General features: G+C 47.0%; 2 protein-coding genes across 2 annotated transcripts; both read right to left on the bottom strand.

The window, feature by feature from the left end:
• Positions 1-4,744: 4,744 nt before the first annotated feature.
• Positions 4,745-22,372, bottom strand: ARHGEF39 (Rho guanine nucleotide exchange factor 39). Its single transcript, XM_060248378.1, has 8 exons — positions 22,223-22,372; positions 21,860-21,954; positions 20,020-20,140; positions 19,683-19,801; positions 16,056-16,126; positions 15,782-15,910; positions 5,260-5,489; positions 4,745-4,837 (listed from the first exon to the last, which is right to left on the bottom strand). Exons 1-8 carry the CDS (start codon positions 22,370-22,372, stop codon positions 4,745-4,747), a joined length of 1,008 nt encoding a protein of 335 aa, XP_060104361.1.
• Positions 22,373-39,292: 16,920 nt separating this feature from the next.
• Positions 39,293-140,795, bottom strand: EIF2AK3 (eukaryotic translation initiation factor 2 alpha kinase 3). The gene is made up of 16 exons (XM_060247873.1): positions 140,670-140,795; positions 115,642-115,836; positions 113,863-113,993; positions 111,557-111,791; positions 109,786-109,948; positions 106,895-107,032; positions 105,700-105,822; positions 104,905-105,125; positions 102,219-102,331; positions 99,708-99,830; positions 91,355-91,504; positions 67,756-68,536; positions 57,565-57,732; positions 44,755-44,856; positions 42,013-42,075; positions 39,293-40,198 (listed from the first exon to the last, which is right to left on the bottom strand). The coding sequence occupies exons 2-16, from the start codon at positions 115,819-115,821 to the stop codon at positions 40,019-40,021; spliced, it is 2,871 nt and encodes a 956-aa protein (XP_060103856.1). The 5' UTR covers positions 115,822-115,836; positions 140,670-140,795; the 3' UTR covers positions 39,293-40,018.
• Between the last annotated feature and the right edge of the window lie 3,384 nt (positions 140,796-144,179).

Genomic DNA, 144,179 nt, shown 5'->3' with positions numbered 1-144,179 from the left:
TGTTTAAGGTGGTCACACCCAGAGACAAAGTCGAAAGCTGTCAGTCAAAGACCCTGATGAACCACCAGGATTTGAGTGGGGGAGGACCAACAAAAATGGATTTTATGTTCAGCTGTAGAATTAAAATAGGTTTCATGTCTTTCCTATATTGCAATGTTTCTGGGGAGAGATCAGCCAAGACTAGGATCTTCTTTCCCTTGTAGAATAAGCCCTCTTCAGAACGAGCTTTCCATAGTATCGTGGTCCTGGTCCTGGAATCAGGGATTGTAGACAGAATGTCACGTAGAAAGTTTTTTGAGTTTGGTTGTAAGGCACCTAAGCGATAGGCAGAGTCAATAAGGGGAGCAATGCCATCTTGAATATTAAGAGCAGAAGCAAGCCAAGATGCAATAAAAGATTTGATCTCCTGGTTCTCTTCAGCCTGCTCAGGCAGCCCTCTAAATTTCAAATTTGCTGCCCTTAATTTATTGTCCAAATAGAGCACCTTTTCATGGAGCCAGAGGTCTGAGCGCTGGAGGTTCTTCATGGCATCCGGAGCTTTAGTGGCCATTTAAAATGCTGCATCAGCTGTTTGGGTTACCGCCTTCATTTATTTTTTTTAAGCTCAGATTGTATGAGGACGATTGCGTTAGAGATTTTGTCCCCAATGGTCTCTTCCAAACATGATATAACAGTGTGGAATGTTTGGGAAGTTAGTACAGAGCTTTCATCTGGGCTGGGGGAGGCGCCGGATGCCATTTTTAAGATGATAGGAGGCCCAGGAGGAGTGGGAACTTCAGGGCTCACTGTAGGGAATGCCAGTACCTTTTGCATTGTGGAAGAGTTCTTTTTAGTTGCCTTAGAGATTCCGATGCTACGTTTGCCCATACTCCATTAGAATCGGTGCAATAAACAGGAGCGGGGTGAGCGCGAGGGGATAGATCGCCGGGAGACTCTTTTTCAAGCGTCCGTCATTACCCGTGTCGCCCCGCCCCCCTCTTGCTTCCGTTAAACTTTGAGTTATATTCCTGTTAATATATCTTTTCCTGTATGTTGTTGCCTCAAAAATCCTGGCTTATGGAATCCTCTGCCTCACGCATTAGCAGAGACAAGTCTTCCATAAAATCACTAAAGGTTAAGCATGGACCTTTGTTCTTGAGTGGCTCACTAATTGGATTCCATAGGGATGATTGCGGCAGATGTTTCTCATTATTTGTGATCTTTTGTTAATTGGCCTTATCTGTTGCTGTTATACACAATGCTAATTGCCCCTACGCCACACCTTGTGTGCCTCAGCCCCTCCGACTCCAGTGCTCACCTTATTATATTACCCACAAATGAAACAATCTATGAAAACGCCAGTGTGTAGCTAGCCTAAAAGCAAATAAATAAAAAATGGGATGTGGGAGGATCATGCGCTCGGCACACCGACCTGATTCCCCATATTCCACAAATTCTGATGACACAAAAGAGCACAGGCTTCTCACACTTGTGTTTAACCACATCCCTGTCCCCCAGACAAATATATCTCTGGTGAATACTAGCTTGTTTTAATTCTTGTAGGCTATGCAAACGTGGCTTCCTTGTACTAAGCAGATGTTTCCAGTTATGCTTTAAGTTTGGGCAACTTCAGTGTAATTTCAGCATGTAAAGGAACCTGGCTCAGAAGGCAGGTTTTTTCTCCTGGTACAGTAACTAGAAGTGACTGACGGGTATGAGCTTCCATAAACCTCTGCTCACTAGAAGTGACTGACTGGGATGAGCTTTCATGAGACACTGCTCACCAGAAGGGACTGACAGGCATGAGCTTTCATGAGACGCTGCTCACTAGAAGTGACTGACTGGGAGGATCATTCATGAGACTCTGCTCACTAGAAGAGCTGACTGCTATGAGCTTCCATGAGTCACTGCTCACTAGAAGTTACTGACTAGGATGAGCTTTCATGAAACGCTGCTCACTAGAAGTGACTAACTGGGATGAGCGTTCATGAGACGCTGCTCACTAGAAGGGACTGACTGGGAGGAGCTTCCATGAGACACTGCTCACTAGAAGCGACTGACTGGGAGCTTTCATGAGACACTGCTCACCAGAAGGGACTGACTATTCATGAGACGCTGCTCACTAGAAGTGACTGACTGGTATGAGCTTCCATGAGTCCCTGCTCACTAAAAATGACTGACTGGGATGAGCTTTCATGAGACGCTGCTCACTAGAAGTGACTGACTGGGATGAGCTTTCATGAGATGTTGCTCACTACAAGTGACTTAAAGGGATGAGCTTTAATGAGATGCTGCTAACTAGAAGGGACTGACTGGGATGAGCTTTCATAAGACGCTACTCACTAGAAGTGACTGACTGGGATGAGCGTTCATGAGACACTGCTCAGTAAAAGGGACTGACTGGGATGAGCTTACATGAAACACGGCTCACTAGAAGTGACTGATTGGGAGGAGCTTTCATGAGACACTGCTCACTAGAAGCGACTGACTGGGATGAGCTTTCATAAGACGCTACTCACTAGAAGTGACTGACTGGGATGAGTGTTCATGCGACACTGCTCACTAGAAGCGACTGACTGGGAGGAGCTTCCATAAGCCCCTGCTCACTAGAAAGGACTGACTGGGAGGAGCATTTATGAGACACTGCTCAGTAGAAGGGACTGACTGGGATGAGCTTACATGAGACACTGCTCACTAGAAGCGACTGACTGGGAGCTTTCATGAGACACTGCTCACTAGAAGGGACTGACTATTCATGAGACGCTGCTCACTAGAAGTGACTGACTGGTATGAGCTTCCATGAGTCCCTGCTCATTAAAAATGACTGGGATGAGCTTTCATGAGATGTTGCTCACTAGAAGTGACATAAAGGGATGAGCTTTAATGAGACGCTGCTCACTAGAAGTGACTGACTGGGATGAGTGTTCATGCGACACTGCTCACTAGAAGTGACTGACTGGGATGAGCTTTATTGAGACACTGCTCAGTAGAAGGGACTGACTGGGAGGAACTTTCATGAGACACTGCTCACTAGAAGTGACTGACTGGGATGAGCGTTCATGAGACGCTGCTCACTAGAAGGGACTGACTGGGATGAGCGTTCATGAGACACTGCTCACTAGAAGGGACTGACTGGGAGGAGCTTGCATGAGACACTGCTCACTAGAAGTGACTGACTGGGAAGAGCTTTCATGAGACGCTGCTTACTAGAAGTGACTGACTGGGATGAGCTTCCATGAGCCTTTGCTCACTAGAAGTGATTGACTGGGATGAACTTTCATGAGACACTGCTCACTAGAAGGGACTGACTGGGTGGAGCTTTCATGAGACACTGCTCACTAGTAGGGACTGACTGGGATGAGCTTTCATCAGACACTGCTCACTAGAAGGGACTCACTGGGATCAGCTTTCATGAGACCCTACTCACTAGAAGGGACTCACTGGTATGAGCTTCCATGAGCCCCTGCTCACTAGAAGCGACTTACTGGGAGGAGCTTCCATGAGCCCCTGTTCTCTAGAAGTGACTGAGAGGAACTTCCATGAGCCCCTGCTCACTAGAAGTGACTGACTGGGAGGAGCTTCCATGAGCCCCTGCTCACTAAAGTGACTGACTGGGAGGAGCTTCCATGAGACAGCTCATTAGAAAACGGCTCACTAGAAGTGACTTACTGGGAGGAGCTTCCATGAGCCCCTGCTCACTAGAAGTGACTGACCGGAAGTGAGGAGTGATTCAAAAAAGTGCCCCCTATTTTGTTAGTTGCTCTGCGACTTTTGCTCTTTTCTGCTGCTACAGACAGACTCCCATGGCTCTCCATCTTTATCTATCTATATATAAGTAAGATCGGAAATTTTGAAAATGTAGCATCGAGTACAATTGTATGAAATTGTTGGTTTTAATTAGATGGTTTTAAGGGAGTTTTAAGGAAATTGTATCATGTTGTAGATTACTGTTTTATTATGTAACCTTTGTATTTTATATTATGTTGTGAGCCGCCCTGAGCCTGCTTTGGTGGGGAGGGCGGGGTATAAATTAAATGTTATTATTATTATTAGAATGAAATGCTGACAAAAGGCCACCTGGCACACAAGATCAAGGAATGACTACAGCAGTCTGGCATGCAGAAGTTCAAGGACTGGTTTCCTCCATTTCTCACACTGTAGGCTTCCACCAGAAGCAATCTGGAGCCAGAATACACCTCAAACTTCAGCAGCCATTTTCCCCTAGCTTTTCTCAGGAAGAGATACTTGTTTCCTTGGTTATAGTGACTGTCTTATATAGGGAGACCTAATGGCCTTCTCAAGCATTCATCAGGCCAAGCCTCCTGTGGTACCTCCAGGCAGGTTAAAGATGCCCAGAACTTTCACCAGGAAGTGCTAGTTCTGTTGGTCTCCATGTTGAGTGAACTGAAAGGAAATGTAATCCCAGACTGCTCATAGTTCAAGTGGCCCTCGAGGTCAGGTTTGTGAAGAAGGGCATTGTTAACTCTTGCAAAACTTTCAGCATCAAACTTCAGCAGTTTCCACATAGACTGAGTAGCTGCACCTGTAGAATTCTTGCCTGCTCTCTGGATAGTTGTGTTGTTGCCTAAGGAGAGACCATTCTTTCAACAAACTGTGTTGGATTTGATTTGCAGCTGTCTGCAGGTAAAGAAGAGATGTGAAAAACAAACAGGACCACCTCCACAGCTTTGCCACTGTGAAAACCTCCCTTTGCAAGACCAAGCAACAGCCAAGCCCGAGAGAGACTCACCTGATGGCATTTGACTCACCTGATGGCAGCCCCCAGAGTTTGATGCCACTTGTTCAAGTTCTGCTGATCATGGGACATCAGCAACAGCTTCTTGTGTGGGAAAGACAGCTGAAAACAGAGAGGGATGTTAAACAACAGGAACCGAGGCCGGAATGGACTGATTCATGGCTGGCATTGGAGCAAGGAGAGGCAAGAGGTACCGGCACAGAAACAACATGGGCAAAGCTGGCTCAAGGCACCCCAAGCTGGTGGTATGTGTCAGGAGCCCAGACGTGGAGCCAGGACAGCATTCCGCTCTGCGGTCTAGCCTTCTGCCTCAGTGGGCTGGCACATGCAGCCTTCTGTCTGGCCAGCCGCTTCACCCCCCCTACCCTGTGCTCCAGTCGTGCCTCCGCAGGGTCTAGCCAGTCTGCTCCTCGTAGCCTCTGGAGGATGGTGCTGAGGAGCAAAACCATCAGTGCAGAAAGCAAAAGGATTCTGAAGAGGCTGCACAGGAATGTTCCACAGGAAGGAATGAAAGGACAACTTACGCTGAGCAGCCCTCCTTGACACTGGGTGTGGCCAAAGACTTTGGTCAGTGTGCACTGGCTGAGCGGGTAGGAAGCCTGACAAGCAAATTTGTGCGAATTCCAGGGATGCAGCGGGTGGCAAGGCTTTGTCACCAGCAAGATATCTGAGAAGAGGAAGAACATCCTTTGCTGCACTTCCTTCCCCTTGGAGGGCACCACCGTCAGCCACCCTTCCTGGAGGTACCAGCGGCCTGCAGAAGAAGATATTGGATTTATATCCCGCCCTCCACTCCGAAGAGCCTCAGAGCGGCTCAAAATCTCATTTACCTTCCTCCCCCACAACAGAAACCCTGCGAGGTGGGTGGGGCTGGAGACGGCTCTCACAGCAGCTGCCCTTTCAAGGACAACCTCTGCCAGAGCTATGGCTGACTCAAGGCCATGCTAGCCGGTGCAAGTGGAGGAGTGGGGAATCAAACCCGGTTCTCCCAGATAAGAATCCGCACACTTAACCACTACACCAAATTGGCTCTCCAGAAGAAGGCAGAATAGGAGAGCTAGGAACAAGAAGAGGTTCGTGAGCAGGAAGCCCAGGTCTCAGGCCTGCTGCTTTCCAAGTGCAGCACCTGCTCTGAACACCTGCACAGCTCTGTCACACTCAAGAATACCAATGCTGACATCTCAGGAGGGAATCCTTGGCATTGTTCAGACTACCATTGTTCAGACTACCTTCAATATCTCTGTACAGGTGTGACATGAATTTAGTGTTATTGTTTTTAATTAAGAAGCCATCTATGCCAGCAATCACAGCACTGGCCCACCTGTACAGAAAGCTTCCAAGATGATTTAAATCCCCTCTCTGAAGAACCTCACATTCCATCGCCATCACGATTACTGAGATTCCAGCCCTGCATTGTGCCTTCCAGATGTCCGTTCAGAGACAGTCTTCAGAAGCAGTGTCCCTATTAAAGCTCTGGTGGCCACTCTAAGGCTTCTCCTTCCTTTGACTTCTGTTCTAGGGGTGTGCATTTGGTTCAGTTGAACCGAATGCTCCGCTGAATACCCTGATTCGGAAGTATTCGGCGCCGAATACTTCCAAATCCAATTCCCTTGTATTATATGGGAGCCGTATACGGCTCTGCCAAAACCTCCTTTCCTGCCTTTTCCATGGACTTCCGAATACTTCTGAATATTGATTCGGAAGTATTCGGAAGTCCATGGAAAAGGCGGGAAAGAAGGTTTTACAGCCTCAGGGAAGCTGCTTGTCTCCTTTCCCATCTTTGGAAGCCTTTTCCTGCCTCTCCCATAGCCTCCCTGGGATCACGGAGGGAGGGGGGAGAGGAGCCCCAGCAGCCAATCCAAAGCACACATTTGCATGCTTTGCAGGGCTGTTGTATAGCTGATGGCTGGGCTAATCCCCCAGCCATCAGCAACATTGTTGTTTTTTTGTTTACTTGGGTATCCAAGTAAACACTGTTCTCTGGTCAATCACAGAGCAATGGTATTTTTTGAAACTGCTCTGTGTAGGGCCAGAGAACCTTTTTAAGGAGTCTGCCTGGCTGGACTCCATTCCATTGCTGCTGTGTTGGTGAGAGAGAGATTGTGCTGAGCTGGCCCTTGGCTTCAGCTGCTTGTTGCTCTCTCTCAGCCTTGCCTGGCCTGCCTGGACTCTCTGGAGAAGACATCTAAGAAGGTAAGACAGTCTTGGGGTTCTTGTTTTTATTTTAGTTAGGAAAAAAGTAAAAGGACTTTTAAAGACTCAGAGTCCCTTTACTTATCCAGATTTGGGTGGTTAGCTTATTTGGGGTTAGAGGGGTGGGGGTGGGGTTTTTTTTGCCAATTTGCTATATCTTACTTTAGTAAGAGGACTTTTAAAAGTGTAGTGTCCTTTTACTTTTCCTGATTTGGGTGTCTTGGATTTCTTGGGGATAGGGTGAAAGTTTTTTTGGGGGAGGGGTTGGTTCAGTTCTTATACTGTTAGTTTTTTACTGTTTTAAAAGGATTCTGTTTGATTTGTTGCTGCTGTGTGTCAGCTTGTGTTCAATTGCCTGCTTGCGATACTAACCATATTGCCTGTAGTGCTTATTTGTTTAAGACTAACCTCATAGCACCTCTGTAGAATGTTAGACATGTTGGGGAGGGGAAGAACGGAGAAGGGAGGGAGCCCTGGGCGCCAAGGGCAATAAACGGCTAGCAGAACAGAGAGAGACACCATGCCGTTTCCCAGGCCTCACAAGGCCGCTGGCCGGACGGAGGAGTGTGAATAGCTCAGGAAGATAGATAACAGGCGTGTGAATCATGTACCTCAGTGAGAGGAAGTAACTTTGTTTTAACAATGATTTAAAGCCCCCTCCTTTGATGTGCTTCCATATATGCCAGAGCCAGCCCAATGTATGTTATCACTTTCAAAGAACCTCTACAGCAGAAACATTGTATTTCTAATAAAGAAACTTATTTCTTAAGAAAGAGTTCTATTATTCTGAAATCTCGATGAACCCTGCGCTGACACTGTGTTGTGCTGTTGTTCCTTTTCTCTTCTGGTTTTGGTTCATGGGGGGGAGGGCTGTTTGGTCTAATTTTTATTGTTTAAAGTTAAGCTCTTTAACAGTTGAGTTTGTTGGACTTTTCTCAGTTGGATTTGTCGCTTTTGGTTTTGCATCCTGTCCTGTTGCATGTTCTATTCTTTTTTTGGGGGTGGTGGTGGTGTTAAAAGTTAAGTTTTTTTCTGTCACGTTTTGGGGTTTTTTAAATTACCTCTGGTTGGTGTGAGGGAGTTGATGTGTGGGCTGTGTGGGGTGGGTCACTTTCATGTTTTTATAGTATTTTTGGAGTCTGAGGGTGCTTTCAGTTTGGCTAGGGCCACTAAATAGGCTGCTCCACTAATAAGGGTGTTTTTAGGGATTGTATTTTTTGAAATTTAAAAAAAAATTAATCCATCTTAGGGCTTTATATTCCTTCAAAATTCAACTAGGCTAGATATGGGGAATTTAAAAAGTTTTTAGGTTTCTCATAAAAGGCAGTGTGACTACTAGGCCACATCAGGCTCCCTTTTAAAGAGATTAGAGTTGCAGTTCATCTTGCTTTTAGCCACAGAAAGGTGCATCCTTAGATTTCTATAGTGTTAACCACAGCTTCTCTCTAGTCATAGGGGACACCTGTTTGCAAGGAAATCTGGTTTGTCCCAGGATCTAGTTAGGAGTTTAACTAGGAGGATATAACAAGGATTGCCTTCATCTCAAGGTAGCCTTTTAAAAGTGTAGCCAGGTAGAGGCAGGATCACCTAGTCTCCTAAACTTTACCAGACTACTACTGCCCCCAAAGGAGGACAGGTTAGCGACCAAAAAAAGAAGATGAAGATATTGGATTTATATCCCGCCCTCCACTCCGAAGAGTCTCAGAACGGCTCACAATCTCCTTTACCTTCCTCTCCCACAACAGACACCCTGTGAGGTGGGTGGGGCTGGAGAGGGCTCTCCCAGCAGCTGCCCTTTCAAGGACAACCTCTGCCAGAGCTATGGCTGACCCAAGGCCATGCTAGCAGGTGCAAGTGGAGGAGTGGAGAATCAAACCCGGTTCTCCCAGATGAGAGTCCGCACACTTAACCACTACACCAAACTGGCTGTCCAAAACAAACAAGTTTTGGTGGGAGGGTTTTAAAAAAGAAGTCAGGGCTTTGAGTATCAGTTTTGGCTCTAATTGTTATTTAATATAAAAGACTACCCCTCTTTTCTTTTGTTCTGCCAATGAAAAGAATTCCAATCCCAAATTTCTGTTCTTCAAATATTTACAGTCTTTTTGTTGTATATGAACTTCCTGTAGACAAATTATATTACATTTTTGTTTTTTAATCCAATGAAATGTTGCTTTTCTTTTTTGTGGTGATTTAGTCCATTTATGTTCCAAGATAGTAATTTGTACTCCATTATGGTGCAGAGTCTTTATTCTCCTCAAAAAAGCTATACATCTCTTGTTCATTCTTTATTGTAATCCTTCTTCCATGCTGTTCTAAGCCAAGACCTTCAGATAGTATCCATCTGTATCTTGTACCCTCTGCCTGCAATTTCTCTGTTAGCCTCTTATATTTCTTCCTGTCATTAATCACTTGTCTTGGTAGTTCTTTCATTATTTTAACTCTGGTCCCTTCTATTATCCAAGCTTTTTGAAAGCCTTTATTTCTAAAATTTTGGGTTATGACTACAAGAAAGTGGCAGAGACTTTTCTGCTAGGATTACAAATAGAAAAATTTCCAAAAGAAGATAGGACTTTAATTTGGTATCTGCTCTCAGCTGCTAGGACATTGTATGCGCAGCTGTGGAAACAAGAAAAAATACCAGAGAAATGGGACTGGATTGTGAAAGTTTTATCGTGGAGCGAGATGGATAAATTAACAAGAACTTTGAGAGACTATGATCTGGAAGTGTTTAAAAAGGAGTGGAAGAAATTTAAAAAATATATAGAGTTAGAATGGAACGTAAAAAGACATTGGACAATTTTTTAATATGAATGAGAAGAAAAAGATAGTGTGTTTTGATGGGTTTGGGATACCTTTATATTTGGATTTAAATATATAACTTCGGGGTAAGTCTAATAACGGAGGGAGGGGGGATTGAAAATATCATATGGGTGAGGGATAGAAAAGATATAACTAAATATCGTAACCGTATGTTATTAATAAATTGTTAAAATACAACATTGGAGGGAGGGGGGATTGAAATGTCATACGGATTAATACTGAGATAATTAAGAAATAACTAAGTTGTGTAACCATATGATATCAATAAATTGTTAAAACTTAAAAAGAAGTCAGGGCACCTGTTGGTTCAGGGCACAGTGCAGTGAGTTAGGTTTGTGAGAAACCCCACTCTCAGTTCAGGTTGCGTGCGACTGGCCAAGGGTGACATGAATGACAGGCAGCAGAAGAGGGGATTTGGGGGCAAGGCCAAGGAGAAGACTAGAGGGGTGGGGGAGGACCCAGTCCCCCCCCCCCCATTTGTGTGCAGGGCCACTCCACAGCGGCCTTCCAGCACTCTGACCTCTGGCCGGAGTATGATGAAGAAGAAGGCCCACCTTGGGCCCTTCAACGAGGCTGCTGCTGGGGCACCCCCAGCAGAGGTGCCATTAGGTGTTGGCACTGAGCAGGGGTCTGCTGCTCGGGCAGTCTCTCCTCCAGCTGATGTCGCTCGGCCTCAGCAGCTGGAGGAGGGGGAGCAAGAGCCGTCCGCCTTGGAGATGAGCTTTGGGGACAGTTTTCAGTCCAAAACGATCACCCCAAGGAGGGTGCAGAGTGTCGTGTAAGAGCTGGAGGAGAAGCTGGTTGAGGAGGACCAACCCCATTCTTCGGTTCCTTTGGGCACCAGCAGGCCTTCAGAGGATGGCCAGGAGGGGAGGCCGCATGGGGTGGAGGGGAAAGAGATGTTGACACACAAGGTGCCTCCATCTTCTCTCACTTCCCCCCGGTGGCCAGCCCCTCCTGCCACACGATGTGCCTGCCCCGAGCATCTCACAGGAGGTGGCTCCGGACACCCAAGCTGCTGGTCAGCTTGGGCATCCGTACATCTCCGAAGTCTGGAAGAATTTCCAACTTACGGAGGATCCATGCTATGCGCAGTGCCAGCTGTGCAGGGCTCAGATGAATCATGGGCAGGACTCTGCCCACTTGACTCTGGGGGGAATGTGGAACTACCTGAGGAAGCACCACCAGGTGGTGCTTCTTAAGGGGGAGAAGCAGGCTGGTGCTGGGGTGCCCAAGCGGCCAACACCACCCAACCAGGAGGTCCGTCCCACCGCGACTACCTCCAGAGCTCTCCAGGAGAGTTCTGCGACAGGGCAGGGACGCCAGGCATCTCTGCCTGAGATGTTTGGTGGAGGTAGCACCTGTGTGCCAAGAGGGGGCATCAGGCATGGCAGGAGGGTGATCACCTGGAACCTAGCCAGGTCGGTCACCCATGGGCTTCCATTTTCAGCGGTCGAGAATCCTGGGGTGCTAGGGTTGCTTGAGTACCTGGCGCCCTGGTACAAAGTTCCTGCTAGAACCACCATTAGTAGGACCATTAGAATAATAGAATCATAGAGTTGGAAGGGACCTCTAGGGTTATCTAGTTCAACTCCCTGCACAATGCTGGGAACTCACAAACACCTCCCCCTAAATTCACAGGATCTTCATCGCTGTCAGATGGCCATCTAGCCTGTTTAAAAACCTCCAAGGAAAGAGAGCCCACCACCTCCCGAGGAAGCCTGTTCCACTGAGGAATCACTCTAACAGTCAGGAAGTTCTTCTTAATGTTGAGCCGGAAACTCTTTTGATTTAATTTCAACCCACTGGTTCTGATCCTGCCTTCCGGGGCCACAAAAAACAATTCCACACTATCCACTCTATGACAGCCCTTCAAGTACTTGAAGATGGTGATCATATCACCTCTCAGCCGCCTCTTCTCCAGGCTAAACATGCCCAGCTCCTTCAACCTTTCCTCATACGACTTGGTCTCCAGACCCCTCACCGTCTTCATCGCTGTCCTCTGGACCAGTTCCAGCTTGTCTATATCCTTCTTAAAATGTGGTGCCCAAACCTGAACTCCAGGTGAGGTCTGACCAGAGCAGAGTAAAGCAATACCATAACTTCACATGAACTGGACACTAGACTTCTGTTGATACAGCCCAAAATTGCATTTGCTTTTTTAGCCACCACATCATACTGTTGACTCATGTTCAGCGTATGATCCACTAAGACCCTTAGATCATTTTCGTACATACTACTGCTAAGACAAATTGCCCCCATCCTATAACCATGCATTGGATTTTTCCTACCTAAATACAGAACTTTACATTTATCCCTGTTAAAATTCATTTTATTGATTTTAGTCCAGTTTTCCAGCCTGTCAAGGTCATCCTGTATTCTGTTTCTGTCTTCTTCTGCATTTGCAACCCCTCCCAATTTAGTATCATCTGCAAATTTAATAAGCATTCCCTCTATTCCTTCATCCAAATCATTGATAAAGATGTTGAACAAAACGGGTCCCAGGACAGATCCTTGAGGCACTCCACTTGTCACTCCTCTCCACAAGGATGAGGAACCATTCACAAGCACTCTTCGGATGCAATCTGTCAACCAGTCCACCTAATGGTAACGGGATCCAAACCACATTTTACCAACTTGTCACCAAGGATAGTATGTGGAACCTTATCAAAAGCCTTACTGAAATCAAGATAAACGATGTCTACAGCACTCCCCTGATCCAGCAAGTAGTCACTTTTTCAAAAAAAGAGATCAGGTTAGTCTGACATGACTTGTTCTTGAGAAAACCATGTTGGCTCTTAGTAATCACATCCATTCTTTCTAAATGTTCCGGAACCAACTGTTTGATGATTTGTTCTAAAACTTTTCCAGGTATAGACGTCAAGCAGACGGGTCGGTAGTTACCCGGATTGTCTTTTTTCCCCTTCTTGAAGATGGGGACAACATTCGCCCGCCTCCAATCATCCGGCACCTCTCCTGTTCTCCAAGAATTCTCAAAATAGCCAGAAGCTCAGAAATTACATCCGCAAGCTCTTTTAGAACCCTTGGATGCAATTCATCTGGCCCTGAGGTCTTAGTTTCATTTAAAGAAGCTAAGTGTTAATGTACTACCCCTATGCTGATCCTAGGTTGGAACTTCATACCCTCCTTATATGTTCTGTTTTTGCCATGTTGAGCACCGTAGGAATTGAGCAGTTCCGCCCTCTCTTCATTTCCTGTTACAATTTCACTTTCTTGCCCTCGCAATGGGCCTACCGTGTCCTTGCTCTTTTCCTTACTCTGAACATAAGAAAAGAACCCTTTTTTGTTGTTTTTAGCATCTTTGGCCAGCCTAAGCTCATACTGAGCTTTAGCTTTCCTAACTTTTTCTCTACAAGCACTGGTGACTTGTTCATATCCATCCTTGGTTATAAGACCCTTCCTCCATTGTGCCATCTATTTTCAGGTCGACCAATCTAGGGTGAAGGAGCATTTGTCCCGTGCTGCCGGGGGGACTGCTCATTTCACCACAGATATCTGGAGCTCCCAACATGCGTTCAAAGGGTATTTCTTCCTGACTGCGCATTGGTGGCAACCCAGTGAGCTGCAGGGTGGAGGTGGCAGTAGCGGTAGGTAGGATCAGGGTGCAGAAGTGTTGGCACATCACGGGCCACTTCTCACGGAGCAATACGTACTCGTATCTGCTGTGTGAGAAACAGACACTGATTGGTGACATGAGCACATGCTGGAGCGCATGCTGGAGCAGAGAGCAGCCCTGGATGCCTTTGTCTCTGAGACGAGGGTCTTTCAGAATGAGAACTGCCTCATCCAAGAGGATTGGGTGGTCATTTCTCAGACTTTGGAGGTTTTTGGGCCCTTCAAGACCCACAAAGAAATGCTCTCGTCTGATATGGCGAGCATCGCACTGATCGTCCCCATGGCTCGTGAGGACCTGGTCTTGTTTCTAGTGCCAGCTCAAGGCCGTGCAGACGTTCTTCCAGCGGTGCGTGCCCTGGTTGTTAGGCTGAAGGAAGGGCTTGAGGCCTGCTTTCAGCCTCTCACCCAGAATAAGGTCTACATGATGGCGACCATGTTACACCCGCGTTAAGGGCACGATCGCCGAGCGGGCTGATGAGCTCGATCACTGGTGATACGAGCTCTCCCAGAAGGTTGAGTGCTGCAGAGTCAGGGCAGGTCCAGTGCCAGTAGCTGAGGAGGAGGGGGGTGGAAGCAGCATATCTGCCACTTCCACTGCTGTTCATCCCCAACCTCCCCAGCTAGGCAGTGTTTCCCACCAGACTCAAGCCAAGAAGAGTGCCGAGATGACACTCATTGGGCGGCTCGTTGGCCCCTCTGGGAGCGGTAGGCCCCTGAGAGTGGAGACGGGTGCTGCAATGGTGAGGGACTATCTTTCGGAGCCCAACAAGTTGCAGGAAATGTCTCCTTTGAACTACTGGGCAGCGAAGGAGGTGGTCTGGCTGGCCCTCTCCGCCGTGACCCAGGCGTTCCTCTCATGCCCACTAATGAGTGTGTAGAGCGAGCACATCTTTTCGCATATGGGTGACATTGTCTGCCCACATCGCAATCACCTGCAACCCTGGACAGTTGAGCGTTTGGTCTTCCTGAAGGTCAACTTGCCTCTGTTCGGCTCCCCGAATGTAGACTTTGAGAGTGAATGAAGTGAGCACCTACTTGTGCCTGTATCCTCTCTTGGTTCGCACTTGGAAGGTGGCTGTAAAACGTTCTCCCACAACGTAGACTAGAGTCCAAAGAAAGCCCAAAAACTCACTCACAAATTGATTGGCAGTGCAACCCCACCCCTCATCCATCCCCAAACCAAAAGTGAATGCTGATTTAAAATCTGCAAAGCGATCTGAATTTCCTCAGTCCCCAGATCCAAATTTCCCCAATCCCCATCCACACATGCCTAATAATACTGAAAGGGCCATGGCAGCCCCCACTGTAACCAACGGCACCTACAGGCCCAGCCAGGATAACCTAGCTTTTTTTTCTGGGGCAGGAGGAAGGAAGAGGGAGGTGCCAGTGATGATGAAAGGCAGCCAGCAGCCATACCTAGGCTGAGGTCCCTGATAGCAGGTGTGTTGCTGCTGAGCTGAGAAAGAAGGAATGGTTCCCTTCCTCTCACACAATCTGAGGCCCTCCCAGTGATCATCCTCATTTGGGGTGCAACTCTGGCTTGCCTCCTTGTGGTGCACCCTGGGTAACGCCAAAGAGCCTGGACCAGCCAACCATCCATTGCTCAAGTTAAGTCTAATGCTTCTTGCTTTGTGTCAGATACAGAATGATGTGAGGCTAGGTGTCATTTGGAGTACTGTGTGCAGTTCTGGTCGCCGCACCTCAAAAAGGATATTATAGCATTGGAGAAAGTTCAGAAAAGGGCAACTAGAATGATTAAAGGGCTGGAACACCTTCCCTATGAAAAAAGGTTGAAACCCTTAGGGCTCTTTAGCTTGGAGAAACGTCGACTGAGGGGTGACATGACAGAGGTTTACAAGATAATGCATGGGATGGAGAAAGTAGAGAAAGAAGTACTTTTCTCCCTTTCTCACAATATAAGAACTCGTGGGCATTCAATGAAATTGCTGAGCAGACAGGTTAAAACGGATTACTTCTTCACCCAAAGGGTGATTAACATGTGGAATTCACTGCCACAGGAGGTGGTGGCGGCCACAAGCATGGCCACCTTCAAGAGGGGGTTAGATAAAAATATGGAGCACAGGTCCATCAGTGGCTATTAGCCACAGTGTGTGTGTATATATAAAAAATTTTGCCACTGTGTGACACAGAGTGTTGGACTGGATGGGCCGTTGGCCTGATCCAACATGGCTTCTCTTATGTGGTCCACTGCTTCTCTTGTTTGAGAGTAGTGTTGTTTGGGGTGGGGCTGGAAAGCTGACATCTGTAGATTGTGTGTTCCGTGGCAGGGAAGCTGGCAGCATCTGGGTGAGAAACCCAGAACCAGCATGCTTGGTGTGCTTGGCCAGCTTGGTAAATAAAATGGCATCATAAAATCAAAATCCAGAGCGGGCCTACCTGGAGCTAACAACTGAATCTTCTGTCCTTTGAGCAGTTTCTGAACCCGGCTCATCTGGCAGGAGTTCTCATGGAAGCGAGATATTTTTTGGACTTGATGAAACACCTCAGAAACAGACTTCAAAATTCCTGCAGAGAGCACAGCATGGAACACAAGAGAAATTCGTTCCAGTGTTTGCGAGAGAGAGATGGGTCAGGCAGGAGCCCAGATCTTAAGCGGTGGTGGGAACAGGTTGCAGTCTTTACTGTGCACAAGAGTGATACAGAATCCTACCTGTGAGCTGCCCAAAATCCGGGCTTTCTGGGAGGGTGTTTTCCACCAGATGTTCCAGCAAGCACTTGTACCTGCCACAGAAACAAGAAAAAAGGGTACGTGCAAGCAGTCACACAGAGAACCAACATGAAGAGCACTCTAGTGCCGTGTTCCTGCGCCGTGTATCTAAAGACGCATGCCTCCTCCCCCACTCCACTGAAAGGACAACTTACCCTCAGCAGCCCTCCTTGACGCTGGGTGTGGCCAAAGACTTTGGTCAGCGTGCACTGACTCACAACTTTAATGCCAGTAGCTCATGAAGTAGAACTTTTGCTCACAAGTCTCCACAGCTTAGAGGGAACATTGGTCAAGAGGACAGGGGCAGTGGTTCTTCAGGAGAGCCAGTTTGGTGTAATTGTTAAGCGTGCGGACTCTTATCTGGGAGAACCGGGTTTGATTCTCCACTCGCACCTGCTGGAATGGCCTTGGGTCCGCCATAGCTCTGGCAGAGGGTGTCCTTGAAAGGGCAGCTGCTGTGAGAGCCCTCTCCAGCCCCACCCACCTCACAGGGTGTCTGTTGTGGGGGAGGAAGGTAAAGGAGATTGTGAGCCGCTCTGAGACTCTTCGGAGTGGAGGGCGGGATAGAAATCCAATATCTTCTTCTTCTTCTTCAGGTATGACAGTCCCATTTAGAAGAGGAGGAGACAGGATTTATACCCCACCCTCCACTACCTGAAGGAGTTTCCGAGAGGCTTACAATCTCCGTTCCCCTCCCCACAACAGACACCTTGTGAGGTAAGTGAGCTGAGAGAGCTCTGACAGAAACTGCTCGAGAGGAACAGCTCTAAAAGAACTGTGACTGACTCAAGGTCATTGCAGCAGTGCACGGGGAGAATTGGGGAATCAAACCCAGTTCTCCCAGATAAGAGTCTGCGCACTTAACCACTACACCAAACTGGCTCTTGTTCAGGGCTTTAAAGGTTGGAAACAGCACCTTGAATTTGACCTGGAAACCAATAGGCAGTCAATGCAGCTGCCACAAGACATAAGAGTTGGAAGCAACGCCCAACCCCCTGCACAATGCAGGAAATTTACAAGTGCTTTCCCCTAAGTTCACAGGATCAGCATTGCTGACAGATGGCTATCTAGCCTGTTTAAAAACCTCCAAGGAAGAAGAGCCCACCACTTCCCGAGGAAGCCTGTTCTACTGAGGAACCACTCTGTCAAAAAGTTCTTCCTAATGTTGAGCCAGACACTCTTCTGAACTAATTTCAACCCACTGGTTCTGGTCCTACCTTCTGGGGCCACAGAAAACAATTCTGCACCATCCTCTATATGACAGCCCTTCAAGTACTTGAAGATGGTGATCCTGTCAGCTCTCAGCCGCTGCCTCCCCAGTGTCAGCTCTGCAGCTACCCTCAGTTGAAGACACTCTCCACGTTTTATGGATAAGGTCTTTTACTGATAGACAGAACAAAGGCACTTCCAGGGAAGTGTCAGAACCAAAGACTGCAGTGCAGGACACAAGGTTATATACCTTATCTGGAACCGTTACAGCCTCCCGCCTAAATTCAAGCTCCTGAGAGTGCGCCTTGGGAGAATCACCTCGTTCTCACAGAAAAGTTAGGCACAGACAGTTTGTGATTACTTCTTAAGTTCTCTTGGAGAACTTTGCAATCTGTTGTAGGAGTATCTCATCCAAGTCCTCTGACTGGCTTGGTGATCCATAGCAGACCCCCACCACAAGAGCACTGTTATTTCTTACTCCTTTTATTTTTACTCAGAGATTCTCAACTGAGCTGCCATGCTCAGGTTCACACATTTCCTCACAAATATATACCTCCTTCACATATACTGCTAAGCCTCTGCACTTTCCAGGGCTGTAGCCAGGATTTGGAAGGCGGGGGGGCCTATAAATTTTTCAGGGAGCACTCAGCTGCCCCACCCCATAGCCTTCCCTCCCACTCCCTTCAAATAAAACTGCCATACATGATTTGGGTGGTGGGGAAGGGAGGGCAGCAGCTACTAGAGCACTGACTGAACTTGGCAGGCACTGCAAAGGGAAACTGAAAAGTATTTTTCCTTGGCTTTAAGGGGTGGGGGGAACCTCCAACCCAACCCCTTGAAGCCAAAGAAAACCAACAATTCCCCTTTCCTGCACTGGCTGAACTCAGCCCACGCTGCAGAGGGGAACTGACAAGTGTTTTTCCTTGGCTTTAAGGGGAGGGGGGAGTCCCCCCCCCTTAAAGCTAAGGGAAAACGGTGATTCCTCTTTCCAGCACTGGCAGAACTCCACAGGCCGGGCCTGGTGGCAGGGAAGGAAGGGACTGCCCTCCCTTCTCTGCCACTCAAATAGCACGCGCGGGCTGATGGGCAGCAGAAGCAGTCCCAGCCTTCTGTGCCAGTTAGAGGGCCTGTGGATCAGCTGATCGGCGGGTGCTTTAACTGGCTGGGGGATGCTTCTGCCATCCACCCCTGCATCGGATTTGGGTGCCAGGGAAGGGAGGGTGGCGGGAAGGAGACCAGAGGACCTGGGGGTTGGTGGGAAGTTAGGGGGCCTCGTCCAGAAGGGGGGGCTGTGCCCCCACAGGCCCCCTCGTAGCTATGGGCCTTTCCCTTTCTCATTTGCATGTCCCTTTTAAACAAGTTGTACCCCTGAATCCTAATATTCCAATTGTGGGTGTCATCCCACCAAGTTTCATTTCAGTAAGGCCAGTTCCTCCTGTTTGTTTCCCATACTCTGTGTGTTAGTGTAGAGACATCGGAATCTATGTATCCTGAGGATTTCATTTCCATACATACCTGCAAGTTAATGTTACCTAGCGTATGCGCTGCTCTCTGCAAAGCTTTAGCGTTCTTATTTCCAGTTATTGGCATCATACTAGGTTTTGAATTCTTGCCTCGCTGCCCCATACAATTTAGTTTAAAGCCCTCTTTATTAGATTAGCAAGGCTCTTACCAAACACCCTTTTTCCAGTCTCAGTTACTACAGTCAAACTGAGAGGATGTAAGAATCGCCCCATCAAAACTGCAATGTATAACCTAGCCTCTAACCTGCAAATGCAACCCATTGTAGGCTGTTTACAGCAGAAATAGATGCTTTCTACAGGAGGCCTGATTCTGTTGCGATGGGTGCCTCAAGCTAACCTTTCTGGCCTGGCCTTTGACTCTGTCTGGGGCAGTGATGCTCTGTATTCTTGGTGTTTGTGGGGGAGGGAGGCAACAGTGAGAAGACTTCTAGTGTCCTGGCCCACTGATGGCATCTGGTTTTTTGGCCACTGTGTGTTGGACTGGATGGGCCATTGGTCTGATCCAACAAGGCTATTCTTATGTTCTTCTGAATGCAACAACTGAGCAGAACTATCCGCTGACCATTCTTAGGTGCCCCCCTCCCCTGCATCCCCATTCCACTCTGTAAAAGGAGAGCTCATGGAGCAAACTGACTAAGTGCCGACCTGCCTTCCAGCACAGGAATTCCGGGGGTGGTGAACGCTGAAACAAGCTGCTGGGGATACAGCAGATGTCTTATTCATGGGAGATCCTTGCAGCCTTGCCTCCCTGCCATCTGTGGGTCACCTTTTGAGCCCCTCCACAACCACCTGTCCAAGCCTGGGAGGGCCGGAGGTAAGATCTGAAGCCACTACTTACTGAGGGAGCCTCTGGAGGGGCAGAGGGAGCAGCTCTTCCAGCCGGCAGCCCTGGAATTCAGGACGCATCTCTTGAAGCCTCTTGAAGCGGGCAAAGGATTTGTTCTTCCTCACTTGTTTCTGCAAGAAGCTCAGCAAAGGAAAGATCCAGACAGAACTGATGGCCACTAGGAGACTCCCTGCCACCCCCCCCCCCAAGCTCTTGGTCAAGAAACAGAGAGAGAGCATGGATTTGGGGGGGGGGGGCTCCCAGAGGCAGAGAGGCCAGGCGTGAGTGGCCAGGAGGGGGGCATGTGGGGCATCATGCAGGCAGCAGGACCCAGCCAAGCAAAGCTCACCTGCAAAGTTTCCTTGGCCTGGGCAAAGTTTTCAGCATAGCGGCTGTAGAGAACCAACTGGGGATGGAAGCGCTCCAGCCCCAGAGCCAAGCGGCCTCTCTCCAGATGAGGAATCAGAGTCCTGGATGTAAAGAGGACAGCTCTCTGAGCAGAGTGGATCCAGGCCAAGGCTACTTAGCCCCATTAAGAATTCTGCTTCCTACTCTGCACCATGAGTCCTCCCTGGTTCCAAGAGGTGCCAAAATGCCCACCTCAGATGACTCTCAGATAGCCTGTCCTGGCCTGAGTGGAGCAAGAATTCAAGCGGGAAGGAAAGCAAAGACACTCAGATGGGAACACTTGGGCCTCTGCCCTCCGCTTGAACAGGCTGCACCTGCTCCATCCCAGGAGGAAGGAAGGACACTGTTAAAGCAAGAGACTAGGGTCTGGGAGACCCGGGTTCGAATCCCCCCTCTGTTGTGGAAGCTTCTGGCATGACTTTGGAGCCTCTCTTCTTTCCTCAGCCCAGCCTGCCTCGTGGGGTTACTGCTGTGAAGATGAAACAGGAGGAGGAAGAGGGAGAACATTGTAAGATTGTTTGGGTCCCCCCCCCTTGGGGATAAAAGTGGGGCTATAAGTATCTGATCCAAATAAACCAATCAAGGGGAAGATCGTCTTGGTTCCCTTCCTGCAAGTTCTGCTTTAAGGAATCTCAAAGCGGCTGATCATTGCCTTTCAACAGGCCCCTTTTGAGGCTGGTGTGAGGCAGAGAGAGTTTGGAGAGAACCTTGCCTGGCCCAATGTCACCCAGTAGCAGGCTTCAGGTGGAGGAAGAGAAAGGGGGAATCTAGCCCCCTGCCCCGCGCTGGGTCTCTTCTGCTTAAGCGTGTAAGTGCTGCTTGTCTTTACATAAATGTGCATATTTGTAGTGAGAAGCTGAGGGCTGGGTTGCTACCCAAGAGCGAGGGTTGCTGGTTCACATGAAGTCATGGAATGATCTGATCGCTGGTATATTGAGGCCGGCTGGCAGCATCTCTCCAAGGTCCCTGCTACTGGAGCCTTCATCTGATGGTGCCTGGGACCTTCTGCATGCTGAATAGATACTCTGCCACTACACTATGGCCCCCCTCTTTCACTGACTCTTCACCCCGTTCCCCCCGCCCCAGAAGAATCCAACCCATCAGGAGCCAGTTTGGTGTAGTGGTTAAGTGTGTAGACTCTTATCTGGGAGAACCAGGTTTGATTCCCCACTCCTCCACTTGCACCTGCTGGAATGGTCTTGGGTCAGCCATAGCTCTGGCAGAGGTTGTCCTTGAAAGGGCAGCTGCTGTGAGTCCTCTCAGCTCCACCCACCTCACAGGGTGTCTGTTGTGGGGGAGGGAGATAAAGGAGACTGTGAGCTGCTCTGAGACTTTTGAGTGGAGGGTGGAATATAAATCCAATGTCGTCTTCTTCTTCAGGTGAGGATCAACCTGATGCCCCCTCCCTCACACCCTAGTCTAAGTGCCTCTGAAGGACTCCTTGCCCTTCAGACTGGAACTGGCCAATGGATCTCCCCCCACTACCCTTTCCCCCTCCCCACAGCTGATCTCCTCTGTAAGGCTGAGGGTACATACAGGGCCAGCCACCAGTCTTGAATGTTGAATTTCTGGTCTAGAGAAACAATTGCACCTATGAAGCAGGAAGAATTCATACACACACAGCTTGCAGAAAAAAACAAATTAGACTGGCTGGATATTTTATTTTTCCTAAACACCAGGACACGTGTATATCTTCAGTCTTCAAGGTGCTGCTGAGAACTGGGGAGGGAAGGTGGCTGCGGGAGGGGGGGGGGTGTTTCCCACCGCATTGCTCCCCTTACCTGCTGGCTGAGCAGAGAGATTCCCAGGGTCCAAAGAGGGCCTCCAGCACAGCTGGCTTCAGGGTCTCCTTGGCCTTCAGGATGGCCACAAAGAACTGCAACAGGAGACAGACAGACAGACCCGCCCACCCCAGGCCCTGGTCACAATCCGCTCTCGGAGGCTGGCTGGCCCGCCAGCTCCCTCCCTGCATCGGCCCAAGAGCCTTGGGGAACCAGCCCCCCCCCCACACACACCGGGGGCTACCAAGGCCAAGCTGGGGGCTGCATCTACAGCCCTGCCGGGGAACTGGGCTGTCAGGCCGTCCTGGCTCCGTTGGGTGCCCTTGGGCCTGCCCTCGGCCAAAGTACCCCTGGCTTACTCACGGCGGCCACCAGCTCCAGCCGCTGCAGGTACTTCTGCTCGCTTCTCAGCAGCTCCTTTGCTATCCGCCCGCGCTTCCTCTCCCACCGGGCCCGCTGCTCCTCCACTGCGCCGCCGCGGCGGCAGCTGCTCTCCGACGGGGCAGCCGACATCACACGGGGCTGCGGGCGAGAAGACCCTGCCTGGGGGCCGGGCGCAGAGGCCTCGGCGTCAGAAGCTGCACCCCCAGTCCCGGATGCAGCCGGCAGGGACCCCCAGGCCTCTCCCCAGCCGCCTCCAGGCCGGGCGCCGGCGTCGAAGCAGAGCGTGGCCGGGAGACACCCCCCCTCCCTCCTCGGAGTGGGGCGGCAGCCTGACGGGGCTCTCAGGCAACAGCAAGCGGCCCCCGCCGCTCCTGCACAGGAAGCGGGATCAGAACTCAGGGCCGCCAACTCGTGAAGCTTCTGGGGCAGCAGCAGCCCGGCGGCCCCCGGGAAAGGGAGGGAAGAAAGGCGAGTGGCGCTGGTGGCCCCACGACGACGAGGAGGAGCCCTGGTCGCCCGGCCCCTCGCTGCTCCCGGCCGGCGCTCTCCTCCTCCTCCCCCCCCCCCGCAGCCCCGACGGCCGGGCAGACGCCCCCTTCCCCCGCGGGGTCCCTGGCCTCACCCGCTGGCGCTCCGCCCGGCCTGCCTGCCTGCTTTCCCGCCTGGCCTTCAAACGGCTGCCCGCCCGCCCCGTCCGGGGAGGGGCCATCCCCGGGCGACACTCCGCGCTCCTTTGGCGCTACGGAGGAAAAGGCCCTTCCCAGGAGCAGCGCTTGCTGCTGCGCCGCCCAAGCCCCATCCCGCGGGAGAGACTGCGCTGTGGGACGTCCTTGGGAGAAGCAGGAGGGCCAGAGGCTCCCTCGCCGCTGCCCCCCCCCCGGAAGGACAGAGCCGCATGCGTCGCTCGGGGGGAGGCCACCCCCCCCCTTCAGGCATACACGATGGAGCAAGATGAGTTCCGGGCAGGAAGGGCCCGGTTGCAGAGGAGGGGACACTTTTTTCCTGTCCAAGAGACCTAGGTGGGCAGCCTGGAGGAGCACCTTGAAGACCAACCAAGCCTGATTCCGAATGGAGGCTGTCCTGTGCAGGCAGTGCAATGGGGCGCAGTGAGCAGAGTTACTTCTGTGGCTGGTGGACCGTGGTTAAGTATGCAAAATAGTACCACGTTAGAATACAGTGGCGAAATAGTCCAGGTAACACATTGAAAGAACCACCGGTTTTGCTTTAGATACCATTTGCTGGAAAGCAGCAGCGCCAAGAAACGTGTCAGAGTTGAAGAGCGCTGGTGAGAGGGTCACAAGACTGCAAATGCAGTCTGCTAATTGCTCTATAGCTCTTCAAGGCTGGGTTAAACCCAGAACATGGTTTTCTCAGAAAAGTGACTGTCTGCCTAGTTCGCTTTTTAGCATGCAGCACACAGTTTGCCAATACAAAAAAGAGCCTGCTTTGGCGGGGAAGGCAGGCTATAAATAAAATGAAATAAGAATACATTAGAATAGAAGAATTATGCTGGGTAAAATCACATTGTCAGAAATACTTGAGGAGGTTCAAGAGGGGTGGGAGTTTCTTAAAAGTGAAATATTGAAGGCCCAATCACAAACAATTCCCCTGAGAAGGAAAAATGGGAGGAGCCTAAAGAAGCAAAGGTGCCTCAGTGAACAGCTCTCTAAAGACTGAAGCAACAAAAAAGACTTATTTCAGAAATGGAAGCAGAGCCTTATAACCAAGGATGAATATAAACAACCAGTATTGTCAGCTTGTGTTCAATTGCAATCTATTGATACTAACCACATTGCCTATATTGCTTGTTTGCTTAGAACTAACCCCAGGACCCCTTGTTAGAATGCTAGGTATGTTGCCTGGGGGGGGGGGGGGAAGGAGCAGGGCGCCAGAGGCCATAAACGGCGGGAAGACCAGAGGGAGGCGCCGCCGCTTCCCAGCCTCGGCAAGGACATCGGCCGAAAGGGGGAGGTTGGATGGTCCCGGAACAGAGATAGCCAGCGTGTGAATCAAACACCTCAAAGAGGGAAAGTAACTCTTGTTTTGAGAATGATTTAAAGGACCCTGTCTTTGATGTACCCCCATAAATGCTAGTGTCTATCCAATGCTTGTTATCACTCTCAAAGACCTTCTGCAGTAGTAACATTGTATATTCAATAAAGAAACTTATTTCAAAAAAAATAGTTCTATTATTTTGAAGAGCCAATGAACCCTGCGCTGACAAGTATGAGCTTAGGCTAGCAAGAGATGCTAAAGGGTTCTTTTCTTATGTTCAGGGCCGGACCTAGACTGTCTGATACCCTCGGCAAGGCTAACTTCTGGTGCCCCCCCCCCCACTGATAACATCACTCCCCATTCCTCCACTTACAGCAGCTGGAATGGCCTTGGGTCAGCCATAGCTCTGGCAGAGGTTGTCCTTGAAAGGGCAGCTGCTGGGAGAGCCCTCTCAGCCCCACCCACCTCTCAGGGCGTCTGCTGGGGGTGGGGAGAAGATATAGGAGATTGTAAATTGCTCTGAGTTTCTGATTCAGAGAGAAGGGCGGAGTATAAATCTACAGTCGTCTTCTTCTAATGGGGGCTATGGAGATCCCAGATCCCGCCCCCCTCCCCGCAAGTCTATGCTTTCCTCTTTGGTCACTAGGAATTGGTTCCCCAAGATTGATCTCAGGTAGTCTTGTGTGAGTTTTGCATAATCTGAATTAAGCATTGGTGAGTGGGGAGGGTTCCAGTGAATTTCCACAGGCTGGGCAGGAGGGTAGCTGGGTCCCAGGTCCCTCTGTGCTCCCATCTGTACATGGGGCCAGCTGAATAAATTGCCAAAAACAAGCAGATCAGCTAATAAATTCTTGATCCTTTGAGGAACTTGGTGACTCTGAGGTTGGCTGCCAAAGTTGGACACACTTTTCTAGCACAAAATATTTTTTCAAAGATGTTTTGCTTCTGGAGTCACCAGAAGACATGGAAGTTGCAAGCCTAATGCCAGGGAGAGAGGGAGGGGAAGGACCCATCCTCTCCTGTCCACCAACCCTCCTCTCTTTTCTGTGCCACCCCCACGCAGACTCTCAAGCAAGCTGTCTGCAGAGCAGAGGGAGGGAAACCACAGAGCATGCAGGTCACTGAGTGTGGGTGCGGGTGTGTGCTGGATGGATTCCCCTTTCTGCCTGATCCCTGGGAGAAGTTCTTTCCCACATAAGCCTCAGCCAGCTTAAGGCGATCCACGTGATTGTGAAGGCAAGAGGAGTTGAGAGGAGGTTCTCTTTTGACTGCCTCTGTGGAGCAACCCTGGTATTTGGTGCAGGTCTCCCGGGGCTGAGCCTGCAAGGCTTCTGAGATCTAGTACGACCAACCGAGCTTGCCTCTAGCTCACCAGATATCAGCAAGTCCATGGTTTAAATCCACCCGTGCCACAGCCTGGTGGCCAAAATTCCAATTCACCTGGTATAATATAGTGGCTCTATGCGTGGCAGAGTTTTGGAATAAGTGATAACAAGCTCTTTAATAGGGATCACATAGTAAAAGGTTACAATACAAGACTGGTGTTGGGGCCCATGGGCCGAACTTACATACATCTCTGGTTTCCCGTGCTAGCACGTTATTGGGTCATTCAAACTGGGGGGCTTGTGAGTGGTCCTGGGGTGTGGTGGTTTGAATCCTGCAGCCTTTTGTTCCCAAGTCCCCAAGCTCAGTCCGTATGGCTCCAATGAGGCAGAAACCCCAAAGTCTTCCCTTGAGGTCCACATACGTAACATCTGGTATGGAGAGGGAGTGAAACAAAAGCCCAAAAGCCATGAGCCTGGCCTGGCTCCACCTCTCCACGGCAAACTTTGCCAGTTGTTTCCTGGGAACTGTAGTTCTGTGAGGGGCCTGGAGGACTCTGAGCAGCAGCAATTTCAACAGGTGAATGCTTCACCAGCTGAATTTCTGCCTGAGGTCAAGTGAGGCAGGGAGAAGAGAGGAAGGCAGTCCTAGACAATTCCCAAGACCCCTGGGGGTGAAACAATGAGAATGAAGCCAGTTTAAAACCAGTTGGCGTCTGTAGTGCAGAAGCAGAGACAGAAAACATGTCCAGACAGGGGGGAGGAAGATGAGGAGGCTCTTCAGAATTGGGGGGGGGGGGGGCTGTTGATGTGACTGGAGTGAGGTGTCCTGGCAACTGGATGCCAGCAGGCGGCTGCAGACACAGAGCCAGCCCTGAACATGACACCCCCACCCCCCACACTCATGCATAGGAGGCCTTTTGCAGGGAAAGACTCCAGTGCTGCTGACTTGGCATAGCACAGTGTGCAAAAGGCATTGTTCAGTGGCCATTGTGGCTGTGGAAACTTATTTCAAGGGCTTCAAAGATGGGGGGGCGGTATTGTGGCCTCCCCTCCCTCCCTTCCATTGTAGACAGCCTCCCCACAGTTTGTCCTTCCCCTTTCCACTCCAGGCAACTTCCAATAAAGCCCCTGACCTTGGGAACGCAAGCCAGTCAGCCCCTCAGGCCCTAGAGGGAGAGGGAGGCAGACAACAGAGACTTCTTCCAGCCCAGGTAGCGGCACAGCAAGAGAGCAGCGCAGGGCAGAGCACAGGACTGAAGGCCATGCGGCTTTCAAAAGGAGAGGTGCCGGGGCTCAGGAGTTCAGTTACCCTTGGAGGCTGCAGAGGGTCTCGAGGGAGTGGTGCAGCTGGAGGGGCAGGTTCTGGGCTGAGGAGATGTGCCAAAGGCCGTGGCAGGAAAGGGAAGGTGCAGGATCCTCTTACCGGGGGCCCAAAGTCTCGCCCTTTAAGCTGGAGTTGCTGGGTTGCCCCTGGAAGAGAAGCTCATAGTGGTTACCTCTGTGGCCTTGCCCAAGCTGTGAGAGCCAGTGTGGTGTAGTGGTTCAGAGTGGCAGACTCTAATCTGGAGAAGTGAGTTTGATTCTCCACTTGAAGCTAGCTGGGTGACCTTAGGCAAATCACAGCATTCTCAGGAGAGCCAGTTGGGTGTAGTGGTTAAGTGTGCGGACTCTTATCTGGGAGAACCGGGTTTGATTCCCCACTCCTCCACTTGCACCTGCTGGATTGGCCTTGGGTCAGCCATAGCCCTGGCAGAGGTTGTCCTTGAAAGGGCAGCTGCTGTGAGAGCCCTCTCCAGCCCCACCCACCTCACAGGGTGTCTGTTGTAGGGGAGGAAGGTAAAGGAGATTGTGAGCCGCTCTGAGACTCTTCGGAGTGGAGGGTGGGATATAAATCCAATATCATCTTCATCTTCTTAAAAAATAATAAGCATAGCTCACCACCTAGTGGTGCCAAAAAAGAGCTACAGCTTCAGCAGCCAACAAATCATAGGATCAGAGTTCATCTAGTCCAACCCCCCTGCTCAATGCAGGATCAACCTAGAGCAGAGGTGTCGAACTCATTTGTTATCTGAGATAAATGAGACCTTGTCAAGCCGGGCCATGTTGGGCTGGGCCATGTGTTGACCTATTTAAGAATAGGTAGCAGAGATATAAACTTTATAAACTTTATACGTTGTGAGCCGCCCTGAGCCTGCTTGTGCGGGGAGGGCGGGATACAAATAAAAAAAAGTATTATTATAAAGAACACAAACACAATTAAAGGGTTTTTAAAAAAACTTAAACACGCTTAAAACATCAGCACTCTGTCTTAAAGGTGTTTTCTTTATATTTCTCCCATGGAATCCAGGAAACTGGGCAAAGGAAGCTGGCTCTTTCCTTCCTTCTCCAGAGGACCAGGAGGGGGAGGAGTCTCAGCCAATAGAAGGAAGAGAGGCTTGGCTCAGTAGCTCTGCTGTGCAATAGAGAGCGCCAGGCAAAGCAAAGGAGGAGCCTCAGCCAATGTAGAAAATAGAGGCTTTGCTCTGTAGCTCTGCTGTGTGATTGAGCAAGCCTTGCAAAGCAAGCTGTACTGCAGAAGGAAGCAAGAGGGAGGGAGAAAGAAGCAGATGACAGCCAGTTGCTCGGGGGACTGAGAGGAGCCTGATTCCCCAGGCCACATATTTGACACCCCTGGCCTACAGCATCCCTGACAAGTGCTTGTCCAGCTGCTGCTTAAAGACGATAACAACAAAGAGTAACATGTAAACAAGTAAACATAACCTAAAATAAACTGTGTAAAGATTACTAAACCACAAATAACAATATTATAATCAGATTCACGAACAAAATAATTAAGTATATTAGTCCAACAAAGTTTCCCCAAACCGTTACTTCCTGCTAATGCAAGTTCGCAAGAAGGCTGAATCCCCCCAATAGTTGCGTGTCACAAGCCAGGTGCGAAATATTCTCCACAGAGGCGCCCAAGCAGCCTTGACTTCCCAGGCCTCCCCCGTAAGGCTGAGAGGTTGCATATGTGTTACAAACAGTACCGGGCAAGCCAAAGCAATAGCTTCCCTCCCTACACAGGTCAGCATAATCCAAACATAGGCCAAGGAAAGAGTGCAGAGAGAGAGTTCATTGGCAAGGGATCTTAGAATCAGAGAGTTGGAAGGTATCTCCAGGGTCATCTAGTCCAACCCCCTGCACAGATACCTCCCCCTAAATTCACAGGATCCTCATTGCTGTCAGATGGCCATCTAGCCTCTGTTTAAAATCTCCAAGGAAGGAGAGCCCACCACCTCCTGAGGAAGCCTGTTCCACTGAGGAACGCTCTGATGGTCAGAAAGTGCTTCTCGACAGTAGCCATAGCTAGACATCCTCCATGAATCTCTCATCCCCTTTTAATTCTGTTTATTCCTGTGGCCATCCCTATATCCTGTGGCAGCAAATTCCACATTTTAATCACCCCTTTCTGTTGAAAGTAGTATTTCCTGTTTCCTCTGCGATGGAATGCCCCCCCCCCCCCCAATTTCAAAAGTTGAATCCTTTGTCTCTTCTCTCTGGAAGAGCTGGACACTACTTCAGTTGCAAGTCATAGTTCTGCAAATGACAGGACTTGCAGAGGTACTAAGGGATTTGGTGTTAGCAATCTCCAGGTGACGCCTGAAGTTTTCCCAGAATGCCCTGTGGAAACCCCATGCTGGAGAGCAGAGGAGGTGATGGGAGCACATCCTAGAGGCAGGAAGTAGAATAGCTTCCTCCAGGAGTTTGCAACCCAAGAGGGAGCCAATATGACTGGATCTGGAAGGCACATCGGGCTGCTTCCATCACATCCTCTATATTAATTCAGACTATCACCATCCCTTTGCATACCCATGGACACAAATGCGCAGATGCACTGGAAAGATGGAAAGAAATCCATCCCTTTTAACAACTACTATGTTTGGAAACATTTCTTGTTCACTTTACATGTATATATTCTGGAGTTTGTTGGTTTATTTAAATGAGCTATATTGTGTTTGGGAATCAAACAGGAAAGGAAAGGTGAATTGTAAAATATTTGCGGTGAAAACTATTTTGGACACCCCCTCCACTTGCTAAAGTATGAAAATGAATTTCTCAGAACATTAGGAATGGTCCACAAGCACAGTCTGGAATGTGACTGGGAAATACTCATCTCTTAGGTTTAGGTTTACTGGATTTCTCCCCCCCCTCTCCCCCCTGGCCAAAGTGGGCTCAGGGCGACTTTCTGCTTTCAGTTGGGAGGGGGTGTGCTTTTTCAAAGCTGCCTTTCAGAGCAGGTAGATGGCAGAGGATCAAAAGTGATTATAAAGAATTATTTTAAAATGTTGATTAAAAAACAAAACATGAGGAAATGAAGAAACTTTGGAGAACAGTAATCCAGTCCTCTAATGAGAGAACTTCAACAGTTTTGGAAATTGCTAACAATCCATTCTTCTAAGAACCTCTTGCCAATTGACACCTGCAGGGGAAACCCTGCAGAATGGGAAACAATCTTCTGCAAGCTCTACTTTGACACCAACTATTAATCATCTTCACCAAAGCCAAGCAGCCCTGCACTGGTGGAACCAGCTGCCAGAGGAAGTGCGGGCCTTGCGGGATCTTGCCCAGTTCCGCAAGGCCTGCAAAACCACTCTTTTCCGGCTGGCCTTCAATTAACATGGAGCCTATATTGTAGAAAGTAATATCGTTGCCATTGAAAATGTATAATATCAAGAGTTTAGCACCAAACTAATTTTTATTGTTTTTATTATAAAATGAGTAATTTTATAGAATGGATAAATTATAATATGTATTGTTTTAACTGTTTGTAGTGCTTTTATGATGTAAGCTGCCCTGAGCCTACTTCGGCAAGGAGGGCGGAATAGAAATCAAATCAAATAATAAAGAGGCTCAGTCAGATCTACCACGGCCTTTGGTGGCAACCCAAGAGATCTTCACAGGGGCCCTGAGGAAGACGGCTCTGAAGGGGGGGATTTCTGAGGAGGAAAAGGGTCCTTGGTGAGCTCTAATGCCCTGGAGACCACCCCATAAAGCAGCCATTTTCTACAGAGGAACTGACCTCTGTAGTCTGGAGAGACCTCCACACTCTTCCAGCTGGAGGTGAGCCAAGCTAGCAGAGATTCTGGGGGACAAGAACCATCTCACCTGGTGCCCTGGGCAGGGACAATGGAGTGCACAGCTTCATCACTTGTGATCAGTAATTTTATTACAGCTCATAACCACCACAAAACAGTCCATGTTGGGGACCAAATAACAAAATATAACCATAATAATATAAAGATTTGGATACCAGTTTATAAACAAATTAATACTGAAACATTTACAATGCTTCTCTTAGATGCTGACTTGAAGGTTAGCATCTAAGAGAAGCATATTACTCTTTGAAAGACCTGGGAGTCTTTCCTGTATAAGTTGGATAAATCTAGCTTGTATCTGATCATAGTACCCATAGCCGAGTAGAATATTTGCAGTCGTGCCACTTCTCCGGTACCACCCAGGCTTGACCATCAGTGTCTTTCTGCAGCAGCCCACTATTGTTTCTGAGGGGGAAATATTACAATGGGCCATTGAGAAGGCCATATCTTGTTTGGGAGACTAAAAAGTTTGGGGCTCCGGCAATGTCGTTTTGCCTTGCTACATCTAATATTCGTTGCTTCACTAAGGCTTAAGATCTCCCTCTGCTGGGGTTGCCAACTCCAGGCTGGGAAATTCTTCCTGGAGATTTGGGGGTGTATGGAGCCTGAGGAAAGTAGGACTTGGGGGAGGGACAGTGGGGGCAGGAGGGATCTGAAGGTGCCCTTTTCTATGGGGGAGGGCTGATCTCTGTGGCCTGGAGGTCCCTGGTCATTCCAGCAGATCTCCAGGCCCTGCCTGGAGGTTGGCAATCCTGTCCCAATTGCAGTACAAATCAAGACCAAGTCCAGACCAACCTTGTGCTTTTGTGGGATTCCGGGCAGAAGCTGAAGAGCTGGGCACATGATGCCACCACAAAGGCTTCTGCTGATGCCCACCCAGTGGCAGAGCCAACTGTGTTGCTCAGGACAGGACAGCATTTTGAGATGGGGCAGGCAGGGCCAGGGCATCAACTTCAGCATGCCACCTTCTGCGAACTCTTCCACTTTGTGGCCTTGGCAAGAATTTTGCCTCCCTGTTTCTCAGGCACAAAAACAATTTCCTTACTTTTTTATTTTATCAGATTTATATCCTGCCCTCCCCTGACGGGCTCAGGGCAGCTAACAACATCTCCTAGGCACACAGCTCAGAGTTGTTTAAAAACAAAGTTGGAGGCCAGAAGCACCTTTAAGACCAACAAAGTTTTATTCAGGATGTGAGCTTTCGTGTGCTAAAAAGCACACTTCGTCAGACAACAGGATGGGATGGAATTAGCAGCCCTACATTTGTAGACAGCGGGCACCGAATTAGTATGCAAAATAGTGGAAATAGTTTTAGCAGATTAAAAGAACCACAAGTTGGGGCCTGAAAATCATCAATTTGAGTGGATGGATGGCAATAAACGTCCAATTGGAGATTGATGTCTATGACTATGTCATGATGTTTCTTAAGTGTGAAAAGTAATACATTAGAGCTGTTGTTTGTGGTTGTTTTCTGACTAGTCTCTTGTTGTTCTGAATGGTCACTTGAACGTCGAGGTCTCCTGCCAAGTGCTTGAATATCTGCTCTCTCTCAGCTGTCCCTGTTGCCAGTTCCTTCTGCCTCTGGACTCTGAGCAGCCCTTCCCAGGAGAGGCTTTAGGCAGAAGTCCTTCCAAGGGTCCCAGGGAAAGAACAAGGCCAGGCCAGGGGAGGGGATGGGAGGGCGGCTCCGGGGTGTGGGGCAAGTAAACGCTCCAAGGTAGAGTGCCAAGGAGACCATCTGAGAAAGAGTGTCCCAGTCCCCTTCCTTTTTGGGCCCTGCCCCCCCCCCCCCCCACAATGATCACTGAGCCAGTCCTTAAGCAGCCAGCTTTCTTTCCTGAGGAGTGGTGCTTCAGCAGAGGGCCTTTAGTTTCCTTTGCAAGCAGCAGGGGAGGGGGGGGATGGGGGTTGCTCGCAATAACAATACAAATAAAATTATCTATCTATAGCCTAGGCAAAACCAGATCCCATTCCTCGCTTCGTTGCTGTTGATTTTCAGGCTGCCCCCGCTCTAGTTCTGCTTAAGTCTGCCTGCCCTTCAAGCACCAAAAAAGAGGCACAACGTGGACCAAAATGTTCCCTTCATCTTTTGGCACTGCAAGCCCCACAGTCATCCTGAAGCGAGTGGCCAATTTGGCCACACCTGGCATGATTTGCCAAGGATTTCTGCCTGCCACAAACAGACCAGCAGAGCCAGGCAAGAGGCTGGAGGGGGGGCAGACTTGCTTAATGTAAGAGCCACATAGAATAAGCATCAGATGTTTGAGAGCTGGAAGAAATGACCATCAGATGTTTGAGGGCCACAAGAAAGGAAGATAGGGATGCAAATAGATGGGGGGAGGGAGAGGGGGAATGAAAGCAACTTTAAATGCATTCTCCAAGCCTTGGCGAAGTGATGTAAAGAGACCAATGGCTTCTCTAAGCCAGCTGACAGGGCAGTGGAGGCTTCGAGAGCCACACCATCTGTGTAAAAGAGCCACATGTGGCTCTTGAGCCTCAGTTTGGCCACTCTTGGACTAACCTGAGGCTCTTGTGCTTTGGGCACATTCCAAGACTAGACAAGCCGCCCAGGCAAAGACAGACAGTTCTGCTGGGAAAAGAGGAAGACCCAGCAGGAGACTGACTGGACTCGAGCAAGGGAGCTAGGCAGCCTGTGAATGAGAGGACATGTGTGGGGTCACTGTTACATGGATTTGCCGCCCCTCCTGCACTGTGGCCTCCTCCAAGGCACCAAGCAGAACAGATGGGACAAAAGGGAGACGGGGGGGGGCATCACTGTAGAGAGAGAAGAGGGTCTGTCTGTTTGAATATTTCGTTGCATTTCAAAGCCCTTTACAGCCTCCTTTCCTCCATGAACAGGCGCATGTGCGCGAAAGCCTCCTCTGTCTCTGCCCGGAGGGCTGAAAAGCCTATTTCTCCCCGCCCCCCGCTGCAGTCCTAAGCTCTGCTCACAACCGGTGTTCGATTACCAGCGAAGCTGGGTTTTCAAGTAGCCAGCTGGAGGTTGACTCAGCCTTCCATCCTTCCGAGGTGGGTCAAATGAATACACAGCTTGCTGGGGGGAAAGTGTAGATGACTGGGGAAGGCAATGGCAAACCACCCCATAAAAAGTCTGCCATGAAAATGTTGTGAAAGCAACGTCACCCCAGAGTCAGAAACAACTGGTGCTTGCACAGGGGACCTTTCCTTTTCCTTCCTCCCCGCACCACTTACTTGCAAGGAAGCCCCCCCCCCCCCCTGGGCCCAGCGGCGCTTCCCCGCCAGCCAAAGAGCTGCAGCCCCTCCCCGCCCCCTCCAGGAAGCAGTAGCAGCACCTGGGCCCATTTTAACCCTTTCCTTGCTGCAGATGAGGAAGGATGAGAAAAGCTTCCTCCTCCCCTCACCCCGGCAGCGACGCCCTCATGCAGCTGGAGGGGGCTGCTCGCAAGTAACACTGCCACAGCACTGGAAGGGGTCAAGGGAGCCTGGGCAGCCTTCTGCCTGGAGGAGGGAAAGGCCTTGCTATTGAATGGCCGAGGAGAGTGGTGGGAGGGGGGGTGTGACCTCAGACCAGTCACTCGTTCTCAGGGCTGTTGCGAAGAAGGGGAAATGGAAGAGAGGAGCCTGCTGGCCTGGAGGCAGGATATCAAAGGAAACGAAGTAAATACAGCCCTCCTCTTTTGACAGGTGGGCCCACCAGGCCACTTCAGCTGCCCAGCAGTCGACTTGGAAGAAGATCTGCCCCTCCTTCGCCTGGAGAACCTACGGCCGGCCTCTCCTAGAAAGGGTTTTGGTCCTGGAATGGAGGCAGAACAGCTTTGTCCAAGGCCAGGTGGGCACAGGGACCAGGACAGCCAGGAGAGAACCCCCAAGAACTGTGTGCTGGTGGAAGGATGCCCCCCCCCCCCGCCAGCTCACCTCCCTCACAGGAGGGATTTCTTCCTGGAGACGTCTCCTTCTGAGCAGGCAGTGGGCACGCATCACCCCCTCTCCAAGGTAGCTGAACTGCTGGATTGTCTTCAGAACTGATTCACCCACAGTGATGCAGGGAGGGTGATAATCTTCCTGGGGTGCAGGCTGATGGAGAACTTCTGTCTTCTTCAGACTAACTTCTAGGCCGAATAGCTTGGCAGCCTCTGCAAAGCAAGACGTCATATGCTGCAGAGCTGATACCGAGTGGGAGACGAGTGCAGCATCATCAGCAAATAGTAGCTCTCGGATAAGTTTTTCCATTGTCTTGGAGTGGGCCTTTAGTTGCCTCAGGTTGAACAGGCTGCCATCGGTGCGATAGCGGATGTAGACACCATCGTCATCATCTAGATCTACTGCGGCTCTTTGAAGCATCATGCTAAAGAAGATCGTAAAGAGAGTTGGCGCGAGAACGCAGCCTTGCTTTACACCTGTGCCTATTGGGAAGGGCTCCGAGAGATCGTTGCAGTGTCTGACTTGGCCTCGCTGGTCTTCATGTAGCTGGATGATCATGCTGAGGAACCTTGGGGGACATCCTAAACGTTCCAAGATTTGCCACAGGCCTTTCCTGCTAACGGTATCGAAAGCTTTGGTAAGGTCGACAAAAGTCACATATAGACCCTTGTTCTGTTCCCTGCATTTCTCTTGGAGCTGCCTGAGAACAAATACCATGTCGGTGGTGCTCCTGTTAGCTCTGAAGCTGCACTGGCTCTCTGGGAGGAGTTCTTCTGCAATGGTGGGCACCAGTCTGTTCAGGAGTATTCTGGCAAGGATTTTGCCTGCGATGGAGAGCAGGGTTATCCCCCGGTAGTTGGAGCAGTCTGACTTTTCCCCTTTGTTCTTGTGTAGAGTGATGATGATTGCATTGCGAAAGTCCTGTGGTAGTTTGCCTTGTTCCCAGCAGGTGACAAGTACTTTGAGAAGTGTGCTATGTAGTACTGTGCCCCCATGCTTCCAGATCTCTGGTGGGATTCCATCAACTCCCGCTGCCTTGCCGCTTTTCAGTTGCTTGATGGCTTTAACAGTCTCTTCTAGGGTGGGGATCTCATCCAACTATGTTTTCACTGGTTGAAGTGGGGTGAGGTGGATTGCTGAATCTTGAACTACGCGGTTGGCACTGAAGAGAACCTGAAAATACTCTGACCACCGGTTCAGTATGGATACTTTGTCTGTGAGGAGCACTTGGCCGTCTGCACTACGCAAGGGACTCTGAGCCTGATATGATGGGCCATATACTGCCTTCAGGGCTTCGTAGAACCCTCTTAAATCACCAGTGTCTGCACACAGCTGGGTTCTCTCTGCAAGCTTGGTCCACCACTCGTTCTGAATGTCTCGAAGCTTGCGCTGGAGGTTGCCACATGCAGTGCGAAAGACTGCTTTTTCCCGGGACAGGAGGGCTGAGCAAGATGTGCTTGGTAGGCAGATCTCTTTTTCGCTAGTAATTCTTGGATCTCTTGATTATTCTCGTCAAACCAGTCCTTGTTCTTCCTTGTGGAGAACCCGAGGACTTCTTCAGAGGTCAACAGGATGGTAGTTTTTAGGTGTTCCCAGAGTGCTTCTGGAGAAGGATCTGTGGGGCAACTGGGGTCCTCAATTCTTGACTGGAGTTTTGCCTGGAAGGCAGCTTTAACTTCGGCTGACTGAAGGCTGCCAACCTGAAGCTTCCTCTGAGGGATACCTCCTCTCCTGGGTGTGGGTTTAAAGTGAAGACGGAGATTGCAGCGTATAAGACGATGATTCGTATGACATTCCGCACTGGGCATTACTTGGGTGTGTAAGACATCTCGAAGGTCTCTCTGGCGCACCAGAATGTAGTCGATAAGGTGCCAGTGCTTGGACCGTGGGTGCATCCATGTTGTCTTCAGGCTGTTCTTCTGCTGGAAGATAGTGTTGGTGATGGTGAGCTGGTGCTCCGTGCAGAATTCTAGCAGGAGGCGCCCGTTATCATTGCAGTTGCCAATGCCGTGTTTGCCAAGTACTCCTTTCCAGGCTTCCGAGTCTTTACCTACTCTGGCATTGAAGTCGCCAAGGATGATCACCTTGTCCTCTGTAGGGGTCTTCCGTACGAGGTTGCGTAGATCAGCATAGAACTTGTTCTTCTCTGCAGGATCCGCTTGAAGGGTTGGGGCATACACACTGAAGAGTGTTGCATGCTGCTTGTTTTGAAGTGAGAGGCGCATGGACATGATGCGATCTGAGTGACCCGTTGGCAGGTTTTCGAGTTTGGAGGCAATGGAGTTCCTGACCATGAAGCCAACGCCAGAAAGGCGGCTCTCAGCCTTTGACTTACCCGACCAGTAGAGGGTATAGCCAGCACCGTGTTCTTGAAGACTACCTTCCTCAGGGAAACGGACCTCACTGAGAGCTGCTATGTCAATATTCAACCTGAGAAGTTCGTGGGCAACTAGAGCAGAGCGTCATTCAGGGCGACCACTGTCTACTGTGTCAAGCATGGTTCTGATGTTCCAACACGCAAGCTTTAGTCTTTGCACACTTTGTGAGGCAGGTGCATGCCTTTTCTTTGTTGTTATTTTTTGACCGCAAGTAAGGATGCCCGTTGATTGTGGCTAGCCAAGTGTGTGTGTGTGTGTGTGGGGGAGACGAGCTTTGTTTAGGACACCTTTTGTAGGCCCCTCTCCGTGCGGAGCAAGCAGTGCTGTCCCTTGATAAGGCTGCTTGGTCGTTCAGGGTGCTGCCGAAAAATGCTTTCGTCTCCGGGTCAGCATCAGGCGACCAATACCCTGAACCGCCTACATGCAGGATCGGGACTGCGGCTTCCAGTGGCATCTTCCACCTGCCGTTTCGCCCCTTGCCCATCGCTGCAGGACTTGGTGTGCTGTGGATGTGGATATGCCTTTCAGGCCTGCGCAGAGGAATTTTTAGATGAAGCACAGTGTGCGCGGTACTGGCTCCACCCTTTCACCTTGGGGTCATCTGCCATGGCCCAGTAAGCAGGGACGCCGGCAGCGAGTCCTCCAGGTGGTAGGTGTTACATTAACGAGCTCTATCTGCCCAGGTTTGATGTTAGAGTTTTCCTTCTCTTGGCTGGTGAGGTTGGTGAGCCCAGCCTGCCCATCCGGTTATACCGCCATTCGGTTGCACCATGACGTGACAAACTCTGTGAGAAACGGGGGGGACCAGCGGGAAGGTGTTGCCACAGATGCAGCAATGCAGGAGAGGCCATTGCAGTGACCATCTGCCAGGCATAGCCAGACAGTGACCACACGGTCACTACACCGGGAAAGGAGAGGCTATGTATTGCGCATACACTTTCCCTGGGGGGGGGGCAGGATACCCAAGAGGGAGCCCCCCCCCACAACAAAAGTATAATAAAAATAAAAATAGACATCGTCCTGAACAGTATCAAAAGCAAATAAAAAATATTAATAAAATAGTATGCTGTAATGTTTTATTTGCATCTAACAATCACATAACTCCTTTTTCCTGATATGCTAGCACATGGAGGACTTCTACGTGTTCCCCCCTGTATATTCCACTGATCAGGCCACACATACTTGGAGTCTTGTGTGCAGTTCTGGAGTCCTCACTTCAAAAACAATGTGGACAGAAATGGAATGGGTGCAACAAGGAGGATCAGGGGCCTGGAAGCCAAGCCCTGAGAAGAAAGGGCTGAGGGATGTGGAAAAGGGTGGGGGGGCATGATTGCTTCTAAGTATATGAAAGTCTCTCCCTTGGAGGAAGGCAGGGAGCTGTTTCAGTTGGCAGCAGAGCAGAGGACAACCCACAATGATGAGTTTAAATTACCGGTGGAAAGATAGCAGCTGTATATTAGGAATTATTTTTTACAGCAGGAGTAATTCACCACTGGAATCGAGATAGGTAGTAAGTTCCCCTCCCTGGCAGTCTTCCCACTGGGCTTGGAAAACACTGGTCAGGGAAGCTTTAGGCTGATCTTCCATTGCGCAGGGGGTTGGACTAGATGGCCTCTATGGACTGTCCAATTCTTTAGTGTTAACTTTCTTTCCCAGAGTAATAAGCATAACTGATTTTCTTTTATATTTTAAAAAGCATTCTACTGCCATAATTCTCTGGCCACATACATAGAGACACTATGATAATCAAGAGGGGAAAGCTCTTTTGGCAGCATCCACACTCACACTCTCACACACACACGGAAAATAGACAGTCTTCAGTAGTTTGAAGAAGTGAGCAGTGATCCACAAAAGCTCATCCCGTACTCTTGCTCTTTTCTACTGATACAGACGGATTAGTAAGAGAGAGAGGAGAGAGAAGCAGAGATGGGGTTCATATCCCGCCTTTCACTTGGTGTCTCATAGCGGCGTAGGATCTCCTTTCCCTTCTCCTTCCCACAACAGACACCCAGTGAAGTAGGTAGGGCTGAGAAAGCTCTCCAAGAACTTCTGTTGAGCAGAACAGCTCTGAGAGCGCTATGGCTGACCCAAGGTCATTCCAGCAGGTGCACATGGAGGAGTGGGGAATCAAACCCAGTTCTCCAAGATAAGAATCAGTGCACTTAAACACTACACCAAACTGGCTACGCATCTTGATCTTACCCCGAGAGGTTGTTCTCCACACCATACGCATGCCCACAGAAACAGAACAAAGTGAAGGTCTCCTGTAAATTGAATTATCATGCAGTTTTTGGACAAGAAAACCACATGTATATATACAAAATTTTTATTAAATCACTTAAGACTTGAAAGAAGTCACTGTAATTAAATGCACCTGACAATCGTTCTAAGTGCATCCTGTACACCACCAACCCAAATGGATTGATTTTATATTTGCATAAATAAAATATTTACAATGAAGATAAAGGGCATTAAGTGATCAACACACCTTATTAAATAAATGCATGGGACTAAATTTACTACAAACCTAGATGATTTCATGGGTTATGTTTAAGAAAGTACAAGTTTTGAGCAAGTGGGAACAGAAATCACAGCCACGCCCTTATTGCCAAGACAGGCAACTTTTATGAAAAAACTTAGTAAAAGCCACAATTTGAGCTGGCTACTAGTAATAAAACAAACATTTGCAAGACAAAAAGAGGCTTTTCAAAAACACTTTTCCTTGCTTTTAGATGACTTTTTACATAACCAGGATTTGTATCAGGCTCAGCTTAACATGTTCTTAAAAATGTACATAAGAATTTCCAATTTCTTAAAACATATTTCCATGATTGAAACACAGGAGAGTGTATCAGAAATCAAGTAGGACAGCTCAAGTTTCTAATGGAATGTGTAAGTTATTTGATTCCAGAAGACTGAAAACATTAAATGTGGTTTAGCTTCATCGGAATAATGATTTAGTATATCAATGTAACTCAAAAGATGTTGTTTGATTCTAAATACTTCCACCTACCCCAAAAGACCCAGTCTCTGTGTTTATAACTGTGCTAGATTATTTGAATGCTTTGTCCCAGAGGAACTTATTGTCCATGACCGTTGTCTGAGCACCGGTTTTGCTGACAACTCCAGGTCTTCAAAGAGAGCATTGTCTATCACCTCTGCAGCTTCCGGCCTGTCGGTGGGCCTCGGGGAGAGCATGTGCTTCACCATGGTGTGCTAAACGAGAAACAGGGTCTGTCTTCAGCACAAACATCATAAACTGTCCAGCATTTACTACAACTAATATTTTAAATAATCCAAACTGGGAAAAACCAGTAATGCTTGGAAATATTCAAACCAACAGGTAGCTAGCTGGTATACTTCAAGTGGTCATCTGCAAAGTAAAACACCTGCCGGCACAAAAGGAACTCCAGAAAGTTGATCAAGAAAACTAGCTATCTTAAATGAAGTCATCCTGACCAGAAACCCCCCTGTATCAAGGGCACACTAGAGGAACTTCTGACATATTCTCAAAAACTGGGAGGGGTCATTCCCTCCCCATCAGTTATCAGGTTCAATACAAGCAATCCACTGCACCCCTTCCAACGCCCTTCAGGGCCTGAACCCAAAGCCCTGGCTGCTGGTACACACACATATTCCCTCCTCCTGTAGCAGGGGGCCTGCCTGGGGCAGTCAGGAGTCACCCCCCCTCCTGGCATTCCACAAACTATGCAAAACTTCATTACTTCATGAGGGCAGTTTGTACACGTAACAGGGATATACTATAAAGCAATGGTTGAGAAAAACCCTTTAATAAAATGACGGGGACTGCAAACACTGCATACTATCTGCTGCCGTCTGGTGCAGTCCCTTTTATACCCTTCATTCAACGTGCTCATGTTGATCCTTTGATTCAGCTCTGCGTCCAGCTTTCTGCAATCATCCTGTTGTGTGGCTGACTGGAGGTCCCATCTTGTCAGCCCTCTTGACGCACACTCTGTGGTTCCCCCCGCCCTTGAGTCTCAGGGGGACGATAAATAATACAAATGAATCAATAACTCCCTCCCATGTCAGTTCACAAGCCTTCACTGCAGTATCCGTGGTTCATGAACCTTGGGGAACTTTTAAACAAACTGTGAGAAAACACTAAATGATGCTGGATGTGTTTACTACAACTAGTATTTTAAATAATCTAAACTGGGAAAAAACAGTAATGCTTGGAAATCTTCAATGATGCTGGATGTGAACACCACTACCAGAGATAGTTATTCAATTAGCTTTTTACTGCAGAAAAAACTGAAAGGTGCATGACCAATTCCTGGAACGTGTAGGACATAGATTGCAATACTCAGTGTCTTTTTAGAATTGTTTTATTTATATTGCAAAGCACCTTGAGTGCAGAAAGGCAGCCGATAAATGCTTTCAACAAATGAAGAAGTGGGGTGGGGAGGAGGAATTGGCACCTTGGCTGCCTCCCGATGCTGCTGTGTGCACCAGCAGTGCTGCAGGCAGGAAACGGAGTGGGAGACACAACTGATGCTCCTCCATAGCCCTGAAGATGGCAGCAGACCGGCTGGCGGGTGAGCAGGTGGCTGGGTGGGAGAGAAGATGGCACCCTGTCTCTCTGCCGGGATCTACCTGATTGTCAGTTAAGATTAGGAATGCCCAAGCATCCTGAAGTATGGAGGGAGAAGGACACTGGTGTTTTGGCTGGGAACTGTGACCCTCAGAGAGTTGCAGGGGGCCTAAATCATTTAAACTTTGGCATTGTTGGCATTATTTGCCCCAAGTGTTTGTGCAGAGACTTTGCTGAGACTGTACTAAATGCTGAAACTGATTTATTGTATCACTAACTCACGACTGAATTCGCTGTCTGCATTTTTCTGTTATTTTATTCCCCTGCATTATTAACGTTTTTGTGCACTGTTTCCACGTACTTCAAAATTGCTGATTTACAGCATGCTTTATAGAGCTGAAGCAGCCAAGTAGCCAAATGACTAAACATAGAAAAACATGAGTGTAGAATGAAAATATGAGTGTACTTTACCTACCTCTTGTGCATATTTCTGAATGAAGAGTGGTGGGAAGGTCAAGCTCCTGACTTCACTCAGTGTCTGGAACAACATTGGTCAGAAAGGATGAAAACTGGCAGCTGCTGAACCCTGGGTCTGACCAGTTCCCCTCTACAGCCTCCAGCTGAGCCTCCAGAGACACAGGCAGAACCCCCTCCCTCCTCCTCCTCGAAATCATGGGCGGGCATTCAAGATTCTGCCTTGTTGGCACTGTACCTTGCAGGAGGCATCCCTGACAGACATGCGTTGGGCATGCCCAGTTATTCAGCTTTTATGGAAAGAAGCAACTCATAACAATTTTGTATTCACTGATTTTTGAGGGTTATGAATGTCCTTTCCAAGCTATGTGCTCTTGGAGGTGGACAGTCAATGGCAAGGGGTAGTTGAGCCCACTCAACTACCATGGCTCAGAAGGGCTGGTGAGCTAACAGTTAAAACAATCAGGGATCAAGGAGTATTTCTCCTTCAAGTGTGCCCTTCAGCTTGCCCAATCATCTTTCTAGGAACAGCTCCTTGCTTGTCTCTGCAAGACAGAATCAACCAAGGAAAGAAAGCAGCACAGTTGCAACAACGGAAATTCACTCCAAGCAAAGAGTGCAAGCTGGTGCCACGGTAACGGTCAGCCTAGCACAGGGGTGGCCAAACTTGCTTAAGGTAAGAGCACACAGGTTCTTCACCACTGAAAAAAACCTTTGCTGAACAGCTGTGGGCAGACATAATGGACACCGGGAAGAAACTTGCAACTAGAGTAGGCTTTAAAATTAACTGTAGCCTGAGATTGTTGCTTCTTCTGAAATTTCTTCCACCAGCAGCACTTGTTCACTGTCCTGTGCTCCTCAGTAAACCAAGGAGCTCAACAATGGGGTGCAAGCCAGGATCCCCCCAGCTGGAGGGCAGCTCTGTCACCGCAAGATCCTGAAGCAAGAAGACAACCCCCCCTCCCGCCGCCTCCTCCTTCTGGCCACGGCTCAGTGAGGTCTGGCGTGTGGGTATGTCCAGCCTCCCCCCTCCCACTCAGCAGGTACTACTCCGTGGGAAATGGAACCCCAGAACCACCACTGGGTCAGCTGCTTAACGCCTCTGAATTCCAATGGTCAACTAGTGTTCTGATTGAACTGAAGAAAACAAACTGAAGAAAACATAAACTGAAGAAAACAACAACAGACTCCCAGGTGGAGCTGAGAGAGCTGACAGAAACTGCTCTTGAGAGGGACAGCTCTGAGAAAACTGTGACTGATTCAAGGTCATACCAGCAGGTGCACGTGGAGGAGTGGGCAATCAAACATGGTGTAAATTTTAATGAGGATTTTTCTTCAAGCAAGTGTGTATTCAGCTTAAAAACAGATATTCTCCTACAGATCTGGGGTTTTTGCATGCCTTTGTTTTCAATACAGTACTGAGCTAAAGTCATGGCTATTAGTGTTTTTATGTGAAATTAAAGATACTAAAACCCAGGCATTTTCTCTCCTGCAGAGATGACCTGATCCCTTCCCTTGTCAGGGATCCAGAGCCTAAGGGGGTTCAGGGGCCTCTGTTCCCTGCTTCCTCCTGGTCTGCAGAGCAGAGGAGAGCTGTCCCTCCTGGGTGGAGGCGCAAGATCCTGCCTCAGGGAACAGGGACAGCATCAGCAAGACCCCTCAGAGAAGTGACACCTCTCTTCATCATTTGTGCTGCTCTTTGGCTTGGGTAACAATAACTGCATCTGTGCAGGGTTGGATGATGATTCATTTTTACCTGAATCCAGATCTTATCTGAATGCAAGAGATTTTACCCCTCTTGGCCAAGCCAAGGTGTCCCAGAGAGGAGGCACAGGTCCAACGACAGGCCTTGGCTTGGATCCTTTTCCCTAGCACAAAACCAACACCCAAATACCTGCAGTCCCCAACAGGTCACCAGCAGCCCTTGACTCAGACTCATCCCTGAATCCAAAAGACAAGAAAGAGAGTCTGGTGCCCCAGTTTTCGCCAGCAGAGAGCTCACACCCACCTCTCGCAATGGGGCTAGAGCTCTCCACCCACACTTTGGAACAGCCTGCTAGGCAGTGTATGGAAAGCTCCCACACTCTCTCCATTCTGCCATCCAAGGTGCACAATGGAACTACTGCAACAACACACCTTTGGCAGACAGAATTGATGACTATCACTGATAGGCGGCTCAATGTTGCAGGAACTACAGTTTTCACTTACTGCACGTTGTTTTATGTGTTTCTACCAAACATTGAACGGCGTGTATTTATATTCTGAAAGTCAACTGGGACACTGTGGAAAGGTGGGATATAAATGTTTTAGATAAACAGGCACTCTCCACACAAGACTGGATTCCATTCTTCACGGGGGAAAGTGGAAAGAGAGGTGCCCTCATTTATGTCTGCTACCCCAATAGTATAGATGAATCAGAGACAACATTTGAAAATCACTGCTAAGGAGTCTGGTGTTTTCAGCCCAAGGAGAAGGGATTTTGCAGCTCTTCTGCCCCCAGTAAGAAAGCATCCCCACCCCCCACATTAGGGGCAGCGTTTTGTTAACCATCCACAGCTCCCAGCTTTGGGCATGGCCTTTCCTTGGCAGCCCAGCCTCCAGCCCGTCTTCAGAGGCAACACATGCCCTCTCCCGGACAGAGCAGGGAGTCAGTCCAGCTTTTTTGCTACATTGCACTGAACATATTTAACATTTGGACACAAAGAAGGCAGAAAGAATGCCATTCTAATGACAGCATACCTACCCTGACTCTCTCCATCTGAGTGGTGAATGGGTAAAGGAGTTCAAACAAGATCAGGCCCAAAGAAAATATATCCACTTTGTGTGAATACGTTTTTCCATACACCTGGAAATTTCAACAAGAAAGCAACGATCAAATGCATTTTCAACAACAACTGACTCTTCTCACTTGCATTTCTGTCAAAAAATCATAATATTCATATAGAAAAAAGAAGAGTTTTCTTAAATTCATTTAAATAAATTATATGCAAGCTTATAGTAAGAAACATGGGACCTGGTCAGATGCATCAAAACGAACTGAATTTGATAAATGTCTGAAAAGTGACATTTCTATGTCCTGCTTGGAACATTAGCTGTACCTCACTCCAGCAAAGCACAACAGAGCATGCATGAGATAAAACAGAAAAATGTGGTAAACCCTCTTTTCACTAGGTAAACTGGACACAACCCCTCACTTTGCACACTTGAATCAGATTCAGAATATGGGAGAAAAAAATTGCACTAGCAGAGAGTATTAATACTGATAATATCCTCACCTGGTGAATTTATGGTTCTCTCAGACATTTCAGAGAGCTCTGAGAGAGAGCAGATAAGAAGTGCTATAAGGGTGAGGTTTGGCTTTCTAAACAGCTGGGGTTGCTGAAAATTCTGAGTTTGTGGTTGCTGGGGAACTGCTGTTTGTTTGGTTTGAGTGGGCTGAAGGTGATTGTTTCTGATTGATTAGGAGTGGCTGTGTTCCTGGGGCAGACTGAGGCCCCATCCTCTTTGCATTATTAAGCTGTGCCTTGCCAGAGGCGCAAGCCATTGGCGTGAGCCGAAGGGTGAGAGCTAAAGGGCTCTTAGCCTGGGGGCTGTATAAGGATCAGGAACCCAGATCCCTATTTTCCTTGTGTTCCCAATAAGGTAAGTAGACCCTCCAGAAGGAGAGCCACATAAACAAACAGGATTTAAAAGGAGACTGTATATTTTAAAAAAAGCTATCATGAAGGTAGAATGACAGCAGGGGGGTGGGGGCTTTCCAGTGCTTTGCACTGAGTGTCACATGTATGACTATCTGCCTACAGGACAGAAGCCTTGGGTGTGTGCTCAATGCAACGAGCTCCTGGTATTCAGGGAACGAATTCGCAGCCTTGAGGCCAAGGTGACTGACCTGGAGAAGCAGACATAGTCAGTTAGGCACTTGGAGAAGACTCTCAGGGATGTATTAGATGAGCCCCACTCTGAACGTGGCAGCCCCGTTGCTGCCAGGGAGCATAAAGTTCGAGAAGGAACAGGGCACCGTACTGAGGATAAGGGGAATGCGCCCTCAGAAGGGACTTCTTCTTCAGTTGCTTTCCTTTTGCGCCAAGGAACCATCCCTGGGCAGGGAGAGAGGGGGGGTCTTGGTAGCTGGTGATTCGATCCTTAGGCAAGTAGACAGCTGGGTAGCAAAACCACGTACTGACCGTATGGTGACTTGCCTGCCTGGTGTGAAGGTAGCGAACATTACGCGTGTTGTAGATAGGCTGATAGACAGTGCTGGGGAGGAGCCAGTGGTCGTGGTGCATGTCGGCACCAACGATGTGGGGAAATGCAGTCGTGAGGTCCTGGAGGAAAAATTTAGGCTGCTAGGCGGGAGACTTAAGGCCAGGACCTCCAACGTAGCCTTCTCAGAAGTGCTACCTGCTCCACGTGCAGGGCTGGAGAGACAGGCACAAATTAGAAGTCTCAATGTGTGGATGAGACGCTGGTGTAGGGAGGAAGGGTTTAAGTTTGTTAGGCACTGGGATGCTTTCTGGAACAAGCAGGAGCTTACAAAAGAGACGGTCTTCATTTGTCCCCATATGGAACCAAGCTGCTGCTGCTTAAAATCAAAAAGGTGGCAAAGCAGTTTTTAAACTAAATCTTGGGAGAAAGCCAACAGGAGATGAAATGTCTCTGGTTTGGGAGGACTCATCTCAAAGAGATGAAGGGTTAGCTGATACTTTTCTACTGGGTAATGGATCAGAGTTGTCCACTGAGATGGTGACAAACAGTATGGAGTGTCTGCCAAAGTCTCGAGGCAGCAGGAGGAAGGTTGTGGGCCTAACTTGCCTGGGAAATTATAGATGTTTGTATACAAATGCTAGAAGTCTTCAAAGTAAAATTGGTGAGTTGGAATGTTTAGTGTTGGGGGAAAACATAGACATTGTGAGAATTTCAGAAACTTGGTGGAATGAGGAGAATCAGTGGGACACAGTGATTCCTGGATATAAGTTATATCGGAAGGATAGGGAGGGAAGGGTTGGAGGTGGGGTGGCTCTGTATGTCAGAGAGGGTATACAGTCCAGAAAGACTGAGGTCAAAGAAGTAGATTCCCTTCTAGAAATTTAACTGGGAGTTTGTTATCGCCCACCAAATCAAAAGATAGAGCATGATGTAAGGATTAAAGATAGCGGCTAAACAGAAAAACTGTGTCGTAATAGGTGATTTTAACTACCCGCAGATTGATTGGGTCAATTGTGTTCAGATCGAGAGAAAGAGATTGAGTTTCTAGATGCTCTCAATGACTGTGCTATGGAGCAGATGGTCACAGAACCTACCAGGGGTGGGGCGATCCTGGATGTGGTCCAAAGTAATGCCCAAGACTTGGTGAGAGATGTAAAAGTGATCCCACCGCTTGGAAGCAGTGACCATAACGTTATTGATTTCACCATTTGTATAAATAGGGAGTTGCCCTAAAAGACCAGCACAACCACGTTTAACTTTAAAAGGGGTAAATTCTCTGAGATGAAGAGGCATGTGAAGAGGAAACTGAAAGGAAAGCTAAATGCAGTAAAAACCATTGGGGAAGCTTGGAGACTTCCCCCAAAAACCATTGGGGAAGCTTGGGAGTTTGTTATCGCCCACCAAATCAGAAGATAGAGCATGATGGAAGGATTAAAGATAGCGGCTAAACATAAAAACTGTGTCGTAATAGGTGATTTTAACTACCCGCAGATTGATTGGGTCAAATGTGTTCAGATCGAGAGAAAGAGATTGAGTTTCTAGATGCTCTCAATGACTGTGCTATGGAGCAGATGGTCACAGAACCTACCAGGGGTGGGGCGATCCTGGATGTGGTCCAAAGTAATGCCCAAGTCTTGGTGAGAGATGTAAAAGTGATCCCACCGCTTGGAAGCAGTGACCATAACGTTATTGATTTCACCATTTGTATAAATAGGGAATTGCCCTAAAAGACCAGCACGACCACATTTAACTTTAAAAGGGGTAAATTCTCTGAGATGAGGAGGCATGTGAAGAGGAAACTGAAAGGAAAGCTAAATACAGTAAAAACCATTGGGGAAGCTTGGAGACTATTGAAAACTACAATCCTAGAAGCTCAGATAAAATATATACCACAAGTTAGGAAAGGTACAAACAGATATAAGAAAAGGCCTGCATGGTTAACAAACAAAGTAATGGAAGCTGCAAAAGGTAAGAAGGACTCCTTTAAGCGGTGGAAAGCTAGTCCAAGTGAGATTAATAAAAAGGAACACAGGCTGTGGCAAATTAAATGCAAGACTGTGATCAGCCAGGCAAAAAACCCAACAAAAATCTTGTTTTGATTGCAGAAAAAGAGATTCCGAAAGACTGCTAAAGGCAGCCTGCCTTTCCTGGTCTTTGCCAGATAATTCCGCTAAGGCAGAGCTGAGGTCCAGCACTTACATTTTCTCTCAACTTGAATATACTGGCAGCGAATAGTAACAATACTGCATTATGGTTTTCCACTTTAAACAGTCAACCAATTCTTCCAATTGGTTAATTCACACTGAGGAGAATTCTTAAGGTTTATGAAGGCTTAATCCAATGCCAACCAGCATCTTGGGAGCATATTTCTTACAACGCCTGCATGTTTTTTTGTGGAGTGGGAGAAAATGAGTCTCTCATACACAATCTTTGTGTGTCTCAATTTGAAATACATTTCTTGCTGAGTGCTAAACAATATTTATTTGGAGCACTTTAAAGCTCTCCTTCTTTAAAACTGAGATTATGGCTGGTGATAATGGGGAGAGGAGGGGAGGGAAAGAAAAACAGGTTGCTTACCTGTAACTGATGATCTTCGAGCGGTCATCTGTGCATTCACACCCATGGGAGAAAGCGTGCCTGCGCTGATCCGATCGGTACATAACAAGCCAAGGATTCTCGTGCTCAGCTCCACTGGGCATGCGCAAGAACCCCACCACACATGCTCACAGAGTGGGCGCGGACATCCCGTCAGTTCCTTCTGACCGCTGTATGATCTTAAAGAGTGCCAAAGGACCAACAGCAGTGGGGAAGGAGGGTGGGTGGTGTGAATGCACAGATGACCACTCGAAGATCATCAGTTACAGGTAAGCAACCTGTTTATCTTCTTCGTGGTCTCTGTGCATCACACCCATGGGAGATTAGCAAGCTAGGCCTATGTCTGAAGGAGGGTGCTGGAGGTCATTCAGACACAGCAGACAGCAGAAGCACAATGCACACTAGAAAAAACACAAGTGTAGATAGACAGTAGAGGCATAGCAGCATGCTGACTGGCCTAGATCGTAGCTCTGTAGATCTGTTGTATAGACCTCTGTGGGTCACCTGGTGCAGCAGAGACATGGCTAAGGCCCTAGTTGAGTGACCTTAAGGCAGGTAAGGGACAGTAGGGCTCAGGATGTCCTGTTAGGCCTCTGGGAAGTCTCTGAGATCTTACAGTTTAGCTTGGAAGAAACTGTGGAGAAGAACAAGTTAGTATTGTTTCTAGAGTTGAATGAAGAACACAAAAGGAGGACCCTTTTGATATCCAAAGAAAGGAGACTTTCTTTATTTGCCAACCTACAAAAAGAATGTATGCAAAAGAGATGTCAGAGTTACAATGGGAATTCAGACTCTATTTCCAAGAGAAAGAATACCGCTGGAGAGTGGGGAATAAGTATATTCTCATCATGAAAACAAAGGGTATCATAACATAGAGCCAGTAGTCCAGCTATCCAACCAGTGAGAGAGACAGCCATCAATAACGCTGCTCCCCATGACAAGAAATGAATTGAACCAGTAGCCAGGGGTTTGGAGAGGTTCCCTGGCAGGCTTGATAAGAGAAAGGCAGATGCCAAGGCGGAGTGGTCATTTGGCATAAAGATGAAAGCCGAGGTGGCCTTTAGGAAGTGAGTAATAGAAGAGTGTGAGGATGACCGGTACCCATCAATGGAGGTACAGTGTGCCAAGACGGCCAGGAGGCTGTTCAACCGAAGAGGAGTTGAGGCTGCAGCCCACAATTATGCTAATAGGATGTTCCATATTTGGAAGAAAAGTAGGGGGAGTCTCTGGGACGAGATGACGCAGAAGAGGAAAGTAGCAATGGCAAAGCCATCATTGTTATGCCCTAGAGCAGTGAGGGCATGGCTTAGGATTTTGTTGGCTACCCTGGAATTTCAAGGTGCACATGGGAACACATAGAGGTATTGGCTGTGTCGCAGGAAAGGAGACAAGATCTGGTATCCATTCCTGCTCTGGGGTAGAATTGCTGATGTTTCCTATCTTACTCAGATGCTGTTGATTGGTGAGTGACCCCAGAGGCATAACAGAGGGTGGAGAAAAAACCTCTCAACATGAGGGGATGCCGCCTTGCAGGTTCAAGAAATCGCCTGTATGTTCAGGTCCGCAAGAGGGCAGATGACCTGTGGGAAGAGTGGAAGTCCATACTGTCTGTCCACATTCCGAGTACTAGGGTACAACCATCCTGGCAATAACCCATCTGTGACAGCTATAAGATGAGGGATGAGGCATTTATGCAAGGGTGAACACAGATCTCTCTGCAAGTGATAGCTGAGGGAAGTGTGTAGTGGATCTTATCACCAGCATTCCCAAAAAATGATGTGGTAGTTGGCGTGGTCAGGAGGTTATAAGTGACTTGATACAGCCTGTCCCTGCCTCCTGTTCCCGGTATTCCAAGGAGGTCTCCCATCCAAGCACTTGACAGGGTTGGCCCTGCTTAGCTTCCGAGATCCGATGAAATCAGGTTTGCCTGGGCTATCCAGGTCAGGGCTGGTAAGCTTTTGACACGGGATCATTCACGTGCATCTTCCAGAACCAGAGACTGGTTTGTAATGATCCAAAAGGAAGGATAGGGAGTTGGAGAGATGTCCCGAAAAACAGAAAGAGCTCCCATTATGCACCAATCCCATGGTTCGGGCAGTAGGGAGAGGTGGAGCAACAGGGGGTCTCTGAAGCGTCAGAGAGATCTGAGGCACCAGAACTCCAGAAATGTAGGACATGCATGAGGAGACTGGTAAGCACCCGGACCGAGGTGGTTGAGGCCATAAGGCCCAGCGAGGATCAACATGGAAAACTGTGTGTTCTTACCATGTTTGGAGCACATGCGCAAAAGAGAAAGTTCTGCACTCCCCGTATTATGTGTGCACGTGTGTGGACCCCACAGGCTAGCATTCATGGTTTAAACATGAGCCATGGTTAAAGGATTTTAGATGTTTTCCTTCCTTCCTTCCTTCCTTCCTTCCTTCCTTCCTTCCTTCCTTCCTTCCTTCCTTCCTTCCTTCCTTCCTTCCTTCCAGTTTGGTGTAGTGGTTTGGTGTAGTGGTTAAGTGCGTGGACTCTTATCTGGGAGAACTGGGTTTGATTCCCCACTCCTCCACTTGCACCTGCTGGCATGGCCTTGGGTCAGCCATAGCTCTGGCAGAGGTTGTCCTTGAAAGGGCAGCTGCTGTGAGAGTCCTCTCCAGCCCCACCCACCTCACAGGGTGTCTGTTGTGGGGGAGGAAGGTAAAGGAGATTGTGAGCCGCTCTGAGACTCTTCGGCGTGGAGGGCGGGATATAAATCCAATATCTTCTTCTTCTTCCTTCCTTCCTTCCTCTTTGTGTTGGAATAGGTCAAGGTGGACTGAGCATTGTAAATGAAGATCTATTTGGAGTTAGCAGCCAACAGTTACAGGAGTGTGGTTAAACCTAGGAAACAGAGCAGGCTGAGAGTTATAGTTTGAGAGGGATGCATGATGATTTCAAGTGCCCAATGGAAGTGAAGTGGTCCAACTGAAATGTAGTGGGAATACACACTCAGTAAATTAGGGGTGCCAATCCCTACTTCACGTTAGTTGGCAGGAGCATATCATGCAGGGCAGTCCTGCTAAAATTACTAGAGGGACTAGTACTAGTGTCAATTTGAGAGCCAGTTTGGTGTAGTGGTTAAGTGCACAGACTCTTATCTGGGAGAACCAGGTTTGATTCCCCACTCCTCCACTTGCACCTGCTAGCATGGCCTTGGGTCAGCCAAAACTCTGGCAGAGGTTGTCCTTGAAGGACAGCTGCTGTGAGAGCCCTCTCCAGCCCCACTCACCTCACAGGGTGTCTGTTGTGGGGGAGGATGATAAAAGGAGATTGTGAGCTGCTCTGAGACTCTTCGGAGTGGAGGGTGGGATATAAATCCAATATCATCTTCTTCATCTAGTGCTCTGTGGATCCTGATGAGGCAGAGGCCTCCCAGTCCTGTTCTTGATACCATGAAGTGCTGAAAGGGAAGGTGGAAACTTGGAAGGGTAGAAGAGCTCAGTCCCTGAACAGGAATAACGGGACTTCTGCCAGGAGGACAGTTGGTATTAATATGAGCCTTCAACCGGCAGTTAGCTGATGCAGCTGCACTACATTCTCTCAGGTAAGAGAGAAAAGGTGTTGGTTAGTACTGAGGCAGAACCCTGCTTCTAGGAGAGTTCAGATGGTTGGTGCTAGGATTGTCGTTTGTTCTAGGCTGTGTTCCGGATGGCATAGAACCTGGAGGCAGACCCAGATTGCAGGGCATTGTGATACTCCTGAGCATCTCATGCCAAATAGTATCTGCAGTAGAGTGGACAACAACTGTCTTGAGCAGGAAAACTTTAGTATATGTTCTAGTGCCTGACTGAGGCAGCAGAGCGAAGACATGATTGGCATCCCGGAATAACAACTACAAATGATGACTTGTTGTGAGGGCAAGAGCATGCCCCCTTTGAATTAGTTTGACAGCAGAATGCTGAACATACTGGGGGTGGGGGAGGCAGTGCTTCTGAGAGTTGTTGCTCTAACATAAACTGCCAGTAGCTGGTGTGAGTGGAGCAGCGGGGGGTCTAAACACCAGGGTACCAACTGAATAAAATGTCTTGCCCAAGGTGTCAATTTCCCTCCCCCCCCAAAAAAAGGGGGGCTAGAAAGAGAGAGTTTGGTCCCCAGTTCATGTATCGTACACGTATGATCCGGCCAAGGAGAGGAACTTGGAGGAAGGATCGGTGTAGTTCGAACTTCTTAGTCCTTTATAGCACTACTGCTGGAAAGGGGGTGGGTGGGTGCTAAAACAGCAAATGCCAAGTGAAATGATGTTAAACACCATTCCAGTGGTCGAGGGTTGAAGTTGATAGGAGAAAGCGTCAGGGTATAGTCTAATGCTTTCCTGCATTCGCCACAGGAATTAGGGTCATCTGATGGTAAAGGCAGAGACCATAAAGCTCAAGGTAAAGAAACAGCGTGGAGGTAGGCAAGGCTTGATCTGCATCAAAACAGCCAGGGGATGGATAGAGATGCTGATATTCGGTGCCGATGGCAGAGCCATGTGAGTCTGCTCTGGAGGATTGTGCGGATGCTTCTTCTAGCATTGATCCAATAATAAAGCAGCCAGGTCATTGTTGCCAACAGTAGTATGATGGATGGTAAAGCATCCAGTACCTAAGGGAGGTTGCATATTGCTGGGCCAACCTGGGAGGTCCTTAGAACAAGAGCAACAAAAAGCTGCTGGGACACGGTATGTGCCCCCTGCAGTCTGTCTTTATAATAATAATAATAATTATTATTATTAATTTTATTTGTATCCCGTCCTCCCTGCCTGGGCAGGCTCAGGGCGGCTAACAACATTCAATAAAACATGATATAAATACAATAATTAAAACACATTAAACACATAAAACACATTAAAATTATAAAACAGCATAAAAATGTTTAAAACAACACTAATCCAGCATACGTAGTCTATAATATATATATAATCTACAGTTTAACAGCAGTTTAACAGCAGCAGAGGTGTTCCGGGCACTGTTACATATTTAAAATAGTGGCAAGAATCATTGAGAATCACTTTATTGGATCCTCCATTCAGTCATCCTCTATCAGCATTCTGAGAAAGCCTGCCTAAAGAGGATGGTCTTGCAGGCCCTGCGGAACTGATCTAAGTTCCGCAGGGCCCGCACCTAATCTCCTCTATAAGACTAGAAAGAACTCATGTGAAAACGAGGATGATGGTGGAGAAAGGTAAAAAAAAAAGGGGGGGGGGAGTCAGCATCATCGCTGCCGACGAGCCTCTGCCCTCAAGGTCGAACGTCGGTATGGGGGACCGCTTTGGCTCCAGTGCCCACGAGACTGGCCAAGCAGAGGGGCATTGGCGCTTGGGGCCACAAGCATCGATGGGAGGTGCGTTTGCGCTATGAACTGGAGCGCGGAAGCACTTGGATCGGGAAGAAGCTGAGCGTCGGGGGGCTCAGTCGGCAATGTCAGGAGTTGAAGACAGAAGTAATTGCTGATTCCGACGCTGATCCTTCCAATGCCGATCCTTCAGTGGGCAAGTGGCGTATGACGATAGAAGTCATGTTTGCCATGCCTGCTTCCACCTCGAATCCCTTGTCCTCCCCACAGCAGTTGCTGACAGGTAGCGAGGACTCCGACTTCGATGCCAAGAATGCTCGTAGGTCAGAGCGGTCGGCGTCGGAAAGGGAAGAGCCATGAGAGTTTGTCTTGCTCTCAGTGGGCTCCAGCACCAACATAGCGAGTTGGGCCGTTTGTTGTCCAGGCTGGAAGACATCGAAGTCCATTGAATCAGTTAGGGAGACAACTCAAGCAGTTTGAACAGGCACATTGCTGGCTTTTTCCTCATTAGTCAGGAGGATTGGTGAAGATCTATACTGCGAGTCCCTCTGGGCAGGGAGAGCGGAGGAAACGAATCAGGAGGGGAAATTTGACTCCAGCACTTGAGTCGGCAAGCGAGCTCGCCTCCATTGCTTTTCCGTAACAGGGAAGGGGGAAAAAAAAAGGGGGGGGGGAATCCGAAGGGCTGAGGAAAGTTTTCGACTTTTCTCCATCTCACTAGGTTTGTTTGTTATTATTTGCTTTTGAGATAACATGATAAGCAGAAATAGGATTAGAAGTGGCTATTTGAAAGGGAAAGTAAATAAAAGTGCCAGCCGGAGCGAGGAGATCAACTGATCAGCGCGGCGGTCAGAAGAGAACTGACGGGATGTCCGCGCCCACTCTGTGAGCATGCGTGGTGGGGTTCTTGCGCATGCCCACTGGAGCTGAGCGCGAAAATCCTTGGCTTGTTAAGTACCGATCGGATCAGCGCAGGCGCGCTTTCTCCCATGGGTGAAAGAGACCACGAAGAAGATCAAGCAGATCTAGCTGTGACCTCAAGCACACTCAGGCAGCAAGCCCTTCTGAATACCTCTCTCTTAGACACGCAGAAGTGTTCTTAATGAAGACTATATAATACAACAAGAGTAGACAAGGAAAAGCTCTAGACCTAGCAGTGGCCAACCCAACAACCCAAAGGGAAGGAATGAGCCATCAGTGTTGGTCAGAGAAGCGAAGCTACCACATGGGTTGATGCTGGAATAGGCAACAACCAGCACATTGAACTGGAAGCAAACTGGCCACCAACCTAGTGTTCAAAAGAGGCATAACATGTGCGGAGCAGAAAATCACAGCTCATAAGCATCCTGTTGCATTTTCCACTAGTTGCTCAACAGTCTTTGAGGTCAGCCTGGCATAGAATGTGTTACAACACACTCCCAATTTATCATTTTGTGGATTAGTGTGGCCACATTTTCTGGGTCAAGAAGAGGATCCAGAACTCGAAGATACTTTTTGCTTCCCCCTCAAACTGTTTCTGCTGTACAGAGTCAGATCTAAAATCATCCTCAAACTCTGAGCTAACTTTCCCCATCAAGAATATTGTCAACCTGTCACAACACAGACTCAGCCCTTCAGAGGCAGTTCTTTCACATGGACTTTCATTCTGCCCCACCAAATGCACACAAATGATTCAGCTTTGTGGGGACTTTGAAACCTTTTCCCATCATCTACGCCTAAAGGAATATTTCCAACATGCATACATTATATATGCCATTAAATGCTAACAATGCCCTTCAGTTCTCTACATAGGGCAAACAGGGCAAACCCTACGCCAAAGGATAAATGGACACAAATCTGACATTAGGAATCACAGAACTGAGAAATCTGTGGGGGAACACTTCAGCCTTCCAAAGCATTCCATGAGTGATCTCAAGGTAGCTGTTTTACTGCAAAGGAACTTCAAGAACAGAATAGAGAGAGAAATTGCTGAATTACAAATTATTATGAAACTTGGAACAAACACCTTCCCAGGACTGAACAGGGATATTGGTTTTTTTATCTCATTACATATGCTAAACTCACTCTCAGTGAATATAGCTATACATTCACAGTATTCCAATGTATTTCTCTTTTATAATAGTTTATCAGAATAATGTTTTATATTGACATAAATAAGAGATATTGGCTATTTGTCTCATTACATATACTTAACCCATTTTCATTTTATGTATTCTTGTATGTTTTCTAATGGCAGACTAGAATGATGTTTATAATGTATAGATTGATGTTTATAAGTAAATTAGATGGACTACAACTAGGAAACACATGTCCTTTTGTGATTCACCTAGATTTACAGAAACACCAATTGGCAGAGGACTTTATTACCTTTTATGGCTATCCAGACAAATGGCCAAGCCACTTTGGTTTACCATGTGATCAGTCTGCATACTTAATCAACAAACTGCTTGTATTTCAGCCCATAATACCTGATCCCCTCATCTAATGAAGTGTGCTTAAAGAGCACACGAAAGTTTATGTTCTCAATAAAACTTGGTCTTAAAGGTGAAACTTGACTCCTGCTTTGTTCAACTACTTCAGACCAACACGGCTGCCCACTTGGATCTTTCCCCATCAAGAGTGAGCAACGTAACTATTCAAGACTTCAGGGAAATCATGGTTTTTAAAAGCTTAACCTAACCTCATCCATTTGTAATTTTTGCACACCATCGGTTATTAACATCATTAGTAACATAATCACTTCAAAGGTATGGTTAACTTCGCTGCCTCCCCCCACCCCTGGGGGAAAAGAACAAGTGTTTGGTGGTGGAAAGGGCCACCCAGTCACAGCTCACCAATGGCAACTCACGTTCCCTCTAAGCTGCAGAGTCTTGTGGACAAAAATTCTACTTTGTGAGCTCCTGCATAAATTAGCTTGCTCTGGGTTCATCCTTCCTGAGCTAAGACAAAAATGTGTGAGCTGGAGGCTAAAAATCTGTGAGCTGGCTCATGCTAACTCAGCTTAGAGAGAACACTGATGGTGACTCCACCGAGTTTTCACGGCAAGAGACGTTCAGAGGTGATTGGCCATTGCCTGCCTCGGCATCAGGACTCCCCTGGCATTCTCTGGAGGTCTCCCCCCCCACCCCACGGCTGCGCCTGCCTCTCTTTCAAGATCAGGCTGGGCTGGGCTGCCCCCATCAGGGTTCAGCACGCAAAGAACATTTCTGCATGTTCCAAGGGCTTCCCATGCTTCCTCAGTATCCTTCCAAATGTGCTCTGAGGCAAGTCAGCCACATGATCCCTTACAGAGCGGAGATCGTAAGTTGGTGACTTGCTTAAGGTCACTTGGCTGTTTGTTCCCGCCAGGGTGATTTTTCTTTTTGCTCTTCCTCTACATCACAGCTTCTGAAGCATGAGTGGGATTTCTGAGGACTACTTATGAGACTGAGAAAGATGGAGAGGCAGAACTTACCTGTTCAGGGCTCATATAGAGCTTGGTCCCTACTTGCCCTGTATGACGGGCATAAGAGGATGGTGGTCTGACAACAGAGTCTTCCTCCTCATCTTGATCTGTTGCAGTCACTAGACCAAAATCCCCGACTTTTACCACATCATCCATTGTGAAAAATATATTGGAAGGCTGGAAGAATACAAAGAAGATTGTTAAGAGAATTCTCATCTAGGATCTCTGAAGGGAAGGGAACCTGTGTTGGCTACTCCCACCATAACAGCAGCTCCCACTCAGATTCATGGAGACAAACACAGACCACGCCCGGATGCAGGCTTTTTGTAGAAATGAAGGTCTACGGTCACATTTATATTTTATAAGGGCCCCCAGAGAAGCTCACAATGAGGCATTACTGCAGCTAGAAAATGAATTACATGTCTTTATTCTGGATATTCATTGTGCAAAAATACGGATTTTTTTAAAAGGCTCTCTAAGAGAATCTCTGTCCAGAGAGGAGCATGGCAGTGTTGCGTACTTGTGCCAGACTTGTTTAACCTATTTTTGAGTCATTCTGTGCCCATTTTACAGGATAATCCTGTCAGTACGTTGTGTCTGGAAGGTTGTCAGTCTCCACCTTACTATATGTTTGCGGGATATAAATCCAAAAATTAAATTAAATTAAAACTAGTGCTGTGTTTTAGGTCTCAATTGGCCTGAAGAGAGCTAAAGAAGCTTTTTATGACTGAGAGGCCAAGCACCCTCTTCTTCCCTCATGGGGGGGGGGGGGGGTTAACATGAATATAAGGCCTCATCTGGCTGGCAGGTGTTTGTGATCTCAGTGTTCCTGCAGCTACCATCCTTATCTCTCTCAAGGCCAGACTCAATAATGCAGTTGTATAACCAGATGAGAGGGGAGAATTAGGAGCAGTTGCCAACAGCCCCTGGAAAGTTCCACCTAGAAGAATGCTGACTGGATCCAAGAGACCACCTGATGCCAGAGGGTAAAAAGGGCATAGGCCAGAGGAAGCCATGCTAACGCTATGCTAATGTCATGCTAGTATGCTTAAATGCTTACTGCATTGCACTGCAACACATACCATGCTTTTCTGCTATTGTATGGATTTTATGCTGCAAGAAGGTCAGATGGCAATCCGATGCCAAAGTAGTCAGTGTATAAGATTAAAAAGTTAACTTCTTTGTTTTCTTGCTATTAAACTGTACTGAACAGTCTATGTTTTAATAAGTTAATAAACCTTTTTATATTTTGCAAGGTGTTACAATCCTAGGCCTAGTGAAGCCTGTATTGGAGTGGTAATCAGGTCTACATTTCCAACTATACCTCTGATTGGATGAGCAGAAGTTTAGGAGGGAAAACTTTCCCAGTTGAGGCTAGAGGGGTGGGACTTGGTAGGAAAGCATAAAGAGGCTAGCTACAGACAGGGAAGTGTTCTCTCTGGAAAGGCTGCAGTCAGGAGAGGTCTCCAGAAAGACTGCAGCAGGAGGGTTCCCATCTATTGGCATTTGAGAAAGGAATGTATATAGCTAGTCACGTTAAGGCTTTTTTGTTTTGTTGTATGCATATTTACTGTTGCACTAAGTTTTTACAAACACTTGTTTTCAGCACATAATTAACTTCTTATCGTTATATTGCCTGGTTCTTCATGTCTCTTTGGTCACAGATAGAAAGTATTTGTTAATAAGGAAGACAGGGGTGGGTGGGTGCTCTGGGCCCTTGCACAGACTCTTACTAGAGTGGTGGTAGCCAGTAGAAGGCCCTTCCTGGTCCCCTGCTGGTGAGACATAAGGTCTGACTTTCTTGTGTGCCTCCAAACCTTAAGGAACTCCCCCCCCCCCCCACAGCCTAGGGGTTGTTCAGAGATTCCAAGCCAGGGACCAATGAGCAATAATCTGGGGGGAGGGGATCCAACAGGGGTCTCTGACAATGACTTGCTGCAGCAATGAACTTTATAGAATCATAGAATTGGAAGGGACCTCCAGGGTCATCTAGTCTAACCCCCTGCACAATGCAGGAAACTCAATACCTCCCCCTAAATTCACAAGATCTTCACAGCTGTCAGATGGCCATCTAGCCTCTGTGTAAAAACCTTCAAGGAAGGAGAGCCCACCACCTCCCGAGGGAGCATGATCCACTGAGGGACCGCTCTAACGGTCAGGAAATTCTTCCTAATGTTGAGCTGGAAACTCTTTTGATTTAATTTCAACCCACTGGCTCTGGTCCTATCTTCTGGGGCCACAGAAAACAATTCCACACCCTCCTCTATATGACAGCCCTTCAAGTACTTGAAGATGGTGATCATATCACTTCTCAGCCATCTCCTTTCCAGGCTAAACATCCCCCAGCTTCTTCAACCTTTCCTTCATAAGACTTGGTCTCCAGACCCCTCACCATCTTTATCACCCTCCTCTGGACCCGTTCCAGCTTGTCTATATCCTTCTTAAAATGTGGTGCCCAAAACTAAACACAACACTCCAGGTGAGGTCTTACCAGAGCAGAGTAAAGCGATACCATCACTTCACATGATCTGGACACTAGACTGCTGTTGATACATCCCAAAATTGCATTTGCCTTTTTAACCACCACATCACACTGTTGACTCATGTTCAGCGTATGATCCACTAAGACTCCTAGATCCTTTTTGCACATACTACTGCTAAGACAAGTCTCCCCCATCCTATAACTATGCATTGGATTTTTCCTATCTAAATGCAGAACTTTACATTTATCCCTGTTAAAATTCATTTTAAATTAAAAATTTTATTTTAAAATTCATAAATTTATCCCTGTTAAAATTCATTTAACTTTTAGAGATTAATTATGAGAGACCAAAACTTATGATTTTCCTAAACTTAAAAAGTTATGTCAAAGGTTTGGCACACACTCAATGCAAGTGGCTTAGATATTTGGGGATGGTCATTAGGTCCAATTTATCTTGGTCTAAACATATCCAGTATATTAAACACAAAATTGACTTATCATTGTAAGCATTTAAGAAATTCTTTTTTTATTCCTTTCTCTGAACTATTAATTTTAATACCCCTAGATCAGGGGTGTCAAATTCATTTCTTATGAGGGATGGATCTGACATAAACGGGACTTTGTTGGGCTGGGCTGTGGCTGTTGGGACCAGAAGGGAACCAAAAGTGGTTTCCAATACAGGCCTGGAAGGTAATCCGTACCACTAATTAACGAGACCAGTGGTCCCTAAAAGCAAAAAGATCACCTGGTTACATACCCCACTCAGCAGTCTACGTATTCTGTATGAAGCATAAGGTAGAGAAGGGAGTGGGGAACAAGAAGATACTGTATATTAGAACAAAATTTTGAGTTCAGTGGCACCTTCAAGGTTCACAAGTTTAATTCTGGGTGTAGCTTTTGTGTGCATGCAGACTTCTTTGAACTTTGTTCTGTTGCCTCACAGCTGCCCACCTGAATCTAAGACCCGTGCAAACAGTAAGCGAACAAGAGAGCCAAATGACAAGAACAGAGGCTCACTGGCAGTGGGGCTCAGATCGTATTTTCCTGACAACAAACCTTTGGAGAAGGTACTTTAGATAAGCACCCCTGCCCACAATGTACAGTAGCTTCTCTGCCAAGACCTTAACCCCCCCCCCCCATTACCATACACACACCAATGCAGCCAACTTCTACTAGTCCCATTTTAACGAGGCTAAAACTGAGGCAAGCAGCTAGGTCAAGGCACCATTGAGTCCACAGTGAAGCAGGCAAACTTAGACACGTGCTGTCTGATCCCACAACTGTACTGTCTGCTCTAACATGAAGAAGAGTACCCCTTGGGTCACTTTCTCAAGTACCTTTGGAAAGAAAAACAAGCACTACTTAAGAGTCTCAAAGACAGTAAAAGAGGCTCTAACTTCGCTCTTTGCATGCTGTACTAGCTTCCCCTCTAACAGGAAAATGTATTAACAACAAGGGAGGACAACAGATGGAATAGTAGCTGGAATGGGATGCCCACTGGCTCAACTAAAACCCCAGTGGAATAGCTCCGTCTTGCAGACCCTACAGAATGGTCACTCCATCTTGTTCCTCTTGTCATGTGTATTCAATTGTACAATGCTATGCTGTGCTTTAATGCTATGCTGCGCTTGCTATGCCCTTGATATAACTAACTTGTTGCTTATCTGGAGGGAGGATGGCATGTCTGGGAATTGGCTAGTTGCTAGGTAACCAAGGTCAAAGAGCTGGAGGAGATGGAACCATGAACTGATAGTGGGCACCTGCGGTGATGAGAGTTTAGCAAAAACCCCGTGCAAAACCCCCCCTTTTGCTTGGCGCTCTTTGGCTTGAATTATAACGGTCAGTTCCGACAACACGTGTGTATGCCCATGAAGCTGGAATAAAGATCCTGAACTTCAACTGTCTTTTCCTTGACTCTGGGTCTGACAATAGCTCAGGCAGGGTCCGGATCTCCATAGAGAGCTGATTCTACCAGGCTGGGGCCAGGACCAAGAAAGCCCTGGCCCAGACAAGTCAGATGTCCTTCAGGCCAGGGGTGGTTAGAAGGTGTTACATAGCAGATCACAACAGCCTCCGGGGCATATATGTTGGTCCTAGGCCATGTAAGGCTTTAAATGTCAGTACCAAAACCTTAAAGCGTATTCGGTACTCAATTGGTACAAACACACTGACTCGAAAACTCTATACTTGGAGAATAGGTCAAGCACTTCATACATGGTCTTTCACACACAATCTCCAGAGACTCCAGCCTATTTTGTTTCAATGGAGTAGAACAGCATGTTTGAATCGACATATTTAGAATCATAGAGCTGGAAGGGACCTCCAGGATCATCTAGTCCAACCCCCTGCGCAATGCAGGAAACTCACAAATACCTACCCCAAATTGACAGGATCTTCATCACTGTCAGATGGCCATCTAGCCTCTGTTTAAAAACCTCAAAGGAAGGAGAGCCCACCACCTCCCAAGGAAGCCTGTTCCACTGAGGAATCGCTCTAATGGTCAGGAAGTTCTTCCTAATGTTGAACCAGAAACTCTTTTAATTTCAACCCACTGGTTCTGGTCCTGTTTTCTGTGGCCACAGAAAACAATTCCACACCCTCCTCTATATGACAGCCCTTCAAGTACTTGAAGATGGTGATCATATCACCTCTCAGCTGCCTCCTCTCCAGGCTAAACATCCCCAGCTCCTTCAACCTTTCTTCATAGGACTTGGTCCTCACAGGACCCCTCACCATCTTCGTCGCCCTCCTCTGGACCCGTTCCAGCTTGTCTAGATCCTTCTTAAAATGTGGTGCCCAAAACTGAACACTGTACTCCAGGTGAGGTCTTACCAGAGCAGAGTAAAGCGATACCATCACATCATGTGATCTGGACACTATACTTCTGTTGATACAGCCCAAAATTGCATTTGCCTTTTTAGCCACCGCATCACACTTTTGACTCATGTTCAGCATATGATCCACTAAGACCCCTAGTTCAGCATATGATCCACTAAGACCCCTATATCCTTTTCGCACATACCACTGCTAAGACAAGTGTGAAGCTTGTGTAAAACAGATTTATACAGCTAGCGATCTGTTGCTAGAACAGGCAGGAACACCAGAGATCATTTATGAATATCCACAGGAGCTTTTAGAAGGGGACGGATCTTCACTGTAAAGACTGTTACCCTTGTGTGATGTGAAAGACCATGTATGAAGATCTTTGAGCTATTCCCCAAGTACAGGGGTTTCAATTTTCAAGTCAATATGTTTGCAAATATTGAGCTGTTCATTGTTCAGTTGATTTGTTATAAAACTTTTTGGAACCATTTTTGCATATAGAATTTGTTTCTTGTGTTTACCTGTTAGTGCAGTAAAGTATCTTTCTTAGTAATTATTGCTGTGAACTTTCTGGCTTTTTCTCAGACTTTTGCACGGCTTCCTCCTTTTGCACTCTTTCCCTTAGTGGAGGTTATGGTTCTTTTTCTTGAGCAGAAGATGGGAGCAAAGAGGCCGAGGTGGGATCAGGGAAGGAAAGCAAAGTGAGTGGGAGATTTCTGGTTGCACGTGCAGTTTTCCACTCGGAAAGTGCTCCTGGCATGCAAACACCAGTGCAGCTCTACTGATCCACCTGCTCTCACCTTACCTCGTGGTGCTAACACTGACCTCTTTTTGAATGGCGCTGCCAGATCAACCCTTCTCTCCTTCCTCCCAAAGGGAAGCCCCACCTTTCTAACCCACCTCCCAAGGGAAGATTTTCCCAAAGAAGGAAATGCTTCCTCTTCCTCCTGCCCCACAAACACACTTCTCAGTTTTTTGAAAAGGGAGGAATTCTGGGGGAATCACTGAAATCGGGAGGGGTGTGTGTCCGTGTGAGTAAACAGGCATAAAATCTATACTGGGGGGGGGGGAGAAGCAGGCTGTGTTTCTACAGTGGGGAAGGGGGGACATCAACTTCTTGACTTCAGCCCCCATGTCAAGGAGGACGGGGCTCCTTTAGCAGAGGCAGTTGTGTCACACGTCCCCTCCATTATCCAAATGGCGGAACAACAAAGACAACTGCTCCTGTTCTTGCCCTTTTCCTATACACCTCTTCCAAGACAACTGTGCAAGAGTTAAAGCAGCTCTTCCTGATCTCAAGTTCAGCTTTTCTTCTTCTCACCCCTAACAGAAGGATAAAAGCATTTTGTTACGTATGTGCAAATGCGCCTCAACCTCCATATACTTCTTTTGAAAAAATGAGAAGAAAAAGTTGTGTATATGAGGCATTCTCTCTTCTTTCTTAGATTTAAGGGTTGCTTCTGTACATGTTTAATTGGCAAAACAAAGTTTTAGCCCAGTGTCTAGTTAATGGAAGGGAGAGGTCTACCCGCAGGCCAGATTAAAACCCTGGGCGGGCCACATGTCCTCGATCTCCTTGGCTGAAAAAGGAAATGCCTTTGGATTTGAAAACTAATAAACTATTAATGTACAAATTACCTATAAATAGAAAAGGAAATGACTTATGGACTTGTCTTTGCAGCTTTTAAAAAAGAGCTCTTCATAAATCACAAAAATACAAGCATTATTTAAATAATCAGCCAGCATAAATGCACCTGACAGATACATAAATCCAGTTTTCTGAATACAATTATTCAATTTGCCCCATGTAGCCAGAAGGATCTATGCATCTTTCAAAATGAAAGAGAGGTTCACAAAGGGAGATTCACACAAAAGGACTGTAAAATTAACCAGTAAACTAAAGCAAATCAAACCAGCAATTTTTGCTGATGGGTAGACCTATAGTGGCTTTTTAAAGGCTTCTAGGGAATAAACAGCAAAACTGAAAAAGAAAAATAGAATGTGCTGAACATCCAACCCTCTTGTAACTATATCAGACTTAGCTAAGAATTTCTTAATCACTTGGGACCCCATTCTGTTTCCCCATCCTGCCATATCCAGGAAAGGAGTCTCAGTTTTCATTTATGGACACTTAATCACTTTTCTCCAAACTCCAAGAGAAGACTGAAAAATTGTGGCCTCCTCCCTTAAATGCTTATGTCCAAAAGGGCTTGAGCTACTGGCAATGTTAAAGGGCATGAGAGTAATTCTTCAAAAATATGTTCTCAGAAGTCCTTTAGAGCTAGAAGGAGCTGGAATATTTTCAAAAGCTTCTGAGTCGCAGAACCACAGCAAGTGTTCTGAGACTTCTCTCAAGAGCCGGTCTTAGTGTCAGACATTGTACCTGCTCTAACTCACTTTTAGCCTATTGACCTACGAGGGGCAGCCCTTCCCAACCCTGCCAATGAGAGAGGGAACAGCGCCACCTAGCTCATGCCGGCAGTGGTGGGAAGGAATTAGGAAAGGGTGGGAAGTGATCCAGGAAAACCTTGAAGCTGCAAAGAAAGACTACAAGGCCCAGTTTGACAAAAAACACTCGCCACAATGGGAATTCAAAGAAGGAGAGCGTGTATTTTTGTCAACCAAAAACCTGCCTCTACCACAAACTTGCAGGAAGCTAGCATACAAATTCTTAGGGCCTTTTAAGATCAAATGGGTGATCAACAAGGTGACAGTGGAGTTGGAGTGACCCTGTTTTTCATTGCAGCCTTCTTCGCAAAGATCCTGGGCGCACGTGTTGGCACCCCCGCCCTCCAGAGCCACCTCCTATTCAAGTGAAGGGCCAGAGCCACCATGAGGTGCAAGAGATCCTGGATTCCAGGATCCAGAGGGGGGTGCTGTACTACCTGGTCCGCTGGAAATACTTCCCCAACAGCTGTGATGAATGGGTCAAGTCATCCGACCTACGGGCCCCCCAACTTCTCAAGAAATTTTACCTACTGCACCCAGACAAACCCCGAGCACGAGCTTAGGGGGGGAAGTATGTCAGACATTGTACCTGCTCTAACTCACTTTTAGCCTATTGACCTGACTAACGCCATCTTGTTTGCTATTAATAACCATGAGTCTGTAACTGTGCATTTCAAACGGGGAGGGAAGGTTGTAAATCCCATGGGAGGAATTTCTCACTTGGCATCCACAGGCTCCCCAAGCCTTTGAAGATGGCAAGCCTCAAGGTAACCTGCGGGGAACCTTCCTGGGAAGGAGATAAGAGAATGTGGTAAGAGACAACTGTCTCTCAGGGTGTGAGAATGAATTCTTTGTTATGTTATCCTCCTCTACAAAAGTCCAAGAGTAACTTTGGAATGTATCAGACTCAATCTGCTTGTATCCCAAACCACTAGTTCTTCAATAAACGAATTAATTTTGCAACAGAATGATTCGGACTTATTTCAACGTTCAATGTTTGACACTTAGGTGCTTTGAGTCTGCACATTTTGAGACTCTCGTCTTCCCTGCATTTCTTGGCAGGGGAAGATAATGTTGACTTTGACAGCAAGCTGGGCCTTTTTGATGTTGAAAGGCTGGTACTGGAAAGGGTAGTTTGTGAGGCCTGGCCCAAGGACAATGTGTGCCCTGTCAACATGATTGTCAATTTTGCATTCTCCTGTGGGACAGGAGTTGTTGATGCCATTTTGGTGGGAGTCAAGATGTATTCCAAGAATGCCACTTGGTTCTTCCTCATTTGCTTAGAGATGTTTGCACACAGTGGGTGCAGGAGTCTGGCTGCTGGGCTTCTCCAAGGCAAAATAAGCATGAAGAGCGACTGGGGTGGGGGGCTTCCTTCCACATTTGGGTGCACAGCTTGAAAAATCCCCAGTTTTCCCACAGACTGAGTTGAGAGAGAGGCAAGGGGGGGGGGGGAAGTCAAGAAAGACTGAGAACTCAACTCTTTTTTTTGTTTTCATAGGTGAAGAATATGAAAGCAAGACAAAGAGGAGAGAGGTCAAGCAGAACCTAAGGTCCAGAAGAGGATCAAGCTAAATTTACTGACCAAAACCAGAAGGTCTTCTGAACTGTTGGAATGACAACCCCGTACCCCTGTGAGCATGCGGGGTGAGAATTCCCACACATGACATTGGGGAAGGGCACAAAACTCCTGTGCTGAGCTCTTACGTGTACTGGTTGGAGCTGGCGCAGGAGCCTTATCCCACACGTGTGATGCACAGAAGCCACAACAATGATTTTACTTCTTAACTGCAGATTGTGTAAACAAAAAATAATTCAAAAGAACTAACAATTATTCCCAAATATTAAAGACATAAAATATAATATCAAAATATTATTATTATGCAAATAAACTAAATCTTGTTTATTTAAAATTATTAAATAAAGTACCTCTAAAGCCTCCTTGGTACAAATCTCCTTTCGCAAAGAGGAAACAAAATCCACTCACCCCGCAGCAGCAGAGGCTCCTAATTGCCCAGGCTTACTAAGGACAACCCATCCCCCAACCTACAAACAAACTCTAAACCACAAACAACAACTGATAAAGGAGAAGAACCAATCAACACCTGATAAACCCAGTAAAAAACCACCACTAAAAATAAAATAAAAGAGCTCTTCCCAGCACATAGCTTACAGAGCTGCCACACTGTCCAACCCCTGAAAGTGTAGATTCTAGACAGTCACCCCCTCACCCCCCCCACACAGGGCAGAATCAACAGGTATGATGTTTAACACCTTCTGTTTGGAAGCATCCTGGTTCTTCAGAATGCAATACTTGTTCAAGAACTCACAGCAAGAAACACAACTGAAAACTCCCAACACTTCTAAGTATGAAGTCTCGCACAATGACAGTTTATACCAGAAAATAGATCATTGAGATAGCATATAGTGTAGCTTTTAATACAAACCTTGAGGTCTCGGTGCATTAACCCTCTACTATGCAGGAACTGAACTGCTTCTGCTATCTGCAAAAAGATCAACAGGCATTGTACCCTTTCCCGCTCCTCCATTGTACATCTTCTGTTCATCCAGTCCTTCAGGTTTTCCTTTCTACAGAGTTGCATCTGGATATAAAGGTACACTTTTGGAGAGGTAGGTTTGACATCTGGTGTAGAGTTTTTAGAGAAGTCCAGGCTGCTTAAGGCTGCTGGTCTTTGTACAGAAACAGACAACGGGCTTTCTGAGGACAACTTGCTATGACCAGATCCCTTTCTGCTGACTGGTTTATCCTCACAGAAACCATAAGCAAGCGAATAATCTGTTTTGTCACCTCTGTTATTGGAAGTGTTATCACAACCAGAATCCTCAAAGACGATTGATGAAGAAGTCCTCTCCCTCACCCTGACTGCTGGTACGACTGAAGGGCAAAGTTCAAGAGAATGTCCAGGATCATTTTTCTCCATGGTGCCATCTTCTCTATCACAGTCAGAGAGGAAACTATCTTGTGTATTTGTTATGAGATCTGCTGAATGACTCAGTTCTCTGTGATCATCAATGGGAGCAAACTCTACGGGGAGGAAATGGCTCTCTGAGGCATCCAGCCGGTCACCAGGCATCCGAATGGAAAGCAAGGTTTTCTTTTCCAGAGCTGCAATAACTTCTACATGTTCCTTGGCAGATAAGGGATCCGTTATGATTTTAAATGATGAGGCTTCCACTGGACTTGGAGAACTGAGTGGCCAGCCAGCACTTTTTTAAAAATAGAGAGAGAGAGAACATACTTTACTAGGATCCATCTTCATGTATGTTTTTCACAATTACTTGTCTAAGTAAACTCATTCCTTTTGTACTACTTTAAAGGGCAATAAAAGTTTCCTGTGAGACTGTACTCCTAGCAAAATAGCAAATTCCAAATGTTTACAAGACTATGCATGGGATAGAGAAGGTAGAGAAAGAAGTACTTTCCTGCTTTTTCACAATACAAGAACTCGTGGACATTCAATGATATTGCTGAACAGTCGGGCTAGAAAGGGTGATTAACACATGGAATTCACTGCCACAGGAGGTGGTGGTGGCTACAAGCATAGCCAGCTTCAAGAGGAGATTGGATCAACATCTGGAGCAGAGGTCCACCAGTGGCTATTAGCCACAGTGTATTGTTGGAACTCTCTGTCTGGGGCAGTGATGCCTTGTATTCTTGGTGCCTGAGGGGGGGAAGGACAATTCAGAATGCTCCAGAGCTAAGATTTTAGGTGCTGGCATGCAGCCTTAGAGGGGAAGAACTACACTTTCACATTCAGGGCTTCCATGCAACAACCGGAAACAGGAGATGGATGATGATGATATTGGATTTGTATCATCATCATCCATCTGGGGCTGAGAAAGCTCTCTCTGAAGCTGCCCTTTCAAGGATAACTCTTGCAAGAGCTATGGCTGACCCAAGACCATTCCAGCAGCTGCCAAGTGGAGGAGGGGGGAATCAAACCCAGTTCACAGAATCATAGAGTTGTAAGGGACCTCCAGGGTCATCTAGTCCAACCCCCTGCACAATGCTGGGAACTCACAAACACTTTCCCCTAAATTCATAGGATCTTCATTGCGGTCAGATGTCCATCTAGTCTCTGTTTAAAAACCTCCAAGAAAGGAGAGCCCACCACCTCCCAAGGAAGTCTGTTCCACTGAGGAATCACTCTAACAGGAATCGCTTCAGGAAGTTCTTCCTAATGTTGAGCCGGAAACTCTTTTGATTTAATTTCAACCCACTGGTTCTGGTCCTACCTTCCGGGGCCACAAAAAACAATTCGACACCCTCCTCTATATGACAGCCCTTCAAGTACTTGAAGATGGTGATCATATCAACTCTCAGCCACCTCCTCTCCAGGCTAAACATGCCCAGCTCCTTCAACCTTTCCTCATAGGACTTGGTCTCCAGACCCCTCACCATCTTCATCGCCCTCTTCTGGACCCGTTCCAGCTTGTCTATATCCTTCTTAAAATGTGGTGCCCAAAACTGAACACAATACTCCAGGTGAGGTCTTACCAGAGCTGAGTAAAGCAATACCATCACATCACGTGATCTGGACACTATACTTCTGTTGACACAGCCCAAAATTGCATTTGCCTTTTTAGCCACCACATCACACTATTGACTCATATTCAGCATATGATCCACTAAGACCCCTAGATCCTTTTCGCACATACTACTGCTAAGACAAGTCTCCCCATCCTATAACCATGCATTGGATTTTTCCTACCTAAATGCAGAACTTTACATTTATCCCTGTTAAAATTCATTTTATTGGTTTTAGCCCAGTTTTCCAGTCTGTCAAGGTCATCCTGTATCCTGTTTCTATCTTCTTCTGTGTTTGCAACCCCTCCCAATTTAGTATCATCTGCAAATTTAATAAGCATTCCCTCTATTCCTTCATCCAAATCATTGATAAAGATGTTGAACAAAACAGTTCCCAAAACAGATAAGAGTCTGCACACTTGACCACTACGCCAAATTGGAGAGGCGAGGCCTGAATTGGTAATCAAACAGATCTGGTACTCGGAGAAAACTGTGATGTACCCCCCTGCTCAGGGCTCAAAGTGTGGGAAACCATGGTCTCTGAGGCCAAAAACGAGCTACAAGAATGGCTGAGGAGTTTTGTCCCTGTGAAGTTTGGCTAAGCCTTGGTAAGCAAGGCCAGAATGTGGGCTGTCTGGAACCCTCCGCTTATTGTACCTGCCTCTATATTCAACTTTCCCGCTATGTGAATGGCAGTGAGTTGGACATCATGGGTGACGCCCAGTGTCAAATCAGACCTGCTTCCCCACACAGGTGAAGGGAGCCTGTGCCACCTTGCCTGTTTATGTGGCATTTTACAGTTATATTGTTGGTGTTCAGGAGCACCTTGCATCCTCGCAACAGACTTGCAAAAGAAGAGAGAACTCTCATGACTGCATGGAGTTCCAACATATTAATGAACGTGCCTGACTCTGTCTGAGACCATAAACCCTGGGGATTAGCATTAGCACAATGTGCATCCCATCCTATCAAGGATGCACCAGTAAAGATTTGAATGTCATGGTCCCAACTGCTGAAACCAACACCTGTTGTGAGACTGTATATGTCAGATCACCACCTCAAGGACCCCAAAACAGATCTAGGTACAGACAACTCATGATGTTGCGAGTCAGTTGGTAGATGGAAAGCTCTAACAAACCCATTCTGAAGTGGTCTCATGGGTAATCTCACGTGAGGTGTGACTGAGGTAGTCGATGCCATGTGACCCAATAGATGTTGCAGGAATTTTGCTGGTCTCAGGTAAATGTACACCAATGGAATCTATGGTCTGTGTAGGGTGCAATTTTGATTTCATAGTGTTTACTAGCAACTCTAAAGATCAAAGGACGTCTAGTGTCAGATCTAAGCTTTTCTGCTACAACTAGTAAATCATCAAGATAGGGACAGACCACACATCCCTGTAACTGGAGGTGAGATACTACTACTGACATGCATTTGGAGAATACTCTGGGGGTGGACACCAATCCAAAAGGTAAGACCGAGTACTCAAAGGTATGGCCAGCATGGTTAACCCTCAAAAACTTTCTGCAGTCCTTATGCATAGCAAAATGGAAATATGCATCCTTCAGACTGACACTGGAAAAACAGAAGTTACAATACAGAAGCAGGATGACATCTTGTAAGGCGAGCATTCTAAACTTAGGATTAGTCAAAAATTTGTTTTGCTTACACAGGTCTAGGATAGGGCGTTTCTCTCCATCCTTTTTATCAATTCTAAAGTATGGGGAGTAGAAACCTGAGGAGGAATCTGCATCACACACCTGGACAACTGTGCCCTTCTTAAGAAGGGAATACGCCTCAGGCAAGACAGCACCTTGGAAGCCCAGATCAGAATGATCACACAGTCGACACACTGGAAAATCAGAAAATTCAAGACAGTAACCGTGCTTTATTACAACTAATACCCAAGTATCAGTTGTAATTTATTTAATGTCCACAGCATAATGGTCAGCAAAGGTGGATGGTGTGGACCATGCAGCAGCTGCGCAAATATCCTCAAGGGATACTACAGCCTAAAAGGCCGAAGAGGTGGACAAAGCCCTTGTCAAATGAGCTCTGGGTAAGGATGGCAAAGGGTTACCCAATAACTCATAATACAAATCAATAGCCAAAGAAATCCATTTTGATAGCCTATGAGGGGAAATGGCTTTACTCTTAGTAATACCAACGTAAGAGATAATCAGGTGATTCTCGTGTCTAAAGTCTTTGGTGCAGTCAATACAGAATGCAAGAATCCTTCTAACATCCAGGGCCCTTTGGATGAAGGAAGAAGACAGGTAACGCCACAGGTTGAGAAATGTGGAATGATGAAACAAACCTGGGAAGAAAAGAAGGGTCAGGCTGCAATATCACCTCTCCAGGGTGGAAAACAGTGTATGGCGGTTCAACCCGGAGGGCCCTATTAGCAAAAGTTAGTGCAACAAACAACACAGTTTTCCAGGTTAGGAGATGCAGGGAACAAGTTGCCAACGGTTAAAACAGTTTTGTCATGAGTTGTGCTAGAACCAAAGACAAACTCCAAGCTGGTACAAAGTCTCACGTGGGAGGCACAAGTTCATGAGTCCCTTTAAAAAAGGTTTTTGTGACAGGATGAGAAAACAGCATCGAGGACCCAATAGATTTGTAGAAAGCCAATATGAACCTTGACTGACGGGAAACTGAGGCCCCCTTGGTGGAGTCCCGCAACATAAGAACAGTTGGAAGAGGCATCTTTGTTGCAGATGAATTGTGAGAGGAAGCATACGCTACAAAGTGCTTCCACTTCATGGTGTAGGATCGTTAGGGGGAAGGCTTCCTAGCATTCAGCAGAATGTTAGTCACCTCTAGAGAAAACACCAGTGCTCCAGGCTGTTAGCTTGTAGAAGCTCAGGTTGTGGTGTAGGACATGACTGCCCTGTTGAGACAGAAGGTCAGGGGCATCCAGTAATCCAAGATATATCTCTCTGCTGAAATGAAGCAAGACTCGGAACCATAGTTGATGCGGCCACCACAGAGCAATCAGAATAGGAACATAAGAGAAGCCATGTTGGATTAGGCCAATGGCCCATGCAGTCCAACACTGTGTCACACAGTGGCCTTTATATATATATATATATATATATATATATATATATATATATATATATATATATATATATATATATACACACACACACACATACACACACACACACACTGTGGCTAATAGCCACTGATGGACCTCTACTCCATATTTTTATCCAATCCCCTTGTGGAGAAACGCCATCTTGGTTAATGTTGGTGCTTGGTTGGAGAGGAACATGAAACTACTAGGCAGGCTGTGTGGCCTAGCCTTCCCTTCACTCCCCCCTCCCTTCCAGAGTTAAACCATCAACTCTAGGGGGAAAGCCTCCTAGAGGGGCAGGAAGTTCTTTAGCCTTCCCCTCATTCCCTCCTCCCTTCTGGAGTTAAACCAGCAACTCTAGGGGGAAAGCCTCCTAGAGGGGCAGGAAGTTCTTTTGGTTTTTTTATTTGAGTTAGGCGGGAAAAGGGCAGTTCTCGGCTGGCGCTCAGGAAGAGAGGTTGCCAGCCCGTGGGCTCCTGCCTGTGGGACCCCAGGCAGTAATTCACAAGGTAGGTCTAGTTTACACCAGGGACGAGAGGATGCGTTTAAATCCACCTTTTATTTGTCCTTCTTGTTGCTGTTCAGGTGCTGTGCTAAACTTTTACATGTAACTGTTTTTGTTTTTATTTTTTTTCTTTCTCTTCATATTAAACATTTTTACTGTTTTGAATGCTGGCAGTCAAACTCTGTACCACATAGATCCCCAACCGTTTAGACCACGCTGCTTTATGAAGGGGGAAGGCATGCAGTTGGATAAGGTGCCAATCCTCCAGGGGTTCCCCGAAGAAGTGCTGTGGTCTCTGTGATACCCAAGTACAGGGTGGCAGAGGACCTTGAGGCCTGGCCTCAGAGCTGGAGAGGGGGATTGGGAGTCCTGTTCCTCTCAATCTGAACCCCTAGACTGAGCAGGTGGTGGCAGCGAGCCCAAGTGGCCGGAGGAGAAATAGCTCCCTTCAGGAGTTGGCGACTCAATAGGGAGTTGACGGGACCGGGTCTGAAGGCAGAATCGGGCCAGTTCCGTCACACCCCTCTTGAAACTGGCTATCCTTATAGCCGCCACCTCCTGTGGCAGTGAGTTCCACATGTTAATAACCCTTTGGGTGAAGAAGGACTTCCTTTTATCTGTTCTAACTCGACTGCTCAGCAATTTCCCTGAAATCCTCCGAGTTCTTGTATAGTGAGAAAGGGAGAAAAGTACTTCTTTCTACTTTCTCCATCCCATGCATAATCTTGTAAACCTCTCTCATGTCACCCCGCAGTCAACATTTCTCCAAGCTAAAGAGCTCCAAGCGTTTTAAGCTTCCAAACCTTTAATCATTCTAGTTGCCCTTTTCTGCACTTTTTCCAATGCTATAATATCCTTTTTGAGGTGCAGTGACCAGAATTGTACACAGTATTCCAAATGAGACCGCACCATTGATTTATACAGGGACATTATGATACTGGCTGATTTGGTTTCAATTCCCTTCCTAGTAATTCCCTGCATGGCGTTGGCCTTTTTTATTGCAATCGCACACTGTCTTGACATTTTGAGTGAGTTATCTACCACGACCCCAAGATCTCTCTCTTAGTCAGTCTCTGCCAGTTCACACCCCATCAACTTGTATTTGTAGCTGGGATTCTTGGCCCCAATGTGCATTACTTTGCACTTGGCCACAATGAACCTCATCTGCCACTTGACGCCCACTCACCCAGCCTCAACAGATCCCTTTGGAGTGCCTTACAATCCTCTCTGGTTCTCACCACCCTGAACAATTTAGTGTCATCTGCAAACCTGGCCACTTCATGGCTTACTCCCAACTCCAAATCATTTATGAACAAGTTAAAGAGCATGGGGCCCAGTACTGAGCCCTGCGGCGCCCCACTGCTTACCATCCTCCGCTGCGAAGACTGCCCATTTATACTCACTCTCTGCTTCCTATTAATTAGCCAGTTTTTGATCCACAAGAGGACCTGTCCTTTTACTCCATGACTCTCGAGCTTACTAAGGAGCCTTTGATGAGGAACTTTATCAAAAGCTTTCTGGAAGTCAAGGTAAACAACTTCTATTGGGTCCCCTTTGTTAACATGTTTGTTCACCCCCTCAAAGAACTCTAACAGGTGTCAAGTCTGCTGTAATTCCTGTCTATGGTTAAGTTACATCTTTGGTTCAGGAAAAGGATCCTGGGTAAAAACCACTAGTTTAAGCTAGCCAGTGCTGCTAGCTTAAACTCTCCTCTCCTCTCCCCCCCCTCCTCTCCTTTGTTATGTAGCAATGCTTTGAAATGGGAATATGGGAACAAGATTGTAGTGCCTTCTCAGAGGAGCGCGGGGGAAGCTAGTGCCAAGAAGACGCGCTCAAGGCCGACCAGGCCTGAGAACGAAATAGTAACATCAATGTGTGAATGTGCCCTGCATAGAGTGCCCCTCCCTCAAGAATCCCTTTGATGTGTACCTTATATGATTGCTTTGTTTGTATACTCGCCAGTCTTTCAATCTAGCCCTATAGTCTAACAACATGTTACAATAAACTAAAAACTTTTATCAAAAAGGTCTCGTTATTGCAACATCAGACTTGACATTTTGAAAGACTCCCTTTTTCGGAGCTCAACCTTTCCGGCAACTTGAAAGCCCGATGGGTGACCAGATTCCGGACAACAGAGAACTTCCACCCGATGTGGGACTGGAGGGAGCTGCTACTCCGTGGCACGTCTTAGACCCAAGAAGAGCAGCAGAGTCTCCCCCCGAGTTCCAACTGGTGTTGTCACCCCGGCAGTACCAACCGAGGACCTCGACCACCATCATTGATCAGGTCCCACTCCGCCGGGACGCCATCCTGAACCGCCACATCAGGCCGATCCAGGTGGTTGGGGTAGAAGCCGCAAACCCGGGCTCTGGGGAGACGGGAGAGGCGGATAGCATCATCGTCGTCCAAGTCGGGGAAGACGAGGGCGAAGGGACTGGACCGAAAGCGGAGGACCAAAGCCCAAGGACCCGTACAAGGAGGACTACCAGATGTTCCGCTCGATGGTCCGCGGGGAGATTGACGGAGCGATCCGGGACCTGCGAGCCGAGGTCCACAACCTGACGGCCCAGCTGGGGATCGCGCTCGGAGGAGCGGTATCCCGGAGACCGGTGGCCGCCCAACCGGGGGCTCGGGGCCGACTGAGCCAACCAGCACCGGTGGTGGCCCCGCCAAGAGCAAGCGCTACACCAGCGCCGGTCCCCCAACCTCCTGCCCCCCCAGTGGCACCGCGGAATGTAGGAAGGGAGCTAGATGCAACTTTCGATGGGGACCCGGAGGAAGTGAATTACTTCGGAATCCAGGCGAACAGCTATATGCATTACTGGGGGCACTCCTTCCCAGATGAGTTTAGTCGAGTCGACTACCTGGGCTCGAAGCTGAGAGGGGCTGCTAAGCGGTGGTACGTGAGCTTGTGTGAAACCAGGAGCCCCGTCCTGGACGACGTGCACACCTTCCTGCAAGCCCTGCTGACCCAATATGAGGATCCATTGCTGGAATCCCAGGCTTTGGCGGCCCTGCGAGACATGCAGCAAGGGGCCCGACCCATACGCGAGTACGCGGCCGACTTCCAAGCCAACGTCGCCAGGGTCCGAGGGTGGAACGAGGTGATGAAGATCGAGCAGTTCACCAATGGACTGAATGCGAGTATCCTGGATCGGGCCCTCACCCAAGCCCGCCTGACCACCTTGGTGGGGTGGATCCAGCTGGCAGGGGAAGTGGAGAATAACTTAAAACGAGTGGCCATGCTACACCAACACCAATCGGGGAAGACCCAGGCGAAGACCGGACCCGGGAAGATTGAGCCCCCCAAAGGGAAGAAACCAGCCGTGGCGGTGCCGGTGGGGCCCCGCCAATGCTTCAGATGCGGGGACCCGAATCACCTCGCCTCCAACAGCCCACACCCTCCGCCTCTGCGGGCCCTGCCAGCTCCCCCCAAGCCGGCCACCCCCGGGCCCAAGAAGACACCCAGCCGCCCTAAGGATGCGGCGAAAAGCAGCGCGGTGGCTGTGCAGGAGGAGCTACTGGAAGAAGAGGTGCTCCTGTCCGCGGAGCTGGCCGACCTCGCCTGGGTGGAAGAGCCGGTGGGAAACGAGCCCGACCTGCTGCTCTGAAGGGTGCCTACCAGCAGGTCGATCAAGACGAGGCGCCATTGACGGTGAGAGTGACGGGGCGGTTGTATTTTGTGACTGTGAAACTGCTGAACCCCAAGCTACGGAGGTTCTTGCAGATTCGAGCACTGATAGACTCGGGGTGTAACAGAGAACTAATCTCCCCCAAAGTGGTGGAGGCCTTGGGACTAGAGAGCTCACAGCTGCCCCACCCCATGCTGTTTGAGCAAATGGATGGGTCCGTGATGTGCGGAGAGCCATGCACACGCGAGACACAGCCCTGCCCCATGGGGATCGAGGAGCACTGGGACCAAGAGTTTTTTGTGATTGCCCCTTCGTGCTCGTACCCAGTGGTACTGGGGGTGGGCTGGCTAGAGAAGCACGAGCCCCTAATTCGTTGGAGGGCGCAAACCATCAGGTTTCTGGACCCTGGGTGCAAAGGACATCTGTGGAATACGGCGTGGGGGCCAAGGGCTCCAGTCGCTAAGGAGACGGCGTGTGTGTCAGTGGAAGAGGTGCGCCCAATCCCCAAGGTTTACCGCGACTTGATGGAAGTGTTTAGCGAGAAGGAGGCAAATCAATTACCCCCCCACTGGAGCACGGACTGTGCCATAGAACTGATCCCTGGGGAAACCCTGCCCCGAGCCAAATTATACCAGATGGGGTGGGCCGAAAAGAAGGAACTCCGCAAGTTCCTAGACCAGAACTTGGCGAGGGGGTTCATCCGGCCCGCCACGGCCCCCCACGCCGCCCCAGTACTGTTCCGGAAGAAGGATGGCTCGCTTAGACTTTGCACCGATTTTCGCGGGATTAACGCGATATCCATGTCAAACGCCTACCCCATCCCCCTCATCCGGGACTTGTTATGAAGGATTATCTGTTTTAGATGTATTTAAATGGTTTAAATGGTTTTATGAATGATTATCTGTTTTAGATGTATTTAAATGGTTTATGAATATGTGTGTTTGATGTGTTGGCATGTTTGTGGAAGAGCACCTCATTTTGTTGCTCTCTTTTTGTTGAGAACAATGACAATAAATTTATCTATCTATCTTGAGTACGGTGGTGGGAGGGAAAATTTTCACCAAGTTGGACTTGCGAGATGCTTACTTCCGAGTACGCATCAAGGAGGGGGATGAGTGGAAGACAGTGTTCAATACCCCGATGGGACAATTTGAGTACTTGGTTATGCCTTTTGGGCTGCAGGGAGCCCCGGGGGTGTTCATGAACTTTATAAATGATGTGTTGAGGAAATACTTGTACAAGGGGGTGGTGGTGTACTTGGATGATATCATTATTTACTCGCAGGATGAACAATCGCACGTAAAATTGGTGAGGGAGGTGCTCAGCACACTGCTGAAGCACCAACTGTACGCTAAGCTGTCCAAGTGCCAATTCCACCGAACGGAGCTAGACTACCTAGGGTTTCGGGTGTCCGAGCGTGGGTTGGCCATGGACCCGGCAAAGGTCCAAGCAGTGCTAGAATGGGCCCCCCCGAGAACACGTAGACAGCTCCAATCTTTCCTCGGATTCGCAAATTTCTACAGGCAGTTCATAGAGGGGTTCGCCCGAATTGCCCTGCCCCTGACTGACCTGTTAAAAACCAAAGGCAAGGGTCCAGAGGCCAAACGGCCGGGGGCCGGGCTAAATTGGACGCCCGAGTGTCAAAGTGCGTTCGACCACCTAAAGCATCTGTTCACCAGCGAGCCCGTACTAAGCCACCCTGACGAGCAAAGGGCCTTCGTGGTTCAATGCGACGCCTCCGATGTGGCCGTAGGAGCCATTCTCATGCAGCGGGATGGGGAGGGGAAGTTGCGACCCTGCGCCTACATCTCCCAGAAATTTTCAGACGAGCAGCGCAATTGGTCTTTCTGGGACAAAGAGGCGTTCGCTGTCATGTTCGCTCTGAAAGCCTGGAGATCTTGGCTGGAGGGGGCCAAGGTGCCATTCGAAGTGTGGACCGACCACAAAAACTTAGAAGCGCTGACAGGGAAGCGCAAGCTGAGTGAAAAGCAGATCAGGTGGGCAGGGTTCTTCTCCAAATTCGACTTTACCCTAAGGCACATCCCGGGGACCAGAAATTTCTTGGCAGACGCGCTCTCGCGGCTCCCGCAACACAAGAGTCAGAAGGAGGAAGTGGTGGACTCTCTAATTCCGCCGTCCCAAGTGGCGGCCATGGTCACCACCCGTTCCCAGAAGAAAAGAGAGCTGGAAGGGATCAGCCGGGAGCGCGTCGCCCTAGAAACTGAGAGGGAGGGAGGTGGGCGCCCTGAGGGGGTGCAGAAGGGGAAGGACGGACTGTGGTACAAAGGAGATAAACTTTACATCCCGGAATGCTTGAGGAGAGAGGTACTGCAGCTCTGCCATTCTTCCAATCTAGCAGGACATTTTGGCTATGTAAAGACGCTGCACCTAGTAAACCGACAATTCTGGTGGCCTTCCCTACGGAAAGACGTATCGGGGTTTGTCACGAGCTGCCCATTGTGCATAATGGCCAAACGGAGGGGGGGGGGAAACCGCCTGGGCTCCTACAGCCGCTTGAAACAGCAAAACGGCCCTGGGCGGTGGTTTCCATGGACTTTATAGTGGAACTTCCCCCCTCCCGAGGGAAAACAGTCATCCTGGTAGTGGTAGACACTTTTTCCAAACAAGCACATTTCATCCCCTGCCCCCAATTGCCCACGGCAAAGAAACTAGCGGCCCTGTTTTTCGATCACGTGATAAAATTACACTCATTTCCCGATAAGGTCATTAGTGACCGCGGGCCGCAGTTCGTTGCCACCTTCTGGCGGGAGTTCTGCAAACTAGTAGGGATTGAGCTGGGACTGAGCTCAGCGTACCACCCCCAAACGGACGGACAGACGGAGAGGGTTAATGGGGTGCTGGAGCAATACTTAAGGTGTTTTGTGAACCAACGCCAGTCGGATTGGGTAGATCTGCTCTCCTTCGCTGAGTACTGCTACAACAACAGCATGCAGAGTTCCACCAAAGCCTCCCCCTTCTCCACAGTGTTCGGCTATGAGGGGAAACCAATCCCCCTGCTACCAGGGGGAGACAGCAAGGGGACCCCCTCAGCTTTTGAGCAATGGTGGCAAGGGCCGAGTAGCAGTTGGCCGGCAATCAAAGAAAACCTCGAGGCAGCCAAAGAATCTTAAAAGAAGCAGTATGATAAATCCCACACCCCGGCGGGAGAATTCAAAGTAGGGGACTCTGTGTTCTTATCGACTAAAAAGCTGCCCCTCAATCAGCCATCCAGGAAACTCGCTTATAGGTTCCTGGGGCCCTTCAGGATTAAAAGAGTGATCAACCCAGTGACTGTGGAACTAGACCTACCGCCAGCTTTGGGTAAAATTCACCCTGTGTTTCATTGCAGTTTGCTCCGCCGGGACCCCGGGCCGTCGAGTTGGCACCCTCCCCCAGCCGGGGCCCCCACCACTTTGGTCGATCGCTGCCGCATCATCCAAGAAGCCCAGGACTGTGAACCAATCAAACTTCCTCCGCAGCCGCGCGCCGTGGAGGGGGCTTAGGGGGGGCAGTATGTCAAGTCTGCTGTAATTCCTGTCTATGCTTAAGTTACATCTTTGGTTCAGGAAAAGGATCCTGGGTAAAAACCACTCTGTATACCAGTGCTGCTAGCTTAAACTCTCCTCTCCCCCCCCTCCTCTCCTTTGTTATGTAGCAATGCTTTGAAATGGGAATATGGGAACAAGATTGTAGTGCCTTCTCAGAGGAGCGCGGGGGAAGCTGGTGCCAAGAAGACGCGCTCAAGGCGACCAGGCCTGAGAACGAAATAGTAACATCAATGTGTGAATGTGCCCTGCATAAAGTGCCCCTCCCTCAAGAATCCCTTTGATGTGTACCTTATATGATTGCTTTGTTTGTATACTCGCCAGTCTTTCAATCTAGCCCTATAGTCTAACAACATGTTACAATAAACTAGAAACTTTTATCAAAAAGGTCTCGTTATTGAAACATCAGACTTGACAACAGGTTAGTGAGATAAGATCTTCCCTTACAGAACCCATGCTGAGTCTTCCTCAATAACTCGTGTTCATCAATGTGCCTACTCATTCTGTCCTTGATAATGGTTTCTACCAACTTTCCTGGTATTGAAGTCAGACTGACTGGCCTGTAATTTCCCGGATCTCCTCTGGAACCCTTTTTAAAGATGGGGGTGACATTTGCTACCTTCCAGTCCTCAGGAACGGAGGCAGATTTCAATGAAAGATTACAGATTTTTGTCAGGAGATCCACAAGTTCAACTTTGAGTTCTTTCAGAACTCTTGGATGTATGCCATCCGGACCTGGTGACTTATTAGTTTTTAATTCGTCAATCAGTTGTAGGACCTCCTCTCTTGTCACCTCAATCTGACTCAGGTCTTTCAACACCCCTTCCAAAATTAGTGGTTCTGGAGCGAGCAAACACTTCTCATCTTCCACAGTGGAGACGAAGACAAAAAATGCATTCAGCTTCTCAGCCATTTCCCTATCCTTCAGTAATCCTTTTACGCCTTGGTCATCCAAGGGCCCCACTGCCTCCCTGGCTGGTTTCCTGCTTCTAATATATTTGAAAAAAAAATGTATTGTTGGCCTTTATGTTTTTTGCAATATGCTCCTCATTGTCCCTTTTTGCCTGCCTGATCATAGTCTTGCATTTGATTTGTCACAGCCTGTGTTCCCTTTTATTAATCTCACCTGGAATAGCTTAAAGGGGTCCTTGACCACTTAAAGGGGTCCTTGTCAAGTCTGCTATGAGTTACTCAATATCTGTATTAAGTTTGGTTCTGAAGTAAAGGAGTCTGGGTACTTTACAGTGTACACCGGGGGCTGCTAGCCCACTTTCCTGCCCCCTCACTAGAAAGGCCTTTGTTGTGTAACCTGCTTTGAAATGCTAACATGTGAACAAGATGTAAATGCTAACATGTGAACAAGATAGTGGCGCCTTCCCAGCCTTGTTCTCTGTGGGGAGTATGGGGTGTCAAGGCTTCGGCCTGGGAACGAAAGAAGTAGCATCCTAGTGTGAAGATGTGTTGCATAGATTGCCCCCCCCCCGTAGGAATCCTTTAGATTCATACCTTAAATACTGGATTAGTGCATATGTATTTCAGTCCTTCAATCTCTGCCATGGTCTCTAGTTCTGATTACAATAAACTTGTTACTCTATCAAGAGACTCGTTATTGAATTCAGCCGACTTGACATTTTGAAGGACTCCTCTATCTTGGAGTTCAACCTTTCCGGCAACTGAAAAGGCGATGTCCGAACAGTCTCCGGAGAATGGAGGATTCCCAACCAGAGTGGAGGGGGCCGAGACACCCTGGCACATCCATACTGCCAGAAGGACCGCGGCCTCCCCTCCACAGTTTCAGCTGGTGGTGACCCCACGGCAATACCAGCCAAGTACCTCCACTACGCTGATGGATCAAGCCCCGGTCCGACGGGAGGCGATCATGACCCGCCACACCAAGCGGGTCCAACGGGCTGAGGCCGCCGCCGCCCACCCGGGCGAGGCGAGCGAAGGCGCCGGAGCCGCGGGGGCGCAAGCCCCCGGGAGTGGAAGCGAAGGGGCCGAGTGCGGAGCGGATGACGGAGGGGCGAGCCCCAAGGACCAGACCGATGAGGAGTACGAGGCGTTTCGCGCGATGGTCCGCAGGGAGATCGACGGGGCGGTGAGAGACCTCAAGGACCAGATGCAGACCCTGACCGCGCAGCTGGGCAGAGCGCTGGGGGTGACCGGGGCTCGCCAGCAACAGCCAGCCCCGACGGGTCCGCGGGGACCCCCGGTTCAACAGGGCCCCGCCGCCCCTCCACCCGGAGCGGCCCCGCAAGCCCCAGCGGCGCCCCCTCCTGCCCCGGTCAGACAAAGAGACCTGGGGGGAGGCCGGGAGCTGGACGCCACGTTCGACGGGGACCCGGAGGAAGTGAACTACTTCGCGATCCAGGCGAACAGCTACATGCACTACTGGGGGGACTCATTCCCCGATGAGATGAGCCGCGTGGACTACCTCGGGTCGAAGCTACGGGGCGCAGCGAAGAAGTGGTATGTGAGCCTATGCGAAACCAACAGCCCGGTCCTCCACTTCGTAAACACTTTCGTGCAAGCCCTGCTGACCCAGTACGAGGACCCCCTGCAAGAAACCCGAGCGCTGGCGGCGCTGCGGAACATGAAGCAAGGGGCCCGATCCATCCGAGAGTACGCGGCCGACTTCCAGGCCAACGCCGCCCGGGCTCGGAACTGGAACGAGGTGATGAAGATCGAGCACTTCACCAATGGGCTGAACCCGAGCATCCTGGATAGAGCGCTCACGCAAGCCCGCCCCGATACCCTGGTGGGGTGGATTCAGCTGACGGGGGAGGTGGAGACCAACCTGAAACGAGTGGCGATGCTGCGCCAAGCACTGGCCGCCGGCAGGGGAACGCCGAAAGCAAGCCCCGGGAAGGCTGAGCCACCTAAAGTCAAGAAGCAGGCGGTGGCTGCCCCGGGGGGCCCCCGACGTTGTTTCCGGTGTGGGGACCCCAACCATCTGGCCTCCGGCTGCCCCCAATCAGCCACCGGGGCCGCCCCACCGCAGGGAGCCACCCGCCCGGGCACCCCCGGCCCCAAGAAAACCACCGGCCGCCCTAAGGACACGGCGAAGAGCAGCGCGCTCCTGGTGCAAGACGACCTACAAGAGGAGGAGGTGCGTCTGTCAGAGGAGCTGGCCGAGCTGGCGTGGGAAGAGGAGCCGGCGGGAAACGACGCCGACCTGCTTTGAACGGTGCCAACCAGCAGGTCGACCGAGAGGAGGCACCGCTAACGGTGAGACCCACGGGAAGGTTGTACTTTATAGTGGTCAAATTGTTGAACCCAAAGCTAAAAAGGTTCCTACAGATCCGGGCCCTCATAGACTCGGGCTGTAATAGAGAGCTGATTTCCCCCAAGGTGGTGGAGGCTCTGGGGTTGAAACGCTTACAACTGCCCCACCCCATGCACTTTGAACAGATGGATGAGTCAGTAATGGGGGGGGAACCCTGCACGCAAGAGACTGAGCCGTGCCCCCTGGGGATTGAGGACCACTGGGACTCAGAGACGTTTGTGATCGCGCCCGCCTGTGGCTACCCCGTGGTCCTGGGAGTGGGGTGGTTGGAGAAGCACGAGCCCCTCATCCGCTGGAGAGCCCAGACCATCAGATTTCCCGACCCAAGTTGCAACCAGCACCTTTGGCAGGCAGCATGGGGGCCACGAGCGCCAGCCGCTCGGGAGAGGGCGTGCGTCCTGGTGGAAGAGGTGCACCATGTCCCGGACGCCTACCGCGACCTGATGGAAGTATTTAGTGAGCGGAAGGCCAACCAGCTACCCCCCCACAGGAGCACAGACTGCGCGATAGAACTAATCCCCAGGGAAAGCCTTCCCAGGGCCAAGCTCTACCAAATGGGGTGGGCTGAGAAGAAGGAGCTGCGAAAATTCCTAGACTTGAACTTGAAAAGGGGGTTCATCAGACCTGCGACGGCCCCCCACGCGGCCCCCGTGTTGTTTAGAAAGAAAAAGGACCACAGTCTTAGGCTTTGCACTGATTTTCGTGGGATTAACGCGATTTCCATGTCAAACGCCTACCCCATCCCCCTCATCAAAGATTTGCTAAGCACGGTGGCGGGGGGGAAGATTTTCACAAAGCTTGACCTGCGGGACGCGTACTTCCGAGTGCGCATCAAGGAGGGGGATGAGTGGAAAACGGCGTTCAACACCCCGATGGGGCAATTTGAATATTTAGTCATGCCGTTTGGATTGCAAGGGGCACCTGGGGTGTTCATGAATTTCATAAATGATGTATTGCGGAAATTTCTGTACAAGGGGGTGGTGGTGTACCTTGATGACATCATTATTTATTCGCAAGACGAACAATCCCATGTGAAACTAGTGAGGGAAGTGTTGGCCACCCTGCTGAAGCACCAGCTCTACGCCAAGCTGTCTAAATGCGAGTTCCACCGCACGGAACTAGACTATTTGGGCTTCCAGGTGTCTGGGGACAGGCTGGCCATGGATCCAGCTAAAGTTCAGGCAGTTCTAGAGTGGGCCCCCCCGAGGACACGTAGACAGCTCCAAAGTTTCATCGGATTCTCCAATTTCTATAGGACATTCATTGAAGGGTTCGCCCAGATCGCTCTGCCCCTAACAGACCTCCTGAAGACGAAGGGGAGGGGGGAGGAGGCAAAGCGACCAGGGGCCAGGCTGAATTGGACACCGACTTGTCAGGCGGCTTTCGACCGGCTTAAACAACTGTTCACAAGCGAGCCAGTCTTAAGCCACCCAGATGAGCGGAAGGGGTTTGTGGTCCAATGCGACGCCTCCGATGTCGCCGTAGGAGCCATTCTCATGCAGAGGGATGAGGAGGGGAAGCTGAGACCCTGCGCTTACATTTCGCGAAAGTTCTCAGAGGAGCAGAGGAACTGGTCAGTGTGGGACAAAGAGGCTTTCGCTGTCATGTTTGCACTGAAAACTTGGAGGTCCTGGTTGGAGGGAGCCAGGGTGCCCTTTGAGATATGGACGGACCACAAAAATCTAGAGGCACTAACAGGGAAAAGAAAATTGAGTGAAAAGCAAATCAGGTGGGCGGGCTTCTTCTCCAGATTCGACTTCACCCTGAAGCACATCCCGGGGACCCGCAATTTTCTAGCAGACGCCCTGTCCAGGCTCCCACAGCATGAGAGCCAGAGAGAGGAAGTGGTAGATTCCCTGATCCCCCCCACACAAGTGGCGGCTATGGTCACTACCCGCTCGCAGAGGAAAAAGGAATTGAGTGGGCTAAGCAAAGAACGAATCACCCTAGAGGCCGAACGGGAGGGAGGTGGGCGGCCGGAGGGGTTGCAGAAAAGAAAAGACGCTCTTTGGTACAAGGGGGAGAAACTGTACATCCCGGAAACATTAAGGAAAGAAATTCTCCAACTAAGTCACTGCTCCAAATTAGCTGGGCACTTCGGCTATGTAAAAACCTTGCACTTAGTGCACCGGCAGTTCTGGTGGCCGTCCCTAAAGAAGGATGTGTCGGACTTTGTAGCTGATTGCCCGGTGTGTGTGATGGCAAAAAAGAGGGGGGGGAAACCCCTGGGACTCCTACAGCCTCTGGAAACAGCAAAACGGCCATGGGCCATAGTGTCCATGGACTTCATAGTCGAGCTACCATCCTCCCGGGGGAAAACAGTCATACTGGTGGTAGTGGACACGTTTTCAAAACAAGCCCACTTCATCCCCTGCAGCCAATTACCCACGGCCAAGAAGCTAGCGACTTTATTTTTCGACCACGTGGCCAAGCATCACTCCATCCCTGACAAGGTCATAAGTGACAGGGGGCCTCAGTTCGTTGCCACCTTCTGGCGGGAGTTTTGTAAATTATTAGGGATGGAACAGGGGCTAAGCTCTGCCTATCACCCCCAGACGGACGGACAGACTGAGAGAGTGAACGGGGTGCTAGAGCAGTACCTACGGTGCTTTGTGAGCCTACGCCAGTCAGACTGGGTGGACCTCCTCCCCTTCGCTGAATACGCTTACAACAACAGCGCTCACAGTTCCACAAAAGCATCTCCCTTTGCAACAGTGTTTGGGTATGAGGGAAAGCCGATCCCCATGCTGCCAGGGGGGGAGGGATTGACGGGCTCAAGTTTCGAGCAATGGTGGCAAGGTCCCAGCCAATGTTGGCCAGCCATTCAAGAAAACCTGAAGCTGGCTAAGGAGGCGTATAAAAAACAGTACGATAAAAGCCATGTGCCAGTCTGGGACTTGAAGGTGGGGGATTCCGTATTTCTGTCAACAAAAAACCTGCCTCTGGCACAACCGTCTAGGAAATTGGCTTTTAAGTTCTTAGGGCCATTCAAAATCAAGCGGGTGATCAACCCGGTGACAGTAGAGTTAGACCTCCCCCCTGCCCTTGGTAAAGTCCACCCTGTTTTTCATTGCAGCCTACTGCGCAGATCTCCGGGGCCGTCCAAATGGCATTTGCAAGATTCACCAACCCTCCCCTCGAAGGGGGAGTGCCGGAGCCTCTCGGGGCCCGAGTTCGGGAGCCATAAATGTGAATCGCCCTCCTTGCAAGGCCGCCCGGCAGGGGGGGGGGCCCTAGGGGGGGCAGTATGTCAAGTCTGCTATGAGTTACTCAATATCTGTATTAAGTTTGGTTCTGAAGTAAAGGAGTCTGGGTACTTTACAGTGTACACCGGGGGCTGCTAGCCCACTTTCCTGCCCCCTCACTAGAAAGGCCTTTGTTGTGTAACCTGCTTTGAAATGCTAACATGTGAACAAGATAGTGGCGCCTTCCCAGCCTTGTTCTCTGTGGGGAGTATGGGGTGTCAAGGCTTCGGCCTGGGAACGAAAGAAGTAGCATCCTAGTGTGAAGATGTGTTGCATAGATTGCCCCCCCCCCCCGTAGGAATCCTTTAGATTCATACCTTAAATACTGGATTAGTGCATATGTATTTCAGTCCTTCAATCTCTGCCATGGTCTCTAGTTCTGATTACAATAAACTTGTTACTCTATCAAGAGACTCGTTATTGAATTCAGCCGACTTGACAGTCCTCCTTACCTTTTACAGCTTCCATTACTTTATTTGTTAACCATGCAGGCCTTTTCTTATACCTGTTTGTGCCTTTCCTAACTTGTGGCAAATATTTTATCTGAGCTTCTAGGATTATAGTTTTAAATAACCTCCAAGCTTCCCTAAGGGTTTTGACTGTATTTAGCTTTCCTTTCAGTTTCCTCTTCACATGCCTCCTCATCTCAGAGAATTTACCCCTTTTAAAGTTAAACGTGGTCGTGCTGGTCTTTTGGGTCTATTTATATAAATGGTGAAATCAATAATGTTATGGTCACTACTCCCAAGCGGTGCGATCACTTTTACATCTTTCACTAAGTCTTGGGCATTACTTAGGACCAAAACCAGGATCGCCCCACCCTTGGTAGGTCCTGTAACCATCTGCTCCATAGCACAGTCACTGAGAGCATCTAGAAACTCAAATCTCTTTCTCTCGATCTGAACACATACTGACCCAATCAATCTGCGGGTAGTTAAAATCACCTATTACGACACAGTTTTTACGTTAAGCCACTATCTTTAATCCTTCCATCATATTATAATCGTCCTCTATCTTTTGATTTGGTGGGCGATAAACTCCCATAGTTAAATTGCCTTTTGGGACCTCTATTTCAACCCAAAGCTGTTTGATAATGTTTTATTGAATGTTGTTAGCCGCCCTGAGCCTGCCTAGGCGGGGAGGGCGGGATACAAATAAAATTTAATAATAATAATAATAAAAAGCATTTCTAGAAGAGAATCTAATTCTCTGACCTCAGTCTTACTGGACTGTATACCCTCTCTGACATACAGAGCCACCCCACCTCCAACCCTTCCCTCTCTATTCTTCCGGTATAACTTACGGTATATCCAGGAATCACCGTGTCCCACTGATTCTCCTCATTCCACCAAGTTTCTGAAATTCCCACAATGTCTGTGTTTTCCCCCAACACTAAACATTCCAACTCACCAATTTTACTTTGAACACTTCTAACATTTGTATACAAACATCTATAATTTCTCAGGCAAGTTAGGCCCGCAACCTTCCTCCTGCCGCCTCAAGACTTTGGTAGACAATCCATACTGTCACCATCTCAGTGGACAACTCTGATCCATCACCCGGTAGAAAAGCAACAGCTAACCCTTCATCTCTTTGAGACGAGTCCTCCCAAACCAGAGACGTTTCATCTCCTGTCGGCTTTCTCCCAAGATTTACCGTATTTTTCGGACTATAAGTGCACTTCCCCCCCCAAAAAAAAGTAGGGGGGAAAGTGTGTGCATCTTATAGTCCGAAGGTACGTACCTTCGGGGGGGGGGGATCTGCTGCCTCTTCCTCCGATCCGGCGCTTCCCCGCGCCTGCCTGCCTGGCTCCATCTTCTTCAGGCAAGCGCTGGGATCGCTCCACGTGGCCCCAGCGCTTTGCAAGCGCCGGCTGCGGAGGGGGCAGCGTGCTTCCTACTTGCCTGTGTCCCTGCCTTCAGCTGTGATGTTTAAAGCAAGCGCTGGGATCGCTCCCTCCCCCCTCCGATCCCAGCGCTTGCTTTAAACATCACAGCTGAAGGCAGCACAGGCAAGTAGGAAGCACCCGCCCCTCTGCAAACGCAGCGCTTTGCGAGCGCCGGCTGTGGCGAGGGCAGCGTGCTTCCTACTTCCCTGTGTGCCTGCCTTCAGCTGTGATGTTTAAAGCAAGCGCTGGGATCGGAGGGGGGGAGGGAGCGAGCCCAGCGCTTGCTTTAAACATCACAGCTGAAGGCAGGGACACAGGCAAGTAGGAAGCACGCTGCCCCCTCCGCAGCCGGCGCTTGCGAAGCGCTGGGGCCACGTGGAGCGATCCCAGTGCTTGCCTGAAGAAGATGGAGCCAGGCAGGCAGGCGCGGGGGAAGCGCCGGATCAGAGGAAGAGGCAGCGGATCGCCCCCCCAGGAGGAAGGTGCGTCCTATCCTCCAGAGCGCCTTATGGTGCGAAAAATACAGTAGTTTAAAAACTGCTCTGCCGCCTTTTTGATTTTAAGCGCCAGCAGCCTGGTTCCATCTGGGGACAAGTGGAGACCGTCTCTTTTGTACAGCTCCCGCTTGTTCCAGAAAGCATCCCAGTGCCTAACAAACTTAAACACTTTCTCCCTACACCATCGTCTCATCCACACATTGAGACTTCTAATTTGTGCCTGTCTTTCCAGTCCTGCACGTAGAACAGGTAGCACTTCTGAGAAGGCTACCTTGGAGGTCCTGGCCTTAAGTCTCCTGCCTAGCAGACTAAATTTTTCCTCCAGGACCTCACAACTGCATTTCCCCACATCGTTGGTGCCAACATGCACCACGACCACTGGCTCCTCCCCAGCACTGTCTATCAGCCTATCTACAACACGTGCAATGTCCGCTACCTTCGCACCAGGCAGGCAAGTCACCATACAATCAGTACGCGGTTTTGCCACCCAGCTGTCTACTTGCCTAAGGATTGAATCACCAACTACCCCCCTATCTCCCTGTCCAGGGATGGTTCCTTGGTGCAAAAGGATACCCCCTCACCAACTGAAGAAGAGGTCCCTTCTGAGGCACATTCCCCTTGTCCTCAGCACTGTGCCCTGTTCCCTCTCAACCCTCATGCTCCCTGGCAGCAACGGGGCTGCCATGTTCAGAGTGGGGCTCATCTAATACGTCCCTGAGAGTCTTCTCCGAGTGCCTAACTGACTGTCTCTGCTTCACCAGGTCAGTCACCTCGGCCTCAAGGGTACGAACTCGTTCCCTGAGGACCAGGAGCTCGTTGCATCAAGCACACACCCAATACTTCTGTCCTGTGGGCAGATAGTCATACATGTGACACTCAGTGCAAAACACTGGAAAGCCCCCACCCCCCTGCTGGCACTCTACCTTCATGACATCTTTTTTAAAATATACAGTCACCTTTTAAATCCTGTTTGTTTATATGGCTCTCCTTCTGGAGGGGCCACATATGCAGGGGCTGTCCATTTGAATATTTTGTAGCACCCATAGGAGCAGAGGAAACATGTATTATGTGTGGCCCATCCAATGATTCAGAAAAACATCCCCGCGAGACCTCTTGAAGGTGTGCCCTTTGCTATAAAATTGAGTGCATTTGGCATTCAGGTTTGTTGCAAAGTCATAGATAACTGAAGTGCCCCATTCTCGAAAAAATGGAAATTTGTAATTGGCGCCGAGTTCCTACTCGTGTTCCAGCAAGCTTTCTCTGCTGAGGCAGTTGACATGGGTTTTCTGAAGCTCTGGCACATGAACCGCTCTCAGGCAAAGATTTCTTAGAATATTGGAAATAAACCATATGAACAATTCAATTTACTAACCTTGGTATCAAGGCAAAGAGAGACACATAATGATGCAAACTGGTCAGTGATTTTTATGGTACACGTGTTCCCTTCTCCCACTGATGCCAAAAAAAATGATCCCTTAACCTATGCTGGTTTTATGGGAACTGTTAGTCCCAGCTTGTGTTTTTTTTAAAGTTTCCTTCTAGCATAGTGGTGTTGTAAAGTGCATACATATGTTTTTTATCTTTCTGTGCAAAGAAAGTATTAAGAGTTTTAATAAAGATATGTATATAGTATTTGTTTATTCTATGTGGTTCTTATGTTAAGCAAGTTTGGCCACCCCTAGTATAAACTCTTGTATAATTGCACTCACCTTATGACAGACTACATGATTCCCTGTTTAGATATTCTGAAGTGGAATATTATACCCTTCAGAACCTTTTAAGTAAGCAAAGACCTTTCCCATGAACTGACAGTGTACCTTTCATCTTTCAGCCACAGTTCATCCATCTGTTCTTGCCAACTCTCCGGTGGCGCTTCTAGCCAAGCATTGAAATACCGAACAATACCAGGGTGTTCAAGTTTTGCTAATGCTTTGACTTCACGCATCACTTTTTCACGAGCCAACTCTCTAGAATTTGGAAAAAAATAAGAAAAAATCACACACTTCATTCAGGGACAAGCTGAGACTATGAATACCTGACCGTCAACCCCGTCTATTTTCCCTTTAAGATGGCTATCAAGCAGGAGTTCTGGTTTTCCTCCATTCCCTACACCCCTCTTTTCCACGTCCCTTCTACCATCTGGCAAAGGATGTTTACCTAACGGAAACTGCCTTGCTATGTCTAATGCCCAAACTCCCCTGCAATTCCAGGCACTTCACAGGCCTTATCAGTTTCACAGTGTGACAGAATCAAAGGGTTAATGGAGAAGCTGAGGACTCAGAAAGCCCTGAGTCATGTGACCCGAAGGTGGGGGCCAGGGGTGCTCAGAACTCTCAAGTCCTGAGTGACAGCTAACGGCTCAGAGGGTAACTGTCAGAAAAAAATGGTCAGAAAGAGGGAGTTGGACTCAGAGTGTGGTGAGAGACTTGGTGTGAAGTGAAGCTCTGTGAAATCAGCCAGGTGGCTGAGCGTGAAGCATATCTCTAGGTCACGAGGGCCCTCTAAGGAAGAGGAAGGTGACAGAGAGTGTCTTTTTTTTTTTGTCCAAAAACTTTTTTATTGAATTTAATAAACATACAAATAAAGCAATCAATGACTGTATCTGCAATCATTCTTTGTGTATAAGTATAGCATACCAACAGAAAACAAAATATAAATATATATACAAAATACAAACAAAACAAAACATACATACATTCACACACACATACATAATTGGCAGCTGAATTAAAAAATAAGTACTCTGTCCATATATTAATTACATCAAATTAATAACGTCATAATATCTACCAGGTATACATGTACGCATCTGATCTACAGGACCAAAAGAAAATTTAAGAAATGGAAGCCACTTGTACATCAGAGATTCGTTACTTTCTGAATTGTTTATATTGCATAAACTATCTGCTATCTTGTCCATAGCATAGACCTCCCAGATCTTAGCATACCAGGTTTTAACTGGAGGAATATTGGGAGATTTCCAAAATTGGGCTAACACCATTTTAGCAGCAGCTAGTAAAAGGGATATCAGGGATTTATTGAGAGAAGTAATAGAAAAATCTTTCCAGCAGTCAAGCAAAATGAGTTCCAATCTTAAGGGTAAACTATAGCCCGTGATATCCTTGATTTTCGCCACAATTACTGCCCAAAACGACTGCACCCTCGGGCAAGACCACCAGCAGTGTATAAATGTGCCCACCTCTCCACAATTTTCCCAACATTTGGAGGATTGATTTATCGCCATATGGCTTAATCTCTGAGGTGTTAAATACCACAGAAACAAAATTTTTTGAGTTTGTAATTGTATATTCAATGATTTTGAAACAAACGAAGGAGATGACCAGATTTGTTGCCAAACATCCTCCTGAAAATTAATTGAACTATTCCTTTGCCAAATTTCTTGATAGGATAACCAATCAACAGCATCAATGTCTAGCAAACCCTTATAAATAAATGAAATCAGTCCCTTCCGCTTTAAAAAAGGAGAATATAGCAAGTGTTCAAAGAAAGTAAGAGGTCGATTGAAATTGTATTTCTTTAAGAGTGATGTCACCAAGTTGTTAGTTTGCAAGTATTCAAACCATGGGATTTTTGTCCCACCAGTTTTCTCTTCCAAAGATTTTTTGTCGAGCATTTTTCCATTGGACAAAATATCCACAAACCTATAAAGGTTATATTTTTTCCAAATTGGAACAGACTTGTAAAAAAACCCCGGTTGAAACCAAGAAACATCCACAAAATGAGATAGTGGAGATATTAGAGGGGCTAAAGAGAGGCGACGTTTGTCCCAAATCTGAAAAATAGCTTTAAGAAAAAGGTTGGAGGCGATAATAGGAGGTCTATTCTTCGGAAATTCCCATAATATAGAGTGAAACGATTTGTTATTTAGATAGGTATCTTCTAGGGCCTTCCAACCTGAATTCAAGTCAGCATCATGGTATCTAACAAGGCCACCTAAAATGGCAGCTTCATAAAATTTATGCAGATCCGGAAGAGCCAGACCCCCTGAGGATTTAGAACGAATAAGAGTTGCATACCCTATTCTAGACAAGCCCTTGTTCCAAATATATCTTAAGAACGAACGACGCCAACCCACAAATAAATCATCAGGAATAAGAATAGGAATGGCTCGAAATAAAAACAGAAATTTGGGGAAAATAAAAGATTTAATAATCTGAATTTTTTCATTCCAGGGAATGCGTGCAGAATTTTTATTCTTTTGCAGGGTAAGAATGTCCTTAATCAATAAATGATGATTAACTTTAAAAATATCTCCCAATTTCAAAGGTATATTGATCCCCAAATATGTCCAATATCTATCAATTTTTTTAAAGTGATAATTAGAGTAGATGGAGTCTTGGAGAGCATCCGAAATTGTGATGGGATAAAGAATGGTTTTGGATGGGTTTACTCGAAGGCCTGATATAGAAGAAAATACAGATAATAAATCAAAGACAGCCGGTAAAGAAGACTTAGGTTTTGTAACAAAAAGCACTAGGTCATCTGCAAACAAAGACACCTTAATTTGTTTCTTTCTAATAGGGATACCAGCGATAATATTGGTATCACGGATAGCATTAGCAAGAGGTTCTATTGCGATCGCAAAAAGCAGAGGAGACAATGGGCAACCTTGCCTCGTCCCTCTGAAAAGATTAAATTCTTCAGAATCCAAATTATTAATAGAAAGAATAGCAGAAGGCGATTTATATAAAGAATGGATTATCTTCAGAAAATTCGGGCCAAAGTTCATTTTCTGCAGTAAGGTTGTAAGATAAGGAACTTCAACGGAGTCAAAGGCTTTTTCAAAATCAATAGACAAGATAAAAGAAGACTCAATATTAAATTTCCGGCAGTATTGAATAACATCAAGGACCATTCTCGTATTGTCCGTTAACTCACGGTGTGGGATAAAGCCCGATTGGTCAGGATGAATGTAGTTCCCTATAAAGGTATTAAGCCTAGCCACCAGAGCTGCTGTAAAAATCTTATAATCACAATTAAGGAGCGATATCGGCCTGTATGAACTAGGGTCTAGTAAGTCTTTGTCCTTCTTTGGAAGAAGTATGATTTTTGCCTGTGACCAAGTAACGGGGAAAGAACCAGACTGTACAAACTGATTACAGGCGTCTGCCAAGATGGGAGCCAACAAAATGTTAAAAAATTTATAAAATTCTGGTATAAAGCCATCTCGGCCTGGAGATTTATTGGATTTCATAGACTTGATAGTCTCCTGTATTTCAAGTGCAGTAAAAGGTTTGTCCAAAAAGGATTTAACCTCAGGAGAGACAGGCTTAATAACTGAGTGAGTGTCTAAGAAAGATGAAATAAGGTCTGCTGATGGATGCTGGGAGGAATATAGAGATGAATAGTACTTTTTAAACACTCCTACAATATCCTTAGTGGAATGTTTCAAGGTACCAGATTTAGAACGAATGGAAGAAATAGCCATTGAGGATACTCTCTTTTTAACCTTCCATGATAGGAGTTTAAGAGATTGAGGAGTTCGAAACCAATATTTTTGTTTTATAAAAGCCATTTGTTTTTGAATCTTGGAGACGTCAAGAAATTCTAATTTTTTTCTTTCTATAAGAAGTTTTGAATAAGTTTTTTTGCTACCAAATTTTTTAAATTTCTCTTCCAATTTGGTAATGTTGGCAACCAAATCAGATCTAATTTTTTCTTTTTCTTTTTTATACGAAGAGGCAATAGCCATAAATCTGCCACGAATTACAGCTTTAAAAGAATCCCAAACTATATGCTGGGGTACTCCACACTCCATATTGAATTGAAAAAATTCTTTAATGTCTTTTTCAATGGAATCTGTAACCGATTTCATAGACAGAAGTTTACTATCCAATCTCCAATTAAAAGAAAAAGATCTGTCAGTAACGCCTGACATATACCCTTCCAACCATGCATGATCAGACCAAATCATTGGGCCAATTTTACTTTAGAAAAAAGATTAGAAATAGAATCTGAAACTAAAAGAAAATCTATTCTGGAATAAGTTTGATGACGAGAAGAAAAAAAGGTATAATCTCTTTCTTTTGGATGTCTGCTTCTCCAAATGTCTGACAGATTATAGGATTGAAAAACTTGAGCTAAATCATTTTGGCCATTCAAATCTTTTGATTGAGACCGTTTATTGGCAGATATAGGTAGCAGGCTTTTTTGAGATCTATCTAAAGAAGGATTAACAACATAGTTGAGATCTCCTCCCAAAATAATGGGCCCTGTATGAAAGGTTTGAAGTTGTGACAACGTATCTTTAATAAATGCAATTTGCCCATCATTTGGAGCATACACCGATGCCAGAGTATAAGGGCTACCATTAAAGACCCCATTGATAAAAATATACCGACCCCTAGGGTCAATTGAGGAATTTTCAAAAGTGAATTGGACTGATTTACCTATTAGGATGGCCACACCTCTTGCTTTGGAAGACCCATAAGCTTGAAATTGATGAGCAAAAAATTTGGACTGGAAGACCCTGGGCTGGTTACCCTTAAGGTGAGTTTCTTGCAAAAAAATTGTATCTGGTTTCTGACGAGAGATGGCAGAGGCAACCCGTTTTTTCTTAATTAAATTATTTAGCCCGTTACAGTTTAGAGAAAGAAATTTCAAGTGGCACTCTGCCATAATTGAAAGAGGAAAAAACCAAGGTTATCAAAATTATTACAATTTATAGCATTTAACCCAGGTGCCACCAGGATAGCTCGAGATGAATCCTGTAGATCAAATTTCAAAGGTATGAGGACAGATTTCAAATCAAAGGCTTTAAAAAACTTCCAGCTAAAACCATAATAATTCAATACAGTTATGCTGCCCATAACAAAAACAAAAAACCATAACCAACACCAGTGGTCTAGCATTAACAGACACTAGCCACTAACTCACCCTCCAACTCTGTTAACCCAAACTTGGGAAAACAACAACTACTTACTTAAAAGGTTAAATTTGAAGCGGAAGTCTTCCTTGCTGAAGACACCACACAACTAGCAACAACTACCAAATGGAGCTATTTAAAAAAAACCCCGAAGTTCTCCATTCTCCCTCTCTGCCAAAAATGCTTATATTTAACAATATCAACCCAGCAAAATTAAAATTTATAAACAGAATAACAGAGCCGAATGTATAGAGAGTTTTATAATGAAAGGCCACACAAAGCTGATTGAATCAAGGCTAAAATGCCTAGAAAGCTACATATAATAAAATCTGTGCCTTTTATCAACTCAGATTAGTGAATTAAAGATAAGTACAGGCAAACTAATATACCATGTGTAACAGCATCGGATCTCGATCACAAAGTTATAGTGAGATTTAAGACACTATGATAAAAATACAATGAAACTTTAAACAGAATTATGAACACTATTAAATACTGATCTCCCCAAACACTCCCCACCAACTATCCTTCAGCCACTTATAAGCCTATGTAGGGAGATGTGATAGTAAGGGAAACAAATTTCCAAACCTTCATAATATCATACGGCACAAACTGACACACACATACATTCCCTACCAACCCTCTGTCTCACACACTCATTTCCATTCAAGAATTCACAAAGGAAGGGAAAAGGACCTGACACTTCATTAACTCACAGTAGAAAGAAATATATTGATATAAAGCCCTGATCATACTATTTAAGTTTCTCACTCAGATCTACCCCCCCTCTCACTCACTCCCACACCCTCTCTCGTCACCCAGCCTCCCCATTCAAACACCTACTTCCACTTACTTTTTAAACCATATATTCCAAGTCACTCCACTCTTCCAATCATGCATACCCAATCAACCAAGAAGATTTCCTTTAATGAGTTGATTTAAATTAATAACTCCCTCACATTCATAACATTGCTTTCAAAAAAATATAAATAACAAGGGGGAAAAAAAGGGGGGGGGGAACCCCCCAATTTCATATATAAACACTGCTTCATAAGCACCACGTAGGCAAAGCTTATAAGTCAGCAGTTCAGTAGGCAAAGCTTATATGTCAGGGGGAAAAGGACGCCAGGAATCCTCAACAAAAAAAAAAAGGGGGGGGAGATTTCTGCATAGCAACAGTTCCAGCATTTAGCTTCTAGAAGAAACAGGCCGATCAGGACGGTTCAAAGGCACACGACGCCATCTAGTGTCTGAAGTTATTGAGTGAGCGTGGGAGGCTGCTTCCAGAAGGCCGGTGGGAACAGGAAGATTCATATCGCGGAGCATGCATAGGCCTGAGTTGAGGTCTGCAGCTACAAATGACTGATCCTGCACTGTAACTTGCAGCTTGTACGAAGCAACCCATCGATATCTGATGTTTTCCCTGTTCAGGATTTCTATAATTGGCTTCAGATTTTTCCGCCTTTGCAAGGTTTCAGAAGACAAATCCTGTAGAATTTGGACGTTGTAATCTCCTAGCAGAAGAGGATTTATAGCCCGGGCTTTTTGCAGCAACTTGGATTTCACTGAGGCAGAAGAGAAACGGACTAAAATGTCCCTAGGCAACGAAGTTTTCTGTCTGCGCAATGGGCCAATTCTATATACTGTCTCCAGGGCACAGAGATCAGAGTCAGAAAAACCCAATGCCTTCGATAGCCAGGAGGCTATCAGAGTTTTTAGATCAGAGGGGGAGGCAGAATTCTCGGGGAGCCCACGAATTTTAACATTCCCCATTTTCAGTTGGTTCTCAAGTGCAATAATTTTATCAGTGGCCCATTCATCTCTTTTATAAAAATACTGAGTGTCCTGCTGCACAGCACTTGCCATGTTAAAAGCAGAATCTGCCGTCTCTGCCACCTTCTCTAAGGACGTTTTGAAACCCTCCAATTGAGCAGAAAGGGGCTGGATCATGGCAGATATTTTGTCAGTCATATTTTGTTCCAGTTTTTGAAAAGCCTCCATTACCTCAGAACGAAATGAAGCTAGGTCTGCTGCTGTGTTTTCCCCTCCTTCCGACGCCATCTTGCTTGCAGGGCTGCTTGCTTTTCCTGAGGCCTTAGCCTTGGGCTTTTTTGGAAAATAGTCTTTAACAGAGTTCCTTGAATTTCTTTTTGATCTGGGTTTTTGACCATCTACTGTTCCCATACTAATTAAAGGAAAAAAAGAAAACAAACAACAACGCTGGGCGCTTGCTTAAGTGGATTTGGCAGGGGTAAGTAAGGAGCTCTGCTTTCAGGCGTCCATTCCCTATGCGTGCGACGCCACGCCCCCCACAGAGAGTGTCTAAGAGAAAGACCTTAGTGGTCACAGACATATGATACACTGCTCCAAGGAGCTTATAAAGCGGCTGAGGGAGAGCCGTGGGTCGGAGGGAGTCAGGAGAGCTGGGGCTTGTCAAACCAGACGACTCGAGGGACCAGGCACTCAAAGCCCAAGAGGCCAGCTTGATTCAAGTTTAGGAGAGTGGATCAATAGAAGAACTGTGTACCCTGAAATACATCAGTGCACTGCTGGAGGGTCTAGCCGACCTACTGTATAGAAAATGTTATTCATACAAGATACAAACTAGCCTCTGTACATACAACTCACCCCCAGTCAAAGCCTATTTTGTAAATAAAGCACTATAGTTTACTGTTACGTTCTCTGGTGCCTGTGTGATTGGGAAAGACTTCAAATCTGCAGTGGTCCCCTGCTCATCTATCGTATCAGACCCCCGAAGACACTAATGTATATTTAGCTGCCCTCGCTGAGGCTGGAGGCGATAGGCTGGCGTCACCATAGAAGGTGTGATAATTAGTGACCAGCGTTGGTAAGGAATGAATTTCAGAGGATCACAATAAACTCAAATAGGAGACTGGCAAACTATTTGAAAGATAGAAGACATAAGCAAAGGGTGAGAAGTATAAGAATACATGCAAATATAACGCAGAATCCGAAGGAGATTAGAGAAGCCTTCCTTGATTTTTATTAAACTTTATATGCAAAAAAAGATATAGTTGAATTTGTGGAGCAAAGCTGGAGATGTCGCATGCGCAGTCTTGCGAATCGAATTTTAAAGAATTCTGAGATAGATAGATAGATAGATAGATAGATAGATAGATAGATAGATAGATAGATAGATAGAAAGAAACACACAAATACTGTACACCACAGTAACATTTCACACCTGCATTACATATATTAACCAGATTTTGCCCAGCAATACTGAAGCCCAAATATTCAAATTTAGAAAGGCCTTTACATACCTATTGGGTAGACGTATTCTTTTGATAGCATAGTTGCAATCATCTACTTTGTTTCTAGCTTCAAAAACTACCCCAAATCCTCCACAACCAAGACACTGGATTGGCTCAAAATCTGTTAAATATCTGCAGAGACAGAATCAAAACATTATTAGCAACTAAAGTACTATATTCTTTGCTCATGTGCGTCCATGATACTTGTTTAACACATGTAGCTCAAATTCTCTTAAAATAAAAGTAGCGGCACTGGATCAGAACAACTGTCTATATGACTCAGCATTTTGTTCCATACAATAGCTACCCAGATGCATCTAAAAGGCCTAGTGGTATTATTGTCCCTAAGCACTCTTATTCAAGGTGTTACTTTCTCTGAACATGGATGCTTCATTTAGTTCAAAACAACTTATAGCTCTATCCTCAACAAATTAGTTGAATCCCCTTTTAAATCCCATAAAATTAATGGCCAGCGCTACAACCCAAGAGCGGATTTCACAAGCTAATTATTAGTTGAGTACAGAAGCACTTCTATCCTAAATATACGACCAATTAATTTCATTGGGTGCTGCCTACAATCATTATGGAAGAACGAATTCCCTCTATCACTGCCCCAGACAGAGAGTTCCATCAATATGCTGTGGCAGCCATTGATGGACCTCTACTCCAGACGTTGATCCAGTTCCCTCTTGAAGCTGTCTATGTTTGTAGCCACCACCACCTCCTGTGGCAGTGAATTCCACGTGTTAAATCACCCTTGGGGCAAAGAAGTACTTCCTTTTATCAGTTCTAACCCGACTGCTCAGCAATTTCATTGAATATTCACAAATATTCATATTGTGAGAAAGAGAGAAAAGGTCCATCAATGGCTATTAACCACAGCATGTCGATGGCACTGTCTGGGGCAGTGATAGAGGGAATAGAAAGAATTCCCTCTCTACCCCACAAACAATTGCATGAACATTCACCATGTATTCCTCCCCTCAGCCAGCATTTCTCTAAGGCTTAAGCTAAAAAGCCCAAAACTCCTTGGACCTTCCTTGCATGGAAGATTTCTCCAATACCTTGTAATTGCAGCAACCTTTCCCTGCAGCTTTTCCAATATCCTTTTTGAGGAACCATAGCTAATACTAGATACAGTACTCAAAATGCAAGCACACCACACAGCTATACAGGTATATTATTTACAAAGAGTCTTGGATTTTTTTTTAAACGCTTGGGGCTCTTTAGCTTGGAGAAACGTTGACTGAGGGGTGACATGATAGAGGTTTACAAGATTATTCATGGAATACCGAAGGTAGAGAAAGAAGTATTTTTCTCCCTTTCTCACAATACAAGAACTCGTGGGCACTCAATGAAATTGCTGAGCAGTCGGGTTAGAACGGATAAACGAAGCCCTTCTTCACCCAAAGGGTGATTAACACATGGAATTCATTGCCACAGGAGGTTCCATCATAGACAGCGTCAAGAGGGGATTGGATAAACATATGGAGCAGAGGTCCATCAATGGCTATTAGCCACAGCATACTGATGGAACTCTGTCTGGGGCAGTGATGCTCTGCATTCTTGGTGCTTGGGCGGGGGCACAGTGGGAGGGCTCCTAGTGTCCTGGCCCCACTGGTGGACTTCCTGATGGCACCTGTTTTTTTTGGCCACTGTGTGACACAGAGTGTTGGACTGGATGGGCCATTGGCCTGATCTAACATGGCTTCTCTTGTGTTCTTATGTCTGGACAGTGATGCTCTGTATTCTTACTGCTGGGGGGGCACACTGGGAGGGCTTCTAGTGTCTTGGCCCCACTGGTGGACCTCCTGATGGCGCCTGGTTTTTTTGGCCACTATGTGACACAGAGTGTTGGACAAGATGGACCAGTGATGACAGAGTGCAAGGCCACTTCTGTGGCTGCCACAACTTCCAATAAAAATTGAGGGCTGAGCCAACACATTGTGCTTTTATTATATCTATGATATGATGATAGCGGATTCAGTATTCAGCTCAACAGCTAAACTCTCAACAGCTACAGCATTGTTGGTTGTTGCAGATTTTCCAGGCTGTGTGACTGACATCCTCAGAGGTTTAACCCAGAAAACTGGAGTTCTCTCTGAGTCAAATTGAGAACAGGCTGGTAATTTCTATCTACTCAGGCAGGTGGGGTAGGGCTGAGTCATTCTCTTCTGAGTGCTTCCTGGGCTGTGACAGGCTCCTCTTGTGGAGGAGCTTCCCGGACGAGGTTCTTTTGTATATGGATTGGCTATAGGGCATTTTGTGTTTTCAGGACTGGAAGCCATGCCCTATTCATTTTTAATCTTCCTTCCTTCCTTCCTTTTGAAACTGTGTTTATGTTTATGGATTTCAAAGTGTAATCTAACATGGTAATTGGATGTTCTGTCCAGCATTACAGTGTCCTGGAATAAGATACCTTGTCCTGTTTGAGTTAGGCTATGTTCAGCCACTGCTACAGAGTCGTTGGTTGTAGATCATTGCACGCATTTTTCATTGAAGCCCAACAACTCTTCTTACCTTGACACATATCCTGAATTCTTGAAATCAGACCAGTTGTTATTTTTGGTCTGCCCAGGAACAGTCTCATATTTGCTATCAGTTTGACACTGTGTTTCAGACTCTTTCCGCTGCTGATAGACAAGATTGTTCATAATTAGCTAACGCTTACAGACAAGGAGGCATCTTACCAAAGGCTATGGGCATCTCAGATCAGTGAGGACAACCCCAAGGATATTTTCCACTAGGATAACTGGCCCCTTTTCAAAAGAATATGGTATACGTAGACCACAAGTATGAGATAGTTGACTATCAGAGAGCTCAAAATAAATTCTTTAAAAAGCATAACTGCATGACATGCCAGTATGTTGCTTCACATGAAAAGGAGAGTTTACTGCATCCCACCCCCCTTTTCTTCAGCTAGATAAGCTCACCTTCCCTGGCGTGATAGAGCAAGAGATTCCTCACGAATGCTAACATTTAACAGACCTTTAAGACAGCATCCCATGGCCTCAGGAGAGGAAACTGTGCCTCCACTCGCCTGGACTGGGACATGCTGGTCATCACAAGGCACTTGGAAACCAAAATTCCTCAAGTGATAACTTACACAATGAAATCATTACAGATGGCTAAAGATGCACAGCACAGATCAAACTTCGGATTCTTTCAGAAGCCGCTGAGAGGAAAGCACATCTGAAGAGGGGGAGTGTTATGCCCTCAAAGGAATAGTCTGGTACCTTGGGCAAGATGACACAGGCAGCCTCACAGAGTCACTCTTCTAGACTTTTACTTGGTCTGCAAATAGGACCAAATAGGTCCTTACAATCATATGAAATGCATGTCATCAAATACTGGCCAGAGGCTTGTCTGGGAAAAGTGATCCTAAAGGTGCAAAGGTCTTCCTTTTGACTGTTCTCTTCTCTCTTTTAAATACATCAATGGATTAATTTCCAGAAAAGGCAGTACAATTAACCCATTCCCCCACCTTGCCTGATTTTCTGGTTCATCCTGATCTGGTTCATCCTATGTGAGTCTAGAGTCAAAACCAGTTTAATCCCTTAATACCCCTTTGTAATAGTTCTCTTGTCCTGTCTATTAGAGGTCATCAAGCACAATAGACATTTTCACATGAATGTTACATTGCATTTACACCCCATGGGAAAGCTACGCATCTTCCCTGGTTCCAATACATAGTTTCATTCAAACCATTACAGTGTTGTTCTAGGAGCAATCACATCATAGCTGAAAGGCTATATCCTTACGCCCTCTGGTTCTTCTTGGCCTCTCTTGCTATGAGCGAGGGACTGTGTGTGTGTGTCAGTTTGTGTGTGTGTGTGCATTAACTGGACATCCACTAAATTACACTCCCAGCATGAAATAATAATAATAAATTTTAATTTATATCCCGCCCTCCCCGCTGAAACTGCGTACAACTTCTTCACTGAGAGGAATGCTGGTTCGTTGTGCTCACCTTTCTCCTCGAATCTCTGTTTTGGAAGAGGTAAATATAGTCCCATGTAAAGTCCCTTTCTTGTCTCTATAAAGCTGCCACTTTATTTTGAACTTGCATGAGTGCTTATAGAATGCTTTTCAATTAATAAGTTTGATATTATTTATTTTAATTTTCTTTAATAAAAACCATTTGATTAATTAAGGCTGGTTCATTTGAGAGTTCTACTGAGGGGAAGGTCCCCGTACACACAGGTGGAGAGCCTGCTTGCTGCCCCCTCTCGCATCGCCTAGAGGTCTCCTAGCTAATTCCCCCAACAAACTCTCGGGTAACAGGAGGGGGGGGGGCAGCCGGTGCAAAAATGGGCCTAGACGAGGGCCTTGACTCTCCTCTGACCAAGGCTTGGGCTGGCAGAGGGTAAAGTTGCACACTGGCCCAGGAGGAGCAGGGAAACTCTAGTGCCCAGAGATGGCCCACCAGTCTTGAAGTTATGCAGCTGGTCAGGAGAAGCACAGCAGCTTCCCCAACCTGAGCACAGTGCAGCCAAGAAAGACCGGGGGCACAGCAGTGTCAGGCTGCACCCTGCAAACTTCGCCACCACAGTCCCTGTGCTTTTCCTCACTCTCTCATAGAATCCTAGAGTTGGAAGGGACCTCTAGGGTCATCTAGTCCAACCCCCTGAACAATGCAGGAAACTCACAAACACTTCCCCCTGCACCACATCTGGCTGGCAGGCCCAGGGGGAAGGTGGGCATCACCATGTTCCTCCTCTAAACCTTCCATCTTCCCCAGCTTCCTTTGTTGCTCCCTCCAAGGGAGCAGTGAAAAGGAATGCAGTGATAACACAACCTTCCCTCATTCCAACATGCCAGAACTCCTCCATGGCTCTTCCCACCATCTGTGTCTTTTGCTCTTCACTCCCTTTCAAACGCCCTTTCAAGATCATTGATACTAATGCGATCATTGATACTAATACGAATGTCGTTACGCCAGTATTTTCAAGTCACAAACTTGCTGTATATTAAACTAATTCAAAACTCACGTTCTATCAAATAATCTTATACTGGAATCTGGACAATGAATGAAAATCTGCACTAGGATTACTACACACATAGGAAGAAATCTTATTCGCTTTATTCAATAGGACTCACTTTCAGGACAGTATTCTTAGGATTGCACACAATGACGCTTTTTATTTTCAAAGCAACTCTAGAAGGATATACTTAAGGACTCTATTCTCTAGAACACTATACTTACTCGGTTGTGAACATGTGGATGAAAAAGTCGATACACAATAAAAGTTGTGGCCACAATGCACAATATGATGGTGCTAACAATTTCCTTCCACCAGTGCAGAAGAAGAACTGGATCTTTTTTCCGGGTGTTCTTGTAGTTCATGTTGTCAGAAAACCTGACCGTAATCTGAGTGTTTCGCTTGTTCCTTTCCCTCTTGTAGTAGGGCAAATAGTAACCATTATCTTTGAAGAAAAGAATGAATACTGCTGTCTACAAACAAACAAAGCAGTCTGTCTTCTAAAACTATCCAACAGTGAAAGCCCCAGGCAGCATCCAAACAACTTCTCCCAACTTTAGATACAGCCAGCAGAAAAAACACTTTCTTGTCTCTTAGAGCAGACAGCTACACATTACAAATCAGTTTGGAATACTGTCCATTTCAAGGGCTGCATGCTGCCTGGGAGAGGGGCTTGGGGCTGCTGTTCAGAGAATTGCCCAGGAGTGCCCCACAAGGTCACAGAACCAGGCAGATGCCTTTTTGGATCTTGGCTGTGGCTCCTGCTGGACAAGATCCGGCAAGCTTATTTGGCCACCCGTATACCCGGCAAGCTTATTTGGCCACCCGTATACCTGAGACCATGAGACCAGTATACCTGAGACCATGAATGGTGTGGGTTCCCTCTAAGCTGGACAAAACCACCTATACAATCTGCTCACAAGCTAGTAACCAGACTTCCACAGATCTAAAAGTATACTGGTGTCAGTGAACAATCCCTTGCTTCCGCTAGCACTAATGTGATGGCTACTTCTTCCTACCATAGGGATACTGCAGGATGGAAAGGGCTCCGTTGCTGTACTCTTCGTGGGAAAACTTATCATTACTGAGACACTTATCAAACTCATCCGATCCCACCAGCACAGGAGTTCTGGAAGGGGAATCTAGAAAGGAAAAACAAAACACATGATGCTGGAGAAGCTGAAACTATTCATCAATGAACCTCCCCCCCACAACAGCCTTGGCACAGGCAGCGATCTGGAGGGGGGTGTTGTCTGAGTAATGGACCCAGGTTTGGGAGACTCTGGCCCCAGCCCCCACCCACTCTGTCCCAGAAGCACAGCCAGTCTCTGCCTTCCAGCCTGGTTACTGTGAAGACAAGATGGCCAAGGGAAGGAGGAGGATGCCGTGAGCTGCTTTGGGTCCTCCCTGGGGAGGGGAAAGGCGTATCAATGGAGTGAAGAATAAATATGGCTGAAGATGAGTGGGGCAGATGAAAGGGAGGTTGGCTGGTGGGTAGGAAGGAAGGAGATAAGGAAACAGGGGATGGTGAGAATATGGGACTGCCAGGAGGAGAGGAAGAGGAAATGGTGTAGGGAGGGAGATTCAAAGAAATGAAACACTGGACCTACCTGAAAAGTTTCTGCTCTTCTGTGGGATGAAGCCAGTCTGTTCTGACTCTACTGTCCCATCAGCAGCGCTGGGTGCCCCGCAGTTCTAATGCTGTGGGACTCTGTCTCTCCACCACATCACCCTCAATTCCCTCCCCCTCTAAACTATAACAACCCCCCCCCCCCCCACTCCTTGGCCTTTCCCCCTGAGGCAGGTCCTCCAACTTCTCGCCCTTGCTGTTGGGGCTGCTGCTTATTTTTAAGATACATTAATCAGAACTGTACACAGTATTTCAAAGAAGAAGAGTGCACAAGAGATCCTTTGCAGGGCCATAATAATAACAATACTGGCTGTTTTGTTTTCAAATTTTTCCTAATATTCCCTTTCACAGAATTTCTCCTTTTCACCGTTGTTCCATAGTGAGCTTCCATTTTCTTTAAGCCACCCAGAATCCGAAGATCTGTTGCCTGGCAAGTCATTGTCATCTTAGGCTGTTATTCAAACTTAGAAATATAATATGCTAATATAATTTTCTAATCAAAGAACAGAAGCACTTCAATTTCACATCAAAAGTGACATGGTTAGCTGGAAAAAGTTACACGAGTAACGAGAACAGTCACTTACGAATCAAGGGTTTCCACCTGATCACAGGCAATGGGATGACAGCATTGTCCTTTCGAGACTCTAAAGCCTTCGGGTTGGTTGGAAACTTCTCCGAAATTCTAACAGATGACTGAAGGTACAGCTGGCCTCTGTACATTCCTGAACGACAACAAAGCAAAGGCCATATCAGGTTTTACTTGCTTCCTAATTTAATTTCAGAGTCATCTAGTCCAAGCTCCTGAACAATGCAGGAAATTCACAACTACTTCCCTAACATGACCCCTGTTCCATGCCCCAAACTCCATACAGAGTCCACCCTGCAAAGCAGCCATTTTCTCCGGGGGGCATGATCTCTGTCATCCAAACAGCAGTTGTAATTCAGAGAGATCTCCGGTCCTCATCTAGAGACTTGCAACAGTGGCTCCCCAGGAGAAAATGGCTGATTTGGAGGGTGCAGTCTATGGCACTGTACCTATCTGAGGCTCCACCCCTACTCAAACCCTACCCTCTTCTGGCTCCACCCTTCAAATCTCCACTGGCCGTCATGGGTGGGGGGGCTGCTGATGAACAGAAGCAAGCAGCCAAGCCTAGTGAAGGCATGCCTGTTAGGTGGCATCAAGTCATGCTGAGGGTGCTTGCCAGGCCTAGGGTAGCCAACCTCCAAGTGGAGCCTGATGATCTCCCAGGATTACAATTGAACTCCTAACAACAGATCTCTCTCTCTCTATGGAAAAAATAACTGCTTTGGAGGGTTGGCATTATATTCAGCTGAAGGCTTTACTGCCTACAACAGCTTCTAGCTAGCACCTTCCCCAGTGGGCCAATCCTTGTCTATCCTGGGGCTAGGCTGAGGGGAGCAGGGAGGCAGTGACAGAAAGAGGCAGCTACTGTGGCTTCTGAGGAAATGCTTTGTGAGGCCACAATACAGCAGCAACCCTTCCTGAGGCTGGTTGATGGAGAGAAGCATTGGACATGCATCTGTCACTGAGGTAAGACTGTTTTGGCAGTTTGTCCAGTGTTCTTGGACCTGCAGTAGGAAGGAGACAAGGGAGTCAGTCAATGAGATCCCAGAGGTGGTGACTGACACATAATAGGTCAATGGTTTCTTGAGTGCACCTATCAGCCAATGGGAGTGCTCCATTTGGTCACCGCCATAAGGGAATTATTACCTATTATTATAAGCTTTTGAGAAACACAGCTCTCTTTGTCAGATGCGATAAAATCTGTTAGTCAAAGGTGCTACTGGACTCTACTATTTTCCAAACAAAAGAAGGATCCAAACACCATATTGGCACTGGGATCCTGAAAAACTGGGAATGCCAATATTTTTCAGGTCCAATATACCTGAATCTGAAAAAAAATATTGTTTTTGACACACACTCCTAGAGACCACCTTACACTAAGTAAACATACTTCTCAAATAAAATCTTAGTGCCTCACTCACACGCCAATCAGCCAGAGTTCACTATAAACAGCAGTACGGCAGGGGTGGAAGGAGACAGAAGGCTCCATTTCCAAGGATACAGACGTGTTAAATTACACTGCTGGGCCCTGAGTTTGTGGGAAGGAGAGCAGAGTAAGATGTAACAGAGAAGCAATCCAAACAAAACAATGAAGAAAACCACTGTAGGGTTCTGTCATCCTTACTGTCAAGCATGCGGGTTCAATGACGAGTCGAAGCTGATACAAAGAATACGTTTATTGATAGACCGATACTTTGGCTGAAGCCATTTCTTGAGAAGAATGAAACTGATACATTGATACAATACTTTTAAGGCTTACTTCAAAAGGATTCCAAAGGTGGGAGAACACGGGAGAGTGTTCACACATAAAATATCAAAACTGTCTACATTCTCAGGGCGTTATGAGACATTCGTCCTTGCTATGCCCAGATGTCTCATCCTCCCGTAGGAGGATACATGGGAAGGTGCTGATTACTTTGTTCCCTTCTCACTACTTCTAAATTACCAGCCATAAAGCGGGGTGGAATTCAGGAAAGAATAACAAACTAACAACATTTGGTCCTCCGGGACAATTCCCAGACCAGGCTCTGGGCAGGACCCTAAAACAATTAATTATTGATCAGAATTATCCATGCTTGACACTTACTGGGCCTGTAGATGTCAGCGCAGGGTTCATCGAAATTCCAGAATAATAGAACTCTTTCTTTTAGAAATAAGTTTCTTTATTAGAAATACAATGTCTCTGCTGTAGAAGAGCTTTGAGAGTGATAACATACATTGGATAGGCTCTGGCATATATGGGAGTATATCAAAGGGGGGCTTTAAATCATTCTTAAAACAAAGTTACTTTTCTCTCACTGGGGTACATGATTCACACACCTGTTATCTATCTTCCTGAGCCATTCACACTCCTCCATTCGGCCAGTGGCCTTGGGGGGCCTGGGAAACGGCATCGGTGTCTCTCTCTGTTCTGCTGGCCGTTTATTGCTCTTGGCGCCCAGGGCTCCCCTCCCTTCCTCTTCCGCCCCCCCCAACATGTCTAACATTCTACAGAGGTGCAATGGGGTTAGTCTTAAACAAACAAACAGTATAGGCAACATGGTTAGTATCAATAGCAGGCAATTGAACACAAGCTGACAGTAGAAGGTGACTGTGTGGGCTGATCTAGCCCTATCAATGTGCCTCTTCCCCTTCCTTTCTCTGGGGAGCACTGCTGTCTAAAGAATGACTGGTGTGAACCCTGAAGGTGTTTGTCCCTATCTAGAGGACTTGATGAAGATGGAGCTGCAGACAACGAATTACAGGGTATGATGTAGATGGGAGCCAGAACCAATTGAGGTGCCCAGAAAATACTTTCATGTTGAAACCAGACTTGTCACCATCAATGGGAAAAAAGAAAATCCACAAAATCTACTGAAGTTGGACAAGAAAACAATGGTGCCAATGTACCTAAATAGACACTGGACTCGGTAGCTCCTCGGGCAGCTTCCACAAGGTCTTCTTCATCTTCTAAGATATCATTATTCGAGGTGTAACTTGTATCATCAAAGAGACTGATTGGAATTACCTTGCCGTCTTTGACCAACCAGGCAGAAGCAACTGGAGTGCAAAACTGCAGAGAAAGCAACAGGGGGTGTTTTGTATGCTATAAACTAACTTCATTTAACACATTTTTATCCCGCCTCACCAGAGGAACAATATTCAAGTCAGCTTTCAAATACGCAATAAAATAACAAGAGCTCTATTACATTGCTTGTTAGATACCTCATCCAATTGATTACATTGACCTACATTGAGTAATATACTTTAAGTCTCAGTTTAAAAGGCAGGCTACAAATAACAAATAAATAATAATGAAATAGCAAGTAATCATCTAAAGAATACAACACGGCATACCATGAATAAGTTTAAACCAAGCCCATCCGATTAAAAGGTCAAGACAATACACTGAGCGAAATGAATCCTCCCCTCCCATGTCATGCTCCACTTCTAAATTCCCCGCTTCCATGGCGCATCAAGTCAGGAGCTTGGGAGTGTTATTGGAGCCTTCATTATCAATGGAGGCCCAAATAGCAGCCACTGACAAGTCGGCGTTTTTTCATCTGAAGTGGGCAAGGTAGTTGACTCCCTCCCTAGAGCGTCGGGACCTAGCAACAGTGATCCATGCAACAGTCACCTCAAGACTGGATTACTGTAATGCCCTCTACATGCGGCTGCCTCTGTGCCGAACCCAGAAACTGCAGCTGGTGCAGAACACGGCAGCTAGGCTGTTATTAGGGCTCCCGAAATGGGAGCACATACAGCTGGGGCTGTGCGGACTGCACTGGCTGCCAGTTATATACCGGGTTTGTTACAAAATGCTGGTTATCACCTTTAAAGCCCTATATGGCCGAGGACCTGCCTATCTGAAGGACCATCTCTCCCCATATGAACCCCAGAGAGCACTGAGGTCAGCTGGGGAGAACCAGCTGACTATCCCCGGGCCGAAGGAGGCAAAATTAAAGAACACCCGTACACGAGCCTTCTCCATTGCAGCTCCACACCTATGGAACCAGCTCCCGGAAGAAGTGCGGACCCTGCGGAGCTTCGAACAATTCCGCAGGGCCTGCAAGACCTCCCTTTTTGGGATGGCCTTTACCTGATTGAACAACTGATGACAAGCTGTATCACTTCTAAAACAGGGTTCCCAAACTTGTTGAGACTGGATTGGGCTCCTGGGATTTCTGAGAATGGGGAGTGGGCACCACCACAAAATGGCTGCCGCCATGGGCTGCTCAGGCCAATCCCAAAGTATTGGGAGGCTGCAATACTAATTGCACATGGAGGCTTTGGGCCAGCCCGATCTGGGACACCTCCACTCTGCCCCCAAATGCCCATCTGTTATCACTCCTTGTGTGGCAATTCAAGTAATCAACGTACGTTAGCAGAAAGAAGAATCAGTTGGCAGTTTTCTATGGTGATGATTTAAGAGTAATTTGTAAAATTTTGTAAAATCTTACAGCAGAGGCAGTTTTCTCTTTTTCCTAAACACACAAAGGTAATGAATGCCTCTTGGGTTCTTCTAAAGCAACAAGGTGGCCGAAAGTCAGGTTCAACTTGCTGCTCTGGGGAAGAAGGAAGGAGGAGGCCGGGAGACATGCCAGCAGGCACCCTGGCACCCACAGACACTCTGCTGGGGAGCCACCGCTCAAGAGCACTGACATGTGACTCTCTCCAGTACCTGGTATTCCCATTCCAGATGTCCTCCGTGCTTATTAAATGCCATAACCTTCCAGTCAGCCACGGAGACCTTGATCACTGTATCCTTGGTTGCAGCCTCCTGCTCTTCCACATCTGAAATGATTTTAGAATCTTCTTTGTTCAGACTTGATTCCAATTTGCCTTCAATAAATCCCACTCTAGTTTCAATGTCTGGAATATAGCGCAGTTCAAAATGACCAACACTAAAATTCCACCTTTAAATATCAAGAGAAAAAAATAACTTCAGTAAAAAGATTTTGAACTCGAATTAACCCAGTTTTGCTACTTTCAAGAAAAGACAACATATAACTGTCCGAAAACGCTTCCTAAGTATTTCATGAATACAAGATCAGCTGTCAGTATCAAAAGCAGAAGCCACTTCTGGCACCACAATCACCAATTGCAAGCACATACCAGGGTGGGAGTGGGGCAATGTCTCTATGGACCACCTCGGGCTGACTCAGAGATGCCTCCTGAAATCACCCCTCAAAATCTCTCCAGATGGCAACATCTGTCGCCTGTCCCTGTCCCGTACTCACTCCATCCTCCAGGCTCCTGAGAGTGGCTCAAAAAGCTACCACTTCCAAAGCGGTAGCAAATATTTGATCCAGTCGCCTCCTTGCTGTCTGGATGGGGAGGTGCACAAGTGAGGCAACTTGGCTGTGTGTCCATGCCAAGCCACTTCTGCTTCTTTCCCCTGAAGAAACCAGACAGAGCACTTGAGCGCTGGAGCGCATGAGCGCTTGACCCACTGGGAGAAAAAAAAGAGGGGTCTAGCTTCTGAGGCGCCTCCCCATCTGCCTAGCGGACTGGATGGGGCTGCCTCACTGGGGAGCACATGGAGGCTTTGAGCCGGCTCTTTTGGGGCCGGCCCGATTTGGGACGCCTCCACTCCGCCCCAAAATGCCCATCTGTTATCACTCCTCTTGTGGCAATTCAAGTAATCAAAGTACGTTAGCAGAAAGAAGAATCAGTTGGCAGTTTTTTATGGTGCTGATTTAAGAGTAATTTGTAAAATTGAGCATACTAATAGAAAGACAGGGTATTAATGTAGTCAGCAAATCACAGACACACAGAAAACATTTGGCATCCAACAGTTCCCTCCAAAAAAGTATACAGAAAAGGCTGAAGTGATAGCTTTTGAAGATAAATCTCACACTGAAAATGAATGATCTAACATTGAACTGAACGCCAAGTTGTTACCATAGCAATATTTCAAAGCACACAGCAGACAAGGTTAAAAGGCATTGTTCTAATAACTCATCCTTAAATCATAAGCATTTTATAATTTTAACAGAATCCTACATGTTACCCTATGCAGGAAAGCGATTATTATGTTTTCTTCCCTTGCTTCCTATAAGACCAAGCCCTAGGAGGAAAGACTGAGGGACTTGGATGAATGTTCAGCCTGGAGAAGAGGAGGTGGAGGGGGGACACAATTGCCGTAACTTAGAGAAGGGCAGGGAGCTGTTCCTGTATTCTTGGTGCTTGTGGGGGGTGCAAAGTGGAAGGGCTTCTAGCCCCACTTGTGAACCCTCTGATGGCACTTGGGGTTTTTTGGCCACTGTGTGACACAGAGTGTTGGACTGGATGGGCTATTGGCCTGATCCAACAGGGCTTATATTCTTATGTTCTGTTGGCAGTGGAGGAGAGGACTCGTAATAATGGGTTTAAATTAAGGGGGGAGAGGTATCGATTGGATATTAGGAAACATTTTGTTACAGTAAGAGCTGTTTGACAGTGGAATCAGCTCTTTAAGTAGTGGCTGGACAAACCCTTATCAGGGATGCTCTAGGCTGATCCTGCCTTGAGCAGGTGGTTGGACTAGATGGCCTCTACAGCAGACCCTTCCATCTTTGTGATTCCATGATTCTAAGTTAACCTGACAGCTATTAAAGTGTTTCCTTCAGATGAAGACCCGAAGCTGCCTTACACTGAATTGGCCCAGCAAGATCAGCATTGTCTACACAGGCAGAGAGCCTTCGCATTGCCTATAACCTGATCCTGAACTGGGGATGTCATGAATTGGACTGAAGGCCACCTGCAGATGCTGTAACATTGAGCTACAGCCTCTCCTCCTTAGTTAATGTACTAAGACAAAGCAATTGCATTTATTAGTTTTTGGTGCCTGTGAAGTGCAGGTGAAAAGACAGTGATAGAAAACTGATCAGCTAGTTCAGCTCTGACCTTAAATCCATCTGGACAAAAATAATCAAATATTGGAAGAACAAAAATTCAAACCGCAGGCTTACAGCCACGAGCGCTGTTTTCTGATCTTTTACCTACTTCTCATTGCCACTGCGGGGCCCAACTGCTCGAACAGTTTTCTGAGTTCGATGCAGGAGAAGAATATCGTCCTGTTCTACCTCCTCCTCCTCCCAGCGACGGCAGCCCATGGCCGAACAGATATACTTCACCTGGGGAATAAAGTGCCATCTTAGTTTCCCCACATCTTCTCTTTAGTTTAGCAGTGCAGCTTTACAGATTATGCAGAAACTGACTTCAATCAATGTTAATTGTATTGCACAAGTAGAGATGGATTCTGCAATGGAAAGTGTTCCAGATTTCTCTTTAGTACATAGAGGAAAAACACTGCAATAATATTAAACTCTGGAGTGTCCAGCAGAGTTCCCAGAGAGAGAGATGATGCTTGTATGTTTGTTTGGTGGCCAGAAGACCCATCTACCCAAGGAAATTCCTCCCTCCCCCCGCCCCGTCTACCAACAGATATTCTTTGTGTGCGCAAGGAGAACAAAACTTGTAAAACCCCAATGCAAGCAGAGGACAGGAACGCACCTCCAGGAATTATATACATCCCCCCACTGCCTTCCTGAAGGAGTCAGATGGACATCTGTCACTGGAAATCAGACTTGGCTTTCAGCTTCAGACTGTCACTACAGATCCCTTGACAGCTGGAAAAATCCCCCCCCCCATACCCACTTTTTGGCGTGAAACTCCGGGGGGGGGGGGTTCTTTGCCAAGAGTTTACAAGAGCTTCCCAGCCAGGCAGAAAGCTTGGAGACTTCTGGGTCTGAACACATGACTTTCAAACTGAGCTGCCTGAGCCTGAAACAGGCAAAGTCCAGGCCAAATTTTAGTTTGGCATTTGGGCCTGTTCCCATCCACAGGAATATATATTGTATTAATTGTATAAGTAGACAGTGTTTAATATTGGTACTTATATTTTGGGTAAAGGAAATTATCTGAGGATGATTTGTTCCTTTTGTAACTTGTTATTTAACATATTTTTTTTAAAAAAAAAACATTATCCCTCTGGTTTCGGGATATTGTGGTTTCTTATGTTCCATTTCTGTTCACAGATTTTCTTACACAGAGACAGACATTTGTCCAGTGTAGGCAACAGAAGGACACTATTGGCGTATACTGGATCGGACATCCCCCCACCCCCGCCAATGCTCCTTCTACTACTTTACCTCCCCATGTATCACCCGGATCACAAAAGGTCTAATATGCATAACAATTAGGGCAAAACCCAGTACCAGCCAACAACTCCAGCATATAGATGGTTACAACCAGGGCTTTTTTGTGGCAGGAACTCCTTTGCATGTTAGGTCACACATCCCTGATGTAGCCAATCCTCCTGGAGATTACAGTAGGCCCTGTAAGAAGAGCCCTGTTAGCTCCAGGAGGATTGGCTACATTAGGGGTGTGTGCCTAATAAGCAAAGGAGTCCTGCTACAAAAAAAAAAAATCCCTGGTTACAACACAAAAACTTTTCAGGACCTGTTGCTTTTTCAACAAAGGCTCTTGCAAAACGTATACTTACTTTTCACCTGAACTCAGTAGTTTTAAAACTACAACTCACTAAGATGAAATTTACTATAAGGCTTTCTTACATTTAAAAATTAATGTACGATTTAAAATTTACTTGAAAACCAGAAAAGGCCTTTTTCCCCAGCTAAGAAAACTGAAAGACTAATGGTGCTTGCTTTATTATTATTTTTAAATACTGTTCTGCCTGATATGAGGGTCTCAACTTTAAAAGCAACTTCAACTTTCATAAATAATGAGAAAAGTCTTATTACTATGTGCCAATCTTCTTACCTTCCCTGAGCATGAACTCAGCCCGTAGGTAGTCAAGGATTTCCCTCCAACCAAAACAACATCATCTCCAAACCTGTAGGAGGACTCGAGCAGAGATTCGACCGTGAAAGGAACGGCTTCCATGCTTTCTCTGTCACGATCCCACTGGAAAAGGTCTCCATCCAAGGAAGGAATTATCATCTTGTTCCCAAAGACCTAGGAAGAGTCATTGGCAAGTAGAGCTCAAAGACAATGCAACAGAAATATACTACAGCAACTAACATCTAGAACTGAACAAAACTTTTTGATGAGGTCTCACTGACTCAGACAAGAGCCTGGAGTTCATTCTGGATTCAGCATTATTCTCCAGCATTACTGTGGAAATGTCAGTAAATACAGCTACAAAAAATGCTTCCTTTCACCTTCATTGAGCCCTGAACATGGCCCCCAGCCTTGACTCAGCTGATCTGGCTACTGGAGACATGCTATGAGTATCCAATTAAAATGGGGTAAAGGAAAAGAGACTGATGGGCAGGGCGGGTTCTACTGCCCCCAAAGAGTGAAAAATGAGAGCTGGCAGAATGTGGGACGACACAGCTGGAAAACAGCAGTTAAGAGAGCAGCTGGGAGTAGAAAGGAAGCTGAGAGCAAAAAGGGAATAGCTGGCTGACTGAGGCTGAGGAGAGAATCAGCTTAAAGCTAAATGGAAGTGGAACAGGGAGACAGTTCAAGCGAAATGAAACATTTTATCGATAAGGTATTTTTCGGATATTTATTCAACCAAATACATATCAAAAGATATGATCTGGCTACCAATATAGCTGAGCCAAAATCCAAGTAAAAAAAATACCTGGCTTTTATTCCAGTAATGATACCTAAGGCATTTCAAGGGAATGCATTCCCTTTAAGAGCACTTTGCAAGCTGTGCTGCACGCGAGAGAACTCTGAAGTCTGAAGCGGCCCAAACTCACCTGGAAGTGAGTGAGCTCAGGCCATTTCGGACTTCACTCGAGCACAGTGTGGCTTGCAAAAGCCATTTAAAGGGAACATTCCCTTATACCCTATGTGTCAGAACTTGTAACTTTCCTATGTGCTATTAGCCTCCGACGTCGCGGTGGGGGCCATATTGATGTAGAAAGATGATGAGGGGGGGCTCCGGCCATGTGCTTACATCTCCCACAAATTCTCAAACGAGCAAAGAAATTGGTCAGTATGGGATAAAGAGGCATTTGCGGTCACATTCGCCCTAAAAACATGGCGGTCGTGGCTAGAAGGGGCCCGGGTCCCATTCGAGATCTGGACGGATCACAAAAATCTTGAAGCGCTAACCGGCCGCCGCAAACTGACCACAAAACAAATACGGTGGGTGGGGTTTTTTTTGCCAAATTCGACTTTGTGCTAAAGCACATCCCCGGTACCAAGAACTTCTTGGCCGACGCGCTCTCGCGCATGCCCCAACATGACAGCCAAAGGGAGGAAGTAATAGACTCCCTCATCCCCCCTTCTGCGGTGGCGGGCGGAGTCACCACCCGCTCAGGGAAACAAACGGGAACCCCAGAACCGAAAGAAAAGGAACGTTTCCTGGCCGAGACGGAAGCGGAGGGGGGGAGCGGCCCGAAGGCGTAGAGAAAGGGGAGGGGGGACTCTGGTACTACAATGGAAAGATCTATGTGCCAAAAAGCCTACGGGGGGATGTCCTAACGCAGTGCCACTCTAGCCGCCTGGCGGGGCACTTCGGCTATGTGAAAACCCTGAATCTGGTCAATAGACAATTCTGGTGGCCGCATCTAAAAAGGGACGTGTCGGAGTTTGTAAGCTCTTGCCCGACATGTATCATGGCAAAGCGGAGGGGGGGGGAACCTCCCGGCCACCTGATCCCCCTCCCCACTGCGAACAGGCCCTGGGCGGTAGTCTCAATGGACTTCATGGTAGAACTGCCCCCCTCCCAGGGGAAAACGGTGATCCTGGTAGTGGTGGACACTTTCTCCAAACAAGCCCACTTCATCCCTTGCAAGAAATTGCCCACTGCCAAGAAGTTGGCCTACCTATTCTTTAACCACGTGGTCCGCCTCCGCTCGTTCCCAGATAAGGTCATTAGCGACCGCGGGCCACAGTTCGTTGCCAACTTCTGGCGGGAATTTTGCAAAATTGCGGGCATGGAACAGGGGCTCAGCTCTGCCTACCACCCGCAGACGGAGAGGGTGAACGGGCTTTTAGAGCAGTACCTCCGGTGCTACATTAACTACCAGCAGTCAAATTGGGTGGAGCTTTTGGCCTTCCCCGAATATGGATACAACAACAGCCTACACAGCTCCACCAAAACCTCTCCGTTCCAAATCGTGAATGGGTATGAGGGCAAGCCCTTCTCTCACCTCCCCCTACCAGCGGGGGCCCCCGAGCCAACTTCCTGTCAGCAATGGTGGGAGGGAGTACGCCAGGGGTGGAAAGTGATTCAGGAAAACTTGGAGGAGGCTAAGGAGGAATACAAACGGCACTTTGATAAAAAACACTCCCCCCAGTGGGAGTTCAAGGAAGGGGAAAAGGTGTTCCTATCAACAAAGAACCTCCCCCTCCCTCAGGTTTGCCGCAAGCTGGCCTACAAGTACTTAGGCCCGTTCAAAATAAAAAGGATGATCAACAGTGTAACTGTGGAACTAGAACTGCCCAAATTGCTAAGTAAGATCCACCCTGTTTTTCATTGCAGCCTTCTTCGCAAAGATCCTGGAGCTACATCCTGGCACCCTTGCCCTCCAGAGCCACCTCCTACTCGAGTGAAGGGCCAGAGCCACCATGAGGTGCAGGAAATTCTAGACTCCAGGGTCAGGCGGGGGGTGTTGTATTACCTGATTCGATGGAAATACTTTCCCCCGAGCTGTGACAAATGGGTCAAAGCTAGTGATGTGTCAGCTCCTCAACTGCTCAAGAAATTCCACCTACTGTACCCACACAAACCCAAGGCGAAAAGCTTGGGGGGGGGCAGTATGTCAGAACTTTTAACTTTCCTATATGCTATTAGCCAGACCGACTCCATGCTGTAACAAGATACTAACACAATGTGCCCCGCTTTAGGCCACTAACACAAATTCCTCTGCATTTCAAACAAACTGTGATCGCTGCAGGATGGCAGATAGCCCCTGGTCAACATCTGCAGGTGCCCCTTTGAAGCCAGGCCGACCAGGCCTTCTCAGCAGGATTCCATCCTCCCCTCCTGATAACAGACCCTGAGAAACAGACAGTTGTCTCTGACCGCGTGAAAGATCGTTTTATTATTGTTGCTATAACCGCATAAAATGTAACTAATGCTAGCTCTTGGCATCAGTGTTATCCTGTACCTTCAGCTCTGTAGTTCTCAATAAACGCCTATACTTTTGTAACCAAGTCTTGGGCCTCAATTGAAGTTCTTCCAGTTCTGACACTATGGAGTATAAATTCAGCAATCCCGATTATTTCCCAAATCCCTATACTATACTGATCTTGGGATTCAGGAATATTGGGAAATAATACCAATATTTTTCAGGTTCAGTATACCCAAACCAATTTTTCTGTGTGTGCACACCCCTAACTGTAACCTCTACCTCACTTTCTTCAGTAATCATTCATTCAATCAATCAATCAATCAATTTATATTCCACCCTCCCCAGAAAGGGCTCAGGACAGATTACAGTCAGGTTAAAACATCAGATAGATACAATTAAAGCCACATTAAAACAACACAATTAAAATATACATCAACATAGTTTCCATCTGGTGCCACTGGGTCTTTAAAGAAAGTCACATTTAAACAAAAAATTGGGCCTTAAATGATGGTAGCTGCAGCTGCAGCAGCTGTTCAAACCATAAGTAAAAGTTGACTTATTTGTTTAACTATGTGGGATGTGCCTCTCAGGGAAGAAACACACACACCAGTGAAGATCACAGTTGATATGTTTGAGGAGGAGGAGATTGGATTTATCCCCTGCCCTTCACTTGGAGACTCACAGCGGCTTACAGTCTCCTTTCATAAGAACATAAGAGAAGCCATGTTGGATAAGGCCAATGGCCCATCCAGTTCAACACTCTGTGTCACACAGTGGCCAAAAAATTTATATATATATACATACACACATATATACACACTATGGTTAACAACCACTGATGGACCTCTGCTCCATATTTTTATCTAACCCTCTTGAAGCTGGCTATGCTTGTAGCTGCTACCACCTCCTGTGGCAGTGAATTCCACATGTTAATCACCCTTTGGGTGATTATCCGTTCTAACCCAACCACTCAGCAATTACATTGAATGCCCACGAGATCTTGTATTGTGAGAAAGGGAGAAAAGTACTTCTTTCTCTACCTTCTCCATCCCATACATTATCTTGTAAACCTCTATCATGTCACCCCGCAGTTGACGCTTCTCCAAGCTAAAGAGCCCCAACCTTTCTTCATAGGGAAAGTGTTCCAACCCTTTAATCATTCTAGTTGCCCTTTTCTGCACTTTTTCCAATGCTATAATATCCTTTTTGAGGTGCGGTGACCAGAATTGCACACAGTATTCCAAATGAGACCGCACCATCAATTTATACAGGGGCATTATGATACTGGCTGATTTGTTTTCAATTCCCTTCCTAATAATTCCCAGCATGGCGCTGGCCTTTTTTATTGCAACTGCACACTGTCTTGATATTTTCAGTGACCCCAAGATCTCTCTCTTGGTCAGTCCCTTCCTCTCTCCACAACAGACAGACACCCTGTGAGGCAGGTGGGGCTGAGAGCTCTTTTGAGAAAGCAGCTCTTTCAAGAACTGGGACTGACCCTAGTGTCACTCAGCAGGTGCAGGAGGAGCGAGGAATCAAACCCACTTCTCCCATTTTAGAGTCCATGTTGTATACTAAACTAGTACTGATACTACTATACTAAACTGGGTCTCTAAAGTGCTGGCAGTTTGTATGTCAGGTTCTGCTCAGCTCCCACCAACTCAGCTTCTTGGATTTGATTCAAATAAAGACTTTATTGAAAAAATACATGTTCACAGCAAGACATTTTTTGTTAGAACTGACCTCAAATGGTAGGACCAGAAACGTATACTATAGACATGACAATTAGTGACATCCTTGACTCAAGGCACGCAAAACTGGCAGCAAAGCATTTGAATAATTATATGCTCAATTTCCCCCCTTCATAGCCACTAAGTGTTTTCTTGGAAAATAAATCTCCAAGTTGTTCTTTTCCAGCAATATAGATGACCACCTGCGTCTCAAGGTCACGGGAGAAAGGGAGGCCGTGGCTTGCTTGTAAAAGTCTACTGCACATTCCACTCCAGTATAAGATTGCATGGCTACATAATGAGCAAAGCAAAGCAGAAGAAATCAGCAAATACCTTATAAAAGTTTTTAAAAAACAAAAGACATACAGACAGCATTAATAATCAACACTGGAAATTGGCTGACATGAAATCATGGCAAGAGTCCTGTTCTTGACAGTGTACATGGAACAGTGCAGGTGTCTCCGGCCCCAACAACTCAACGAAGTGTCTGAGGGATGGAGATGGCACCTTAATGCTCAGTTGCCTCTAACCCTACAAACTTCTGCCTTCTGGCTTTGTCAGTTCTGAGTGCTGACAAAGCCCATCAGTGGTCACAAAGGGAGTAACACAGTCATTTGTAACAAGGCTCTGATGACTAGTGCTGCATATTTCCAAAATGTTTATGCTAATTGTTGGGATTTTGGTTAAAGACCGTTGGTCAAATGAGCTAATAAAACGTTTGATTGATTGAAGCAAGTCTCATAGAGATTTCTGACAAGCTGCTCTGAACATCAGTCACCAAGCAAAATGGTTGGTTTAAGTTGTTTCCTGTTTCTTCACATTTCTTCACAGCCCCATGTGCACACATCTAAATACATAAAATCTGATATATTGAGTTAGACATTCTTGAAAATATTATGTGGTGCTCTTATTATATATAACCAGGGCTTTTTTTCAGCATAAATGCACAGGAATGCAGTTTGGTGTCAGGGGGTGTGGCCTAATATGCAAATGAGTTCTTGCTGGGCTTTTTCTACAACCAAAAGCCCTGTGTTTAACTCACATATAGAAAGCAGCATGAGTAAGACAGCCTTCAGATCTGAGAAGCTGAGCAGGGCTGGGCCTGGGATAGGAGCCGTGGAAGGCGAGGCCACCCAGGGAGTCCAGGGTCACTCTGCTTGGGGGTCAGGCAATGGCAAGCCACAGCTATGACCTGATGGCACTTTACATACACAAGACACAATAAGCTAGTAATGTTATATAAAAATAAATCACAACATGTGCATGTGTTTGTGTGTGAAGTGCTGTCAAGCCACTTCTGACTTATGGCGACCCTGCAAATGAATGACCTCTGAAGCATCCTATGGTGAACCGCCTTGCAGACTGCCTTGCTGAGAGCCCTCCGGCTCCATGTTGGCACTTCTTTTCCTGCTGCTTTCCACTTTCATTAGGATGACTGTCTTCCCCAGGGACTCTGGTCTCCTTCTCACCATGGGAAGAAAGTATAACAGCCTCAGTTCAGTTAGGCCTAGAACTCACTGATTTGGGCTTCTGGGGGTCCATTACATTGTTAAAAATCTCCTCCAAAACCACATTTCAAACTTTCTTCCTGTCAGCTTTATTCAGCTTTCACACCCATATATAGTAATGGAGATTTCTTGAAAAGACCATGTATGTTCTTATTTACTAAGCCTTTTAATATTTAGATTACCTGATCTCTGGAAACACAGCACACCTATCTGGACTTGCTATCTGAAGTGTGGCAACAGGGAGGGGCAACAGGTAAGCTCATCATTGCTGAAGTTTAAAATTGTTAAGCTGCAACAGCTAGCTTGTAGGAGTGAAGTGGGCAGGCCTGTCAACTAGATGCAAGGTGCTCTGAGCTCAGTCCGGGGGGGGGGGGGTTCCTGGGACCCCGGCAGGCACTTGCGGAGCTATAAAATGCATGCCATTTGCTCCACCTGCCAGGCAAGGCAAGATGAATACCTGCTACTGAGATGTTTATTTTATTTATTTTATTTACATTAAACTTTTATCCCGCCCTCTCTGCAAGCTGACTCAGGGCGGCTCACAACATTCGTTTACACGATTTAAAACAATGTCAATAAAATCTATAAAACATCAATACAATTAAAATTTAATAACTATTTCACAGTGCTGTACCATTACTATGTTGGGATGTGTGGGATAGGGGCCCTGAGATGACTGGGAGAATGCAGCACACCTTCCCACAAAGGGAACAGGGTAGTGGCCTCCCATCAGCAAGGGCAGGAAGGGCTAAAAGACTAGAAACATCAGTTAATCTTTGTTCAAATGCTAGAAATCAGATTGCTCTGCATGGAGTAGGCAGGCATCAGGATGTACATTTGTTCCTCAGACATTGGTGGGGGGATGTCAGAGGGAACTCTTCTGTATTGTTAAGTTTAGTATTACCCTTTCCATTATTTTTCTTAGATCTTTAGTCAGTAGGCATGATAGCTCTTTTCCCTGTTTTGCAGCAATAAAGTATGTCCCTGTTTAAGAAAACAGACCCTGATTCAACTCTTCCTCACCTACTGCCTAAAGCCGCTCAGTCAGGCTGAAGCAGACATGCACAGGAAAAGGATGGAAAGGAATGGGAAATACATGCTCAGAAGCAGTCTTTATTAGTGCTCCTCAAGTCCTGGTAACATGGGAGGCCAGATTCTTAACCATGAAGAAGAGGAACACATTTTACATGCCTGTAAACATGCACAGGCCCAGGACAGGTATCTGTCAGGCAGTGCCTCTAATGGCAACACTGTTTGAGTGCTGGACATGCAACATGCAGGGGTTAAGAGTGTCAAGACCAGGTTTGAATCTCCTCTCATGCTATGGGAGCTTGCTAAAGTGACCTTAAGCCAGTCACAGCCTCTCAACCTGACCTACCTCACAGGGGTGTTATGAGGATAAAATGGATGTAGGCCACTTTGGGTTGCCACCGGGGAGAAAGGTGAGGTATAAACGCATTGCACAGGTAAATAACAAACTTCTGTGCTCTAGTGGAGAGACCCCCAAATTCCCCAGCAGCTCTGTCACAGGAAGGCTCCTGGGAGAGAAGCCTGGGCGTGGCCTCTCTGGGATTCGAACTCTCTCCCCCCCTTGTGTGCCTGCAGCCTCTCCTCGCAACTGTGAGGAGCAACCTTGACATGCCCTGGTGAGAAATTGCCCCAGAGGCAATGGCCTTTGGTGCCAAAGTTCCCTCTCCTGCCAGTTCACGCCAATGGCCAGCCAGGGGAAGAGTGGGAAAGCTGCCCCAGTCATGGTTTCATGACTGGAATGCTGAAGGGCCCTCTTGCCTGCTCCAGCATGGAGATGCTCCTCCTCCCGTAGAGAAGGATCTGATACCCATTTCTTCACAAAGGAAGTCTGAACCATTTCCCCCCATAACACGGACTGTCACTGCCTCAGCTTAAGTTGCAGGCAAAAATGGAAAAAGCAGTATCTTCAAGAGTAGAAGGGTAGATGAGAAAATAATTTATGCAAGTTGAATGAAAAACAGGATAGGTTTGAAGGACAAAGCTCTTCTACTGCTTCCTAACAGATAGGAAATGAACTGAGGGACGTTTGGCCCCAGCCAGGGGAAACAGGAAGCTGAACTTCCTAATCATGACTCATGATCCAAGGAAAGACCCCCCCCCCCAATAAGTTTTATTGAAAACCAGAACAATACAAGAAAAGAAAGTTATCATTTGAAACATAAGCTTAAAAACAATACAAAACTGGGATGAAGAATATAAATACAACCAATATATAACGATTTCATAAATGGCATAAATTACTTCTAGTTGAGAAGAATATTGTTTATAAAGTTAGTCTAGATAAGGGAATCATACAGTCAAAAAAGGAAGATTAATAAGACTCTGAATTTTGGTGCTTTAAGGAATCTGAAATTTTGTCAAGCACACACAGTTCCCAAACTCTGTTATGCCAATCAGATATTGATAAAGATTTGGAGATTTCCATTTGGAGGCTATTTCTATGCGCACAGCAGTGCATAGGTATTCTAATAGCTCATAATTACAAAAATTAGAAATTTGTGTTGGCCAGAGGTTTAAGACTGCATTTTCAAATGATAGGAAATTAGATCTATGAAAGATTTGAGAGATTGCTCTTTGAACTAGGTGTCAAGCATCTTGTTTCTCTATTAGTATGCCTGCATTGTTAACTGTGATTCTACTGTGTTGTACATCAAAGCCATGTAACCTCTTCCTTAGTTCTCACTAGTAGCAAATGCAGGAATGTCCTCTTTGAAGATAAGGCCTCCTGGTACGCTTTCCCAGGCGCAGACCTGGACCCAGGATGTTACAAAACCGCAAGAATAGATAAAGTAGCAAGCGTGTGAATTTCACACGCTTGAGTAGGAATTCCTGAGCTATCTTTGATGTGCCCCTTAAATCTAGCATTTTAGAGGTATCACTTCCAATCTGGTGCCTACCCGAGCACAATGGATTATCAATAAACCAACACTTTGTTTCAAAATCAATGGCTGATTATTTTGAGATCTGATGCTTGACACTAGGTTCCAAAAGTATTGAATCTCAGAGGATTGTCACCAGCAATGAAGCTGAGTTCCAATAACATTGCAGCCTTTCCAGCATAATCTAGAGGAGTTGGGATGCATATGAGCCAGTTTACTAGGAGTGATATACCATCTAGTAAAGGTTTTGAAAATCTGAGTCCTAATTTTGATGTTCGGTGCTTTAAAAGAATGAGACTTCTGTCAAGTCTGCTGTATTGTTATTAACATGTTGTCTAACTCTGGTTCAGAAGCAAGGGATTCTGGGCTCTTACTGAACACTGAATGCTGCTAGCTACCTCTCCTCCTCCCCCTCCTCTTAGCTATGCCTTTGTTGTGTAGTCTGCTTTGAAATGCTGATATGTGAACAAGATTGTGGAGCCTTCTCAAGCTGGGTGTCTGTGGGAGTGTTAAGCGCCAAGGCCTTGGCTTGGGAACGAGAGAGTAATAATAATAATAAATTTTATTTGTACCCCGCCCTCCCCTGCCGAAGCAGGCTCAGAGTAACATCCTTGTGCGAAAATATACTGCATAGAGTGCCCCGCCCGTAGGAATCCTTTGATCTATACCTTAAATGCTTGGTTAATGTCCATGTACCCCAGTCCTTCAATCTCTATCATGGTCTTCAGTTCTGTTTTCAATAAACTAGCAACTTTGTTCCATCCAAAGACTCGTTATTGAATCCAGCCGACTTGACAGTTTGAAGGACTCACTATTTTGGAGTTCAACCTTTCCGGCAACTGAAAAGGCAATGTCCGACCAGCCTCTGGACAACGGAGAACTCCCAACAAGAGCGGAGGGGGCCGAGACACCCTGGCACATTCACACTGCCAGAAGGACCGCGGCTTCCCCTCCCCAGTTTCAGCTGGTAGTTACTCCCCGGCAATACCAGCCGAGGACCTCGACCACGCTAATGGACCAGGCCCTGATCCGCCGGGAGGCGATCATGACCCGCCACACCAAGCGGGTGCAGCTGGCCGAAGCCGCGGCTACCAACCCGGGCGAGCCGGAGGAAGGAGCCAAGGCGACCGTGACACAAGCCCCGGGCAGTGGGAGCGAAGGTGCGGAGTGTGAAGAGGAGGACGGGGGGCCGAAACCCAAGGACCCACACGACGAGGACTACCAGATGTTCCGGTCAATGGTCCGCCGCGAGGTCGAAGGGGCAGTGAAGGACCTCAAGGAACAACTGCAGACCCTAACCGCCCAGCTGGGGAGAGCGTTGGGGGTAACCGGGACCCGCCAGCAACAGCCGGTGCCAGCGGGGCCGCGAGGACGGCCGAGCCAACCTCCACCCGTCGCCCCAGCAGGCCCCCAAGAGCCGGCGGCGCCCCCCGCCCTGGCGGCCCCCGCCCCGGCCAGACAGCGAGACCTGGGGGGGGGGGGTCAAGAGCTGGATGCAACTTTCGACGGGGATCCGGAGGAAGTGAACTATTTTGCAATCCAAGCGAATAGCTACATGTACTACTGGGGAGATCTGTTCCCTGATGAGGTGAGCCGAGTGGACTATTTGGGGTCGAAGCTGCGGGGTCCTGCTAAGAAGTGGTATGTGAGCCTGTGTGAAACCAACAGCCCGCTCCTGCACTTCGTGAACACGTTCGTGCAAGCTCTACTGACCCAGTACAAGGACCCCCTGCAAGAGGCCAGAGCGCTTTCAGCGCTGCGGAACATGAAGCAGGGGGCCCGATCCATCCGAGAATATGCGGCAGATTTCCAGGTGAACGCTGCCCGAGCCCGGAACTGGAACGAAGTGATGAAGATCGAGCACTTCACTAACGGGCTGAACCCCAGCATCCTGGATCGGGCTCTCACCCAAGCCCAACCAGACTTGCTAGTGGGGTGGATCCAGCTCGCGGGAGAGGTGGAAACCAACCTGAAAAGAGTGGCCATGCTGCGCCAGGCGCTGGCGGCGGGCAAGGGGGGACCCAAGACCACCCCGGGGAAGGTCGAACCCCCTAAAGCCAAGAAACGGCCGGCGGTCGCGCCGGGGGGCCCCCGCCGTTGCTTCCGGTGTGGCGACCCAAGTCACTTCGCCTCCAACTCCCCTCAGCCTCCCTCTGGGACCGCTCCGGCGCCGGGGTCAATCAGGCAGAGCACCCCGGCCCCCAAGAAGGCCCCTGGCCGCCCTAAGGATGCGGCGAAAAGCAGCGCGTTGATGGTGCAGGAGGAGCTGCAGGAAGAAGAGGTCCGCCTGTCCGCGGAACTGGCCGACCTCGCGTGGGAAGAGGAGCCGGCGGGAAACGACTCCGACCTGCTTTGAGCAGTGCCAAACAGCAGGTCGATCGGGAAAAGGCATTACTGACGGTAAAAACCATGGGAAGACTGTACTTTGTGATGGTAAAACTATTGAACCCAAAATTGAAAAGATTCCTGCAGATTCAAGCCCTCATAGACTCAGGGTGCAACCGGGAACTAATCTCCCCCAAGGTGGTGGTGGCCCTGGGACTGGAGCGCGCACAACTGCCCCACCCCATGTTGTTTGAGCAGATGGACGAGTCGGTGATGGGGGGGGAACCGTGTACGCAGGAAACAGAGCCATGCCCCTTGCGGATTGAGGGCCATTGGGACCTGGAGACTTTTGTCATTGCCCAAGCGTGCGGCTATCCCGTGGTGTTGGGAGTGGGGTGGCTGGAAAAACATGAGCCCCTTATCCGCTGGAAGGCACAGACCATCAGGTTCCCCGACCCAGACTGTAGCGGGCACATATGGAACCCGGCATGGGGGCTGCGAGTGCCCGCCGCCCGAGAGAGGGCGTGCGTCCCGGTAGAGGAGGTGCACCAGGTCCCGAGCGCCTATCGCGACCTAATGGAGGTTTTCAGCGAGCGGGAGGCCAACCAATTACCCCCCCATCGGAACACAGACTGTGCTATAGAGCTAATCCCCGGGGAAAGTCTACCCCGGGCCAAACTCTACCAGATGGGGTGGGCTGAGAAAAAGGAACTGCGCAAATTCTTAGACTTGAACTTGAAGAGAGGTTTCATCAGACCCGCAACAGCCCCCCACGCGGCCCCAGTTTTGTTTAGAAAGAAGAAGGATAACACGCTTAGACTTTGCACTGACTTTCGCAGGATAAACGCAATATCAATGTCCAATGCCTACCCCATCCCCCTCATCAAAGACTTATTGAACACGGTGGCGGGGGGGGGGGAATCTTCACAAAACTCGACTTGAGAGACGCGTACTTCCGAGTGCGCATCAAGGAGGGGGATGAGTAGAAGACGGCGTTCAACACCCCAATGGAACAATTTGAGTATTTGATTATGCCGTTTGGGTTGCAGGGGGCGCCTGGGATATTCATGAACTTTATAAATGATGTGTTGAGAAAATTTCTGTACAAGGGGGTGGTGGTGTACCTGGATGACATCATTATTTACTCGCAGGATGAGCAGTCTCATGTAAAATTGGTGAGGGAGGTGCCGACCACCCTGCTAGAGCACCAGTTGTATGCCAAACTGTCTAAATGTGAATTTCACCGCACTGAATTGGACTACCTCGGATTCCGAGTGTCCAGGGACGGACTAGCCATGGACCCTGCGAAAGTCCAGGCGGTCTTAGAGTGGGCTCCCCCGAGGACACGTAGACAGCTCCAATCATTTCTCGGATTCTCCAATTTTTACAGAGGATTCATTGAGGGGTTCGCCCAGATCGCCCTACCCCTGACTGACCTCCTCAGGGGAAAGGGGAGGACGCGAAAAGCCCCGGGGCCAAGCTAAACTGGACGCCCGCTTGCCACGCGGCTTTCGACAGGCTCAAGCAACTGTTCGCTAGCGAGCCAGTCTTGAGCCACCCGGATGAGCAAACGGGCTTTGTGGTCCAATGCGAGGCTTCCGACGTCGCCGTAGGAGCCATTCTCATGCAGAGGGATGGGGAGGGGAAGCTACGGCCCTGTGCCTACATCTCGCGGAAGTTCTCTGACGAGCAGAGAAATTGGTCAGTGTGGGACAAGGAGGCTTTCGCAGTCATGTTTGCACTAAAAACCTGGAGATCGTGGTTGGAGGGAGCTAAGGTGCCATTCGAGATCTGGACTGATCACAAAAATCTCGAAGCCCTCACCGGGAAGAGGAAATTAAGCGAAAAGCAAATCCGGTGGGCAGGATTCTTTTCAAAGTTCGATTTCACCCTAAAACACATTCCGGGGACCCAGAATTTCTTAGCCGACGCCCTATCCAGGCTCCCGCAACACGAAAGTCAGAGGGAAGAGGTGGTTGACTCGCTAATTTCCCCCACGCAAGTGGCGGCCATGGTCACCACCCGCTCACAGAAAAGGAGGGAGCTAGACGGGCTCAGCTGCGAGCACATCGCCTTGGAGACCGAGAGGGAGGGAGGTGGGCGGCCCGAGCGGGTGCAGAAGGGAAAGGACGGGTTGTGGTACAAGGGGGAGAAACTCTACGTACAGATGTCACTGAGAAGGGAAATCTTGCAACTGTGCCATTCGTCCAAGCTGGCCGGTCACTTTGGCTATGTAAAAACCTTGCACTTAGTGAACCGGCAGTTTTGGTGGCCGTCTCTACGAAAGGACGTGTCAGAATTTGTGACCAGTTGCCCGGTGTGCATAATGGCGAAGAAGAGGGGAGGGAAGCCCCCGGGTCTCTTGCTGCCACTAGAAACAGCCAAACGCCCCTGGTCCATTGTGTCCATGGATTTCATAGCAGAACTCCCTTCGTCGAGGGGGAAAACAGTCATTTTGGTGGTGGTGGACACGTTTTCAAAACAAGCCCATTTCATCCCCTGTGCCCAATTACCCACAGCCAAGAAACTGGCCGCCCTATTCTTTGATCACGTGGCCAAACTCCACTCAATTCCAGACAAGGTTATTAGTGACCGGGGGCCTCAGTTCGTTGCCACCTTTTGGCGGGAGTTCTGCAAACTGTTAGGAATGGAGCAGGGGCTAAGCTCAGCATACCACCCCCAGACGGATGGACAGACGGAGAGTGAACGGGGTGCTGGAACAGTATTTGCAATGCTTTGTGAGTCAACGCCAATCCGACTGGGTAGACTTCCTCCCTTTTGCAGAATATGCCTATAACAACAGTGCTCACAGTTCCACTAAAGCCTCCCCCTTCTCCACAGTGTTTGGGTATGAGGGAAAACCAATCCCGATGCTGCCGGAGGGGGGGGGGAAGATCCAGGGACGGGCTCTGCCTTCGAGCAGTGGTGGCAGGGACCTAGCCAGTGCTGGCCAGCTATCCAGGAAAACTTAAAAACAGCAAAAGAGGCTTACAAGAGGCAATACGACAAGTTTCACGTGCCAGTCCGGGAACTAAAAGTTGGGGACTCAGTATACCTGTCAACGAAAAATCTACCCCTTTCCCAACCATCCAGGCTTTTAAATTCGTGGGGCCCTTTAAGATCAAGTGGGTAATTAACCCAGTAACGGTGGAATTAGATTTGCCTCCGGCTCTTGGTAAAATCCACCCTGTATTTCATTGCAGCTTACTTCGTCGAAGCCCGCCCTCGACCGATTGGCACCAATCAGAGTCAATGAAACACAGTTCCGAGACACAGAGCCATAATCGGGAGCAACCTCGAGCCCGCGCTGTAGGGGGGGCTTAGGGGGGGCAGTATGTCAAGTCTGCTGTATTGTTATTAACATGTTGTCTAACTCTGGTTCAGAAGCAAGGGATTCTGGGCTCTTACTGAACACCAAATGCTGCTAGCTACCTCTCCTCCTCCCCCTCCTCTTAGCTATGCCTTTGTTGTGTAGTCTGCTTTGAAATGCTGATATGTGAACAAGATTGTGGAGCCTTCTCAAGCTGGGTGTCTGTGGGAGTGTTAAGTGCCAAGGCCTTGGCTTGGGAACGAGAGAGTAACATCCTTGTGCGAAAATATACTGCATAGAGTGCCCCGCCCGTAGGAATCCTTTGATCTATACCTTAAATGCTTGGTTAATGTCCATGTACCCCAGTCCTTCAATCTCTATCATGGTCTTCAGTTCTGTTTTCAATAAACTAGCAACTTTGTTCCATCCAAAGACTCGTTATTGAATCCAGCCGACTTGACAACTTCCAGATCTTTGACCAATTTTCAGGTGGAATATTTCTGCCCAGGTCACGTTGCCAGTATTTGATATATTTAGGAAAATTAGGTAGGTAGAGAATACAAAGGATCTTGTAGATAATAGATACAGAACCTTTGCATGCTAGGTAAGGTTTATGAATTAGAACGTCAAACGAAGTTAGACTTAGTTTTAGGCGCTGGTTAAGTGTTGAATTGAAAAACAGATGTTTTAACTGAAATACTGAAACCACTAAACCTTAGCATTGCCTTGAGAGAGAGAATGCTTAGTTAGCAGGTCCCCTCCAGATGTTATGTCGATAAGTCCGTTAAAATGTTTTAGTACCCAAGGTTTATAAAAGTTGTTATTTAGTGTAGGTTGGAACTAATCCTGGTTAACAAATGTGGCTACAGGAGATATTTTTACGCTAGTTTTTTACTGTGTTTGTCCCATACCTTCAATGTGTGGCATAAAAACTGGTTGGAAGATATTGAACTAGGCCGAACACAAAATTTCATTCAATTTTTTCTCGCATCTTCTTTAGATTTCCCAGCTATCAGTTGGGATAAAAAGTCAAGTTCTGCAGTCTCCAAAACTTTCCCCACCAAGTCCATTTTCGAAGGGATTTCCTGACATTTCCATTTCTGCGCCAAAAGGATTCTAGCTGCAGTGTTGAAGTGCGCCAGCATGTGTCTCATTTCTTTAGAATAATCCTCTGGAAATATATTTAATTCAAAAAGTTCTGGTTTAAAATGTATCTAGGTTTTCATGATCTTCTGTAACATTTCGTGTACCATTTTGCAATAGCCTTTCACCATTTAACATGTCCACCACATATGGTAAAAGGTACCAATTTGTTTGGTGCACTTCCAACATTTATTAGACATGTTAGAATAAATCTTGCACAATTTCTGTGGAGTCAAGTACCATCTGTAAAACATTTTATAGAGGTTTTCTTTGAAAGTCACTGACCTTGTTAATTTAAAATTAAGTTTCCAGTGTCTTTCCCATTGTTCTAGTGTAATATTATATCCAAAGTTTTTCGCCCATTGGACCATACAATCCTTTACAACTTCATCTTGTGTCTTCATTTGGAGTAGATATGCATACAGTTTAGAAATTAACTTTTCTTGTGGTCCCAAAAGAATTTTATCAAATAAGTATTGTTCACTAATGAAGCCTATTGCCTTGTCTTTGGCATATCTAGATTCCACTTGCATTCTCATCCACCAATTCATTTTAATATCCACACTTCCTAATTCTTCTATTGATTTCTTAATTGATTTTCTTTCCCCAACCAGTCCTCATACCTATAATTCTGATTTGCTTTTAAAAGATTTGGGTGAGTAAATGCTTCTACTAGCGAGACCCATCTTGGAACTTTTGAGTAAATTTTAGGCTTCAACCCTGCCCAGATACGGTATAGAGATTTCCTAAACCAATGATCCTTGAAATAAGAGTGGCCTTCAAGTCTTTGATACCACAAATAAGCATGCCAACCCATAGTCATATCATGTCCTTCTAATAACAATTGTCTCCTATCTTTCAATAACATCCAGTCTCTTATCCACACCAATACAGATGCTCTGTAGTACAACTGCCAGTCTGGGAGACCCATACCTGCTCTTACTTTGGAATCCTGTAAAGTCTTTAATTTAATTCTGAATTTTTTACCTTGCCATACATATTTAACGACCATCTTGTTTAACTCTTGAAAAAATCCACTGTTTAGAAATATTGGAATAGTTTGAAAGAAAAATAATAGTCTTGGTAAGACATTCATTTTTATCAGGGCAATTCTTCCCATTAAGGATAAGTTCAGATCATGCCATTTTTCCAGGTCTTTTTGAATTTCTTTGAGAAGTTTATCATAGTTGTCTGCTTTTAAATTGCTGCATCTATTTGATATCACCACACCTAAGTATTTCTTTTTTCATAAAGAAATCCTGATTTTTGCTGTAAGGCCTGAATTTGTTCTGCTGTCATGTATAATAGTTAATCTTTAGTCCTGCCCAACCACCAAATTGTTTAATCTTGTTTATAAGACAGTCTATAGAGTCCATCGGTTGTTCTAATATAAAAACTAAGTCATCAGCAAAAGCGCTAAGTTTGTATTGTTCATTTTTTATCACAGCTCCCTTTATGTTTGTATCTTCTCTTATTTGATTGTTCAATATCTCCAGTGATAAAATGAAAAGTAGAGGTGACAGTGGGCAACCTTGTCTTGTACCTTTTTGTATGTTAATTGTTTCTGTTAATTCACCATTCACTGTCACCCTATCCTTTTGTAGGGTGTATATTGCTTCTACTGTTCTCAAAACAATTTCCCCACATTCCATATTTTTCAATTGCTGTAACATGAACTGCCAATGAAGATTGTCGAATGCCTTCTCAGCATCTAGGCAAATTAAAGTCAATTGTTTCTCTGGATGGGCTTCATAATATTCTAAAACGTCACAAACTGTTCTGACATTGTCTTTCAAGTACCTTTTAGGCAAAAATCCTGCTTGGTCATAACGTATTGTAGATTGCAAAACTTTCTTCAAACGTTGTGCCAATATTGCAGCAAAGATTTTATAATCCACATTTAAAAGGGAAATTGGGTGATAATTTTTAATATCTTTCAAAACATTATTTTCTTTCGGAATCAAAGATATCGTAGCTTCTTGCCATGAGTTTGGAATTTGACCTTCTTCCTGTATCTTTTCAGTGAGGTGTTTAAATGGTAAAAGTAAAGATTCTTCATAGGCTTTATAAAACTCAGCTGGTAAACCATCTGGTCCTGGTGACTTGCCATTCTTTTGGCAGTTAATGCCTCCCTTATTGTTATAGGTTCATTCAAAATTTTTTGTTGTTCTTCTGTAAACTTGTTAAGGTTATTTTGTTTAAGGTATTCTTCTAGGTTTGTTTTATCAACTTGCTTGCCTTCATATAATTTTTTGTAAAATTGTTCTACAATTTGTCCTATTTTTTTGTTTTTGGGATTTCTTTGTTATTCTCATCTCTCAATGTTGTAATTATTCTTTTAGCCTTCCCTTTTCTCATCCTATAGGCCAACCATCTCCCATGTTTATTAGCATGCTCAAAGAAGTTTTGTTTAGCATATCTTAATTTAATCTCCACCTCTTCCTAAGAATTAAGTTCATTTTGTGCTGTATTTCTCTCACTTTTTTTGAAATTCATACTTTGTTGGGTGCTTTTTAAGATTCTTCTCAGCTTCTCCCATTTGTGACATTAAATTTTGATGACTCTCAGCTCTTTCTTTCTTTTTTTAATGCAGTATCTAATTGCAAGGCCCCTGTAGAAAGCTTTTGCAGTGTCCCACACTGTTTGCATCTTTACTTCTTGTGCTGTATTTTGTTTAAAAAAAGATTCCATTTCTAGTTTGGTTTCTTTAAGGAAGTCTTTAACTTTCAGAATTGCTGTGTTTAACTTCCATGGTATTCTTATCCGTGCACCTTTTAGTTTTATCATTACAGGGCTGCGGTCTGATATGACTCTTGTTTGAATCTCTGTGTCCATTAAGTCTTTAATCAAGCTTGTGGAAAGCCAACACATATCAATTCTAGACCAGGTTTGATGACGAGGAGAGTAATAAGTAAAATCTCTAGAATTAGGGTATCTTGTTCTCCAAACGTCCAACAAATCCAATTCTTCAGCTAATTTCCAGAAACTTGTAGGAAGCTGAGGACTTTTAGTTTTAATCTGTTTGTGTTTTCTTATCCAATTGCCTATCAGACACAGCATTAAAGTCTCCTATTAAACAGTATTCCACATACTCCAAGTTTGATAATTTAAAACGGAAATCTTGAAAAAATTTCTCTTGAAATTTGGAGCATAGATGTTTGCAGGTAGTATTTTTTTGCTGTCCACTGTAATTTCCACTAATAAAATTCTACCATCTTCCGAAGCAAATTGCAGTTGTGGATTAAATTTATCTTTAATATAAATTGCCACTCCCCTTTTCTTTTTATGTAAATCCGTAGCTGTAAATAAATTGCCAAGTTTTTTGTTCTTCAATAAATTTTGATCTTTAGTTAGGATATGAGTTTCCTTTAAGCAAATTATGTCCATTTCCATTTTTGCCAAATATCTAAATGTCTTCCTTCGTTTGGCAGGAGAATTAAGTCCATTTACATTAATTGAAACAATTGAAGCCATTATAGGTTTTGTTTATCACTACCTTTCTTATCTTTTAAAATTGTAGCCTTGTATAATATCTCCGTGTCTGGTTTGGGTCTTCGTCACCTGAGCCTTCCTTCTCCTTCTCGCTCCTCCTCCTCCTCCTATTCTTTGTTTTCTTTCTTCTTTATATTTTCCAAAAAATTCTGGGCTTTGAAAATGAAGTTGATCCTATTATCTATTCTCCTGGTAGTTGAAGAGAATATATATAATAATAATAATTTTTTATTTCTATCCCGCCCTCCCCGCCGGAGCAGGCTTAGGGCGGCTCACAACAGAAAACACACATTACACCTTCTGGCATCAGCCACATGTAGGGTATCTCTCTTCCTCTTAGAAACTCTGTTAGCTCTTGGTATTCTCTCCTTTTTTGTCTCACTGGCCAAGGAACCTCTCTTAAAATTTTTACCATATTTCCAGCTATCGCCATGGGTCTGTCTCTTGCTTGTTTCAGAATGTCATCTTTAATCTTTTTTCTTGCCAGCCTCAAATGAAGGAAGTTTGTTCTGTTGATGGCAGCCTTCTGACTTGGTCAAACTCATCCTCCATCCTCTGAGGGGTCACCTGTAGAATTTCAGCCAGGGCTTCACTTAGTATTTTCTGTAAGTCTTCGTTTTTCTCTTCTGGTTTGTTTTGAAAGGTCAACATGCAGGCCGCTTTATCTACTTCCAACTGTAAAAGTCTAGAAGCTTGTAAGGTCTGTTCTTTTCCCAGCTGATCCACTTTTTGAATGTTCTCTGATACCTGACCCTCTAATGCTTTTAAGGCCTTGTTGGTTTCCGCTGTCTGTCTACTATTTTCCTTGAGTTCTTTTTTAATCTCTGTCATCTGTTCATCTATCCTGCCTATTTTACTTGCCATCCGTGTTATAGTAGTCATTAAGTTAGTTTGCCAATCTTTCAGGTCACTTTGGATTGGGGTAAATTTCCCTGGACCTGGTTGGCCACCAGGTGAATAAGATGGTTTCCCTTCTTTAATTTCTTTTTTCTTGGCCTGTTCCTTGGGAATGGCCCCTGCTTTTACTATCCGTTGTTATTAATGTAAACACACTCCAAATCAGCAATCCCCCCCCCCAAAAAAAAACCCCTCTGATTGTTTGTTTTAAATTTCTGTGTTCTGCTTTTGGGAAAGAAATAATCTTCTCCAAATATATCTCTTGCTGCCAAATACTTCTAAAAGAAAAAAACCCCAGGCTGCTAGCTTCTCTCAGCCGTTTGTGATAGTCAAAACAGCACTGAAACTGTTAACAAACACAACATTCAGCACAGTAGATATTCAGTAGACAAAACAACAGACCACAGCTCACTGTCCAAGAATTTCCATCCACATTGGTTCAAAAACAAGCCAGCTCACCACATCTGCTTTCAAATATCTTCAATGCAGTAGAATAGGCCGGTGTAATTTTATAATCCAGGATTGAATACCCTATTTATAAACTCAAAAATTAGCTGCAAACTATGATCCAAAAAAAACCAAACGATAATCCCAACAGGCAAACAAGGAAAAAAGGGAAAAAAACCAGCAGAACCAAAAAAGGAACAAAAAAAAAAACCAAAGTAATCCAGTCAATATGAATGCAAAAAAGAAAAAAAAGCACCCCACAGATAAAAATTAATCCACAAATAAAAATAAACCAAACACCAGTAAACCAGAAGCAAAGAAAAAAATAGGGAACAACTCACAGATCTATATCCAAAAAGAGAAAAATTAAGTCAAAATCCACAGGTAGAAATAAGGATAAAAATAAAAATGAAAATAAAAGTGAAACATCTTCGTAAAACCCCAAGAGCTGAAGTATCTTATCAGATAGCCACCAACTTGCAAGCACAATTAGCACCTCAAAACTTCAGTTTCTATTGCAAGGAAAAATCTTCCAGCCAAACCTCTTAGCGTTCACAGGCACCTTTCAAAAGGAAACTTTCTCCAAAACCAACACTTTTTTCCTTCCACCAAATATAGTAAGTCAGTTAGGTTTAGACACCAAGTTCAGTAGGTAATACAAATTAGTGTAGTCTCCTGCACCTTTCTCAGTCTATTGCCTCACTCACAGTCTGCCACTTCTTTGTTCCTGCATCTCTAACATCTCTAAAAGACATCCAAAAAAAGTATACTAGTGGGAACTTACAAGAGTAGAAAGATCCAAGTTGTTTAAATTGATTGAAGATCAGAATGCAGAGTGTTAGAAAGAGAAAGATGCACCGGTAGCTGACTTTTGGCCATTTAAAAATGGAGATTGAGATACTGAGGTTTGGGGAGAGCAGGATCGAGAAGCAGCCGCCTCCGCTGGCCTTCCCGATCAACTACTTCGATCCCCCTGCCTTCTAAGACCCTCCCTGGGTCTTGCAGTCAAGTCAGCCTTCGTGGCCGACCCCTCAACAACCCAATTTGAGAGCAGCTCGGGATGCGACGATCCGAGCTGCTGTCAACAGCAAGCTGCCGAAACCGGAAGTCGAAAACGTTGTAAAAGCAACATCACCCCAGAGTCGAAAACGACTAGTGCTTGCACAGGCTACTACCTTTACCTTTAGTAGAAGAAGAGGTTGGGAAAGCCTGTGCCACCCTCAGAAATAGGTTTGAAAGTGATTGAAAATGAATTCTTGGTTTTTTAGAATCCCATAGGAAATTTGAAATCAATTATGTTCTTATAACATACATGTTATCTTCTTATAACATATGGAGCAGAGGCCATCCGTGGTTATTAGCCACAGCATATTGTTGGAACTCTCTGTCTGGGGCAGTGATACTCTGTATTCTTGGGGGAGGGGACAGTGGAAGGCCTTCTAGACCCACTTCTGGACCTCCTGATAGAACCTGAGGGGGGGGGGGTTGTGGCCACTGTGTGACACAGAGTGTTGGACTGGATAGGCCACTGGTCTGAGCCAACATGGTTTCTCTTATGTTCTTAATTGTTGTGCTTTTTGTAACATAGAATATGGAATTGCAGATGGTAAAGCTCTAAACAAGAAAATATATAAAGGAAGAATAAAAGCTCTAATCATCTAATTAAAAGAGTTTCGGCTCAACAAGAAAAAGAACTTCCTGACAGAGCGATTCCTCAGTGGAACAGGCTTCCTCGGGAGGTGGTGGGCTCTCCTCCTTTGGAGGTTTTTAAACAGAGGCTAGATGGCCATCTGACAGCGATGAAGATCCTGTGAATTTGGGGTAAGTATTTGTGGGTTTCCTGCATTGTGAAGGAGGTTGGACTAGATGACCCTGGAGGTCCCTTCCAACTCTATGATTCATGTCAATACGGTCTTGCCAAGACCATTGTAATTTTTTCCAGGATTTTAATTTTTCCTGAATTTTCACTTGTGTTTTGTTAAAGTTGCTTTGCATGAGGTCTTTTAAGTCCAACAGGATAAATAAGCCAAAATGTCTCCATTCTTTAGAGACCCGTATGTATTGAAATTTTGCTTTAATCATAGGGTTTAACTCATTGGGTATAAATATGGGGTACGGTTCTGATCTTTGTTGATTCAAAGATAGGCCAGAAATCATACCAAAATGATCAATTAGGGAGTTGTGCAGTTAATGATTCAAGAGTTTTTGTGAGATACAATACTGCGTCATCGGCAAACAACGATAATTTGTAGCTGTGATTATTAATAATGACACCTGTATTGTCTGGGGAAGATCTTATCAAAAGGGCAAGAGGCTCAAGGGCAATAATAAATAAAAGGGGGGGGGGGGAGTGGATAGCCCTGACTGGTGCCTCTGAATGGGGAGAAAGACTCTGACAAGGAACCATATCTAAGGCTTTTTCCAGGTCAAGTGGTAACAAAACAATTTTAGCTAAGCGGCCATAATTAATTAAATTTAAAGATTTTTGAATATTATCAGTCATATTTCTGGATGGTATGAAGCCCGATTGCTCTTTGTGGATGTATAGGGAAATAACTCAGTGATAGAAGGTATTTAAACTTTAAAGCCCCACCATTTGTCTCGCTCCTCCTTCAAAGTCTGCAGCGTGGTAGCTGGAGAAGGAAAAACAAATTGGGAAGGTATGTCTTGCCTTCCTGCAGCCAACTCTGGGAGAGGCGGCAATGGTCATAAGAACATAAGAGAAGCCCTGTTGGATCAGGCCAATGGCCCATCCAATCCAACACTCTGGGTCACACAGTGGCCAAAAAAACCCCCAGATGCCATCAGGAGGTCCATCAATGGGGCCAGGATACCAGAAGCCCTCCCACTGCCCCCCACAAGCATCAAGAATACAGTCAGTATTAGTCCCCTCCATTTGGAAGGGGAGGGAGCTGAAACTGATCCCCTCTCCTTTCCCTTCCACAGCTGGCCACCTGGGGAAGGGAAGACCAACCAGGGACTCTGAATAAAAGCCAAATACCATTGGCTTTTATTTGGGATCACCTTATTGGTAGTCAAATCAGATTTTTCTGGCATTTATTCAATTAAAAATAAACAAAAAAAGGTAAAGGTAGTCCCCTGTGAAAGCACCAGTTGTTTCTGACTCTGGGGTGACGTTGCTTTCACAATGTTTTCACGGCAGACGTTTTAAGGGGTGGTTTGCCACTGCCTTCCTCAGTCATCTACACTTCCCCCCTCAACAAGCTGGGTACTCATTTTACTGGCCTCGGCAGGATGGAAGGCTGAGTCGACCTGGAGCCAGCTACCTAAAACCAGCTTCTGCCAGGATCGAACTCAGTTTGTGAGCTAAGCTTAGGACTGCAGTACTGCAGCTTTACCACTCTGCGCCACGAGGCAGCTCATGCCAAATGCACACCGCTAATATGGAGCAATGCTTTCCCTAACACTTCCTGCCTATAACAATGTCCCACTGAACTGAACCATTCTATTGAGTTTCTGAAACCACCACTATATCTAAATTGTCATTAAGTGCGAAATGTTCCAGCTTGCCTTCCTTGGTTTGGAGGCTTATAGCATTACTACATGGGTGCAGGTACCCAGTTTCTCCTGCTAAGGCCCCCGGCCCTCCTCAGCCCACAGGGTTCCTCATACAGCCCACCTCTACATTAATTCTCAGTCACCCATCCTCAGGTGCCTTCCCCATCAGAGTGAAAAGGCAGAGTTATAACCAGAAGACAAACAAAAAAGGATCACTTTACGAACCAGTAAGTTTACAGCTGTTGCCTTTAGAATTAATGCTTTAAAATTAACTGAGTAAGATCTATTGAAACCAAGAACACCTTAGTCCAGGTGAGTGTCTGTGGAACAGAGGTGTTAAAGATTTCTTTTTAAGATGTTTGTTTTGTTCCTAAGAACAAACTAATTTGCATAAAGGTAGTTTCATTTTTGTTTTGACATTCCAAAAATACAACCATTTGCAAATCAGCCAGGAGATTAAAGAGGACTCTCACCTCTGGCGTGCTGAGGCTGGAGGAGACAAGCGAGCCTGACCCCACATCCAGATCCCACTGCTTCCGGCCTCTGTCCTCTGGGTCAAGGGCAGCAATCCTTCCATCCAAAGTACTTATGATCACCAAGGATCTATAGGTGAAAAACGTGTGCATAAGTGAGAAGCAGCAGGGCTCTTTTTTGAGCAGCAATGCACAGGATGACAGTTCTAACATGCAAATGAGTTCCTGCTGAGCTTTTTCTACAAAAAAAGCCCTGGTGAGAAATATAACTAAACAGACTAATATGTTGGCCAGCACATTATGTAATACTGAGATTTCTACATGGCATTTCTATAAAACCCAGATTTTTTTTCAACTGTTGTCCCTCATGTCCCTCTTTAACAACACACACAAGACACCAACAATGTACAAACATACATGTACAATAACAAAATGAGGCATGTCCGGACCTGGAAGCCCCATTTCATCAGATCACAGAAGCTTAGCAGGACCAACCCTGGTGCTGATCCAGGACCAACCCTGGCAAGGACTTGGAAAGAAGGGAGACCTCCTTGGAATACCGGGACAGGGAGGCAGAGGCAGGCTGTATCAAGGCGCTTTTCTGAATGTCCTCCATGCTTCAGTTATGGGCCACCAGGAGTCACCAGGACTTCCAGCCTTGCATGTGCACACAAATCCAAAAAATACCCCCCCCAAGGATAAAAACAGGGCATTTCATGCTATATCTAAAACAGGAGTTGCATGACAGCAATTGGGTGAAATTTTGTGGAAAACTGGAATCAGCTTCTGTCAAGCATGCTATTTCTTAATGTTGTATTGCCTATATTCCTCGCATCTACCCTTCCCCCCTCTTTCCCTTTTCTCTTTCTTTTAGTAGAGAATTTCCTTGCATAATAAATCTCACAGACTTAGGCTGTGTCAGTAACCCTGTAATAGCAATATAAAAAGTCTCTCCCACAGGTTCTCACCAAAAGATCTTATCAGCATGTCGAGAATGTATGAGATGTTGCCATTCCGTAGTGACCAAAGAGATAGTTGCTTATAAATGCAATTTATATCTGTATGTTATTCTTTTGAAGTTATCTGTAATCCTGCCTTTGAAGTAACCTTTAAGATGCTATGCAAAGTAACAACCTGTATTACTTCCAAGGTTTTGTCCCTTGGAGCAAGTCATAGAGTTTCAAATAAAACGAGTCTTTGATTTAAAACAAAACCTTGATTATTTTGAAATATCGATGCTTGACATTTTGGAAGTAATCCTTCTTGGGAATTTAACCAAACTGGCAACTTTCTAACCAGATGGCTGAAAGAACTCCAGACAACAGCAAACTCCCTACATCCCCAGAGAGAGTACAAGGCGAACCTAGAGAAGCGGGGGAAGGAGTACGGATGCCTCCGTGGCACATCGTTGATGCTCGGCGAGTCATGGAGACAGGGTCCCCCTTACACATCCAACAACTTCTCATCATTCCCAGAGTGTGGGCTCCCCGAACCTCCACTACACTAATGGACAAAGCACTGGCTTGGAGAGAAGTGATCCTGGCACGCCCATCCCGAAGAGGGAGAGTAACGGAAGAGAGTGGCCAGGACAGCACGAGAGCTGGAGGCAGGAGCGGTAGAGACGAACCGAGACCTGAGGAGGAAGAGGAGTATGGGAACCCAGACCCTCTGTGTCCAGACGAGGAGTTAGAAGAACCCAAACCTGATGACGGGGCTCTTCCAAATGGTGAGGAACGAGATGGCTGAAATGGCTAAATGCCTGAGAGATGAGATGCAAGCCAATGCTACATTCATGGCGCAAGAAATGAAAAGACAGCTGGAAAGGGCATTGCCGCTGGCAGACCCAAGAGGGGGACCACCACCACCTCCGGTGAGGCAGCCGGCTGCACCCCAACCCCTGCTGCCCCTCGAGATTATGGGAGAGGGAGAGAACTGGATGCTACCTTCGATGGGGATCCTGAAGAGGTGGAATATTTCTCAATCCAAGCTAACAGCTACATGCATTACTGGGGAAACACCTTCCCTGATGAATTCAGTAGAGTGCCTCGCTAACCACCCCGCACCCACCACTACATCAAATGAGGAGGAGGGGGCTATCACAAAAGTTTCTATCCCCCAGTGTACCTCCGTCCCCACTGGCACCGCCTGGGTTTCCTCAGTGCAGGGCTCCCCCTTCATGACAGTCCCGTCCATCTGCTCGAATTGGATCGGGTGGGGCAGGGGGGATCTGGCTAGCCCGAGCGCCTCTACTAGGCGGGGAGTAATGATGTCCCTGGTGCACCCTGAGTCTATTAGGGCCCGGGCGTGCATAAATCGCTTTAAGCTAGGGTTCAATAGAGTCACTGCCATAAACAAGAGTTCCCCGGTTATTCTCACCGTCATCGGTGCCGTCGCTTCGTGGACCTGCTTCGCGGCACCCATTAAAGCAGGTCGCTGTTGTTTCCCGCTGGCTCGGGATCCCAGGACTCTTCACTTGACTCCTCAATAGCTATAACATCCACTGTCGCCAACTCGGGTTTCCTCCCGGTGTATAGCCCAACGTACCATCTCCTCGCAGCCCCTTTGAGCTTGGACGCGATGTGATCCACTCGGCTAGCCTCCGACGGGAAGCTCGCTCCCCAGTGGGTCATAAAATTGTTGCATTGGATGGTGAAGTATTCCACTTCCTCTGCATCCCCGTCGAAAGTGATCTGGAGTTCTCTGCTTCGCGTTCCCTCCCCGGGGCGGCCGGAGCTGCGGGGCCCACCAGCGCCAGGCCCGGCGGTGGCCCCGCCAGGGGTCCCACCAGTTGCCCACCAGGGATCAGCGCCGGTGGTCCGGCGGGCCCCCCCGTCCTCGGGGGGAGCCGCGGGTTGACCCGGCGCCCCGCCGTCAGGCGCCGCCGGCAGTCCCGGCCCTCTGTCGCCTGGTGCCGCTGGCGGGACCGGTACTCCACCGGGCGGCCCGGGCGGCGCTCCCGGACCAGCGCCCTGCAATGCAATCTGATCCTGGATCGCGTCCATCTGCTGGTGCATCTCCCCGGCAAGTTGTATGCGGGTCTCATGGACCTCATTGTGGATTTCTCTCACCCACTGGAATAGTTCGTTGCGCAGCGCCTGGGCTTGGTCGTCCCCTCGGGGGATCGGGCCCTCTTCCCTCTCGAGCTCCAGGCCCTCTGCCCCGGTGCCTGTCACCAACGCCTTGTATCTCTCATCCGCGGTGTCCATGAGCGTAGTGGACTTCCGCAGGCTCCAGCTCCTCGGGGTGAAGACGATCAGAGAGAAGTGCGCTGGTTCTTTCGCCTTGCGTCTCACCACTGTCACCCCCAGCTCTATCGGTCGCTCCTTTGGTGGGGTGCTGGGCTCTCCGTTATCTGGAGCCTTTGCTGCCATCCAGCTAAGTTGCCAGTTCGGATAAGCTCCAAAATGGATCAGAGTTATAATGTCAGAACCTGAAGAACTTCAAACGAGGCCCACAACTTCGTTACAAAGTATAGGCGTTTATTGAGAACTACGTTCATGGAGGCACAGA

This window comes from Heteronotia binoei, chromosome 10 (genome assembly GCF_032191835.1).
Source record: "Heteronotia binoei isolate CCM8104 ecotype False Entrance Well chromosome 10, APGP_CSIRO_Hbin_v1, whole genome shotgun sequence".
In the NCBI taxonomy this organism is placed as follows: Eukaryota; Metazoa; Chordata; class Lepidosauria; order Squamata; family Gekkonidae; genus Heteronotia; species Heteronotia binoei.
This window is presented reverse-complemented; position numbering and strand designations above follow the sequence as displayed.

Coding starts and splice junctions, on each gene's coding strand:
- ARHGEF39 (XM_060248378.1), bottom strand. CDS start 22,372: ATGTCGGCTGCCCCGTCGGAGAGCAGCTGCCGCCGCGGCGGCGCAGTG. Junction 21,955..22,222: donor GGCTGGAGCTGGTGGCCGCC/GTGAGTAAGCCA, acceptor CTCCTGTTGCAG/TTCTTTGTGGCCATCCTGAA. Junction 20,141..21,859: donor TCTCTCTGCTCAGCCAGCAG/GTAAGGGGAGCA, acceptor CTTTACATCCAG/GACTCTGATTCCTCATCTGG.
- EIF2AK3 (XM_060247873.1), bottom strand. CDS start 115,821: ATGATAATTCCTTCCTTGGATGGAGACCTTTTCCAGTGGGATCGTGAC. Junction 102,332..104,904: donor ATCCACATGTTCACAACCGA/GTAAGTATAGTG, acceptor CTTGTCTATCAG/CAGCGGAAAGAGTCTGAAAC. Junction 42,076..44,754: donor CTCAGATGGAGAGAGTCAGG/GTAGGTATGCTG, acceptor ATGTTGTTCCAG/ACACTGAGTGAAGTCAGGAG.